Source organism: Condylostylus longicornis, unplaced genomic scaffold (genome assembly GCF_029603195.1).
Source record: "Condylostylus longicornis isolate FDR11 unplaced genomic scaffold, ASM2960319v2 ptg000014l, whole genome shotgun sequence".
Lineage (NCBI taxonomy): Eukaryota > Metazoa > Arthropoda > Insecta > Diptera > Dolichopodidae > Condylostylus > Condylostylus longicornis.
Window position 1 is genome coordinate 1,400,398 of NW_026577983.1, and position 144,179 is coordinate 1,544,576.

Below are 144,179 nucleotides of genomic sequence, written 5' to 3' on the forward strand. Positions count from 1 at the left end.
TTTATAAATACAACAGAAACGATTTTGGGGTTTTCATCTAAAAATAAACAAAATGGATAAAAAGTAATTTCAAATATTGTCACAATAATTATATAAAATATGGGAACCCAATGAACAAAAAATGGCTTAATTAATTATAAGAATGTCAATTAGTGGAAAAGGCTGAATTTAGCTTTTTCATAAATACAAGCTACAACAATAATGTTGTTGTATACAAATATGAATTGTAACTTTGTTATCACTTTTATTGAATAATGTATTCATGAATGTAAATATACACCACGGTTTATTAAACTAAAGGTTAAAAAATTCCCAGTAAAAATATAAAATAGCACCGTTATTAACAGTAATGTGGAAAAAAAATTCATTATTTCTAAATTCCTGAATGCCAAAGAAGAGGTACTAAATTTAAATGCTAAATATTATAATAATTATGACTTATTTTCTTCATTAAATAAAAGGTACTAAATTAAATTTGACCCAATTGATTAATTTTATAGAATTTCAAATAAGATCTCTTGGACGACTTCCCATATCTTGTTGTAAAATTTTCAAATTTTATTGTTTTCGAGTTTCATTTTTATAAGAATGTATAGGTTTATTTATACACTATGTTCTCCAGAAATTATTTAGCAGATCTTACATTGATAAAACAGACTCAAGAACTAGCTTGATTCACAATTTTTTAATATTTCAATACAATAAAGCAAAATGCGTATACGATTGGCATGTACCAATATTAATTTTCGATTTAAAATTAAATTGCAAAACGAACAGACAAATGAACTGGCCGTTTCTAAAGAAAACTGAGTGGAAAATTGTAAATTTTTGGAAAATTATCTTACTATAAAATCGATTAAACTGTTTTGAACTCATTCCAGAGCGTTCGATAGTGTGTAGCCAGTTTTTTTCTTTAAGAAGTTTATATCTGGTATGCAAACTAGTTATTTCGGTGAAGAGCAGCTTAGCAGGGAACCTCTTAATTGACCACCTCAATTATTACATCAGGACTCAATTATTACATTCATAAGTTGGGACTTACCTAAGATAACTGCTTTGCTTTAGAAGAAACAACTCGGCACATTCAGTGCGCTTGTAACACATATTGTTATACAAAATTAACACCACCTTTTTATTTTAATAAACTATTTTGAAATATTATTGATAAGGTCACTTTTGCTTTAACCCGTTATATTAATATCGGATTTTATTAAAGCGTTCAAATTTTGAGATCTTAGAAAAAACCACTATAGAAATATAACGCTTATTTTTTACACAAACAAGCACAATAAAATTATTTTCAATGAAAACCACAAAACTTTACAGTAAAAAATCACAAAACTTTGCGATGTAAAAAATAAATAAAAAATCACTTTAAAATATTGGGGCACAAAACAAAAAACCCGCAACTTCTAAAATTTAATTTCCTGCTTTGTCCTCATTTTCCAATTTTTTTTTTTTTTTTTTTTTGGAAAGTTATGTCATGCCACTAATTTTCTAATACCAAAAACAAAAAGGAAAATGGAAAAATTTAAATCATACAAAAATTGCAGTTAAGTCGGAATTAAAGTATTTCTGCCCAATAAAGGAGATAAAAAATTTCAATCTTCCATATTAGTCGGATGTTTATAAATTTCTTATGAGAACATTATGAATTTTAATTTATTATCAAAATCTATCCTTGTAGATTTTCCGTTATAATGTTATTTTTCCTTCTAATAATTTTAAAAAAGGAAACAAAAGTTTTAATAACTTCCATATTTTTATCTTGATACAAAACCATATGACGTAACATAATTAAAATGTTAGAACGATTTTTGCTGTATTGCTGAACGATTGCTGCTGTATACTGAGGGTAATACCAAATAGTACTTTTAGTACTTCTTCTTAGTTCTTTTTTGAAATCAATAATTTTTTTTATTTATTAAGTTTATTAAAATTTTTACATTGCTGAGTACATGAATATCTCAATGAATGAGTACAATTCAACTGAATTTAACTGCAATGAAAGAAATGTTGACATCGTATTCTTTTTATATCAAAGAACATTTCTTTTAGGGCCGATAATTGTTGGAAGTAAAGTAAATGTTTATTCAAATTATTTTCAAGTTGAAAATTTTATTTGTTTGGATCATATTAGGAACAAATGCATTTTGAAAAACATGCTCTGAAATTTCATAGAATTTAGCAAACAATTAAAATTTTCTTCCCATTAATTAATAATTTGTATATTATTCTTTTTCTTTGGAAAGATGCAAATAATACCACTTTAAGAAGATAACAATTCAAATAAATTTTTGGCTGCACAATACAAGAATGTTATGGTACAAAATCGCTTTTAAAAATATGGGCTTATTTCAAAGCACTAGATTTTTTCCCTCTCGTTTTTATTAAATTTTTCGTTCATGTCGGCATATTTGAATATTAATAAATTCATGTTACTGCTGATCCCTCTGTAACAAGAAGATTAGAAAAAATATCGATTTATCCTGGATTACTTTATAACAGCAACAAGAAAAACGAAAAAAAAAAAGAAATATTGAAAAAGTTTTTGTCGTTTTTAATATTTATTTTTTTTTTTCAGAAGGAAAACACCAAGAAAAGGAAACCAAAGAAGTGAGAGAAAGTACGTAACTTATAAAATAATTTTATGAAACTTTTTTCAAGAAATTTATAAAAATTTCAAAGTGAAAAATAATGAAAAATACAATTTTCCATAACAATCTTATGCTTTGTTAAACTTTCAATTATCCAAGTTTAGTTAGTAAGAGTCTTATTCTTTTTAGCTTTATTAAAAGTTTCTCAATATAGTGTTTAATTATATAATTTATTTAATAGTTTTTCTAGACATTATTCATTTTAAATAAATTTTTGTTTTTTATCAAATTTATTTTGAATTCCTTATTTCTTATTGTTTAATAGTATTGTAATTTTAAATTGGTCCTTTGAAATTACGTTTATTTTTACAGTTTATGTGGTTACTTGTAAAGTGTCAGAATACGTAATGAAAAACTTTTTTCTAAACTTTCACTTTTCAAATTTAAATAATAAAATTTAGTAGTTAAATTTTATTCAATAACTTAAATTTTATAGTTCAAAGAACTCGTACTCCAACGACTTCTTTAAATTATAGCTCGAAAGTCAACGAAAATTTTTCTCATAATATAAAATTCATCAACTTCTTTGAATATATCTCAATCAAAAATGAATGTATTGTTGTGCCTGCTTGCATTTCTTTTATGCACTGCTACACTGTAAAGTTGTTTAGAAAATCCGCACGATTGTTCAAAAACAATACAACAAAAATTTTAAAAACACCTCGATTCGGAAATTATAGCAAGTGAATTGATTTTCGAACCCTTTTATTCTCTGTTATACTAGAATTGAATCGTCAATTTCAGTCATACGTCTTCAGAAAACGTCTTGTCCAGTAGATTTAAGGAAAATAGTTCTGCTAGACATCAGATTCCCCAAAAATTTCGGATAGAAATTAAAAAACAATAATAATTTTTGTTTCACTGTTTTGTCTTATCTCCTAAAATTTTTACTCGCTTTTTATACTTTCCGTACAGATTTCCATATTATATGTATACTATTCTATTACTTTTCATAAAAAATTTATTTTTATTATACCAAAATTAAGAAATTTTTTACATAATTTGGTTTTTAATATTTAAAGTCAAAAAACATAATAACAAATTACTCTTATATAACAATTTCTCTTCGAGTTCTTATCACCTTATTCTTTTATAATTTAATATTCTATACTAAATTTACTTTTATTTTTCTATATTAACAAACTGACCTTTCCTTGAAAAATGCTTTCATCAAAAAGATATTATAATTTTGGTATGCCTTTAACAGTCGAACATCTGTACATAAATATGTCTTTTAATGCAGACATACATACTTACATATTGATTGTATTTCTCTGGAATTGTCCAAATATAAAAATTTACATTTATAACTTTATAATGATGAAATTGAGCATTATTATTCATTTAAAAAAGAGAAAATTCGCAGAATACTTACTACATATAAAATCGATAATATTATACTGTGTGTTGTTGTCTGTGTGCTTTACATACATATGTATACTACATTGATATAATATACATTTTAAATTATTTCGATATTTTTCAAAAACTTTTGGGGTCAAAACATGTTGATTTTAAATGAAATTATCTCATTTTTAACAACACCATCACAAATTTATCCTATCAATTTTATCATTTTTTACAGATTTAAAGCACACACTAATAAGACAAAAGAAGAGAAAAAAAATGATTTTATTCTTTTTTATTTTTTTTATTTTTTTTGTTTTTTTTGATAACCTAACTTAATGGATTTAACACATTTAAGATTAAAAAAATCCTTATGAGACTTTTGTTAATGTCCTTACAAGATGTTTTTATTGTCATCATTTTACTTTTGCTTTTTTTTTTATTATACAAAATTTTTGATACTAAAATGTCCACAAATATTAAGCAGTATTCAATCGATAGGATTCGTAAAAGGACGATAATATATTTTTGATAAGATTTTTGATCGAAAAAAAAGAAACGAAAAACTAAAATTATAAAATAATCAAGAAATGGAACCAAAGAAAAATCAAAGGACAATAAAAAAAATAACGCACAAAAAAAAATATTACAGTTGGTCGGATCAATCCTGGGATGGAAATTAGAGAAAAGTTTAAGAGTTTTTTTTTTTATCTTTGAAGAACTCGAACTTTGTAATAATTTTTAGAATTGTATAAAAGCAACATTTAGTATAGAATGAGTGGAGAAATTCTAGCCTTTAACAACAAAATTTAAACAAAACCGAATGAAAAATTCTTTTTTTTTTTTAAGAGAGACATGAGCAAGGGAATTCCTCCTCCGCAGTCACCTTAGCCACTCATGGCTTATTGTAGTTGTTCCATATCCCACTCAAACTACACCGGTCCCAAGCAAAAACCTCCCACAGAGTTGGTTGTGAGCTCCTCCATGTTGAGAAATCTCCATACAAACCATCTGCACCTCCTGATAGCCAGAGCAGGACAGTGACACTGGATGTCTATGGCTGTTTCCTAGTTGTCCCGGCAAAACCTACGCAAATGAGTTTTCGAGTTATCTATATTTTACCGCACAATTACCAGTAAAGAAACCAGCAATTGCACGAACCAGATTTCAGTCCATCCCAAGCAGCTCTGCGGAGAGCTTCCTCATGTAAGAAGGAAGGAATAGTTTCTCATGATGACATCCCTCTGCAGCCTCCAACGAACATTTGACTCCTCCCCGAGGAAACCGAATGAAAAATTCCTTTCAAATATTAATCTTACCATTAAAATTTCTTAGAATTCCTTTTTTACTGATTTAAGAACAAAAATTGATTCAAAAGAATGACCAATGCAATTGTTAACTGGAAATCAAAAGGATTTTGTCTTGTAATACACAAGATTGTTTTAAATTTGACCAATATTAGATTTTGATACAATAATTTGTGGTATTATATTTGACGAAATAAACTTAATATACCCTCCCAATAACCATAGTATATTTGAACCAGTATAACAAGAGGAAAAAAATTTTTTTTTACTTTGAAAAGCCATCAATAGAAAAGAAAAGCAGGAGCCAGACTATTTTTCACCCTCTTTATTCTTTTGTATATTATGTACAAACATTAAAGGATAAATTTTTGTGATATCAAAGCCAAAAAAAAATAAAAGAAGCCTTTTATTTCTCTATTTAAATTTAGAACTTTTTTTTACCTATTGATCTTGGTGCTTGGTCATCATGGTATGATATTTTATAAACAGATGTTATCTTTTACAGAGTTCTCCTTTTTTCATTTTTGAATTTTTTTTTGTCCTCTTCAAAACTTTTCCATTATTGATGACAATTTTGTGTTTCTAATTTTTTAAGGATTTTATTTTTTTCTTTTGTTCATTAACTTTGGTTAGAACAAATAAATTTGTTTGGCATTCTGAACATTTACGAGTAGTAAAAAGAAATAAAATAAAAGATTCATAATTTTTTTAGCTATATTCGCTGAAAATAAAACGTTAGGGAAATCTTAGATTTAATGATTTCTTTTAATTGTAAATCTGATCAGTTTCAAAAACCTATCAATTTAATATGATTATACAATAAAATCATTATGCAAAAACAATTCCTAATTTATCAAAATTAATGAAGAATAACATCGTTATCTTAGATTGTGTAAACTATGAGTAGCTTTTAATTTAAAAGCAAAAATCCATTACTGTGCCAGTTACTTACGAAATCAATTTCGAAATCATTCGCATTCCTTGATGAAATTCCAATTCTATGGAATATAAGAAGTATGAGACAAGATACCTCATTTGAGACAGAAACAATTCATAAGGTCTCCAATATTAATTTATATATATTGATTGTTGCAGGTTAGAGTCCTGGAAAAGCTTTAAACAAAATTTTAAAATCTAATGACGCTTATATGTCTAATAGAATTACGTATGTATATCAAAATCAATTACATAATTGTATAACAAAAAACAGAAGTACTTAAGTTTTATAGTTAAACATATAATAATTGGTTATAAGAGTAGAAAACTATGTCAGACTGGAAGCATGTAGTTTTTCTTAATAATGTACTTAAATATTTTTGAGGCGAATACGGCATTTAAATCTCATTCTGCTTGCAAATTTTTATTGGCCGAATTGTATAATATATCATATTATTGTAATTTCAAAACCAGAATCATTATTACAAAATAATTACTTAACAAAATACACAATTATATTTCAAAATATTTTAAAGAAATTACACTGTATAGGTTGAAGATCTGTTAAGTTCTAAAGCATATAATTCCCGTTAAATCAATAAGAGAAATCTTATACAAGGTTAAACAATTTGTACAAATTTATTATACCAACAAATGTAGAAATTTATAAATACAGCACTCAGTTATAATTAACCCTATATATCTTCCCCATATAAAAATTTACACATGTGAATACTATTAAAAACGATCACGAAAAAGTTTAATATTTTATAATAAATAACGGAAAGGAACAAGGAATATACATAATATAAAATTATTTAAATTTCAAATCACTTGAATAATGTTCAAATTCAAGAATGACAATATACATACATATTGTATGTACTCGTATGAATTGGAATTTTCAATTGAACAATACTAATGCACTCATACAAATCTATATAGAAATTTTTTTTTATTTTAAAAATAAGTTTTGTTTGTAGAACTTGATATTAATTATACATACAATTCGTGTATTTTAAACGTAAATCTTTATTTTTCTACACATACTCGTAATATAATTTAAAAAAAGAAAATAAAAAATAAATCTGCATCCTTTTGACATAAATGTAGCACAGAATAAATATTTACACAACGCTTTTAACCAAATTGAATTTTAATTCACAAGTGAACTGCATTGTGTGTACATACACATATAATTTTTTTTTTCTTTTCATATATATACTTTAATAATCTATTTTCCCTATTTCTTTGACTTCTATAATATGTTTCCAACGTATGTGAAAAAAAAATATTATAGTTTTTAAAATAAATTGCAGTCACCGTGCTTTAAAATTTGTGCATTTAAAAATAAAATGGAAAAATTCTGAATCATACATAAAACATTCATACATTCAGTTTGAATGATTGTTTTTTTTTTCTTTTGCATTCAAAGTTTTGTATAAAACAAAATATACGACGAATATGCAAGGATTTAAAAATTTGGAATTGGGACAGAATGCATGTAATTTTGTTGCTTATTATTCAAATTTAGCTGATATTCGAAAGATCTTTCACACAAACTGTTCGCGCAAGAATGTTAAAATAGTTGGTTCAATCATTTGAACAGATACATGTGTATTGTTCATTAAAAATAATAAAATAAGTAAGATATACACACATTTTATATTGTTCAAAATAGTTTCAAAATGTTAAAAATTTATGAATAATAATTTTTCACCTATAATAATAATTTGCATTAATAAATATACTTTCGTTAACGCATTTATCGCATTTATCAAAATTGTATTTAATTTATTTTAAATGCACAATCCTATAATTTAACTTCAGTATAAATAAATATTTGCAAAGCTAATAAATATCCTATAGTGTAATAAAATAGAATTCCAAACTTTCAATTTAACCCTAAAAAGGCACAACATAATTTCACACGTAATGTAATAACATGAGTCTATCAGAGCGCTTTTATAATTTACAAGAAAAAATCCTTTTTTTATACTCTGCACTTCGTGAAGGGTATATTAACTTTGGTATGGAGTGTGTAACTACTTGAGGGAGTCATCTGCGGTATGAACATATACCGGGTCATTTAAAAATTTATACAACAACATATACCATTGGTTAGAGGGTCGAAAATGGGTAAAACTTTTGTTACGGAGTAGATGCGAAATCTCAAGGATTTTCGAGATACAGCGAATTTAACAAATTTTCGTGAGATTTCTAGTTATCTAAGCTTTTTTGATTATAACTTCCGTTCCGAAAAAGATAAAGGCTTCAAACAAACAGTTCCTGAAAGGTCTAGTAAAGGGCTTAAAATAACCCCATGCTCGATTATGTATTTTGTGTACTTTCTAATTCAATAACTTCGAATGAAGCATATAATAAAAAATCTTATCAAAATTTATCTAAAATATATTTAGTTGTTCAAAGTTGTATATTTAAAATTTTAAACTAATGATTTAAAACTACAGCATTATTTATCGGTAAGTTACAAAAAAAATATTATCGGTAATCTTACAAAAAAATAAAAAAAATTATTTCTCTTTGAAAAACTAACAACAAGAAGTATAATGGATCGAATGCTGAAGCCCGAGTATTTCACAAATCAATATTTTCAACAGACTGCTAAGCAAAATCTCTTATTAGAACCTCTCAGACTCATGTTATGAATTTAAGTGATATTAATTTTTATTGCTATTCTTTTTACACAGAAAAACAAAACTAAAAGTTCCAAATGAAGAGTAGAAAGTTCAATAGTTCTTGTGATAATTAAAATATGGAAAATACAAAGTTTAAAAAAAAAGTCTCAGTTTCTTTTGTTACGAATTAGGGTTAAAATATTTTATATGCACTTTTATAAATTTTTCAGAGATTTTATAAGATTGATGCGACACTACTTCTTTATTTAAAAAGTATATAAATTCAATTTCACAAAGTGAATTTTATATTATTTAACATAATAATTGTAAATTCACTTTTATAACTCAATTGCTTGAAACAGCTGTAATCAACATTAAAAATTTAATAAACCTACACAACAAAAGCGTTTCTTCATCTTTTCACTTTCATGTCATATCTTTGTCTAAAGAGAAAATAAATTGCAAACTGCAAAATTAATTTTTTTAACATGCAATATTTTCAACATTTAAGCTTTTCAACATTTCTTTTTTTATTTTACTCAAATAAGTTCACATACATACATCACTTTCTACTCTTCATTTAATATTAAAAAGGAGGAGAAAAAATCCTCTGTAAAATCATGTTGTGTCATTTGATTATAAAATTTTTTCTTATATTCTAAATTCATGTTTTAAAAAAAAAATACATACAAACGTACATATTTATAAGAGCATATTTCATTTCAACATCACTAATAAATTCCAAAAATTCCTTAAGAATACAAAATTTTTTCAAATAACTACAATTTCTTTCTTTTTCATCACTCTTTCTATTCACAAATAAATTCTCAAATTTATATAGAAATTGTTGAAAAAATAAATTGCATTTAAATTTGTATGTATGTATATCTGAAAACAAAAAGTGTAATAACTAAGGATATTTTTTATTAACACATCCACACATTTCATTTATACATGGATACATAAAGCGTTTTAGATTATGATAACATAAATTCATCATAATTCTTTAGCTTTATTATTTCATTTAATATATTTTAGTAAGTTCAAGAAGAAATTTAGCAGAAAGCAACTAACGATCCCCGGAAATCTTAAATGTGAAAAAAATTTTAGTATAATCATGTGGGGTCTTAAACAGGAGAATGATCTTTATGCGTTCGAGAAATTTGTTAAAGCTATTCCAGTGCTTCCTATACCTAAATTAAAAACAAATACAATGTAAGTATAACATAGAGTAACGTACATATTATTTAAGTAATATTATTTATATAAGACGAATTATTCCTTAAAACGGACCTCCTTCAACTATGGGCAAATCGGGGGAAACGTGTTTTTTTCCTTCACCCGTTGAAGGGGCATAGATTTGGTGCATGATTTCAATAGAGTTTCGTACGCAATTGAGTTTTAAATAGCCAGGTGACTAACCCTGCCGTAATTTTTCTTTATATTAAATATTTAAGATTATTGATATTGTTATGTTTTTATTTTTGCTGGTATTTTAATATCGAATTTTATTGTATATATTAAGCTATATGCACAGCACTGAAATTCGAAATACTTCGGTTGTCAACAATATTTATGTTTACCAAAAATGACTATTTTGGAAGCAAAGACATAGAATGAACCCCAACACAAATATGGAACCAGTATCTCTGCGTTCTTCGAAGAAAAGCAATTATTACACAAATTAACTTCTGAAAATGCTCGGTAGCTAATAAACTAGAATAATATCAATATTCTAAACCTAACTAACAACACTAAACATAAACTTTTTGCACTAATTTTAATATTTTGTCATTGATTAGAGAAGAACGTGATTTTTGATAAAAAAAAAGACAAAAAAACAAAAATTGTCAATAAGAGCAAATACTCTTTGTGTTTCGAAAATTAAAAAATCAAACTGTGTCAAATATTTACAATTTTTAATAATCCTCCCCCATCCCAATTTCATATTTTTTTTATAAATTATTTTTTAATTTCCAAAGTTATCTTCTGTACCCTCTTTGTGTACCTCAATCAAAAGTCCTTTCAAGTAAAGCAACAGAGTAGAACAAATCAATTTTATTTAAAAAAAAAATTATGCTGAAAAGATATTAAAAATGGTATCCATTTTCCACCCATCCTGAAACCAAATGAAGGTAAATTATTGATTGTTGAAAAACCATCCGGAAAAAGCTACAAATATTAAAATTATTTAGAATTTGTAATTTTATTTTAAAAATTTCACACGTACGGCCATACAAATTGATGCACACGTGTTTCTCATACATGTATTTCAAAAACAATATACATACGTACAAATAAATATGTTAAACTTATTAAATTTTAGGTGAAGAAGAACTTATTAAGTTTTAAGAGTTTATAGTTTAAACTCCTTATTGATTATGCTACACAATTGGAGGAATTATTTCATGTTATGCAATAACTCAATCGTTTCGCATGGTATCAAATAAAATGCGTTTATTAAACCATCAAATGTTTCATTAGTTTTAAGGCCGACGTCATTATACTCATTGTATCCTATTTGCTATTAAACATACCTCTTGATGCTGAAAAATAATTAAGATTAAAATAGGGTACTGTTGCATATAAATAAGTTACTCCACTGTATAACTTATTCTGTTCATTTATCAACCAGAATATTTATATTAAGTCCTTTTACTGTCACTATGGTTACAATATTTAGAAAAATAATGGAAATTATAGAAATGAAAATTTATAATTGAAACTTTTCAGGTCAAATTTAAAATAAAGTTTGTATTGCAGTACTTTTCCCTTCAACAAGGGAAAAGTGCTACAAATTCAATTTCATGGAATTTACCGTTAGATTTTTGCGTTTATAAAAATTTGGAAAAGCTTGCGGTTTTCGGAAATAAAAAATTTTCTTCTAACGAAATGAACTATTTGTTAATGTCTAAAAGCCCCTAATATTTCAAAGTTCTACAGTATGGGGTCTAAAAGAAAAACGACATCAAAAATTTGGAAAAAAAGACTTTAGATAACGGTAAATTTGAACTGCCATTTTGTTTTTCTAAAGTTTAACTATAGTATACTGCGCTAGGGGAAGCAAGCCACTGCCTTTCTGCGTTTGCAAAATTTCATAAATGCTTATGGTTTCATTGCAACAAATATTTAAAAAAAGCCATTTTTAGGGTTTTTGGGGGGTATAACTTCTAGAGGGGGAGAGATAGGTAAAAATTTTGTTCTACAGAAATAAGTTTCTAGTGAAGATCTATGTACGTATGAAATTTCAGCTTTCCATCTTCAAGGGTGTAAAAGTTTTGTAAACAAAAAAAGTGTCCACTCTCTCGTCCGTGGACGGACGGAGAGAGTAAAACTAATAAGCACTTTTTTAAAAAAATTTTTTTGGAAAAGTGCTAAAAAAAAACAATTTCAAACGAAAAATTTTTCAAAAAACAATTGAATATTAATTACCCTTAGTTCAAAAACATAAAAATTAAGTTAAATTGTTACTGATGTTATGTTACTTTACACCATTACGAGTATTGTTAGTTTAAAAAAGTAACCAGCGTATTTTGATTTTTCTATTTTGATTCAAATGCTTAACTATGTATGTATGTACATGAATTTCAGTAAAAAATTCAAAACCTATAATACGGTAGGTAATTAAAGCTTAAATATAACAGCTAAAATTTTATAGAATGACGAAATTTAAAAAGATTTAAAAGTAAAACTTGTACAAGAAAAAATGATAAAATTATCCTTAATGAAGCCTAAAACTTTTAACAACCTATTTAATCTCAAAACGTATAATCCTAAGACTTGAAAAACCACAAAAAAATCACTAATGCGTGCAGATAGCTTAATAAATGATTAATGATGTTAACATTTTATTATCCTTTATTATTTGAATTTTTTATGGACTATTGAGATATTGTGTTTTACCTGTAATACTTCATCCGATATTTCTTAATCAAGTGAACTGACGTAGAAATGGATTCGAAATTAGAAGGTAAAACTGAATATTAAGGATAGAAATAAGAGTAACAAGCCTAATCAGGGCAGCAGAAATTATAAAGGAAGATTTCTTTGTGCATTTACTTAAATTTTCTATAATTGAACTTTGAAATTACTTTATTCATGCATCAAACGTCCCATTTTATTTTAAAATATCAAAATTCGATACAAATTACATAAAAATTTTTTAAATTTTCTTATCACTATACATGTATTTATTTATATATACTTGAATTTTTAGCACTTTTCCGAAAAAAAAAAACAAAAATTCTTTCCATTTGTTCGTGTGTCTGCTTACCAAACTTTTAGACTGAAAGGGTGTGAAGCAGACACACGAACTAGAGAGCTGAAATTTTATATAAAAATTTATTTCTGTAGATGAAAATTTTTAACTGTCTGCCCCCACCTCTAAAACTTATAGCTCCTCAAAGTCCTAAAAATACCATTTTTGACTATTTATTATAACAAAACTTTTTTTAAAATAAACGAATGAGGTGACGAAATCATAAGCTATTCCACATTTTTATAAAAGCAAAAAGCTAAGGTCGTCAAAAAGTATAATTATTTATTTCAACTCATTCAATTACTCCTTAAATTCGACCATTACGGTTTAATTACTTTATTTGACGAATTTAATTAACGCTTCTCTCAATTTTTTTTTACCTCTTCCTAAATTTAAGCAATTGTTTGATATATTTCAGTTAATTAACGTGAGTAGTAATCTAAATAATGTAGTAGATTGTTTTTAAAAAAATACTATTTTCACTTGTCCAACGGAAAAGTGCTACTTTAAAAACCGTTTATTTGACCCAACTTTATTATTATTAATATATTAAATTTGTGTCTGTTTCAAATTCAAAATTTTTATCATTTTTAAAGAATCTTTTCTTAAAATTCTGAGAAAAATTTACCTTTTTAACTTTTTATGTATTTGGAATTAAAAATTCCTAATGATCTTATATAAAAAGTAATCTTTGTATATAGAAAGAAACAGGGCATGGGTAAGAAGTTTATAAAGAATTTAAAATAGAAAATACAGATACGAAAAATAATAAAGAAATTTTAATACAGATTGATTGGTCTCAATTTTTTTTATAAGTATGCAAATATTGAGGATTTCTTAATAAAAATGAAGAAAAAAAATGTTCTTATATAATTGAAAAATTTTCATATTAGACAATATAAGACTCTTAAGAAAAGGTTTATTTCCTTTTGGATTTATTTAAGTTGCAACCTTTTACATATACGTTTAACATGCTCATAAGATCATGCACATATACATATGGAATGTATATTATAAATACATGTACAAAATAAAATTCATTTATCTTTCTTTTTCATAAATTTGAATTTACATTTAGGTTAACAAAAAAAAACAAATTTTTTTTTCTCTAAATAAACAAATAAAATATGAATATTTTAAGAGAAAACTAAATAGGAAATTTGACTATATAACAGGGTTATCCAATAAGTTGCATAAAAAAAACAAAAGCGCATACAAAATTCTCGAGATATGAAACCAACAATGGACTCATTTGTTAATGGCCCAGTTGAATTGGTGTTGTACTTTAGATATCATTTATTAGATTACAACTCATTTTGTCATTGCCTCAGTACAGTAGTGATCAGCGAAATCCGAAATGTACTTCCTGAAGTATGTTTTTTTCTATATATATTATATGCTCTTTGTATATTTGCTCTTTATACGCAAACAACAAAAAAACTTTGAGCATATTACACTCCCCTATATTTTCTATTTTAAAAATCTAATATGGAATTATCCAGTATTACCGATATAAAAATTATAAAGATATATTTTTGTTTGCTTTAAGTAGATTTATACAAAACTTATAGCGAACAAACTAAATCATCTTTTCCTTATTATATAACACATGCATATAGGTATAATTGTACATATGTATGTAAATATATTAAATTAAAATTAAATGACTATTCACAGGCCCGGCTCGACCGTGGATGCAGAAGATGCACGGCATCGGGGCGCCACTCTGAAAGGGTCTGAATGGGCGCTAAAATCGAAAAGTGATTTTCCACTTAATTGTTTTTTGTAATTTTTTTTTTTTTTAAATCAAGTTTCCAATCCACATTTTTTTTAAAAAAATTTTTGCTTAGCTCAAATTAAAAAAACACAAAAAAAAATGTAGTTGTAGTAGGCTTTTTTTTAAAAAATTTTTTTTTCGTTAAAAGCTTTTTGGTTTATAGACAGGCATTTTTCATTTTCGTTGAGATATTTTCAGTAAGAAAAAATAGTATTTTATTTAATTTAAATAAAATATAATTTATTTTGTGAAATATTTAATTTTAATTAGACATTAAAGTGTAAGAAAAAAGTGTAATTTGTTGGATAATACCATTTTTGTGAGTATAGTGATTTTTATCAATTTTATATAGATTTCAAATTATCAAAATTTTGCAGCATCATTAGATAGACATAAACTCTTCTGAGTTATATAATGAACTTTTTATATTTAAAGATACCATAACGCCGCAACTAAACAATTATGATCCCTTAAAGATTTTAAATTTTATGTATACAAATGATTTATTTGGGATATTTTCAAATTTAACAATAGCTTTGCGGATACTATTAACTCTACCAGTTTCTGTAGCAAGTGGCGAAAGGTCATTTTCTAAACTTAAATTAATTAAGACATATTTCTATCAAATATTTCTCAAGAGAGATTAGTTGGGTTAGCAATGATTGCAATTGAAAGCGATATCTGAGATGAACTAAAAATTAATGATATTTTGGATGAATTTGCTGCGATAAAAGCAAGAAAAATAAATTTTTAAGCTAACTATCGTGCAATTGATTTTATGTGTAATTGATATCAGTTACAAATAAATGTTTAATATTATATATTATACAATAATCAATATACTGTTTAATTAGCATTTGATTTTTTTGATATATTTTTTGATAAAGGGCGCTAAATAGAAAATTGCATCGGGGTTCTAGTACCGCTAGAGCCGCTGCTGACTATTCAAATTTATTTTAAGATAATTTTTTGCTTAGGTTTAATAATAAACTCGAAGTAAAACAGTGGTTTGTAAGATAGCAAATTTCCTTAAAATAATTTTAAAAAAATTTTAACAACAAAAAACAAGACTTTTCAACTGAAATTATCCTCTCTTTATGTTCTTTCGTTGAATTTGCTTAGAGAATGAAAAAATATTATGAACAACAAACGTACTTATTAAATTAGGTTGGTAATTAAATTGAATTATTTTATATTCTACGACATCAGTAAACATACCTTTTATTTGTTAGCGAGGTAACCGTAAAAATCGTGAAATAACGCGATTTCAAAAGGTGATGATAACTCAGGAAGCAAAAAATAAAAAGTATTAATTAAAACTTTCAAATTATTTTAAGGAATTTGTTGACATATGGAAATTTATGTTAATAAGTAAAATTAAAGCTATTTTTGGAGTTTTGAAGAACAAGCAAAATAGTGAGCACATAGGCCACAACAAATGTGCAAACAGACGAACTAAATAAAACAAATTAGCTCATTGCTTTTGATTATTTTAAGAAATTTATAACGAGAAAGAATATTCCAAATAATAATTTAAAAAGTAAATAAATAAATTAAAAAAATACGAAATTTGAACATGTCAAAGTTAACAATATAACTTAAGGAATCTTGTATGAACAATTGCTTTTTTTAATCCTTATTCTTTTACAAGATAAAAAAAATAACATTTTTTTAAAAATCAAAGAAAAAACTTTATTCTTTATATAACAATATAGTTAAAGAGGAAGGAATGAAATAACGTTTTCAATGAACTCATGTGAGGTGAAATTGATTTAAGTCAATTAAATGATAAGGTTCACAGCTAAATGAACGAGGAATTAAAAAAATCATTCAATATCATGGCAAAGTTAAATTGTTAAAATTTCTCTACTCTTATACGTATAACAAAATCTCATTTAACGAGGAAGAGTGAAAAAGAAATTTTACTTAAATGTACACATAATGCAGTTATTAAAAATACCAAATTAAACCACACGTTTTTTACAAAACAAATGAATAAATAAGGCGATAATAAATTTAAATCAAGAAAAGAAAACTCTTTTTCAATACTCGTATAATACGAGATGTAAAATAATAAATTTTAATGTACAAAAATTTTTTTAACAAAAGAAATAAAACAAGCATATTGGATCGAATATAACCTCTCTTTTGTTTATTTCTTTTTCACTTTCTTGTGCCATTTAAACCTAAAGAGACACATTTCAATTTATTTAACAGTAAGTCAAAGTAACGTTCTTAAAAGAATGAAAATAAATGTTACAATTTTTTACTTTATTTTTTTTTTACACTTTTTTTTTTGTTAACCGACACAATTACATATGTACATAATAAAATATCCCAACTAGATTTTAGAAGACCGTTTTATTTACAAAAAATTTCAATGTATAAATACAATATGTTAAATTCCCAAAAAGGGTAACTAATTATATGAATGCAGCAACTGACAAGAAATCACAATACTAAACTCTGTTGTCAAGGTTTTTCATAATCCAATCCGAAATATTCGACAAGCTAACATGTTAAGAGAAATTATGAAACAATCAGTTTAGTTCAACTTGTGTATCATCTTTGTTAACTTCACGAAGGTCTTTGATACGATTGACCGAAATGCATTATGGGACTTCTTAAGAAATAAAAAAATTCCTCTAAAAATAAAAAGAGTTTATAACGAAAGCATTATATAAGAATGCTGAGCTGGCAGTACTTCATCAGTGATTGAGTGATCTAATAGACTTGCAAGCGGGAGTTAAAGACGGCTTTTCCCTTTCCCTTGTAATACGAGACTTCGCAAGTTTGAAAATATCTATGTGATCACTTATAATATGTTAAATTAAATGATTTATTCTTTATTAAGAAGTTGTTAATAAAGAATATTAGTGTTTTTGATAATAATTTAATTTAATAATGTTATCAATTTTCCCAGGCAAGCAACTTCATATGAATGGAGCTTGATATTAGTGATATAATTCAAATTAAATTCGAAAATTAATTGAAAACCGATTTCTATCCGATCCATATATAGACCTGTTTGTCTTATTTATTTCTCTCATAAATAAGCGTTTAATCGATTATATCGAGCTCTTTGACAAATCACATAAGAAACACTATAACAGATAATTTATAAGTAAACACGGGCACCTAGTTTAAATTATTAATTTCCAAAGTAATTAAGTTTATACTAATGGAATCGACCAATTCCAGTTGAATTGCTAAACAAAAGAAGAAAATCGATAAGATTTCCTTTAGTAGGCCATCAGGGATAAAAGAAAACATTGTTTTGCTGCATGAAAATTCATATAAAAATTACAAGAAACATTTTAACCGAGGAAAGTAATCTTATTCGGTTTCTTGTACATGTACACATATATGATATGTGTCTTTATTCTATATGTATTGAATTATATTAATGTCATACCCTTAGTCTTGTTTTCCCAGCCCTACCATTACCTTACTATTATGTAAAAGCTTTTCTTTCATTTATTATCCTGTATGTACGGTATTTTAGTTTTTATTTTTATTTTTTTTCACATCTTATTTTCTTTATATGTCTTCCGGTTTAAAGGAAATAAAACAAAAATAACACAAAATATCTGTTACAGTTTTAACGAGAAAACATAAAATAAAACACACAAAGGATGCATAAAGCTTTTAAACAAGAATCTCGCACAAAAAGAAATATTTTTTAATTTCATTTAGTAAATTCTTAAAAAAAAAATAAAAACAACCACAAAAAAAAATATAGGATATAAAAGGCTCTTCATTGTGCTGAACAAAACCGCACACAAAATATGTTATTTTTTGTTTTGTTGTGTTTATAAAGATTGTGCCCCGTTTTGCTAGTAGCATTAAAAAGGAAATTGGAACATTTATTTTAAATAGTGTTTATTCAAGATAAGAGAACTATATAGCGATTGATTTACATAATGCAATTCTCTATTATGACGCTTAGGACCTGCAATGAACAATAAAAATTTTAATAAGTTTAGATGAGTAAACATTTTCTTTGATGATGATTTGTTACTTTTGATTGGGATTTATTAATTTTATTACTAACAAAAAGGAAATAAAATTTTCTAAATATTTCGTAAATCAATATGATTTCAAAAAATCAATCAATGTTGATAATGTGTAGCTGTTAGTTACCTATATTCATTTGAATCTTTTAATATCAAATATTTATTCTGAGCACAACGATAATACAGAATTTAAAATCATAGAGTTCGAAGCTTCTAAACGGACACATATTCAGAAATACTTTCGTCTCTGTTTTATACAAATTCTATTGAAAATATTATTTTGAAAAATTCTTAAATTTTATTTAAATATTTTTTTAAAATTATTTTAAAAAATAAATTGCTCAATATGTCCTAATGTTCTTTGACAATTTTACACGGCACCACTATAAACAAAATAAATCATAAATAACTTTCATTTTTGGTTTTTTGTTAAACGACATTTTTTTAACCTTTTTATGGAAAAATTCAAATTTTTAAAATAATTTTACCATTTTATTTGAATTAACCTTGATCCCATATGAAATTTTAAATAATTCTAACAAACAGCTTTGTTATTTTTAAGCTCAAATTCTTACATGTTCACATATACTATATAAATATATATATATATATATGTACAAAAACAAAAATTTAATAATGCCTAAAAAGTATGGACAAACACCTAACTACGCCTAAATGTTGGCTAACGTCAATTAATTCAAACGCTTAAAAACGCTGAAATAAATGTAAGATTTTTAAATTCTCTCTTATCCTTTCGAAACAAATTAAATAGCAACAAAATATAGACTTTACACATTTACAATGATTTTGTTTCCCTTGATAGACACAACATAAATACAATCCCAGTGTAAAACAAAGCAATTATTTTACAATACAAAAAAAGTAAAAAAGAATTAAGTGAAAATTTTGCACTAAAAAAGTCGCATTTGAAACTAATGCTACATTACTATTTATAATATACGTACATGTAGTTAGGATAATTTAAAATACAAGCACAAATACTCATCAAATGAAGACAATCGAAAAATCCCATTTCATAAGACTTATATCAAAATCAAAATTTATTCCTCAAAAAAAATATATTTAATTCATTTAGCAAGTAGACAACCAAAAAATTAGAAAAGATAAAGTTGACTCTAATCAATGTTTTGTAAAGTAGCACTTTACCTATCAACACATGAAAGTACCGCTTTTAAAGACAGGCTAGGTATTACATAATTTAAATTATTTTCATTCAAATAATTTGAATTATGTTATATTTTGAAAAAAATCTAAATATTTCAAATTATTGCATACATTCAGGATAGGACAAGAAAAAATTGAAAAGGCTTTAACATAATGCTCGAATTCAAAGATTGATTTAGTAGGTTATGATAAATAGCTAATTTGTTTGACGCCATGGCATTTAGCGTTTGCTTTATGCATTTATAGAAATTTAGAAAAACTTGCAGTTTCGCAAACATCAGGTACAAAAAAATCAAATTTTGCAAATTTCGAGAGGCGATCGAGGTGAAAAAAAAAATTTTCCGGGAGGGAAATTTTTTTTTTCATAAGGCAAAAATTTTCTTCTACAGAATTAATATTTTACTAAAGTTCTATTTCTATATAAAATTTCAGTTTTCTGTCTTAAAGAATGTAAAAGTTTTGTAAACAGACACACGGACAGACGGATGAATGAACGGACAAATTTTTTTTTAGAAAAGTACCAAAAAGCAATATAATAATTGAAAATTGCTTCACTTCTAAATTCCTAAGCTTCTAAGCGGATAAAGTTATAAAATGAAAGGTCCTTTTAAAACGTTTAAAAGCATAAATAAAAAAAATTATTTTTAAAATATTTAGGCATACATATAGATACTATGACACATACATACATATATGATATAATATACACGATATAAATTCTCTATTCTACTATAAGCTCTATACACTCCATAAGTGTGTAAGTAGTATTGTTTATTGCCTTTTGTGACAGAGTTGTTCAATGAAAAAGATATTTTTTAATACCTATACTTGTAGTGAGTTTATAAATACAAAATATTATGGGGAAGATTGAAAAATGTGAAGACCGTCAATAAAAACAAAAGAAGAGCAAAAAAAAATTTTAATTGCAATTAAAAATTTTAAAGCTTTTTTTTTCTTTTTATAAGTTTAAAATTATTTTTAAAAGATGCTTTTTTACATGGTATAGATAAATCTTTTAATTAGATCATAAAAATTTCATTATCCTAATAAATTTTGAAAAATCTCTTCTATGTTTTATTCCCGCTATATAAATGATTAGACGAAGTCGCGCATATATTAGAATGTTGTCCTGCATTAAATTTTTATACTGAACTATGTATACATACGTATCTTATACATACTACAAAAACATACTATTGAAACCTGTAGCTTAACAAATACATAATCAAAATTCGAAAATTAAAGGGCTGTGTTCCGTTGACTAAATTTTAACAAGTTTAAGTTCTTAAAATTCATTTAAAAAATTTTATTTTACAAGTATAAATCAGTACTTATTTTATCGAGTGTACGTTTGCGTATGTTATTGTAAGGATCTTTTTACATTTTCGGAATATAAGTATGTTTTTAGTTTCTTTACATTAAACTGTTGGAAAATAAAATTTTTCGACCTTTAAACCATTATAAGTTTTAATGAAGGTAAACGTGCCGTTTGTTTTTAGAACATTTCTGACAAAATTCAAAAAACAGTATGATTTTCAAATTCACTCTTTCCCACCAATGTGTGCGTTTATAAGATAACGTAGAAAACTGTAATTTGTGTATAATACAGAAAACTGTATGCAAGTTCCAAAAAAAAATAAAGTCTAAGAAAAAATATTTCTCTACTGAAAAAAAACTACCCCCTCCTTCCACACAAAACTAAAGGCAGTAAAAATTGGCCAAAAAACCACAAAAATTTTTTAATTTTGCAAACTTAAAGAAATAAAGAATTGCAACTTCTTATTAGAACAGTTATCTTGTAAGATTTAAAAGCCTAAGGTTTCAGCACTTTGATATTGATTAATGGTTTATTTTAATAGAACAAATTTTTTTCTCGCCTACTTCTCCTTTTAAGTAACAGCTACTCATACTTACATTTATTTTTTTTATTTTTCCGAAACTATGTAAGCTTTTGAAACTTTCAACAAAATCAATAAACTAACGGTAAACATCTTGTCAAAAAAATATAATTTAAATAGAAAATTGTTTTGTTAAAAATTTATTGTTCCAAGGAAATATGATACTTTACGGACTGGTTGGATCAGAATTGTTAAACTTCGTCTCAGGCATTGTTTTTATTAAATAAAAAAATTAAAATATGTACGCACATAACGTATAATATAATACTTTGTACTTGAATTTTTTTCTTGCTGACAGGAACCGTTAATTTTTATAGCTCTAAACAAAAACTTTATAGCTTTAATGAAAATTTAAAAATTCTAACGATTTTCTGAAAGAGCTTTTAAATTTTCAGTAAATTTCTTTCGAATAAATCTCCTTATATTTCGAAAAAAAAGGTAAAACAACAATATTATTCTTTATGCAAAATGCGCAAGACTTATTTTAACTTAAACCCTTCACAGGTAATCTTCACTAGCACTTCCAACAGAAATAGAAGCAAAAAATCTGTAATGAAGAGTAATTTGAGTACTAAAATTAATCTAAAAAAAATAATATGTATTTTATAGAAAACTATAAAGTGATCAGCTGATTTTATTTACCTGAACTTTTCTTCCTCATACCTTTATTTTACGTATATATGTGAATAGAAGCATACACACATTGATAACCATTTCCTTTTGAATTTATAATTTGGCTTAGAAGCCACTCAGACGATATTAAATCGTTTTTTTTTTCTTTTTTTTTGTAATAATTATGTTACTTTTCTAGCATATTAAAAGTATAAGAGGAAAATTCTGGGTCAAAATAATAAAAACGATAATTTTACATATTTTATTTCTCATATAGTCCTGCAAACAATTTTATATAAAAAAAAGCACTTACAATTACAATAGGTGTACTTCTGCATATTAGTTCTAATTTAAAAAAAAAGTAAAAAGATAGGACAAAAACATAATAAAAAGCATAAAAATTGCGTATTTTAATAGTATTGAAATGAAAAATGAAAACATTATACTATTAGATTATATTGGATTGGCACTATTAAAAATTAATATCCTTAAAGGAGAGGATCATAAAATAAGTTCGCATTTTTCATAATGAGACCAGTTTCAATTTTATTTAATTTTTACTAATAAAATCGTTCATACGGAAAAACAAAATTGAGTAAAGTTGGATGAAACCAATGGTTTCCAATGTAGCACTTCAACAAGTGAAAATTCAGTTTTTACAAACAATTTATGTATTACATTTTCAGAATTACTTTTATTCATATATGAATTTATTTCGAAAATTGCAAACATTTAGGATGAGCAATGTATAATCTTTGAAATTTTCAAAAAAATTCGTACAAAATCGGGTTAGAGAAAATTAAAACAGTAAGAAAAGGAAAAATTTGATTTTTTCTAAAATTAAAATGTTTGGTGTTCCAATAGCACTTAAAATACAAAATCATGTAATATGTCCTTTACTACCTCTGTCAAAAACTTTTTTTTTAAATTCAAAAAATTTTTTTCAATGGTTGATAATTTTTCCAAAATATAATTCTTTTGTTTTTTTTGGTATGAAAAGAAAACTTCCTTCTATTCGGAATAAAATACTTTTTTATTTTTTGCTAATATATTTCGTGCGCTACATACGAAACGGTTTCTTGCAAACCGTTGAAGTTTGACAAATTGCCGGTTCATTATTTCTCGTTATATATGCAAAAATGTATATTTGGCTCATAGTAAACGTCTAGTTACTGACACCTGATTTATTCCAAAGGTTAGGAGGATTCGCGTGCGGTCGAATGAAGCTAATTTATGAAATGTGAAGTAAATCTGTTGAATATATCTGATTTTGGTACGTTTCAAAATTTTAAAATAATTTAACAATTAAAAAAAGAAACTAAAATCTAATTTTGACTAAAATCTTTTTCCAAAGTTTTATTTTTTTTAATTTTTTCGGGATGAATTCTGACTTAAATTGCAGCCTTTTTTGGAACAACATGCTTTCTTTGTTCCATTTTTTATTGATTGTATTATTTATAAAAATATCACGAAAAAATATACATATTATAATAATTTTCATGTTTTTTTTAATCTACTTACCTTTCCATTTTTTTTGAAGCTCCAGCAGCACTTAACCGAAGAATATAAAATAAAAAAATTAATTTGCGCTAGAAGCGTCTGTTTTGTGTTCTCAAAACCTGAAAAATGCAACATGAACCATATACTTGTGACAACATTGTCAACTTTTTAGGTTTGTTACTTGGATCTTGTGTCTTTGCTTATTTTACGCTTTACAAATTGGATGCCATTGTATGTGCTAGTTATGTAATTTTTACAACTATTAATTCGTACGGTTAAACATATATAATACAATCCACAGCCCTACCAACTTAGGCTACGTCACAGACTTTTACACTATCACAAATTCCTTTACGATTATGAATCTGCCATGGTAGCACAATTTTTCGGAGTGCCAAAACCAGTATTTTATTTCAACTGTCAAATATGTATTCATTTATGTTTTTTGTTTTTGGAAATGAATTCATATTTGCTAAAAAAATTTTTAGCAAATATGAATTCACTTCCTTTCATCCCTGCTGTGTTGGAAGAACCGAAATTTAAACAAAAAAATTGAAAACTTGAAAATTTCAAACTTTGCTTCTGCTTTAATTGCTTGTTGCGTGTGATTATTTCTTTCGTAGACTTTTGAGGGTTATTTTTACCACGAACGTAATTTATGATTACTCTATTATGAATATTCGAAGTAGGATTTTAGTAATTCGGAATTGGGAATATGAAATTCGTAACTTTCCAAATTTCGAAGCTGCGAACGAAATTCATGATAGGGCTGCAAATTACAAAAATTTTGAAATTAGAGCAAGAACTGACACATTCTCCATGCTCTTTTTTTATTAATTACATAAAATTTAATCTGGCTCACATTTTGTTTTAAAGCACTTCATAGAACTTTATGAAGTGCTTTAAAACAAAATTTATAAAAATTACCGATTAGTAAACAGAAACATAAAACAATAAAATCAAAATAATGGACTTATTGTCAAACATTAATTAACCAACAAATATATTTTTCAATTTAATTTATATTTAATCCTCTGTTCATAACCTATAATTCTGTTGAAATTCTACTTAACTTTAAATTGAATATTTAAAATAATATTTATCCTAAAATCAACTCATAACTACAAGTAATTCTGAGACTTAAAATTTAAAAGATGGATGCTAAATTATATAATAATTTGTTTTTTTTTTTTTTCAAATATTTGAATAGTACGTATAAATAATTTCATTAAAGATATTGTTAAAATTACAAACTGAAATATTCTTAAATTCTAAAATGACATTTTATTTATTATTTATTAAACCTCAAATAATTTATATGATTATACGACTTTTTAGTATAATAATATTATTTTAATATTTTGATAAACGTGTTCAATATTATTCCCTTAAATTTCATAATTACATTACAATTAAAAATTTTTTGTGATTTTTTATTATAATTATATGTTGAGTTTAATTTTATATATTTATTTTTATCAAATAATTACCATGTTTTAGGTAAACTAAATTGCCCACAACGACTGTGTGCATCCACAGCCCTAACAGCAAAATGATAACGTTGACCTTCCTGGAACTGGGTTAGTGTTACAGCCATGGGTAACAACATTGCTTTCACATCTCCAACATGTCTCCATGATTCAGTATTTGGTGGCGCCAAAGTTTCTTGATAGGCGTAAATTTGATAACTAACAACATCTGCATGACGGCTTTCGTTAAGATCATCCATGGTCCAAGATATAACTATACCCGTCTCTATGTTATTGATTTGAATAGAGGGACGTGGAGGGATCTCTTTCCACGCAGAATTTGTTAGCAAAACTGGTTGTCGCGGTAACGGAGCAGGATGAATAGGACGACTTTGTGGACGTAATTGCGTTTGCGGAAGTCTCGAATTTTGCGGATTTTGTCGAACAGCTAAAATTAAATAAAAACCAATTATGTTTTAATAATTAACATAAATTTCATAAATTGTATAAATATGTATGTATATAAATATAAATTAGAATATGTACTAATTAATTACATTTTGGAAGCCTTAAATACACTTTTCAAATACAGAATCATTTAATATTTTTGGCAACTTTAAAATTAGTATTTAATGTTTCGTTAATGTTAAATTAGAAAAAAAATTTAACTAAATTTTTTGAAATAACATTAAAAGCTTTAAACAAACTTAAATGTAATAATTTACAAGTAAATTAAATATGTATACAACTTGTGGAATACTAAAGTATTTTAATACTTATAATAAACTAAAAAACGCACATTTGGATTATTGTAAGGACAGCTATATTTATTACAAATCCTATTGGCATATGATTTTTCTAAAAAAAGCATATAAACTTTGTTTTTCATGATTTCATGTCTAGCTAAAGTTTAGTGCTCAAACTCTATTTTAAACATGGATAAAATTTCATTTCTGAAATTCAAAGAACGTTAATTAGTCATCGAATCGAGTTAATTTCATGAACATGTAAAACCCGACATAAAAAAGATCAGATGTGATCATAATCGAACACAGAGTTTTGAAAACGTCGTTTAAATTCTTATTTTAAACGCTTGTAAGCTTTTAATTAGCATACTTTAAAAAATGTTAATTTAGGTCTTGGTAGCGATTCACTATATACCACCCGAACTTTCTGAAGAGTTCCTGACTCAGTTCCTATTGCAAACCGTTAAAAAATGGATCCATCAATAGATCAAATAAAAGAGAACGTAAATTTATTTGAAAATATATATTTAAAACTTACCGGATGGAGTTGGTTGGGGCATTGGTCTGTTAGGCCTAGCATATTGCGAAAGCATTCTTTGTTGCATTGCCGCTTGTTGCTGCATTTTCTGCTTATCTAGCACATAAGACAATCGCGCTGGATTTTGTCCAGGCAGTACAACTAGTGCAGGAGGACTACTCTGTGGTTTTGTTGCGTTTGATCTCGACGGCATATCATCTTCATCAGTCAAATCAATAACCGGTTTAGGTTTTATTTGAACGTTTGTATTTAGCGATTTCGTAGCATTCGATTGCATAGTTGGTTGGTTTACTTTTTGAGGTACTTGTGGGGCACCAGTTGATTTTCTCCTGCATAATAAAAATCGTTATTTCATTAAGGCAAACAAGCTTAAAGTTTAATATGATTATTGATTTTAGTAAATTTGGAAACATAACATTTTTTTAAATAATATACTGTCATTTTAAATAAAAATTGTTCGAATTAAAATTGAGAATTCTTTATTCTCCAAATCCTTTTTGTACTTACACAAGAATTTGTTGCATTGGTGTTTGTTGGGATTGCGATGGATATATACTTCCGCTAGGTGTACGATTCCTATTAGGGTTCGGAGCGGTTAATTTTCTAACAACCTGGTTCGGCGACGTCTTTTGCAAAAGTTGTTGGTTTTGGGTTGGTGAGTTTGAACTATTTTGCATTTGCTGTTGCCGAAGAACCGAAATCTTTTTTAATTGTTGTTGCGCCTGCAAATGCTTTTGACTTAAAGCTTGTTTTTGTTGTTGAGCTATCTGTTGTTGTTTTAGTTGGTCTTGTTGTGTTAAGTTTTGTGCATTGATTATCTGAGCGAAATTATTTGTTGCAACTTGTTGCCCAGGAACATTATTTGCTGAATTAGCGGAAGTATTAGGAGAAGTTCTGTTCATTGAGGGGCCTTGTGGTGTATCTGGACGAAGAGGAGTAAATTTTTGATGGGGTCTGTTCCGTTGTAAAGATTGAGGTTGTTGCTGCTGTGGTTGCTGTTGCGGTACAGATCTATTTGAATTGTCATTAGTAGACTGTATTGCATTATTTTGTAAATTATTATTTTTTTGTGGTATAGGCGCATTTCTAGGATCAGACCCCTGTGGGGTATTTGCACGATTGATTTGCTGAGATTTAATTGGCATAACTACTTGCAAACCAACGGCTCGAGTTATTTTTACGGGCATTATGAATTGTTGATTTCTGGTTTCCAAATCTTTTAAAACGCGATCGTGAACCATTTTCAAATCTTTAAATTGCTTTACTAATTCTGCAATTTTTTTTCTGAAGTTTTCAATGAGTTGCTCTTGTTTGTCTATATGATCACGCATCTGCCCGAATTCAGAAGTATATATAATAGACTCAACGACTTTCTGCGAAACAAATACTTCTAAATCGTTTCTCGACATAGAATTAATAGATTTTTTGAAGCGTTTCATAAATTCAAGATTAATATCACCATCTTTTGGCAATTTGGGAGCGGGATATAAAACTGGTTGTTCCGGTATATTTGATATTAATTCTTTAAATTCTAACATTTCAGCATTTTTATCGGCCAAAGTGTCTAGCTTCATTTTTTTGCCATCAAGAAGATTTTCCTGACTGAGACTGCGTTTCAAGGTTTTCTTCGCGGCACTGTCTTTTTCCTCATCAATTAAAACAATATCATCGTCTTCTACTTCGGATTTGTCAATGCCTTTTGTCACTTTTAAATCTACTTTATTTTGATTGGCATTTTCTCCACTACTTTCAATTTCGCCACTAACTGCTGGAGCTTTATCTTTCGAATTCTTATCTCCACTATTTTCATTTTTTTCACTTGTTCCCAGAGACTTCTCTTCTGATGGTTTATCTACAACTTCTTCTTTTTCAACTGTTTGGGCAGTTTTTTTTTTGACGTCATTGTCTTGTGCGCATGCTTCAGTTTCCGTCGCATTCGAATTTTCCTTGTTAATTGAGTCTTTAGAACCAGTAGGATGCTCTTCGAGTCGTTTTTCAGCGTTATCTTCCATCACTGCACTATCCTTAGCACATTGCAAGTTGTCTATTGATTCCTCTATAACTTTGCAGAGTTCACTATCATGATCTGAAGACAGACGAATTTTTTTCACTGGGGGCTGCAAGTCATCATCTTTCTTTTCATTTTTTTCGGCTTTGGATTCTACACTCAATGATTCCTCTTTTTTATTTTCAGCTAGATCATGAAGATTATCAATAATTGGAACTACCCCTTCTGATTTTAAATTGTTCTGATTTTTATTTTCCTCAATTTGGGGGCATAATGATTTTTCTTCCGGCAATTCTTTTTCATTATCTGGATTATCCTCTAGTACAGTTTTAGCAACTTGAATATCATCCATGTTAGACTTTGAATCGTTTGACTCCGTGGGTTCTTCAGCATTTCCGGAGTGAACCATGTTACATTCGGGCTCAATAATTCCCTTTTTGTTACATTCAGTAGAATTATCATTGTCCTCATCTCCTACTTCTACATTTATTTTGTCCTCCAGTGTTACCAAGTCTTGCTCAATTTTTTCTTCATCATTTGGAACACTTTCGTTACTCTTTGGATCATCACAGTCTTTTAATAATCTTCTTTCTTCAAGTGAATTTTTATTATGTTTTTCCACATTTGCCACAAAGTCCCTTTCAATTTCAGAATTTTTTTCATTTTGAACTGTACTATTAAAACTAATATCCAGTTTTTCTAATTCCTCTTCCTCTTTTCTTAATATTTGATTGATTTCTTCATTTCCTTTTTCGGATTCCATTTTTTCTAACTCATCTACTTCCTGAAGCTTTTCACTAAAATTGGAAGTGTCATCTACAATATCTTCTTGGCTATTAAATGCTGATTGCGCATTATTGTCTGTTTCCTCAGTTTCTTCAGATTCCTTAATCAAATTCGATTGACACTCATCTTCAACTGATGGTTTTTGTGACGTTTTCTCCATAGTGGACTCTATTTCTTCTACAGCACCTTTTGTGCAACTACTTTGTTTTTCTTCTTTCTTGTCAGAATTTTTTCTAATTTCATCTTCCTGAATATCTAAAGTTATTTTTGTTGATTCATCATCTTCCTTTACTTTCAAATCTTGATCTTTTACCATGTCAACGTCAGTTTCAATTTCGTCTTCCAATAACTTAATTTCAGTTTTATCAGTTTCTATAGCTTTAACGGATTCCGTCAATACTTCTTCACATGTCTTATTAGAATTTAATTCACTATTTTCGACTTTGTCGCTTTTATTTGATTCCCTATCTGTGTTATCGGATTGTTCAATTTTTTGTGAAATCTCTTCATTTTTCTTTGAACTTCCTTCAACATCGCAAAAAATGATGTCGTCATCTTCATCACTTATTATTCCTTCCTCAGTTGTTTTAACTTTTTCCGTTGTATTGGGTTTAAAACCGCTATCATCTTTTTTAACAGGAAGAAAAACTATTTCCTCATCATCAGAAATATCTTGAATGTCTGGTTCTATACTTTTAGAAGATTCCAATATCTTTTCACTATCTTGATGAACAGGACTTTCCTCTATTAAAATAACATCTTCGGCACCTTTTTCATCTAATTTCTTTGTTGGCGTTGTTGTTAAGTCTTTTTGTGCAGTTTCTTTAATTGGTGAATTCATTATAGCGCTATCAAGTTCCGATAAAAAGTCCTCAATATCATCATCAGAAGGTTTACAAGTTTCATTAATCAGACTTTCATTTTTTTCCAAGGGAATATCACCATTTTGCTTTTCAATGTGATCATCTAAAAGTAAAAAGGTTGCTATAGATAAAGTAAAATAAAATTAAACTTTTACGTTTCACCTTTTAATTTACCATTGTATAAAGCTTCCGTTTCAATTTGCCTTCCAGTGGTATTATCTCTGGACATTTCATCTTCAGATTCTGAAAATTGTAATTTTTCCATATCATCACTTTCAGAAGGGGGTACATCGTGTACTTTAGTTTGTGTTTTAAAATTGTTCAAGTTAGAAGACGGTTGTGTGACTTCCATCATTGTAACTTCAGTATATTTGAAATCCGTTTAAAATATAAAATATCTGAAAATAATGTCTCAATTTTAAAAATGTACGAAATATGATAACAAACATATGTAATTGATTTAAAGCTTTCAAATAATTTAAATGAAATTTAACTAACAACACATTTCAAGAAATTTATTATGCAAAAATTCAAAGGACCTGAATTTTTTTTAATTTTGAATCCGGAAAAAAAGGAATTTTTATAATATACAAAGGTACATAACATACATATATATAAATAAGTATGATAAAAATACATGCATAAATATATGCAAATATTTTTCCGTATCTATTTAATTATTAGTAAAAGTATTTTCGACTCAAAATTACAGAACAACTGAGTTTCCATTTTTAAATTCTCTTAGAGTACTTTACCGCAAAAAAATATTTTCCCTAATAAGTTTAGTATTTTAATTTCTACATTTCTTTCTCACCATTAGTAGTATTTCCATTTTTGTGACAAGAAAAGTATTTCGTAAAAACAAAAATTAAAACATATAAAAAAATATAAACTAAAGTGCTGTGTTATAGTTCATAAAAAAAAATTCTTTACAATTCCTACGTAAATTATTTGCAACTTCTAGAATTATTGGAATTCTTTTATGGAATTTATTCTAGAGATTTCATTCATTCAAAAATATTGACATACTTATTTTATTAAAATAACTGGGATATTTGAATTAAAATAAAAGGATTGTCGAAAACATCTGAGCCTCAAAATTATAAATTTTTTTTACGGAAATTGTTTAGATAGGAAATCCCTTAGAGAAAACGAAGTTTACAGTGCCATTCTATTAATCTAGTAAGTCTATGGTATTTTCTAAATTACATTGCGACATCTATCTTTAAGTAGAAATATAATACATAAAAATAAACTCATTCACAAATTTTTGATTTGCAGAACAATTAAACTGCATACAGTGGAGTTCACATAAATCTACTATCAAAATTTATAATTGACAGCCAAACTAAGTTATTTTTGTTGTTTTTGTTTTCACTATACAAAATTTTGAGAATATGAAATTATGAACTCTTCCTTTGTAGTTCCAACCACAACTGATGGAGCTAACTAGTGGAAAAATTTTTTTTTCAGCCGAAATTTAAAATCAGCTGCGTTCTCCATAAGAAGATTTGTATTTTTATCTTGTATTAATAATTAAATACAAGATAGTTAATTATTTTGTGTAAATAAAATTCTTGGCTTTATTAAAATTTCCTATCTAAAATTTTATAAAAATAAAAAGCAGTAGTTTCCAATTCCGTTCACATTTTATAATATTCTTTAAAGGAATCTATTATAGTAATCCATTTTAAAATTTCACTTATTTTGCTATGATAATGGATTATTAAAGCAATACGAATCTCAACATGACTGACAAAAATTCAAACCTCTTAGAAGTATTCAGCCCTATCATGAATTCCCCTCGCAGAACTCTACGAATTACGAACTTAACTACGTCGTAGAATTTTAAATTATCCCAAATTCCTTTCGTAGAGATTGTGAATCAACAATGGTAACACAATTTTTCGGAGTGTCAAAATCAGTATTTTATATCAACTGTCAAATGTTTGTTTATGTTTTTTGTTGCTATTTAAGTACACAACTTTCATAAAAAAAAGGATATTTTTGAAAAACGGAGTTTTTTCAGTTTTTTTTATATTTTTGAAGTGAAAAAATTTTTTTAACAAATATGAATTAATTTCCTTTCATGCTTAAAAAATTTAAAATTTGAAAATTTAATATTCGTAGTAGAATTTTGGTAATTTGGAATTGAGAATATGATTTTCGTAATTTGCCGAATTGTGAAGATGCGAACGAAATTATTAATAGGGCTGAATATATAATTGTATTAGTGTGTTTAAATCACGAAGCAGATCAAACTGCATCTTCAAAATGAGAAATAAACTCTACAAAATTAATACCAGTATAGTTTTTTCCCTTTCGTATTTTAGTGCTCATCAATAAACAAAAAAAGAAATGTCAAAAAAGATGACATGTATAAGCCACCAATTTTTCAGCTGTTATCAGTGCTTCTAGAAAATTTTAGCAAAACTAAAAACTATATTTAATTGTTATTACAATAAAAATTCGCGTTAATATTAAAATTTTTGGTTTGGTCCCAAAATTCGAAATTTTATTTAAAAAAAATTCAACTTTTTCAATAGGAAAGTCGAAAAAATAGAAAAATTCATGCATTCCATAAAAAGATAAAACAAAAAAAAAGGAAATACTATTTCGGAAGTGTCATTTCTTTAACACTTTATCGACCGGTAGCCTATTTATCGGCTTTTCGATTCCTTACGCTCATCGACCGGTAGCCTATTTATCGGCTTTTCGATTCCTTAAGCTCATCGACTGGTAGCCTATTTATCGGCTTTTCGATTACCAGCGCTTATTGACCGGTAGCCTATTAATCGGCTTTTGGTTATCGACGGTTTTTGTCAGTGGGCTGCTCTTTTTATAACTTCGAAGCGCCAACGTCGTTATATGATTAACATAAAAAATATCTTTTTACACAAAAAGTTCCTCAATAGTCAGAAGCAATATTATGTAAAAAGGTTCCCGAAAACAAGATGTTTGGAAATGTAAGAAAAGAAAATGAGAAACCAAAATAAAAAAGTACACACAAATCAGTTGAAATGTGAAACTTCCTTGATTGGGTGTTAAATCTAAATGGTTCTACGTTTGTGAAATATTTGATTTTACACTACTGACACAGGGAACGATTATATAACCAAAAAGGAAAATATTTGCATTTTCTAAGATGGTGTGAAAATTTATAAATTAATTTAGTTCTTTTTTTTGACATTCACAAATATCAATACTATTTTTATAGAAATTGTGGCAATAGGGTAATTTTGATTACTACATATTACGACAATTTATTTTTAAAATAATTTCGTTCCTAAGTGCTAAACCTAAATTGATGCTGTATCTTGTAATAAAAATAAGCACATTGTCGCTGCGACATACCTACATTGAACGGCAATATACTATTACATATTATTTGCGTTCCATTTACAAACTACTCATGATTATATATGTGCATACATATGACGTATATGCATAGTTTGTAAATAGGACGATTTTTCAGTATACGAGTAAAATATAACCTCAATTTTTGGCTCAACAATTTGTTTCTCCTATAATTTGTTTTAATTGTTTAAATGTCAATTTATTAAAAAAAAATCAAATATTATAATTAAATGCCAAAATAACTCCGAAGACACAAAATCTATCTGATGTACATACATAAAATAATACTTCTATCTACCGAAAAAATAGCATAACTGCACAGATCATCTACGCATTTATTCGGGGTAGTGTAATTATGCTCTGTTTTAGCTGCTCATGAGTAATTTCAACGGGTAAATGGAACGCAAATATTATTTAATAAACATGTACATATACATGTATTATACATTTATTACATATAGGAATTACATTTTTAAAAAACGTCAAAAATAATGAAAATATCCGAATTCATTTAAGGTGGGGTTACAATATAACCAATATAACCATTTAAATACGAGTACAATATAACCAATTTTTTTTTTTGTTTTTTGATAGCCGCATACCACTTTCATTTATGTCAGCCTTAAAAATTTCTTTTATAACTCATAATAGGGGTCTGCCTTGAATAAAACTTGAATAAACTATGTGTGAAAGAGAAAAACTCTCATTTAAAAAAATAAACCAGACGAAAAACTTTTATATGTATGTGATAAACGTCAAACTTAAAAGTATTTATTAAAAATAAACAAATATTTTTTGGTTATACAAAAAACCAAAAATTTTGATTTTGAATTATAAAAGTATTCAACTTAGAAAAACCATTTGTGAACCCATTTTGGTTTTGAATAAAAAATTGTTACTGAAATTTTTTTTTAAAAAAAAAATCGACAGCTGTAAATTTTAGGTTTTTAAAACACTAAATTTTACTTACAAAACTTGAAAAAACTTTTAACATTGAGAAAATGAGAATGTCATCATTTTCTCCTATTTTTGTTCAAAAAGTATTATCCCAGACACTTTGGATGCAAAAACTTTATGAAGTTTTTGAAAGATTTTAAAAACTTATACCAGACAGACCGAATGACTAAAATGAACTTTTATGCGGCGATTTGAAACCAAATGTCAAATATGAACGTTTTTCTATATATTTTTTCTGTCAGGGCACATTTGTCAACTTTGACAGGAAGTCAGAGAAGATTTAAATTAAATATGTATATATGAATGTATGTACGTACAAGTTAATTTGGTCATGTTAGGTCTCACTTTGCCTTTGGTCCTAAGTCTTTGAATATTTTGTTAGTATTCTTTTAATTTTATAAATATCATAAAAAAATGTTTTATATTCGGCTAAAAAAATTAATATCACTAGATAGTTCAATTTTAGTAGAATCTAAACTAAATACATTAAAATATAATATAATAGGTTATATTATAACCAATAAAAATATTCGTACAAAAATTTATTATTATACATAATATTCGTATTATATTATACATAATATTATATTAAATTATATACTTATGTACATATTTACAACACAATTCAGTTCATACTTTTGTATATACATACGTGTATACAGCCTCTAAAATAAAAGATGTGCGTGCAAGGCAACTTCTAAGTAAGTTGTAAGAATCATTAAACAATTTGGCGGGAAAAGTTGCAAGAAAAGTAATAGGATACTGTGAAACTTTGTAAAATTTATACAAATAAAAAAATAAGTTACTAACATTTAATTTGTTTCATAAGATATTTATTCTTATTTAATAGTAACTTTTGCTTATGAGTTTATAAACGACCTCCCCAATATCAAAAATTTTTTGTATGGTCATGTTACGTTAAAAATGTACTTTTTCAGTAAATTATTATATGAAATTTAGTTTATTGCAAAATGCTACCAAATATTTAGATCTAACCATTCTTAATAAAAAAAATAAAAAAAAAACACAATTTTCTCTCACCTTTCAAAATCCAATGAAAACACTTTTGTCCAATTTTTTTATTTTCCACAATTCAAATTGTCAAAACAAACGTCAATTTTGACAGCCGCTTTATTTTTCTTTCATATGTAACAAAACTCAAACGTCAAAAAATTTATGAATGCTTTTTCTTTTTATAATACAAGATTTATATTTTTATTTAAACATTTTAAAAGTTAACACATATTTCAAAAAAAGTTAACTTTCAATAAAAGTCTTTAATATCTCAATGAAAATTACTTGAAAATACTAAAACAAATAATTTATAATTTTTACTGTCTTTCATTATACTAAAGCATTGGTTTAACTTAGTTTTTTAAATAATCAAAACAAAATAATTCTACTCCCAAAAAAAATAAATATATACGAATTCTAAAATAATCAACTATCCTCAAACACAGCAGCCAAACAACTGAAAGAGAGAATATAATATTTTTCAAAACGAGCAATGAGAAAAAAGAAACAAAAAAAAATACGGAATGTGAATATACGAGTACGAGTACGAGTACGCGGGCACAGTACAATGTGACCGCAGTTGTTAAGCAATTGATAAAACATAAATGCTTCAACCTAAGGAAAGTTTCATTAATTTTCTATACTTAAGAAGGCCCCGATTATTTAATATTACAATTTTCAAAATTTTGACAAAATATTTTTGATATTTTGCATTATTTCCTTCTATCCATAAAACTTACTTTATACATTTAGATTTCTAATAATTTATTCACATACACATAATGTAAATGTGTGCATGGTTTTCATATTTATACACATATGTATGTACATACACGTATATACATACATATGTATATAAATATAGAATCAAATTAATTCTCTTTTATGTAATTTTTCTACTAATGTTTTGCGAAGAACAATTTGTTAATAATTATTGTGTAGCTTTTGGCTAAAATTTAGATATTTTTTAGTAATTACTTATTTAGATTATAAAATCAACTTATGCTACTTGAAAGTTCACTCTTTTTCTCTAATCAATTTTGAAAGAGAAACTCTCCTTTTGAGCATTTGGGATAGGCCTTTTCCAATTTGGGACGTTTTCTTACTATAATCTTTGATTAGTTAGAAATAGTAAGTTTTCAAAAATACATGCAACTATATATACTTATGTATATTCTTGTATGCATAGTAATTTTTTTATTTTATTATCAAAATTAGAAATGTAAAAAACCATTTTTCGAAAACGTGTATAAATTAAAATTCACAAGCTTGCTGCATGAGTACATATAAAATATTTTTCGTTCATATACAAAAATTTAGAGAGTGTGAAAGAGAGCGTAATTTAAAAAGAAAGAGAAACAATGAATATTGTTAGAAAGAGAAAAAATTACTTCGAAATGTTATAAAATTCCAACAAACGAATAAAAAAAAACTTCAAGTTTCCCTAAATTTTTATTTCTATTTCCTAGCCCTTTCGCATTTCCTTAATTTTTAACATATGCGTATAATTTGCATATGTACGTGTAATTAAAATTATAAATCTCCGTTTACTCTCTTCTCAGTTCAAATTACATATTATATACTACGTACATACAAAAGTATATTAATATATACATACATATATGTGTATATACATACATATATATATGCATACATATGTATATTTATTTATGAAGGCAAAATCCATATATATGTATGTATCTATATGTACATATATGTATATACATATATGTATGTACATGTGTACAGACGCGTTTTCGGATACGGCCCCGTTCTCGAATTAATAACTTTTTAAGTTCTACAAACAATATTTAAATCCTTAAAGCTTCTTTAAAGAGGTTTGACAGAAAATAATCAAATGTCGTAATAAAATGCGTAATTTAAGCGACTGCTTATTTAAGTTTTTCATATCTTATGATTAGACTGGAATATACAGTACAGTAACTATATGATGAACATGCATGAAAATAAGATTTTTTAATATGGTTTATTATAAAATATGAAGCCAAAAAAACCAAATATCGAAACTAATCAAACATTTATCTAAATTTCATTTTTAATTAGAAAACAGAAATTATCAATTTTCGGTAACATTATTTCCGTTCTCAAAAATAATCATTGTGCAGGAATAATTATCGCTTTCTGAGAACGAAAATATTACATAGCATTGACGTGATTTTAATTAAGAAAATCGTTAACATTTTTTTTTCTTTTAAAAAAATGTGAAGCGAACTCATAAACATAATTATGATTTTAAATAATTCTGATTTTTTATTCTAATTCGCAAAAAATATATTAGTTAACATAAGAAGCACATGAGGACTCCAAAATGCTAAAAAATACAATAAAATGATTTTGAATTATTATAACAATAAGAGTTATTATAAGGCAATAATATTTTAAAATGAACTATGCATTACTTTCTATAATATAAGTAGTTCGATTGAAGTTTAATTTTCTATTGCTTTACTGTATAAAAGTAAAATATTATAAAAATGCTAAAACAAAATGTCGGACTGACGTGAATCGCTGCCGTTGTTCTCTAAAAAAAGTAATGGAAAAATGTATATGTATGTATGTATATGTACATATGCATGTATGTAAACTTGGAAGAGTTCGGGGTTAAAAATAATATTGGTTCGAAATGGGGAGAGCGCTACGCTGACTTGAAATACTACGCTGTCTGTTTGTGTACTAAAATATATGTACATACATATGTACATAAATGTATATATGTATGTATGCAAATGTATATGTATATGTATATGTATGTAAGAATAGTAAATATGATAAAGTTATGTAAAAAGAATTTGTAGCCCAATTCTATAATAACCCTACCATATAAAAAGATATATAATGTATGTATGTGTATGTACATATGTATATATGTAAAGATTTGTACATGGACATACACGTTCTACTGCATGTAAAAATAAATATACATATGTATCTACATATATATTGACAAACATATGTATATAAATTGCGTTATAGTACATAAATTCTACATACTTTGCGTATGTTTACAAAATTATATACATATGTATGTATGTACATATGTCCATATTTAAATATGTATGTCACACAAAACATCATAGATATTAAAACTCCATATTTACATGCATACGTACATACATACATATGTACCTATATGAGCTGAAAACAAATGAAAACGTATACATATGTTACTACACACATATAAACATAAATACATACATATTTGATATGTAAATTATTACATAATATGCATATACTTTTTGTTCAAGTTATGTATGTACATATGTATGTATGTACAAAAACCTACATTCATAGTAAGTATATTAATATTTTAATATATATATACATAAGTATGTACATATGTACAAAAACATATTTATGTATGCCTGTATGTATTTACCTATGTACATATATGCACACATATGTATATTATGTAGGTTTGTTTATGCTTAGCGCTAAGAGCTGTCCATACAACATTCATACATTAATATACACTTACATACATATACATATATATCTATACTTAAATATACATATATTAATTCATACATACAATGCAATAAGAATTGTCATTTTTATTATACATATGTATATATGTATTTTATGCAATACGAAATACAACATATGTATATATGTTTCTATGTATATATTTATGCATGGATGTATATATTAGTATATATGTACTTACAAATTGCACTAGTTATATGGAAAGGTGTTCACCAAAGGCCCTCTAAAATGTAGTCCGAAACTATGGATAATATTTTTCAAATTTGCTAATTGAAAATTTCTTATTGAAAAAAAATCTCGTTTATTTTTAGATGAATAGCTAAACATCAACATACATAACGTTATGACGACATTGATGTTATACTCTCATTTTCTAGCCAACTCATTTAATATTTTCTTTGTAATATCTGTTATACATAATTAGAAGGGCGATATCATATTTAAAGCAAATTGGGGACGAGTATATGTACATATGTATGTATATACATATGTATAAATATTATATGTATAGATGTATGTTCATGGTCAGATGTGCATAAATTAGATTCGTTTTATAATCTTAACATTATTCCAGTCTTTAAAAATATTGTAAGACCATTCATACTTTGACTTTTTGTTTTAAAATAACTTTTTTTTGTTTCCGAATTAGCAATCCAGACATTTTGTTATATCATGACTCGTGGCATTTACTAACATTTGTATACAATACACACACACCTGCAAATTTAGGCATACATATATATATGTGCATATATATATATATATTTATTCATATACATAAGCACATATCTTTTATACTAGATATGTAAGTACATTTAATGTGAGTATGTTAGGCATATTCACGTTTGTTTAAATTTTGTGATATATTGTCACAAAGATAGGAAAAACTAATTTATTTAGACCAAAATAAAGGAAATTATGTATTAAGAAATGTCAAAATTTTATTTTTAATTGATTTGGATGTCACTAAAAAAAGTATAAATTATTCACATAATACTAAATATGTAGGTCTCTTTTACTCTTACTTTTATACGCTTTTTTTTTTAAAATTGCTGTTGCTACGAGCATTTGAATATAACTCTATCTTTCTTTTGCACATTATAATGCTAGATTTGCTTTAATTTTTTTCTTTGTATATACTTATTTTTATTTAACTTGCTGTCGTTCTTTTCGCTTTTTCTCTCGGCATACTGAAAAGCATAATGTTATAAAAAATATACGAGTATGTATGTAGTATTTTTTCGTATGAATATGAACTCAATATTGAATTGACCTCGAAACGAATCTTTTTAGAGATATTTTTTGTTTATTCCAACATAATTCGAATTCTAGTGTTTTATGGCATAGCTCTTAAGTTTTAAAGAAATATAATATTTTACAATTATTTTACCTTATTATTAAAATTCGCTTTTAAATAAAAATTTATTTTTAAACATCATTAGATGGTACTTTCGAATTTGCCCTTTAATTTTCCTTATTCTCACGTCTCTTTAGCATTATCAATAAGTACCGAAGAAATAAATATTTTTCATTTTGCTATAGACTTAGATACATACATCCATATGGAAATACAATGTTGTTTGTACACAGAATTTGGTTATTAGGAAAACTACTTTTCACTCGTAAATTTCATGTTTTTCGTTTTCTAGCTGTGACAACATTACAAGAGTTTGTATAAAAGTAGTTCTCTTTGTTTTTCTAACTGCTTTCATAGATACATACATACATGTGTACATATATATACATACACATATTTTTACATTTCCTGTACCTTGCCGCGAACGTACTGATTGAGGTACATACCGTATGGGCGTAAGTACATCGGTGATTTTTTCTTTACATTGAAAACTAATAATTGATCGAAATCAAAGAAAAGTAGCATAATATTTATACTTACAGACCGAAATAAATTGAAAATATATCCGAAAATGAATTGAAATTTGGAAAAGTACATAAATAAAGAGATAACATTATGTATATGTGTACATCTGTATGAATGTATGTATATTGCATATGGAAACAAACTAATAATGCAACAAAATTAAATTTTAATGTGCTGTTATTAAGTGTCACATAAAAATAGCGCTGTGGTTTCTACCTGAAATTGCGATCACATAAAAATAGTTTTGCGGTTTCTGCTAAAATTTTAGCAAATAAAAACTTATTTAACACTAATATCGAAAGTATTGTTGTGTTTCTTTCAAGTCAACGCTCTGTTTCGAGTACGGTATTTTGGGACACGTCACGAAATTTACACCATTTGTGCTAAAGTACTTTTATTTCCTCCAACATTATTCTTGATTTAACATGCGAACACATTACACGATTCAAAATGTACATACATCCATGTATGTATATATAGATACATAATATGTAAGTATGTTTTCAGGGTCGACACTGGTTTCAAAGCTTTCATTGATTGATTCTGTTTTAGGAAAAATTTTTCGGATAAGAAGAGGAGGTTACGGTATTAATTTGGACTACTAGTGTAAGTTTGGCGAGTAAAAGAAAATCAGATAGAAAAAATTCTATCTAGCAAATATACATAAAAACTTCGAAGTTGTTTAAAATAGAGTCAAAGTTTGTAACGTTCTTTCTCAATTAACAATTGTGTAGGTAAAACATTTAACCGTTGTGTAGGTAATGTACATTTATGGTTGATTTTAGATTTTAAATTGTACTGTTTTTGAGCTTGATACGATACGACATCTTACAGCTCTTGAAAATAGAGGCTAAAAACTTTGTAAAAGTGCTGAAAATGTTCCAATTTAAAAAAGGGCTAAAAATTCCAACTATGATTCTTATACACATGCAAACCTACGTATGCAGTTCGTTCGTCCAATATACTTGAGTTGAACAAAATTATTTTTGTTAATTAATTTTTGACTGAATTATAAACGAAACCACGCTCATATGTATGTACATATGTAACGTACGAGTACATATGTATATGAGAAATTCGGAAAACATTTTGTTTTATTGCCTACATACATATATGAAAATATTCAAACAAACATTTTTTTTCACTTTATATTTTTGATTTTATATATTATACCACAACTGACTATGGGGCAGACTATGACTTTAAGTTGCTGTTTTATGCAATATTTCAGTGCTGTGTTTTTCAAAATACTGTGTGTGCCAAACTACTATTGAAGTTGTACGGCAACTACCAGAAAGAGCCAAGAAATTTCAACGACTTTTATCAAACACATTGGCCCTACTATTATATTCGCTTGTGTGAAATTTCAATACCACATCTTTTATAGTTTCTGAGACATAGCCAAATTTACCTTATACCAAATTTACCTTAAGTAATTTCAACGACTTTTATCAGACACATTGACCCTACTAATATATTCGTTTTTGTGAAATTTCAATACCATAGCTTTTCTAGTTTCTGAGATATTTTCTTAGCGTTACAAACGGTAAGGCAAATTTAGTAAACCCTTCGAACATACGTTCGTACGGGTATAAAAACTTCTAATTCTTTATATCAAATTACTCGAAATATGGTTTTTGAAAGAACCTGTTTTAATTATCTCATTAAAACTGTAAAATAATCAAGTAAAAATTAGTATATCATAAACAGTATCACGATACTCAAATAAATAGATATTAGCTCATTAAACTTCTATTAACTATATAAATAGAGGTTAGAAGGCTTTCCCCTTTCCCTTTTTTTAAACTTAATAATATAATAAAAGAAAATATGCGAAATGTTAACTTTTTCATATAACTTTTTATTCACTTTTAAATCAGAATTCTCAGTTTTTCTAATGGATATTTCATTTTTCCAAAGGGTTATTAATTTTTTTAATTGAATTTTTGCATTTTTTCTCAAATTATTGACTGAATGTCTAACCTTCAAAAACAAAGTGGATGAATTTTGTATACATTTGAAAAATACGAAATAATTCTCCTGAAAATTGCATAATACAAAAATGTATATAATAGTTGCTCACTTTTTTTGGATCAGGCTCCAAATATTTAAAGAATTGACAAGCAAATATTGTTTTTATTATAGAACACTAAAACAGAAACTTGAGTTGCGTTTGGAGTTTAAAAATTTTTTTTGCTTTTTGCAAAGCTGTTTTTTATAAAGTAAAAGATTTCAGATACAATTTGAAGGGGGTATCAAAATTATTTTACATGTGCTTATGTACATACATACACATAGTTTGCATGTGTATGTAATAAGACACCATTTTAAGCTGGGGCTCAAAAGGATGCTCCTAACCAGTGGTGTCCGACTATCAGACAACAACGGGTATAGCACGTTTTAAAATTTTTGTGGTTTTGTGGTCTAATACGACCTGGGACACTCGCTTAGAATACAAATCTCTTTATCTATTTAAACATATAAAATGGCCCGTAGGTACTTTAATAACACATTTCCATGCTGACCAAAATAGCTCGAGAAGTGCTAAAATCATGTTCAAATTAAAAACGGTAGAAAATCTAAGAAATTTGTAAAAAGTTGGTTAGATTAATTCAATTTCAATGCGTTTTTGATGTTTTCGGGTCATCTCTGCAACAGACGAACACGCAAACGAACATATGTTCTCGAGTCAAAACTCGATACTGTGTATCAAGAATGATCATTTCAAATGAGCCAAATTTTTGTGCGTACAATAATTCAATTGTTATTACTTTAATAGAAATCAAGGATCAATAGATCCTTTTTATCTTTTCTATTTAAAGTTATATAAAAACAATTTTAGGCTTACATTATTAAATAGATGCTTATTGTTTTGCAAACCATCCTTTTGATTAAAGACATTCTATTTTTACCGATTTGTCAAATTAATTTAATGCAGAAATAGGGACATTTGTGAAAAATAAACAGCACTTTTCCCTTCAATAGTTAAATAGTGCTTTTAAAACGACCTACACGGTATGCCTACTACACTATTAAAATTACTTTCATTCATATACGAAACTATTTCAAGGATTGCATACATTTATGATGAACGATTTATGCAGTCTTTGGAACAAAGCCAAAAAAAAACATTTAAAAAGGTGTTAACATAATACAAATCACTTTTTTTGCTTGATTTTAAGGGGTAGTTGCGTGAGTTAGGAAAAATAATTATATTTTTTAATGCCATGGAATTTACCGCTAACTTTCTGCGTTTATAGAAAATTGAAAAAGCTTGTTTCAGAAAACGATTTCGGAAATGTAATGTGCCAAAAATTAAAATCTATATATTAGTTTCAAAAGCTGTCAAAATTTCAGGTTTTTACAACCTGGGGTCTAGAAGAAAAACAATATCAAAAATTTGGAAAAAACGGATTTTAGATAACGGTCAATTTTAACAACCACTTTATTTTTTTTAAAGTTCAAATATGGCATGGCGCAATAGAAAAAAGAAGCCACTATTTTTTTGCGTTTGCAAAATTTGGTTTATGGTTTCACTGCAACAAATAGTTAAAAAATGGCCTTTTTATGATTTTGGGCGGCTATAACTTTTTAGTAAAGTTCTATATACGTATAGATTTTCAGCTTTTTATCTTCAAGTGTGTCAACTCAAGGACAGACGGACGGACGGATATAGTGAAACTAATAAGCACTTTTTGCAAAAGTTTTTTGGAAAAGTTCTAAAAATCTGTAACATTGTAATGAGTGGAATTTCGTCAGGCTTTGCTTCGTTAAGATATATAAAAGATTGATATAATAGTCTTGATATAAAAGCCTCGAAACCACCAATTTTAAAATGCCTGAGAATCACTTGGACCTTAACCTGGTCCAAAATTTATTTAATTGAATATATGAATGATTTCAATAAAATCGAAGCTACGGACCGGCTATTCTATTGTCTATTGAGAATATTATAGTAACAAAACGTAAAATTAAGAATTTTTAACTTAAGCGGAAAGATTTGTGCAAATTGTAAATTATGTCATATAATCTGCAGAAGCGGTGCAACAAGTAAATAATAAACTGAAATTGGTTTATTAATTAGCGCTCCATCTCTCTTCTTTATCTATTTATTAATCTTTATATCAAAGATTTTTTGAAATTTTTATATCAATGATTTTTTGAACATCAAATGAGAATTTTTAAAACATTTACTTGGCAAGAAAACCAAATAAAGATATAAGCTTCTAAGGTACGAAAAAACATGACAAAAATCGAATGATAGAAAACGCTTTCTTTCTTTCAACTATTCGCGAAAGTTAGCGTATGTGTTGATTAATTTTGTTATGTAATATGTACGTATGAATGTACACAATGTAATAGTATGTTTAATAATGCATACGAATATAAGTACAAATATGTATGTATGTATATAAAATTTAGGAATTATTTATAAACAATATTCACTTACATGTTTGATCGCAACTTGTCACTTTGAAACAAGCACATACATATGTATGTATGAATGAATATATATGTAAGTAGCCAGCTAGGTACAATATGTTGAAAAATATATTTGACGTTGCAGAAAAATCTTCCACATTAAACCCAATTCACCAACGTACTAAAATAAACTACAATTTTATTTCATACCAAGCATAATTAAAAAATACTATAAGTGGTATACTAAAGCACAAAAAAAAACAAAAAAAACACGAGCGAAATTAGACGACTTCGTTTGTTCAAAGTACAGTTTCATCATTTTCTAAATACGATGAACGAACGAACTCGTCATTTTTTTGTATGTACATACAAACAAACACCAGAAGAAACAACAACTCTTTTCTGTAAATGTGTTGGTATGAAGATAGAAAGAGAAAAATAGCATTCATCTCGGGTTTCTTGCCCTATTTTAAAATCTAATTTGAAAAATCGATTTTCATTATATTTTGTTTCTAAATGATTTAAATTTTGTGCATGGTTCTACGTACGTACATATTACGTAAGTAACATTTTAAAAATACTACACCTTAAGTTTTTGAAATATGATTTAAAGTCTTTCTTGTTAATCTATGACTATACATACTCCGTATAAATGGTTATGTTTGAAAATAAAATGTATAATAATATCGAGAGGCGAAATTAATGCGTGGATATACAGACATATATGCATATGTATATACTATGAACCCATATATAATACACAAATAAAAAAATGCGCATAATGCACTAACAAAACGTCCAATTAAAGCTAAAAGCCATAATTGGTCTTACAAAAGACCGAAAAATGAGGATATAAAAGTGAAAATATGTATATAGTGTATGCTAAAAACTTTTTAGCTACGTATGTACGTATGCATGTATAATTATATCTATAGCTAATATCTTTCTTAATTATTACACATGTAAATTGTAAGTACATATGATATGTACTTACACACATACATACATAATATGTACACCTTACTTAAGCAAATATAAATTCTATGTACATAATATGTACATACATATGTATATATTTTTGTTTATAATACCAATTTGCATTTAGACCTACTTAGGAATAAGTCGTACAAATGCTTTCATACAAAAATATTTCATCGAAACACTGCTGCAAATTCTTTATTAATTTCTGCAACGAATATGAGTGAATTCTATACTAAATACATACATATATGTGTGTGCACACTATTTATACAGTTCCAAGGCTTCAGATCAGCATTTCTTAAATAACATTAATGTCAGCCAGTTTAACATGTCGTTTAAAGTGCTATATTATCCTACGTCTCTTCCGATAAAAAAGTCTACTGAAACAGCATCATATACATATGTACATATATACATGCATACAAAAATATATACATACATACATACATACATATATTTATACAAAACCTATGCACAAAAATATACACACATATGCACAAACATATATGACTAAAATTTGTATAGCCTTAATTAAATATTTTATATTTATGTAATCTTAAATAAAAATTTTTAAAAGAGAAGTCGAACAGTAAGAGATTCTAACTGTTAAGAAAAGGAAAATGTGCATATGTACATACATACATACATGCAAACGCAAAATAGTATAATACAAGTCAAAAATTATTTTATTCACAAGAATGTACATATTCATAAACAATGTATTTATGTACACACATAGTTTATATATGTATGTATGTATGTAATAAGAGACCACTTTAAGCTGGATATCTTTATTCACTGATTTTGAGCGAAGATAGCCAATTTTCGCGATGGTTTCCAGAATACGATTTATACATTCGGCGAATTTTCTTAATACACAAAATAAAATTTATGTGCACATAACTATGTTATTAAGAAAGTAATAGATAGCAGTCTAAAAAAATACATCGTGTATAAACTGCGCTGACTTGATGTCATTGTTAAATGTATTTGATTGACGAGTGGTCACAGTCACCGAAAAACTAGGTTAAACCAAAATTTTGACACCCCGAAAAGTCCACACGCTCAGTACGTGTACCAAAACAATCATCACTCGAAATCGGCGCAAAAAAGAAACCCATGATATTTGCGAGCAATAATTCTTTCACGAAATAAAAATTTAAAAAATTACTCAGTCAAAAAAAAGATAATTTACTTAAATTTTAATTTGCTTTATATGAAGCTACACTTCATATAAAAAAAGTACAAAACTGAATCCCATACAAAAATTTGCTTACACTTTCATACAAGTGAAAAAAAAATGTTTTTCAAATAACTTATTTATTAAAAAAAAAAACGAGACAAAACTTAATGTTGAGCTTACATTTATTTCTATTCCGAAAGGGGATGTATTCAAATAAGTCTAATCGATCGTTTACATAGGTAAGTTACTTTAATAAAATTAAACATATTTCATCGTTTACATAAGCGTGAAAATTTTATAAAATTGATAGTGACTTAATATTGAGAAATGTGAATTTTTTTGCTATAATGACGATAGGCTTTTGCAGACAAAAGGAGTTACGTTTTTGTGTACATTTTGCATGTTGCAATGATTGTTTTGCAATATTGAGTCTTATTTCTTTTCTTTTTTAGTAAAACATCTACAAAATTCTTTTACATTGAAATCTGCTACTTCACAACTAATTCTGCGCAAAAATGTGTAAAAACAATAAATAATATATTTGAACACCGTTAAGAATAGTTAAAATTTTCTCATCTTCAGTTTATGCAATCCTCATTATTAATACTTGGAGTATTGTACACGCTGAAGATGAGGTAGTATTGAAAAATCTCGAAACGCGTTTTAAAAATAAAATGATTACAGTCGTTAGAAAATAGAACTTACTCATTTTTTGACAATGTCAAAAATATGTGTTAATATACAATTTGTCAAAAAGTTAAATAATAATTTTGGGTAAAAAAACATACACACAGAAGACAAACCTTATTTTTTACTAAGGCAACTGAATTGAAATTTAATAAGGCCTCGTGATGGGAGCTATTTGTATAATAAATTTAAAATATTACTCAGAATCATATCTGTGGAATAAAAAGAAATCAATTGAACGAAGACGTAGTTTTTTAAACCATGAAATGACAGCTATTGAACAAAAAATTTGTATCACACAATAGTAAACCGAAATGGCTATTGACTAAACTGAGTTTTGGTATGTTCAGTTTTTCTTGTTTTTTCATTAGGTTTTTTTTAGATAATGATGACTGATAAGATATAAAATTATCAATCTACTTCATACATAAATCTGTATTTATGGGTGTTTGCAGATCTAATCTAAAATGCAGATCTAATGTCAAATTAAATTGTACAGTAATTAAAAGCATTCTAAAACTTGCCCTATGTATAAAGCAACAAAACAATAATATTAGAATGGCTTATGAAATTGTCAAAAATAGAATGAAAAGAAAAATAGTAGATAACTAAATGAAAAAAGTGTTCCCAACTTTTTATATTCAATCATTTTGAAACATAAATTGGTAAAATGAAAATTAAAATGTGTTGCTGAAAATTAGGTGATTACACATTACATCTGTTGGTGACAAACCACTACAAGTTTCTGAAGCCCATCTTTATAAGTTTTTTTATGTATTGAATTGGTTTATTGATATCATTGATCATCTTTCATTAAAATGGATCACAAGCTTTGTTGGCAAGAAGTCTGAAACATAATAATATGTTAAACATTTATACAAAAGTCGTGGATTATTCTACGTATCAATAATTATCATTGTTGTTCTGAGTTAAAAGATTTATTCTTTTAAACGGCAAAATTATTATTAATGAAACGGCAAAATCAAATGCTGAGTATCTAAATAAGATATTCTTGTTAAGATATCGAGGACTTTATTTCAACTAGCAATAAAGTACTTGTGCTAGTTTATTTTATTGGTTATATTTGTCAACATTTATATGAAAAGCGTGCTCGATTTTTTTGATACTCCACTTACTTTTATTTTACGTATCAACTACGTGAAGTATACATATAGAATGCCTTTAAGAAAAGTGTACAGTGTCAAGAGTTTTTACTAAACTTCTTGAAATGTGATTCTTTGTAAAAGTTGCATTGTAAATGAATTGTTGAAGTCACGGAATGTGTGTACATATATGCATTATATAAATATGTATGTAAGAAAACCCATACGTAAAATCACATTACTTCTTACCTTTCTTAAAGTAGCTGTTACAAAATCGTTTTTTTCTGCTTTATTTTTACAATTAACCTTGTAATGCAAAAAATTAAAACAGTACTTCTGACAATAAGTATATATGTATATGCACGGCAATGTTACAAGTTATGATAATATGCTCTAAGCTGCAGTCGATCTAAAAGCTTATTTCCTTTAGTTGACAAAACTTACTTTTACATTTATCTATAAACTATAAGAACTAATTTCTTAAGCACAATTTCACACAAACTAGTGATGTGCAAGTACCAAATACTAGTTTTTTCAATCCTCGTAGAGAATACTCGCACATAATCTTTCATTCCACATCATTTACCTAGCATTAATTAATGCTATCTTTATAAAGTTAAAGGGATAATCAGAGTGTGACAGATTCGTATTAGAATTGATTCATTTGTTGTTGTCGGTGCGCTTATTACATTACGATGTTAATTAGATTAAAATATTGAAATTATGTATGTATAAGTTGAGAGATTTTATAATTTTTTTTTGCATTTAATACTGTCAATATTAATGTATTAAATGTAAGTGTAAAATTAATGTATGTAAATGTAAGTGTAAAATTAAAATTTAGCTCAAATATCGTAAATTCACATTATCATTATAATTATATATATTTTGTTAAAGAACTTCAATATGCTTTTTCTGATATCTTCGGAACCATTGCTCCTAACGGTTTAATTCAAAAAACGTAACAGAAGCTAAAAAAATCTTATAACAGAACGGCCATTAGGCCTTTTTTTACATTTACTATTTTTTTGGTAAAGTCGAGTGGCTTTACTTTTAAATTTTTTTTGCAAATTGATGTTTTTTTTAAAAATCCAGGAATAGGTTTTTTTAAATCATGTCTGTCCGATTTCTGGTTCCTACGCTACAAAGCTTTATTACATAATTCATTACACTCTTAAAAAAATTTTTTAGGAGTACAAACGATTGAAGAGGAAGTCTTTAAAAAAACGAATTTATTTCTTCCTTCTTCTTTTCTCTTTTACATTAAAAGGGAATGTAACACAATATCTTTAATTTGTCAAAATAATAATTTAACCTTCTTTAATAATTCAATGTGTTTTAGAGAGTGGGTAATTTATGTTCCGTTAGTCGGAAAGTGAAATTATTTTCACAAAAGAGAATTGAAGAATTTTTTTTCTACTTGGCAATGCTTTTAAAAGTCAATATGACAAGAGTATGACATTTTAGAGTCGAACTGATTTAACAGTGATTGTGCGATCATAACATTTCTATTTATTATTTTTTCATATTGGTTAATAAAAAATTGATTTATATTATTTTACCGAAAAGATTTGAGTATTATTAAGCACTGTAGAAATTAAGATCAGATTATTTAAGGTGCTAATTGTTATTGATTTTAGAATAGTTTAATTATAATATTCAAATGATTTTACTATTTTATTAAGGAAATTAAGATTGAAAATTAAGTTTTGAAAATTGTTCATTTGCTTTGTTGGAGTTTTATGATGAAATTTGTTGCTTTTATATGACGTTTAATAATTGATGTCTAGTTTTATTTCAAATTATAAATTACAAAGGGAAAGAGGGAAATCAATTGTATGATTAATATGATATGTATTATATTAATTCAATTCGATAAACCCATTTTTTGATAAAAGACCTTGGTTCAAGGCCATCATATCGAAGACTAAATTAATTTACATACATAAAAAAGTTGATTGTAACTTGTCTTGTGTTTCTTTATTTCAGGTAACTTTCTTGCAGCAATGCAAGAAGAGCTAGTTTTCCTTGACATTTTGTAATTAAAGGAGGTAAAAATAAAGATCAAAATTACTAAATAAAGAAAAAAACATAGAAAGAAGATTTTAAGTAATTATCCGGTTTAATAAATATTGGAAGAAAAAGTTTTTAAGGAGCTAATTGACACTATTAATAAAAAGTGTTTGAAGATGACGGATGCTGCGCCAGTTCCAGGTTTGAATCAAAGACGAGACACTGATGCAAGAGGTGACGGAAATAATAATCCTGATGTAATTGCTTCTCCTCCAATCAATAACAATATAAGAGTGAGAAATAATCAGGTCAGTATAATACTATCCACAATGTATACTTAAATGCAGCGAAAAAATTATTTCAACACTTGTGCACCTATTATATTTTAAGTACTTATAACGAAATTTCAGTATTTGCTTTCCAAATTGATTGTATTACTGTGGGTAATGCAAAATTAAAAAAAAAAATTTAGCTCGGTTATTAAAATTTAAAAAAATTATGCTGTTACGTGTAGTCACTAAATACGTAATTTTTATAGGTATGCAATAAGTAAAGGGCAAGAAAAATTTTTTGACCTTTGTGAATAAATAAATAAGTAGTTGTTTCAGTTTTATAAAATTAATAGCTTCTGAATATACATAGTTGACAAATTGTTAAAACAGAAAAATTTTATAACATATGAAAGTATGTCAAATATTTGTGTATGTATATATGTACCTGCATATATTGGTTTTGGAATTTTTCATTCCTTCAAAAAAAATCTTTAAACTTCTAATTTAGTTTATCTTTTGTTTATTGACATTGTTTTTATCAAAAATTTAGTATTTCAATGAGTTAAATGGTTGGCAGAATTAAGCCCTTGAGCGCTTAATGACTTCCTGACTAATGTTTTGTTTTAATTTTTAATAAGAAAAAAACGATAACGAATTTCCTTCAAGAATTTTACATTTAGACGAATTTTGCTAATGAGAAACAGTTTTAAGTAGGTAACAACCTACTTGCATTTGAAAATTTAAATAACTGTTTTTTGAATGTATATATGTAACCTATTATATTATCCTATTATAATAGTATATATAACCTATTATAAGTTATATATACTAAACCACAAATATGCTAATTATTTTATAAATTTGCAGCAAAATCCACTGATTAATGTACGTGACAGGTTATTCCATGCACTCTTTTTTAAAACAGCATTAGCTTATGCGCAAATTTTCCCAAAGTAAGTAAAATATTTTCCATTTAGTTTCAAACTTAAGTTAATTTTCAAACATTTATATTTTAGGCCACTTCGAAGGGGATTTGAGCTATTTATATTACTAAAAGCGCTCCTTGCTTTTTTCACACTATTTTATATTCATGTTGCTTTTCTTAAAAGTCCGGCTACCTGTTTGGAGCATGTAAAAAATGAGTGGCCGCGCGATGGTGTTTTAAGGTATAAGCTTGAAAAGAAATTTTAATTGTTTTAATTACACTATGTCATTGAGTTTAGTTAATTAATGAAAGTTGAAATTGTACGAAGTTTCGGATTAAAACTTAATGCATATGGTTTTGTTATTAATTTAATTAAATATAATGCATACATATTTTAAAATTTTTGTTTACATTCTTCTTCCATATTTCCACGTTTTCTTTTTTAAAATTTTTCGACTTTCATAAATTACTAAAATTAAAATTAATCTTTAATTCAATAATTAAGTAATGAATGTTTTAGAGATTTATTAAATATTACATTAACTGAAAATTTAAATTAAAAAAAAGTAGTTATGTTTGGGAGATATTGTTTGTTTAATTTATTTAACTTTTTTTATTTACATTCTAGAGTCGAAATTTTGAATTCAGATTTTCTAACGTATGAGCCAAAGGAAAAATCTAACAATGGAAATCAGCCTTTGAAAGGCTTTAAACTTAATAAGTAATAAAATGTTGGTATTTAATTTTAAGGAACTAATTTTCTAATTGTTTTTTCAGATATTTTGACTTGGAAAATGTTTATGGTCCATATCCTGCTTCCAAATACGCAAAACAGCAAACTCAGAAACTTACAAAACAAGGCCATAGTATAAATAAAAGTTACTCAAATGAAACTCTTTTGGAAAATAGTAAATATTATGTAGATGAAGATGTTGATTATCATGACGTTGAAGAAGAGCAAAACAAAGAGAATATAAAGGAGTCGGATAAATTGACTTATGATGGTTGGAAAATTTTATTTTTGATATTTTACAAAAACCAAAAATTCCTCTTGTCTTTAGAGGATCAATACATTGTGGAATACTCACTGGAATATGGTCACTTAAGATTGTCTCCAGCAACTAGAAAAAAATTGAATATTCCGGTTTTAAAAGTAGTTCTAGATCCATCTAAGGACAAATGTTTTGGAGACTCATTAAGCCGATATTTATTACGTGAATTTTTGGGGTATGTTGATGTTTTATAAAGCTTTGGTGTAAGGATGTTCTGAGTGAATTGCTTTATTTACATCAACAGATATGGATCAAGATTTTAAAATTTGTTTATTTTTGAAAAAATTCACAGTGGTCTATAACTCAAACCATTATTTCCTTCCTCTTAAAATTTTCTTTTAATTTACATACATATTACTTTTGGTATTCGAACTTTTTTAAACTAATTACCATATTTTTCAGAACATAATTATTTAAATTTGTCATTTTTCATTAAGGTAGAATAATTTTATTTGAATGTTGCATTTTATTAAAAAAATGAAATTATTTTATCATTATATTGATTTTTGATCGGCTTTTTAGTTATGATGATCTATTAATGGCGTCAGTACGTGTTATAGCTGAACAAGAAGATAATAAAGGTTATTTAAGGTAAAACAATACTAAATTGGAAAAAAGTTTCAAAAATAAATTTTAATTTTTATTTTAACTAAAAAATAAACAAAAAAGAAATGTTGTTACTGGAGAGCATTATCGTTTCGTTTCAATGTGGTGGGCAGCGTGGAGTTCATATCCAACGGCATTCTGTGTCATGATTTTATTTGTAAGTTCGTATAATATTTTTTGGTCAAACTAATTTTTAATTCTGAAAATATCTTTAGACGGTTTCTATCTCTATGCTATTGCGATATTCTCATCATCAAATATTTGTGTTTATAGGTAATTATTAATTTGTTTAAACATAATTTCTTAACCAATAGTTTATGCTTTTAGTTGATCTTCTACAAATGTTGGAATTTAATATATCAGCTCGTTTTCCATTCGCTCCACTTCTGACAGTAATATTAGCTTTAGTAGGTAAGTTTAAACAAGTTTTTGTTCTTCAAAAATCAGTCATTTAGTAAATACATTTTGCTGTTTAAGCATGTTCATTCTTTCGACAGTTTTGTTTTAATCTTTAAATGCAGTATAAATGGTTCAATTGTGCTGTTAGAAAATCTTAGTTTTTAGTGCAAAGAGCGATTTTTGTGCGAAAGCTATTTAGTAAAAGTCTGTTATTGATAGAATTCGGTAATATAATACTTTGCCTTGTTAATTATTATACAACTAATAAGCAAATCGATTTAATAAACCGTAGTAATTTTTTGCTATATTTGATCTTTCAATCGATCAACTAAGCATCGTTTTATTCCTTTATTCGGAAATTCTTTCATCTTCTCAAACAAGGAAAATCACTCGCAAGTCAACATTGCCTGTAATTAATTTATTGAGTGCTGAACGAATTTTTTAAGGGGTATTATATTTTATTGGTTATTATTGTTAATGAGATACTGACTATAGGGTACATGGATGTAAGCTTATGTGTTTTTTTTTTTGTTTAAAAAGCTTCCTATTTTTGTACGTTTATAATTATGAACATCATGTCTAGAGGCAAAGTAAGTTGTTAAATTTCAGCAAATGGATATTTTGAGGCAATAACTGAGATTTGCAAAATTAAAACGCATACATATAAATTAATTTATAATAATTTGCATTTCTCTCCAAAAAGACAATTTACTAGTTGGGATGTAAAAAAAAATAAACACAGTTTATGTACTTATGTTTTTAGAATTATAATATATCTTGTAAGATTTCAATTTCCCAATTTTTTATTTTTAATACACAATATTGAATGTAATGTTCCGACAAAGAAAGAAGTAAATACTATTGCAAAAAGAATATTATTTATTATAATGTCTGTTCAAAAATACAATAGTATAACTATTGTATATCAAAAATATAAATATGTGTTTATGTATGCACAAAATGATTTTATATGTATTTATATGTATTTTACATATATGTATTACATTTCTTCATTTTAACCTGACTTAATCAACATATCCTTTAAAATACTTTTAATACCTGTTAAAGAATAATAAAAAAGATTTCCATACGGAATATTTTTGGACAAGGCCAATTAATAATCTTAAAAAACTTATATAATCACAATTTATCCTTTTTTAAGGGATTGTATTGAAAATATGTTTATATTTTTATAAATAAGAACATATATAAATAAAGGTGAATAAGAATATTGGTGTATAAATATATACATGCACATATAATATTTGTTTCAATTTCATTTTAAATGCACATAAATGAAGGGTGAAAAACTTTTAATAAAGGGTATATTTTTTTCTTGCTTTAGTTTCTTTATGTTATGTTTTCTTTTTTCATTTTTAAATAAGAGTTGTGTTGTTGGAATGATAAAAGTTTATTTTTGGATTAGGAGATTCCGTTTAAAATGTTTTTGAGAAAAATTGCATTTTTATTTTGAAAGCGTGCACTGTAATATTTAAACTAGTGTGCTCAGAAAGCTATTTACTTCTTGAATGTTCGGAAAATTAAAATATTTATTGAAAATCAATGAGAATAACATCAGCAATTGTTCATTATGTATCTAGATTTCTTTTTAATTTTGAAGAATTTTCCAGTTCGTGACAATTTTTCAATGATTTTTCCTAATATTTAAAGAACAATTAATGAAAAATCAAAATAAAAATTTATATCAAATCTTCTTAGTTATACTCACACAACTTTATTATTTGATTCCGATTCTTATATAAAACTTTTGATTAAATTTATATGTAAATAAAACGAGGATCAATTGTAAAAACTCATTATATGTATTGTGACGTTTAATTTTCATTTGTAAGAAGATTAATTAGAAATTATAAAATTTCGTAAAAGTGGGTTTTAAATAAAATAGTCAAATTATATTTCAAAGTTTGTATGTTGTATGTATGTAATATAAAATGTACAAAATTGTGCAGTGTGCAATTCAAAATTTTTAATTGAAAAGTTTTTATTGCCTAAGGATGCAAATATCAAGTGCATGTACATAGTAAACATGTACATATATTGTTTGCATATCTAAGTAACTCAAATTTTGATTCAATATTTTTATTTACATTTTGCTGAAGCAGTAAATGATGAAGCATAGATGGATTTAAAAAATCTTTTAGATAAAATAGGAGATAAATTTATTATGGCATTTTTTTAAGAAAAAAAAGCAATAAATTATTAATAATCTTTAATAATTAAAATTTTTTTCTCAGATAGTAGTATTTATTCGAAATTTATTCTAGTATGCAAACAGTCATCTTCTAGTTTAATACATATTACTCTTTTAAAAAAAATGTTTTCAATTGACTAATTCAAGTAATTTTGAATATGAATTTCATATTGTTTTTTTAAATAAAATGTATACATACATTTTATATGCCATTCAATTTTGTTTGAGTTTAAAATTGATTTTTATAGACAGATTGAAATAGATCAAATTACTACAAACAAATTGCTATAACCTTACGTATTATGTCATATTTCAATTTTTAAAAAAAAAAATTGTTTGCCTTGTTTATTTTAAGTCAGTTTTCTTATTATGTTGTTCATTGATTTCAAAAAAATTCGGTATATTACGAATTTCTAGTTGAATTATGCCTTTGTTTTCTAAAATACAGTTTAGGGTTGCATTTCAAATAATTTTACAAGAAATATGTTCTTTGACATATTAACTAAGTACATTATGTATTTAAAAATCCTAATGTTTTGCATGCCATTGTATGGAATTAAGATTTTCACCTTATACACTTTTTTATGATGCACTTAAATTTCAATGGAATTTTAAAATAAAATCGGATTTCTACCAAATTCTTTCTTTTTTTTATTCTAAATGTACAAAAACCAATGTTTTGTTTCCAATTACATATAGTACATACAAATTATCAAAACGAAAATATTTTGTAGAGTGACCAATCATATTTTGAACGTGAGATGTACAACTTTTTTTTCCGAAAATTTACTTAATTTTCAAATTAATGAAAAAATGAATTAATTTTATAAAGTACACGATGTGCATCTAATTGTGACTCTAATGTAAAAAATTGTATCAATATGATGTTATGGTACAATTCGAAAATTCTAAATTATAGAACTAGAATTTCATCTATAAGCAATTACAAGTTATAGATTGATTACAAAATCAAAAAAATACTGTATTACTGCAAATTGTAGTATGTGACTGTATAATGTATTTAGTCAATTGTTTAAATTCGTAAAATGTGATGTAATTAAAGTGAGGACAGGGGTTTTGTAATTAGCAGTTAAATGAATGATTGGTAGAGCATCATTCTTTTTAATTTTTTCTTAACATTTTGTCACAAATTATTTTTGATATCTGGTAACATAATAACTATTTACTGTTTTTTGGTCACTAAATACGAATATTCAATTTTAAAATGTTATATAAAAATAATATACCAAAAGGGTTAAGATTTTCTCTAATTAGATATTCATAATGTGTACTGAAAGTATGAATGGTTACTAAAATTCGTATTCATATTTTGATTATATTTATTTTGATGGAATTTAAATACTGTAAGAAAGGAATTTCTATATATACATATGGACATATGTATATATATTTAATCCGTATGATATAGGTATTTATTTATATGCATTGTAAAATATGAAAATAATCATGTTTGCCGGTGTCAGACGTCATACTGCATAAGCACATATTTACCAAAAAAAAAAAAACATTATTTTGTATACTTACATAATTTTGGTTTTATAAAAATTTTCGTACAATTTTAGTTTTTCATTTAATTTTTGAATACTTTAAAAAAATTGAAAGAACAAAATGGTTTAATCCGTACCCATACAATGTATGTTAATAAATGCTTTTTATAGTGTATATAGGTTCATATGTATATAAATATTATATGCTTGTATATTTTACAATTTATATTGAAAAATTTTCGTTTCATTTTTAGTCAAAATATAAATTTTAAAGATATTATAAGTATGCATAGATTAAAATCGTGAATTTGAAAGGATTTGTTAAAGATTGAAGTTTTACAAAATACAAATTTTTATGATATAACTAACATACACATGCCGTACAAATGAATAGGTTTCAGAGAATTCCTAAATATTAAAAGCATTTTTTAACTAAAAGCAAAAATTATACTGTAAATTTTACTATGCATTTTATGCATTACAATGTACATTTAATATTATAATCTGTAATATTTTTAGAGAATAACCATTGTATATGATAGTATTTCATTAGTATAAAAATTTTATACATGGTGGCAAAATTTGATTTAATCAGATTTTACATGGTTTATAGGGTATGCTTGAAATATGGGGAAGGAAATAATTGCATATATAGATGAATCTGTAAATATTTATAAAATATTATAATTTATTGAAAGGGTATATGCTGTTTTCGATCTAAATACAAAAATATTGAAACATTTTTCAAAATAAATTTTTCTAATGCTGTAAATTTACACAATACATTTTAGATTTTAGTATTTTTTGTTATTATAATTATATAATAAGCCTTTTTTTCTTTGTTATAATTCATTGAATTTTTTTTACAATTGTAAAGTAATGAAGAATTGAGCAAAAATTTAAAAGTTTTTGAATAATTTTTCAAAACGTTTCAAATTTTATGGAAAGGGTTTTTAATTACTTTAAATTAATTTAAAATTTTAACACTCACCTCTCTATTATTATTATTGTGAAAAATATTTGAATAAAATTGTTTCCTGAAAATTTAAAATAAAATTAATGTTTTTGGAAATTTTTTTTTCAAATTTTTGATTTTATATTAAGACTCTTTAAAAAACGATGCAAATTGGTTTAGGATTGTCGTTCTATTTTGTCGTTCTGTTTACCGATATTTTTTTTTGCTACACTTAAATATGCTCGATCTAAATCCTAATGCTGAATTCAAATTTTTGAAATTTTGTTAGAAATACATTTCTAACAAAACATTTATTTTTGTAATTTAAACTTTGCACTTGGTCGTTCATCTAAGAGAGTATTTTTTAATTTTGTTTTGCCCTATTGATTTTGTTTATGCTTAAGGCTTGAACAAGTTTAAGCAATAAACTGAATTTATTTATAAAAAGTACACGAAATTAAGGTTAATAAGGCTACACCAAGCCATTGTTATATTTCAAAATTTTTTAATAGTGAAACATTTTCAATGACAATGAATTCCCTCTTAGCTTTGTTTTTTATTTTATAAATTTTATAATAAATAATTGCATTTTATTTTAAATGAAAAATGGTATATATGCGTAATTATATTTGAAAATTTAATTTTTTCGAATTTATAATCTTTAATTTATAAAAGTAGTTATTTATAAAAAAAAAATTTGAGCTGTAAAGGGGGGCAGTTATGCCCGCAAGTGTGTTTGCAAATTAAATCTTTTTCATGTTTCATTTTTGAAATGTGGTTAATTCTCGTAAATTTTAATGAAAGGAAACAATTTGGTTTTTGTCTTTGAAATATTAAAGAATTTGTTTTTTACGATTTGAAAATATAAACAACTGTTCGAATTATTAAAAAGAAAAAACTCTTGTCTTCTTAAGAATAGCAAAATCAGTTTTGTTTTCGCGTTTATTAAATATTTCAGGAAAAAAAATTTTTCTTATATAAAAATAATTTTATGTTTTGCTTTGCGATTAGTTCTGATAAAAATATTGAATGAAAAGAGAAAGATCTTTCAAAGATAGCGTGTTGAAAAATAAAAGTGAATTATGCTAAAAATATTTACAAAGTAAAAAAAAATATTAAAGAAATAAACATTTGGTTTTCATTGAATAGGTGAAAAATAATTTTTTCTTTTATATTTTATTATGTTTTTTCAATTTTATTATTCAAAAGAAATTCTTCTTTTCTTGTCAGTTGCAATCAATTGCTTTAATAAAACTTTATCAGTAACAATAAAGTATTCAATATTTTTTTTTAATATAAAAATAAGTTCAAATTAAATATGATATAAAAGTGATTGAGTAATTTCAAGTGATTAATGTTTTTCGAACTTTAACCATTTAAAATTATGTTCTCTGCTTATTGACAATAAGTAGAAGTTTGTTTGAACAGCGGACCTTATCTTTACTGTTGAAATTTACCAAATTCACAACGAATAATTTGTTTATTAAATTAAAAAATATTTTTTTAATTTAATTTTTTAATAGGTTTTTTAAGGTAATTTAAAACATTTTTTAATATTTTATAAAAAAAAGCCAAATGGAAATTAGTTTGATTAAAAAATCCGTGCTCCAATGTGCGTCTGTTCATAAAACTTTTACAACTTGTAATATAAAAAGTCGAAATTTTTTATGCGAAATGGTTCTTTGCGAAAAACGTATTTCTTTATAAGAAAATTTTTATTTTCCTTTAATTTTCAAATATTAGTGCCTCTCAAAATCCGCAAATGCCATTTTTTGACAATTAATTACGTCGGAAAAGTTACCAGTTTTCAAATATTGCAAACGTAAAAAGTAAGAGATTGGCTTCTACCACAAAATAGCTTTTGATATAAGTTTTGATTTTAATGAAAAATATTATTTGTACAATCTTCTCAACTTTAATAAAAGCAAACAACTAACAGTAAATATTTTTATACTTTTAATTTCCTATAGTTAAACTAGTTGTCCAATCTGATTTAATTACTTTCCTAATTAGTAGCTGATACGGTTTTTTAAATTTTGATACATACATATGTACATATATCAAGTCAAATATATCAGGTCAATGCAAGGTGCCCATACCAATCGACTCATTCAAAGGAAATTTTTATTCGAAAAATTGTAGATTTTAAAAAAAAAATTCAAATTTTTAGATGTTTCGTAATAAATTTCAGATATGAACCATTTTTTAAGCATAACGTATCTAAAATTTCTGTTTTAAACTTATAAGAATTAAAAAAAAATTCATATTTAGTTAGTTTAGGTATTTATTAGTTTTTCGTCTAACTAAAAAACAATATTCTACTTCTGAGTATCGTCGTTATACATTCACACACATTACATATATAAAAATAATCGTAAAAATTTATAATAATAACTTGTGACTAAAGTTGTGAAAACTTTCTTAACATGTTATTCTTTCCTATTAAAATCTACTATGATGTCCTAATTTTAAATTATAACTATACCTGAAAATAAAAAAAAAAATCTGATTTAAATGCGTACAATATTGTTGTCCTTTCTCAAATATCTGTACGGATATTTCATATTACTTTTTTTTTTCTTCTTTTTTTAACAAAATCTTAACACAGTTATTAACATTGTTTTTATGTTATAATTATTAGAATAATAAAAAAAGAGAAAACATCAAAAACAAAAGAGAAAATAAAGGTGATAGAAAATATCCCATAACATAAGAATGAATATATACATACATACATATGAATACGGTTGCACGTATCTACAAACATATATAAAATATATGTACATGTATGTATGTAAGTGTGTTGTAGAAGGGATAGACCTACATAAATAGAGAAACAAAATGAAAAAAAAAAGATGAACAGAAAACAAAAAAGGAAGGACAAAAGAATTTTACTAAGATTTCATCGGTGTCAAATTTAAGTGCGTTCGTATGATGTACACTGTACGTATATTGAAATGGGAAAACTTAATCATTCCGTTATTATGTTACTACATACATTTATGATTATAACTGGGTAAATTTAGGGCATAGGACATTTTTTCGATATTGAGACTATGAGATAAAAATGACTGTAATAAAAATAATGTTCAACTGAACGTCTTCTAAATTTATTCCTTTGTAACTCCTTCTTTGAATTTATCTCTTGAACTGAGATGTAATGATGAGCTCTTCCATTATTACCTTGAGTCTTTTAAAAATTATTTGTTTTCTATTGTTAAATTCGACACATAAATAAACTTAGTATAATTTCTAAAAAAGGAAGTATCCAATCAATTATTTATTTTTCTCCTCTATATTTCAAATGTCCTTTTTATTATTCTGTTATAAATCTTTCAAAACTTCATTTAAAATGTAATTTTATGCTGTTGATTGTTGTTAATATTATGTAACAGAATTTATAAAACTTGGTTTTTATACTTTTTCCCTTAAATTAACAAATACTTTAAGGAAAATGCTCGTTAGAAAATTGTAAGGACCTTATCAGGTCATTAAGAATGAGTCAATAATATTGTTTTTCACTTTGTGCCCCTGAGGAATAAATTTTTCGTTTTTTATTTGTTTTTGTTTTTGTATTTTGACTTTGTTTTTGTTTTTATTTTAAGTATGTATAAAAAAAAATGTTTGCTCCTTTGTAACTTTTCTATATCTTCTTTAAGATTTTCTGAAATTTTCTGGATCCTTAAGGGATTTTTCTATATTTTTGTAAATTTTTTTTTTATCTCGTTGTTAATGTTGTCGTTAATGTTGTGGCGTTTATTTTAGTGGAAATGTAAGTGGAATTTTCTTAAAATCACTCACTTTCATTACAATTTAGTGAAGGAATTTTTTCTATACATGAAGATTATCTGTATGTTTGTATTTTTGTAGCTATACGAATTTATATGTATGTATATTTTGACAATGTGATGTATACATGACATGAAATTTTCTTTGGTATATTTTATTTAGTCCCGTCATTAGAACATGTGCGACTTAAGTTAGCCCTTATTCAAAAAAGCATTTTTTCGATTGATAAGCTTTAATGTTAGTTAAATATAGAACTTACAAAAACTCCATAATAAGAATCAAATTGGTTAAAAAAAAAAGTCACTTAAAATGTGGAAAGATTAATAAAATATAATTAAAAGGATTTAAAATTGTAGAACTTTGTATTCTAATATACATTAAAACTGAGACAAATTATAAAATTTGAGTGCAGAATCAGGAAACTATTTTGGTTTTTTTTAAAATAGCATTTCTTTCTATGTTATTTTATATAACATGTCATTGCGACAAAACTGGTATGTACATCAAAAATTTTTTATTTAAACGTTATGAGAGTTTAATAACATATGTAAGTTCGATCTGTAATTTTTCCATGGGCACAGATGTTCAAATAAAAAATGCTTTAAAATAATTAGTAACAAACAAAAGTGTTTATTAAAATTAATTTTAATAAAGTAAGTAATTAATTTTAAAATTTTTTTCATACATATGTATTGGTCAACGAGGTCACGCGGTTTATTTTCTTTTGAGTATGAGGGATTATGTAAAATCTTTTGTAGTCGCAGCCGCATACCATTTAATAGCCTCAGATCGATTGTATAGCTCTGGAAAAACATATTTTACGAGTAATTGGTGATATTCTTGGGAAAATGTGTCTTCTATTTGATAATTTGGCAATAACTTACACTCTTGCAATATTGTAAAGTTCCACTGTGTCACCAGGTCAATTCATTTATTCCTTTTCTAATATTTTGAAAAAAAGACAGATTTTCATGTTAAATACTTTTAGAACATTTTTGTTTTTCGTATATGGCTTGAAAAAATCTACTTAATAAAAAATACATAATATGAAAATTATGTGATGATGGGTGAAACGTAAGAATATGCAGGTCAATATATGCGACCCACAGGACTTATTTTCATTAATTGAGATCAATATCTATATATAGGATAGTGAATATATAAGGAGATAGAAATAATATCACAGTGAATGGACTTTAAATAAATATGAGATAAGGATGACAACTTTCTTTAATATTATATATCCATAGCCATATATGTATGTACATATATCTATTTGCACATACATATTAGATTACCTTTTATTGGAATTTTATACATTGTTCATGCATATATTTGTGTATATATGTTGAGGGTAAAATAAATATAAAATAGGATACAAATTACAAATTTATGTTTTTTTTTGTAGAAATATTTCATTTATTTGTTTTTTTTTTTTTTGAGACGCATATAAATTGTTGCGTTTAATTTTTTTTGTACTTCATACAGAGAAATTTCATTAGGGAGTGATGTATACCTAATATTGGTCCCAACTTTAAATCAAAATTCTTACGGAATTTTTTTCATGTTTTTTTTCTTTACGGAATTTTTTGGTGTTGTATTTTCCTTTTAGAATTTTATTTTTAGAAACATGAGAATTAGTTTTCAAATTAAATAAATAATATTTTATTTTGTTTTCTGAATTATAATTACATACTATTTATATTTTAAATTTAAAATTTAATTTTAAAATATGTTATTTCTTTTCTCTTTGAAAGGAATGGAAGCAATCATGTCCGAGTTTTTCAACGATACTACAACAGCTTTTTATATTATTCTAATTGTTTGGATTGCTGATCAATATGATGCAATATGTTGTCATACCAGTATCACTAAACGTCATTGGTTAAGGTAAGTGCTTTTATTTTTTAAAACTTATTTATTTTGCTGTTATTTCTTGTAAAAAATTTTAAATTGCAATTTGTAAAAGAATTTTTAAACTATAAAATGATAAATGAGGGAAATGTAATTATGATGTTAACATCATTACGCTAGATTCCGTGCCGCAAATTTTATTTTGAATTTTGTGAGGAATTCGCATAAAATAAGAAATTTCATAGAAACAGGTTTATTATTTAAATATTATCAAAATTATCAAAGTAGTAAATATCCAGCTGCTAATATTCTTTAAAGATCTAATTCATTTTAGAAACTGATAAATTCATCATTTAAAATAAACTCTCATATATGGAAATTAATATACAGGAATGTACAGAAAAGACAGATCAACGACTTGGTTGTTAACAAACCGAAAACATGGAGAAATGCAATTAGAAACTTGATTGTAAAATGTGGAATTTACAATCTGAGTGCCTCCATTATCTATATGCGACACGATTATTGAATAGTAACCTATGTACTTACATGTTTTCGCCCGAGATTTTCAGTACAAAGTCATTTAATAAATGATTTACATATCTAAAATATCACAGTCATACCTTTATTTTATTATTTCCAATTGAAATTGCAGCAGAAATAACGAAAATTCTTAATCTCCATTTTAATGAACGTTTTTCATTTTCTTTATAAATTTATGCTAAAATAAGTTTCGAATAAAAATATTGACTTTTATAAATAAATTTTCAAGTACATCCTATAGAGTATGCTTTTTATCAACAGAATTAATTATATAACTCTTATTAAGGATTATACGTGAACAAATCACTAATTATATAAGATTCATTATATGAAAAAACAACTATTATTTATTATGAAGTTATTGTGAACAATAAGATCATTAAAATATTTATTAAATCTGAACACAAAAAATAATAATGAAATTTTTTCATATTTTTTTTTCATAAATTGCATCTGACATAAAAAAATACACATACAACTTTATTTTGTGAAATTTTTAATTTGTTTTTATCAATAACAATAATATAATATCAAGAACTCTTCTTAAAACTGGGAAATTTCCATTTTCAAAAAAAAAAAATGATTATTTAAAATTGAGAAATCATTTTGTCTGAAGATATAAAAATATTTTTATAGAAAGGCCCGAAAAAGCCTCAAAGATTTGCTGCATGATTAACAAAATTGGAAATAGAAGTGCTTAGATAGAGTTCCACTGCAATCAGCACTAAACTAATGTTAAATGTCTTGCCGACAAAAATACGGCTATCATTACATTGATCCTTTTTTTGCAAATTTTTGTTGTAATCCTAAAGCTATGCAATAATTGTATTGATAGGTTTTATTCTAACAATAAGAATACATACACAATAGTTTTTTGTGAATAATTTTTGGTTACATGTGAAAATCAAAGTGTAGGAGTTAAAGTAAAGTAAAACATAAATAAGTGGTACTTTACAAAACATTGGCTTGACGCAACACTGAATTTTCTTTATTTTTTGGACAGAAGTGACTATTTTGTTCATGTTAGCCATACACATACAGTGTCAAAATGTAGATTCTATAGGTGTGCAAAACTAAGCTTAGTCTTCACTGAATAGCTTAGTTTTTTTCAAAACTAAGCTATTTTCAGTGATTTTCAGTAAAATCGTGATTTTTACTTTCAAATATTATTTTACAGTTTTAGATCATAGCTTTCATTAAAAATATTTACCTTATTTTATTGACTTAACTTTTGTAAACATGTACTCCAGTCAAATTTTAAAATTATAAATTAATAAATTGTTAAATCGCGTTAAAATATTTTGCAACTTATAAATTAAGCAAAAAGTTATGTGATATTAAGTTTTGTAATTTTTATTTAAACTGCACTTTTTCAAATAAATTAAACTTGTGGTAATAATATTATGTTCTGAAAAATTGCTCACAAAATGAATAACTGTAAATCAAAGACAAGCTCGCCTTTTCTCATTTTCCGGTAATTCTTGATAAGTGAGCAAATAATTTATGTATATGCTTTAAATTTTGCTTGATCTACAGTTCTAGATTTTGCAATATTATGTTATCAAAAATAATTTAAATTTTTAAGAATTTTAAAATTTTTAATGGAATTAAACAATTCAAATGATTTTATTTTTCTAGAAGTAACGCAAGTTCATTTATTTGTGCGAATTCTCAAAAAACTTTATGCATACCTAAAGGATTTTGATTGTCGATTTTCATAAATAATTCCATTGCAAATTACACTTGATGTTAATTTTGCATTAAAAGAGCATTTAATACAGTTAAAGTTTTCCTTTTTACTTATTTTTTACCACTTCAAATAGATTAAACTTTGTAATATTGTAATTTTTTTTATCTATTAACAATTCCCGTGTTTTATAATAATTTCACTTTATACATTTGTTTGATTGTAGCTATTGTTATTATAAACAACTATTTTACATAATATATATATATGTATATACATATGTATGTATGCTTATCATAATTTATGAATGCAAAAATGTTTATGTTGAAAATAAAAATATATACATATGTATGTTGTATTCATATACATATTCACGGCAAAACATTGTATTAGTGTTGCCATATAATTCATATAACAGTGGCATTAAGGTAAATCGTTTGAATTTTGAAGTATGGAATGTTTATAGGGTTCGAAATTCTTTAGCTTAAGTTTTTATAATTCGAAATTCAGAACTAATTATATATATATATGAAAAAAATATATATCTAACAATATACCCGATATAATTTCGATTTTTTGAAGGAAAAAATTTGTTAAGGCGAAAAAAAGAGTTTCGAGTAAATAAATAAGCAATAAATCAAATTGTGATAGAATAAATATGAAATAAATTCTTGAAATAAAAAAATTGTCGATATTAATTTAGCAAATTAGTTGGAGTTTCATTCTTTGGAAATAAATGAGATATGTTAAACCCTTTTTACAATTAAACTTCGGGATTTTCTTATTTAAAATTATATAGAGCATTTTTTTCTTGCCTGTTACAATATATTAATTGTAAACCCTTATATTACCTTCTTCTCGGAGTGCAAAGTTATGCTTTTCAAAGTCAGATAACTGTTACATAACATTATACTTGCATAACATCAGGCGTTGCCAGTACAGATTGAATTTAACTTTGAATTTACTTTACTTTATGTTAATTAGTTAATATCAGTCCAACTATTGCTCCAAAATCTATAGATCATATTTATTATGCATTGATAATATTGCAACACTAATTGAAAAATACATCACCATTCTTTTGTATTGTACCTGATATAAAAAAAAAAAAGAAAATTAACAAAAAAAATCGATGTTTATAAGAAATTATGATGTAGTACGTATAAAAATATAATCATACATATATACATGTACAGTTATAAATATAAAGTAAGGAATAGATAATTTATTTTTGCTGAGCTCTTATCGCCATAACTACAAAGTAGTCTTTAAGAATGCCAATCTTTTTCTTGTCTTCAATAAAAGGATGAAACATGATGAACTAAAAAATGGTTTGTTTGAAATATTTTTTATTCAAGGAAAAAAAAAACAAATAACAAAATATTTCACTTATCAAGGAAAACATGTATGGATTTTATACACGGATATACAGTGATAGTACAATATCGTACGAAAATACAGAGAGAAATTTCATTCATACTTTGAATATCTTTTTGAAGATCTTCAATCACTCCATAACTGAAACTAAAATTGTTGATTTGCACGAAATTGGTAATTTGTATACATTATCACAACACGTTTAATATCAGGAAGGAAGCGTTGTCGATCCCATTCTACATATACATATTTCTTGTCAATTCTTTGAATTGGAAATCAATTTAGCCACGTCGGTCTGATTCCCTTTTTGCTGATGTTGCGGCATATTTCGCAAAATTTCTATACACTTACAGCGGGAAATTCACAAAACCAAAAATTTAGCTTGCACTATTCATTTTAAAAATGTGAGAGAATATTCGATGATGTCAATGGATATTCATATTTACCGACCGTATTGTGTACACAATAGGTAGGTTATGTGATGGCAACAAATTTTGCATATCGAGTTTTCAATGGGAATACGCTTCTCCATAGCAGGGAAGTATAAATAAACTATTTTTAGCAACCTGTCGGTCTGTCGGCCTGTGTGTGCACCCGTATATCTCAAGTTCTGCTGAACCGATTTTGATGAAATTTTATATGTAAGTTTATTTCGACTGTGGCACGGATTGATCAAGTTTTGGGATATATCAGTCCTCGAGAGCTGCACTTTTTAGCGGGCCTGTTTTACATTTTTGAGCATTTTGAAGAAAATATTCAACCGTTTACTTGAACTTTTAAACATAAACTTCGCTCGACCGTCCGCGAAACCTTCTAACTTTTGAAAGAAATCAGGTGTTAGCAACTAGACGTTTACTACGAGCCAATTATACATTTTTCCGTATATAAAGAGAAATAATCAACCGATTTCATTAAAATTTAATATTTAAATTTTTCGTACTAAAACAATGAACATATAAATTGTTTGGAAAGATCAGGGCTCGAAAACTGATCTGCGAGCGGATTTTACATTTTTCACCATATCTATGGAACGAATTGATGGAATTTCTTGAAATTTGATATTTGAGTTCTGGTTTTTACCAAAATTAACTAGCGAGCATTTCAGGGAATTCGGGTAGCACAAAGCGAAACTCTACTAAGAGCCAAATTTACATTTTTCTAGGTATGTTAACTAAGCTTACTAATGTCCTAAAAATTGGAAAGAGGTATTTATAATATTCTGTAACACTTTCACTTAAATAGACAATACACACTACGATCGGTTATGTGCTGACCACATCAGATTTTTTCCAATCGATTTTTGATTACAAATTTTCATCAGATTTAGATTTAATCTTATTTGTTTCAGCTACATGAGAGTTCAATTCTAACTTTTAAGCGCATACATTATAAATTTGTATTTATTTAATTGATATGTTAGCATTTTAAACTTAAGGTTTTATCTGCGTTCTAAGTTTTTAAAGAAAAAACTTGTACTCTACTGTATATAAGTAAGTACTTAGTTTATTTTTAACAAAAATAAATCTTTCTCGCCTTATTCTATTTTTATAAAGTATAGTTTTTTTCGAATTGCGTTTATTATTGTTTTTTATTAATATGTTTTTAAATTATATTTTTTCATAGTTTAACCTTCATGCAAAGCAATTTCATTTTTGAATTGTTTTAAAACTGTACTACACTTTTGATATATGAGTTAGCATGAGTAATACTAACTAGATTGCACATTATTAAAATAAAAGTTAACCAAATTTTTTAGATTTTTTTTTTAAGAAGAAAATAACCACGTTTTTAAGATTTCTAATTTTTTTTGTTAAAATAAGGCTTGGGGCTTTAGAAGCTTTGAGTTCTAAAATATTGAATTATCGAAATTGTTAATTTGCAAGAGAAGAATTATATATGTCGCTGCAGTTTTGGTATGCGATGTCGATTACAATGCGCTATTCCCAATTGTGCAATCTATAGTCTAAATTGCAGATTCCTTTTTTTTAAATAAAAAGAAAGTTGATTACTTGCTCTGGGTTAAAAAAAAATTGGTAGTAAAAATAAGTAAAAATTAAGCATCAACTAAGAAGGTATATCTCTTCTGATTGTTAGAGCGTTCTATAATTGTCATTATTTTCAGGTATTTAGACTGTTTGTGGAAGCATTCGTTCATAGGTATTATAAATATAATTTTGATTTAAAACGGTTTTCACTTGATTATTTTTATTTATTTTTTCTTGTTGTTGTATTTGTACTTTTGTTTTATTTTTTGCTTTGTTATAAAAAAAAGGATTTTCTAAAAAGTTTAAATGAAAAGTGGAATACAGAGTAGAAAAAAAAATAAGAGAAAAACAGAAAATCGAATTCATTTGGTTAATTATCCTTGCTATAAAGTATTACTTTAGGGCATGTTTTTGTTGTTTAAAGTGAAAAAAAAAATTAATTTCATGTAAAATTAACTTATTTTTTTAAAGTAATTTTTAATCTTTATACTTAAGAAAACATTAAAAAAGAAGTAGACAAAAAAAGTGAATAAGAAATGTTTTGATACCGTGCATTTTTTATAACTAGCTCAGCTTTATTTTTTTTCTTTTTCTGAAAGTTGTGAGGAAAGAAACTTTTAAATTCTAAGTTGTCTTGAAAAAAAAAATTTTAAAAGTATGTACCTTTAGAATTAATACCTTTTTGATTATCTTATAAAATTTAAATTAATGTGTTTTAATTATAAAATATAAACGTATTTATAAAACACATAACATTTTTTTTCCATTTTTTTTCCATTTATCTCTACAAAAATTTTAATAATTCTTTAAAAAGATCTATAAGAAATTTCCTTAAAACAACCGGTTGCTACTTGTATGTATAATATGAGAATTCATTCGCTTTAAGTTCACCCATTAAGTTCGAGATACACCCATTAAGTTCGAGATACACCCATTTTAAAATACCACCATCTTATTTTCAGTATTAGTTTGCAAAGCTTTAAAATTCTTTAAATTCGTTACTGAGCGTTTAATATAGGATAGAAGCAAGGTAGATACAAGATTTAACTCTTGTCTGTCCACACGTCAGACCACATGATCACTCCAAAGTAGAACAAACACAATTAAACTTTCACAAATTACTTGCTTTCTTCAAAGGACACCTCCTGTTATTATTGGACCAATGCGAACAAGAAATTCTGGTAGCTGCCATAGAACTCAAAGATATTCTTTCAAATTGCTCAAAAGTTAATACCAGGAATTTAAGTAAAATAATTTGACATATTCGATTCGGTAAACTGATATACGTATTTATGTCCCGACTTTTGATGAAATGGCTGCTCTGGTTCGGATAGCTGTCATATAACCCAAGAAGGTAATATTAAATATGTAATTGAAAAAAAAAAAGGTAGCTGTGTGAATTTTGGCAACAGTGTGTTCAATTATTACCCAGATACGTATGTTCTTGAAGTTTTTCTATAATGGCTCAACAGGCTCGACAAATTATAAATGTTTCAAACGACTTTATAGTGAGAATGCTCTTCTTCGTTTGTTGTCAGAGTCCATATACATAGTGTTTTTTTCTCTGTATGTGCTGTTCTATGCAGCCTTACACGCATAATTAGATATGATTTGGAAAGTTTGTAACCCAAATCTTTAACCAACAATTAAGTTTAACATGAATTGTATCTTTAATTCAAGTCCATAATTCGCAGTTTTAACTCCTTCGTTGCGCTCTCTGGTTTTGTTTTAAGTATTAATTGCACATACTAATAATTTTTGAAGAACATACAAAGTCAAGAGCGTTTGAGTTACATGGTTGAACATGATACATTATAAATTTTGCTTTTATACTTCAAAATTAAATTCAGTGAAATTAACAATATTATTAATAATCATGCAAAGAACTCACCAAATACATTTCATTAGCGTTAAAGACTTAATTTCAATTTAATTATACAATTAAATTCTTGCAATTTTTTCATATTAGAGTAAAATAATTGCAACCGACTTATAATTGTTACCATATAACAATTGTGTATATGTTTGGCTTTGTTATACGTTAAAGATAATTTTTGATTTTTAAGTTGACAAAACATTGAATTTATAACAATTATATTGTACGTAACATATTTGTATTTTTAAAAGAAAAAAAACAACAATTGTTAAGAAGGTATTAAAAATTGTGAAAAAAAAGAAATGTTATTTTTGTAATTTTTCAAAGAATATGTGAATAAAATACAATTGAAATAGAACACAATTAAATGCTCAATTCTGATTGGATATTTTGAATATTTTTGAATAAAGATGATTAAAAATGATTTTTAATAATTTTGTCTCTAAAATTATAATTTAAATCAAATAATGACAAACATTGTAGGTTTTTGTATAAAATTCTTAAAATTTATTTAATTTATTGTTTATTGGTGCTTGCACTTTATGTTTGGGTATTACTAATTATTTATTTTCCATTTGATTCTTGTACCCACCATAGTTACTCTTATTATTATTATTATTATTATTATTATTATTATTATTATTATTATTATTATTATTATTATTATTGAAAAAAAATTAAGTTATTTTTGGGAAAATTTCTCAATAAAGGGAATTTGTGACAAAACAGAAAAAATTAATACTAGTTAATAAGAAAGTTAAAGACACATGGGGGTAGTGTATTAAGAATTTTTGTATTTAATTGTATTTTATACAATATAATTATAACGCCTATAACATAAAAATAATAATTGAAAGTTCGTAAAAAGCACAATATTTCTTTTAATTTTAAATAAATAATCGTTTGTTACTCTTGGAAACACAGACAAGTCATTTAATTCTTTAAGCTTCACTTTTCTCGAATTCATTCAAGACATAATTATCATATACAATAACTACATATAATTTATAATACCAGTGGTTTTTATAGTGAGAATAAGGAATGATATTAAGTTTCCAAATTCGTATCTTTTTAACACTTTTCCAAAAAAATTTTAAAAAAAGTGCTTATTAGTTTCATTCTGTCCGTCTTTTCATCCGTCCGCCCGTGGACATGTTTACAGAACATCTAAAGAAGATGGGAAGCTGCAATTTCATATGTAAGAAACCATAAATAGTTTCAAATTTTGCAAACGCTAAAAAGCAGTGATTGGTTTCTTCTGCCGCTGCATACAATAATTAAATATTAAAAAGACAAGATGGCTGCTAAAATTAAAAATTTGTATTTTTGGCACCTTATGTTTCCGAAAATGCAATCTTTTTTTAATTTTTATAAATGTCGAAAGCTAACGGAAAATAGCAAGCCCAATAAAAAATTATTTTTCATTACGCAAACGCCTTTTAATTTTTTTTTTGTTTCACTCCAAATAAATTTATATGCAATCTTTGAATAATTTTGGTATATAAGCGAAAGTAATTTTAGTAATGTAGCAGATTGCTTTTAAAAGCAATATTTTAATTTATTTTGAAATAAAAAGTGCTACTTTACAGACCACTGGTTTGAACCTACTTTGTTTTGTTAACAAGTGAATATTTTTACAACAGGCGTGCAAATGGAGAAGCATGGAAAAGATATAGAAAAACGCTCTAGTTTGCCTTAAGTTTCACTATATTTTTATATATTTAGTTCTGGAATATTCTCAGGCATTTAACTTTTAATCTTCATTACATTATTTTTTTTAGCAATCAATAATATGCATATATGCAATAAAAATAATAAAAATAAACCTAAAATCTATATATATGTATATTATTTATTAGAACAAATTTAAGTAAGATAATCTACTTTAAATATTATAGAATATAGAATATATGTGGAGAAAAATTCATGAATGACCTCCATACTAAAATTCTAAAAACTTATTGGTATTATATAATATTATAGAATAAAATTATAGTCATATACGTTAGTGTAGAATAATTTGAAATGAAGAAAGGAAATCACTATGGATTTAAAGCTTTGATAATTTGTTAAACAATGCAAACGATTTCTTAAAAATAAAATTTAAATTGGTATGAATTTTCATACACAATCAAAAATAAAGAAGGATAAAAATACAAGGATAAAAGAAATTATTAAAAATTCGATAAAAAAATAAAGAGGCATTTCTTGTGTATTACAAAAAAATTGTATTAACCCATGTTGCCGGAGCTCTACCTTATTTTGGGAATCACAACAAAATTTTTCGTTAAAATTTAGTTATAAATTTTATGTAGACAGAATTTTAATATTCAAAATTTTAAAAAAAAAATTATCAATTGGGCAAACCTATTGTTTAAATTATTTTTTTAATTCGTAGATACATTGTTTATGTTTTCGATAATTCATTAACCTATGAAAAAATTTTTGTATAATATTATATTAAATAACATAAGAGTTACTTAAATTTGCTAATATTAGTCATTATTAGAATTAGGTTTGGAGTACTTTATGAATCAGGTTATAATATGAAAATGAGTAGGACATAGTTCGGTAACATCTTATTGATAACCAAAATGCTTATCAGACTTCAAATTTCCGACATTTTCCCTGAGTCTTTGTTGTTTTACTGTTGAAATCAGAAACTATTGCGTTAAAGTTTTAGATTATTAATTATTGTAAACTATATGTAAACATTTAATGTAATATAACATTTTTCTCTAATCAAATAGATGTACAAGATTTTCTCAGTTTCAAATAGTTTTACAATGGTCGATCTTTTGGTCTTCAATTGTATTCTTCAATTTTGGTCTTCAGGGATTTCATTTGTAATGCTTTGCAATATATGAGTGGTCAAGGGTTAATTATTTCAAATTTTTAAGTTTTATTGTTGTTGTTACACTTTTTTTTATTGTTTTATCAATTTATTGGAATTTAAGGATGAAAATAGCTTATCTTAATTCTTCAAGGTACAAAACGGAAAATAAACAAAAATATGTACTTAAGAAAGAAAGAAAAAAATACAAAATAAAAACAAAAAAAAATAGAAAAACCAAAAATTTCTTAAAAGATTATTGGTAAATTTTTTCGTAAAATAAACTTGTCATGATAAAATTATTTTTTTTTTTTTTCTTATCATAAAGTAATGATAAAATAAAGCATAAAAAATAAAAAATTAAAAGATCAAACGAGTTTTTTTATATGCGGTTTTCTCTCTCTAGTCTCTAACGTACAAGGAAAAATGATTGGAGAAAAAAAATTTTTTTGCCATAAAACAACTGATTATTTTTTGGAAGTAAACTTTCATGTCCTTTTAATGTTCTAATCAAAGATCAGACAGCATCGCATTAATTCATAACAAAAAACGTGCTAAATAATTTTTAGTCGATAAAAGTGGAAAATAAAAATCGAAAATACGAAATTTTTTTTTTGAAGTTTTTGTACACAAACTGAATATGAAAATTAAATTTATTATAGCAGTTCTAGTTTAAAACCTCAAAGGCTTTCACAAAGTTTTATTTTATAGAATTATCTATTACTTTTAATAAGTAAGTAAATTATAATTTATTTATTTATAATTGCAAATTACCAAAAAGGTTGTTTTGACAACAATTATTGGCGATTTAGTATAATTTAACAAAACAATTTGGCTTAACTACATAAAATGTATTATATTATAAATTTCGAAATGGATTCCTTATTCCTTAGAAATTTTAAACATGGAAAAAATTTTTGCATAATCATGTGGGGCATAGAGGAAGATCTTAAAGTCCAATCGCTAGCAACGCTAACACCACTAGCACAGCGCGATGCAAAGTTAACGCATCGCTATTTTTATTTTTAATTTACAATGCATTTGAAATTCTTAAACGTTGGATAACTACGAGTATTTATGTGTTATTTTATTGATATTTTCTCAAAAATATAAAAAAAACAATGGCTTACATTTTATCTCAAAGTTTAAAGTGGTCTATTTTTCTATAATTCAGCTTTTGCTGCGTTGCGCTAGCTTTGCTGTACTTTGCTTGGCATTATGGAAAAAGGCATAAGGATGAAATGCGTTAAAAAGTTTTTAAAAGCTTAAGCAAATAAAAATAATGCTGCTTTCTTGTAAGATTACAAAAATACGCGTCGGGTTAGTTAGTATTATATATTTTTTTTAAAATTACCTTCAACATTCGAAATTCGGTAATTTTTCTAAATGAGGAGAAATTTTGTATTAAAAATTAAAATTGATTATATTCATAAATACAAGAAACTTAAAATAATATTAAAACTCTGATTAAAAACATTTCTCTTGGTGTGTTAAAGCCCAGAGGTTTATGTTATTTATTTGTCTTATAAATCATCAGCCAGAATACTTGGCTATTTCGGAGTCATACAACAGGAATGATTTCACACATGCTTTGATCTCAATTTTATATTTGTGTATAAGTGTGAAATTTCCAGATGGCCCATAATCTTCCGAACGTCGCCTTAGCTAGCTTCAATCAATCTTATCTGTCTTCTTTGACCCCTTCGAATAGTTCGACATCAAGTATTGGACTGGCATTTATGACGAAGTTGGAAGGGTTTGCTGTATTTATTGGAGTAATTTGGTTTTTCTTGTGTTAATTTTCAGAGTGATTTCTGCCGCCCTTATATGTATCTCATTCAGGTTTGGAAGCAATTCTTAATGCGTGTGGATCATCTGAAAGAGTGATGCCTAGATGGCTAATGGGTCACTCAACTTACCATTATGGGGAACTCTAACTTCGGCATCTTTGTATAATGCTTGTATGTGGTTAATTTTTGTGGTATTCTTCAATTATTCAGTGTTCTTCATTGGCTTCGCGTTCAACAAAGTCTAACGCTCTTTCAAAATCAACGAATACTATACACAGTGTTAATTTCCATTCAATTGACTTTGCGTAACTTGGAGCGTTTCCCTTTGCTGTGGAACCTATTTCTACGGAAGTGCCAACTTCTTTATTATAATTTCCTCACCCATCGGAGTCGATAGAAATTCAAAAACCATTCAAAACTGATTAAAAAACATCACGGTTCCAAACAGACATTTTCTTTTTGTTTACTTCATATGTTCTTATTCAAGATTCTAAACTATATAAAAGAATAGTTTCCCTTCTACAAAAATCACTTTTAATTTTTTTATAGACCCTTTTGCTAACTCTGGGTAATTTTTTTCGAATTATAGTAAAACTTTATTATTTTCTTTAGCAAAATAATTTTTTCCGTAAAGTTTTATTTGCTGAATATTTTTCTAAAGCAATTATCCTTTTTTTTATGAATTATACCGTTATTTAGACTTGACTGAAATAATTACAACAACTCGAAAGTTTGTGAATTTCGACTTAAATCGGATGACGTTAGAAGTCATTAAAACAGTAGTTCCGTGATTGCCACCGGCTAACTGCTGTCAATTTAATTATAAACACTGCTAACTGCTGCTTAAAAAATTCAATGTTTGGTTTAAATTTTTCTATTCCGATTAAATTTTAGAACACAAACAATTTTTTTTTTAAATTCAAATACGTGGAATCTATTTTATTTTATCTAAATTAAATTAAAAAAGCTTTAACACTTTCTTTCCAATAATTAGATTTTCTTGCATAATATTTGCTTCATTTAAAAAAGAAAAAAAAAATCAAAAAAAAATATCATTTAGTTTTCAAACCCGACCCTGTATATCCTTGTTTTTTTTAATTTTTGTTTTGTTTTTGTTCACATTTTCTTTTTTTTTCTGAAATAATTTCCATAAAACGCTCATTTAATATCTAACACCATGTAAAACATTTATGGTTTCCAATGCTTATGTGTCGCAACGTCATTCAACATCCTGTGGTTAACACATTATAAAATATTTCATATTTATTTTTGTAAATATTATATATGTACGTATATATGCACATAAATATAAATATATAGACATATAATATATTTGTATAAATATAATAATAAATTTTTTATACGTATGTGAGGATATAATAAAGCCAAATAAGTTAATTTTTTCACTCTACTTTGAGATTTTCTACCCCGCAATTTATGTTATTACGATTATTTCACGTTTTAACTGTAGCTGTAACCGAAGTTATGGTATTCAATGACGAAATGAGAGGGGATGGAGACGGGTAAAGATTGTTGTTTTTGTTCCTTTTTATGTAAGAGTTTAAATTATACGCGGTAGTCGAAAGTATTTTTTTGCGTTATAATGTGTAAGTTGGCAGATTGTTGTCAACGTTACAACAAAAAAAAAAATTTTTTTAAATATGTTTTTGTCTTTTGTAAAGTCATTGGAGGCAGGATAAAAGACGCTCTTTAATAAACAAATAAGGAAGAAAAAAAAAATTTTTTTTTCGCTTTTTTTTTTATTTTTTTTAACAAATAAAAATTTGAATAGAACTTTTATTTTTGGCTTTTGTGTTTTCTCAATGTTTTTTTTCGTTTTTTTGTTTTTCCTTATTTTTTATTGCAAATAAAAGGAATCCCTTTAAAGAAAAAATTAAATTTTTGTATAAAAATTCCAAAGTTTGTTTGTTTTTTAATTTTTTATTTTATATAATAAATACAAATTTCTATATATATATATATAATACGTATATTATGTATAATTGTATAACAAAACGACATTAATTCTGAAATCGTTGGGCAAATTGTCCTACATGCAATTATTATAATTGAAATCATATAAAGCATAAGAAAATAAAGCGTTATATTAAAGGCTCAACTTGAACTTATAGTTAATATGTAAGTTATAGCAAATTTGTTTTAATCATTAATACTTATACAACGTGAAGAACACAAAGTTGACTAACAAATATTTAAAAATTGGAATTCTTCTAGAACTCAAACAATAATAAATCCATAATAATTTTTAACTATCTAATGCCTCTAAGTAAAATTAGCAGTTTAAAAGCATATGTAAAAGCAGTTTCTTAAACATAATGCGTTCCTTTAAAAAGTCGGCTCTTATCAAATTCAATCATATACAAAATGTGTACGAATTTGATGTGTTGTTATTTATTTTATTATTTCCAAAACATTTGAAATCAATTTTCTTTTGTTTCAAGCAAATTAAATAATATGGTCTGATTTAGCCTGATATTAAAATATCATTGATATAATTATTCTTCTACCTCTTTAGTATAAGATTTGCTATATATTTTGTTGGCAGTGTACAGTATGAGAACAGTTTTTGAAATAAAAACAATATTTTTTTTGTATACAGACAGTCAGTATTTTTGAAAAAGTTATATTAAATTATTTAAATGATATGACAACGATATTATCGTTTTATATGATATTGTAAAAGAAAATGTTAAAAATGAAAATAACAGTATTTTTTTTGACAATTATGAGAATTTTGTCGTTTTATTATTATTTTTTCTTTTGAACTTTATATATTTTTTTTTTGATATTTTGAAAAGTTTTATGTGTTATCGATATGTCAATAAAAGGAGGCAAAATTTTCATTAGAAAAAAAAAATAAATACAAAGAAAAATGGAAAGGAAACTAAATAACTTGTGTATACGAGTATATGCGTTTAATGTTTATTTTTTCTTTTTATTTCATTGTGAGGAAAAATATCTGTATCCTATCCATAATTTATTATCGTATTTATTTTATTTATTTTTAAAAAATTTAGACTCATCCTTAAACTCCTGCACCGCGGTAATTATAACATTTGAATTGTTATTGCTTGTAAATTAACACGTTTTTTGTTTGCATTATTATTTACAATAAAGAACTTTTATTTTCTTGTAAGTGTTACCGAAAATATTAAATTAATAGCTTTTCTACTTTATATTTTTTGTGTTTTACAATTGATTGCATTTCTTATGACAATGGATTACTTTTTTCAAAGCTTTCTACTATCTGAGCGAACTACCATCTTACGATGCATTCATGCATTTACCTAATTCTACACTGTTGCTTTTGTGCATTATTTGAGTCGCTTATATATTTTGATTTTATCTTGATATCGGAATATATTGCTATCACAATCTGTTTAATTCCGTTCTCTAGCATTGCTCTCACAATGCGGTCTAGAATTGTGGTAAAGACCCAAAAGTTTCGAAATTCAATACCATAACTTTATTTAGAAAATTTGAAATTTTTCCGTATTTTTTTTTTTGTCTACAATTTATATTAAAAGAAAAATATAGAAATTCACCATGATTTAAAAAACACACCAATCTCATTAATTTTATGATTCAGCTATTTTTTTTTTAATTAAGTTTTTTTTTGTTTATTAAATTTTTCGATATTTTTCTAATTGACGTTCTTAATTTGAGATTTTTAACACATTCTGATATTGTGATAGTGCCAGTAACCATTATCCTGCTTTGTTCATATTGACCGAATATAATATGTATTCATATATGTAATATACATACTACATATACATATATGTAATATGTATGTGCATGCGATAATAATAGTGGGTAAATTTAATGAAGACATAAAGAAAAAAAAAATATTTGCGGTTTAATCCAATTTTCAATCCTAAAAATCCAAAAAAAAAGAAGAAAAAAGAAAAAAAGAAATATTAAATTATCTAGTAAATGATGCATATCGGAAATCAAATAATGCTCTTACCTTCCTACTCGTCCATTTGCAAATAAATAAAAATTCCAAAGTATGTTACTATAATATATTGTTTTTCGTTTGTAATATATTATATGAACTAAGATTATGCTAGAATAGGTTATAATATTTTCAGTAATATTTTTCATTACAAATTCGTGAAATAACTTATTGTGTTTGAAATGATTTGTGTTTCAACAATGATCGAATGGACAAGCAATGTGGAACGCATTTTCTCTATAATTTTTTTTATTCATATTATGTAGTTCAGTTTGTGAAGCGTGTATACAGAAAGCGGTAGTTCCGTGTTTCGAATTCAGTTTTAGGAGGAAATATTTTTAATTTTTCTACATTGATTCGTCCCTTTGGTTAAGCCTATCTGTCCTATACAATAGTATGAGGAAATATTTTTTGTTTATTTCTATAAAGTTTCAAATTTTCAAATTTGTGATAATTAATTTGCAAGTTTTAGTAATTTTAGTTTTAGTAAGTTTATTACATAATACATGTAGTTTATTTTAATAACACTATTAACTGTTTTAAATTTGAAAAAGTTTTTGTCAATATCCTATATATTTTATAATTTTAGACAAATACGTTATTATGATACAAATGATTGGTGCAAATCATTGTATTATGCATATATTCCGGCTTAATAATGATTTTTAACTTTACATATGAGCATGTATTCAATGTACACATATAGTTCAAAATATTCCAATAATTAAATGGAATATGTTTATATAATAGCCTTTGAAAAAAAAAATGCATAAAATTATTTCCTTTGTAAGTGCTTAATCGCTTGTGTGGGCAATCTTTTAAAAAAACGTAAAAGTAAATGTTTACTGTAGCTAAATATTTTTTAAATAAATATGTTAAAGCCGGACATAGAGTGGTTGTTATTTTCAGAAAAATAATAGTTTTTTTTAATAATATACTTTGTAAACAATCGACCTTCAAGAAACGGCCGATTGAGTACTTAGAAAGTGCAACGCCATGGAGGACGAAGAAAAGTTTTTCTAACTTGTTTTGTAAGTCATTTCTGTGCCCAAGACATGATTATATTTTGATTTCAACAAACAAATATGAAATTTACATTTCATAGTCAATATAGAATAGAAAGAAAATATTTCAAAACGGGTTCGAATTTCAGTTTAGAATCCCATTTCAAAAAGCGTTTCAAATAAGAGACAATTTAAGGTTATTTAACATTGGAAAAACTGCATGAAAATCGATTTTCTCAATGGTGTAATCCTAAAGATTCACCAATTTAATGAAATATTTAATTAAAAAAATTCTTTTTTTTACAATATTTTATTTGCATTTACATAAATATTTTATATTTATATGTATTTAAGGGTAAAATAAAATTTACCAAAACTTAAAAGTTACCGAATCAATTCATTTGGAAATTTGATGAATTAATTGCTATTTTTTGTAAAAAGGTTTCGGGTGAAATAATTAATAGAAGCAAAAAAAAAAAAAATACCAAAAATAAAAAAAACATGGAGTGTAAATAATAAATTTAGAAAGGATATTTAAGGGTTTATTATGTTCCTCCCTTTTAAATAAAATTCTAAATGACGAAAATTCTATACTGCGAAATTTATTTTTAAAATCACATATTTGCATTAAAGATAAAAAAAATTATTTTAATTGTTTATGTTGGAAAATTTAGTTAGATTTTTTGTATGAAATTTAGGCGATTTGTGTTCTTTGATAAAAAAAAAAGTGAGAAATGTTAAATGTTGGTAAATTTTTAAATAAATTTTGGTTTTTGTTAATAACCAATATGCATAATTAATTCAATATTTTTAAAACAAAATTTTTAACAATAATTTCTTATTTATGAATAATTTCGCATTTATTTTTATTTATGATTTAAAAATTTTATGTTTGGGATTATTATTGGGACTATTATTGGGATTTTTTTTAAAAAGACAAGAAATAAAATCTCATTGTACATATATTACAACCCAGAACTTCAGAAGACGTTTCTAGAGTTCTAGAATATATTTTCCGATTTTAAATAAATGTCTTTTAAACATCTTTGCTTGTTTCAATTAAAAATCCCTATTTGTATACCTTTAGGTACATTTAAAAGGAGTAGTTTAAAGTCAAAATCTACATTTGGAGATTTGTAGATTTGTGAAACCGGGATAGCATTGCACGTGAATCTGTTACGCACCTCCCTTAAATGCGGGGCATGGCCCTACGGTATCCTCTCGAGTTCCAGCGCCCTGATGTACTTGACCAACTTGTGAGGCACAAAGGACCGCAACTCCGACGCCGTAAAAGCAAAGTCCCTCAGTTTTTTTTTGTTCTCCTGCAAGCGAAAACAACACTCTCTCCCAAAAAGGTGTGCTGAGGTATCGCTATACTCCCCACATTACCTGCAAGTGTTTTCTGCAGTGACTCGACATGACGCCTTAATTTAATCTGTTTGCCTTTCGCCTTTACACTCTTTGGAGTGTTTAAAAATAACTTTCTCATTAGCTCTCAGTATTGGTATATGGAATGCTTTTTTTTGTACATTGTTTGTAAAATATCAATATCAATATAAAAATCGCATTCATGTATCTATATTATTTTATATCTAGATAACAAAGAAGAAAATAAATATTTGTAAATTGGAGCTATTCTTGAAAATAAAAATCATTTTCATATTTTTCTTAAGTTCAGCTTCGGAGCAGAACTTAATTTTGCTTGACTTTCTAAATAGTCTGATTCTAATTGATATCACAATATCAGAATGTGTTAAAAATCTCAAGCAAAATCAGTCTGTGATTTTTATTAATTTTTTATTAATTACTAAAATCGGATTAAATCCAGTTTTAATAATTACATAATATTTTATTTTAATTCGCATTTTAAAAATTAAAAATCTGAGATATCGTCCAGTTATTGTAAAACATAAAACATTGTTCACAAAAATAAAAGGAAATTTTAAGCTAGAGTGAGCACATTTTGTACAGGAAAAAAATTTAGAATTGCTCCTTTTTTTTTTTTTGAATAAAATCAAAAATTAAAAATTTCAGAAATGGTTTTTTTTTTTTTTTTTTTGTTATTGTTATATAATATTGTGGAATTTGATGACATTAAAAATTTTTTTATTGTCCCATTAGCATACAAGTAAAATACAAAATTCCCATTTTCATTTAAAATATATTTTGAATTCCTTGAGCTTTTGTGTTCTGCCAATTGATAATAAAAACCAATTTTTCTAAGAATTCTTATTTTAAATTTTTCAATATAATCGATTCCATTGAAATGGATAGCTATACATTTACATACATACACATATACATGTACATTATATTTATAAACATAAAAAGAAAAATTGTATATATTTTCAATATAATGTAGGTATAGATGGAAAATTCAATATTTAGATTTTCATTTTAGAATGGTTATAGGAAATAAATAAAATTAACATTCCGCAAAACAAAAAAAAAAAAAATAAATAAAAAAAGAAGTAAAACAATGTTATTGTACATTTATATTCAATATACATTTATACATACTTACATTACATAATATTAAAAAATGTATAAGGAAGGAAAGGTAGGTGTGTTCACAATCATAAACATGGAACCATGGATGAAAAATAAAATAAAACAACTAAAGAATATTGTAACGGTGTCACTGATTATTTTGTTTTTTTTTTCTGATTATTATACCGTTATAATGATGTGTATATGTACATACATACAATACGAGTATTATCATGGATTTTGTTATTTTTCAAATATAAAAACAACAATTTTATTCGATTTCGTTCTAAAGTTTTTCTCTATACATACTTGTGCATATACATATGTGTATTTAAATACGGTTTTCAAACAGTGTATACAATCATATACATATACTCTTGTAAAAGTCTACAATCCAATTTAATATTGTTTGTATGTACATGCATACATACACATATTATTGAAGAATATGTCCTATTTGTGTATATACTTATTGATACATACCTATATACATATGTATATATGTATGTATATCTAATTTGTGCAAATAATTTTTTATAATGTTGTCGATCCTTTTCTATTGTTCAAACAATTACAAATCATTTTGGACAAGTAACCGGGTGTGTATGTTTATTAAAGCGTATAATTTTCACAATCCTTTTCTATTTTTTATTTATTATACTATTATTATTATTATTGTTTTTAAGAACCTCCTTTTAATATAATATAAAATTTATATATTATTATATACATACATACATTCATACATTGATACATTATTTAAGTTTGTGTAGAAATTTAGAAGATATTCATAATAATGAAAGAGAATGGTTGAAATCTAGGTAAGAAATTGAATGGAATATATGTACATAAGTAAAAGATTGTATACCTTTTACAAATATTTCATGCATACAAATATATAAACTTACAGATATTGTATGTTTATACAATAATGGGCATATATATGTATATATGTATGTGTATAAATGTAATATATCCACATATTAATTTTTAATTCTGTCATTTTCATTATTTCTGATATAATAATATTGGGTTGCTCGATTGTTGATTTTCTATACATACATATGCATGTGCATATTATTATATATATATCTACAAATATTATGTATTAAATTAAAAGAATATGTATACATATATGTATTACGTATATATAATTTTTGTAATTTATAAATATGTACACTTATAAAAAAGTTTTGAATCAATTAAAAGAGGTAAATTGTCTAAGATCAAAGTTATAAAAATCGAATATAACATATGGAAGTAGAAATTTTTGAAGCATTTTCATTTGATTGTGGTTATGTATGATATGCATTAGGTATATAAGGTACAACAACTTTCTTTAATGATTGATTTTGCACTCGATTTGATAGACATTTTTTATATAATAAAACCGTTGAATTGGGATTTTCTTATAAGTATTTACATATATTATATACATATACATATAGTATAAGTGTGCAAAGTTTTTAAATTTTAATGTAGGTTTCAGAAAATGGTTATAAGGAATGTACAAGATGTTTAGGCTTAATTGCATAACGCCTTTCAGAAAATTATTTTGGCATATTTTTTTATTGGTTTAAATATACGCAACAATAAATACAAAGTCAATATTTTTTTCCAATGATTTATAACACTAGCTTGCCAAGGAAGTCATTTTGACCGCTTTTTAATTTCAATAGAAAAAAATATGAATGCAATGTTATATAATTTCATAAAATTTTATGATTTTTTGTACAACATAAAAATGGGTTCATTGATAATTGTACTTACCTCGCCCCCCTCCCTCATTTCCGGTGTATATATGTGTTATACCTATGTATATTGCCCAAAAGCAGTCATTTTGACTGCTAGTGAAATTTAAAACAATTAAATGACTTATTACTGAAATGAGTAAATTTCTTATATATGACGATTTCGGCTCTGTATTGATAAGTACATATATGATAAATCGGCTCTGGCATGCAAGAATATGATAAATTGTCGATTTGAACGTGCTCTATATAGATACCTTGCAGTGGCACAATAATGGTTTTTCATAACTTAATGCAGTCATACAATTGTCCTCACAAGTTGTTTATTTTATATCATTTGCGCTCTAAATATTTACTAATAACTTCTCACTTAACTGTGAATAATATGAAAAATATTAAATATGAATTTTGAACAAATTTTTTTATATATTAGTTATTCTTACACAATGTAGTCATTTTGACTGCTTTTGGGCAATATAGGTATAACATAGGTATATACAAAATTTTAGTCTTTTTATAGTGATAATTTCCAAACAGGGAAATTTGGATGGTTACTGGCCGAAAGCTAATATGACCTTTGGAACGATTATTACAGAAAAAGGCTTTAGTGTCTCTTAAAATGTATTCTAAGCTATATACAACTAAATTAGTGCGGAAGTTGAACCTTAAAATTTTTAGAATGACATTGCATTTTTCGAGTTCGCATTCATGGTATGGGTCCGGATTTAGATTAATATGGGTCCTTTACTGGATTTATAATTTTTTTTCTTAATCTCTCCATTTTTTTTACCATTTGCTATGTATTTGAAAAAAACTAAAACAAGAAGTCTAGATTCGCATATTTTTACTATGATTTTTTTTCCGGTGTGTGTTCACAGTTATTTGTACATACATATTGTGTAATTGTTTACATACCTTGTGCATTTCAAAATTTAAAAAATAAAAAAGAAAAGGAAAAGGTTTCAAGGATCATAAAATTTTTTTTTTTATTTTTTTGCTCATATCTTGTTGTATAAATGTTGAAATAGTCATTATGGTTTTACAATTTTTTAAAAAGAATTTTTCAAGAGACTATCAAAACTGTTACTTTAAGGGCTCTATATTTTTTGTTTATTTGTTTGTTTGTTCGTTATTTTTTGTTGTGTATTATTAACAAATACTTGGGAGTTGGACAGTAACGTTTCATTTTTTTTTTGTAGCAAATTGAGTTTTTTTCTTAAACGGAATTTATTTGTAAATATTTTACATTGTATAAGTAAAAAATAAAGATAAGTGCGACAAAATATGCGAATATTTAATATTATAATTTAATAGTATAACTATAATTCAATATTTTTAATTTTTCTAAAACTATGTATTTTTGAAAATCCCAAAACATTAAAAGTAAAAACTATTAATCCCATATTAGACCAATTGCAAAATCATACATGGTTTTCATTTACTTTTGTTAATTCACTTATAATAAATACACTGAATAAATTTAGTACAGAATAAGTAAGCAATAAAACCAGCAGTTCTTAAAATAAAGGACAAAATCATGAGAAAATAAAGATATTTTATTAGTTTATTCTTGGATTTCTAGTAATTATTATAAAGTTATTTATTTTCTTAATGTATTAAGAAAGTACTCGAGAGCAATTAATTTTGGGGGAAAGGTGATGCAAAATCATATGCATCTTATTAGACATGTCAACGCTACACCAATCTCCTTTTATTTGTAATATACTCGTAAAATATGATGAAATTTTTTTTGATTGTGTAAGCGAACGTGTAATAAGAGGCCAAATTCTCTTTAAATAATTTAATTTTTTTAAAATATATTTTAAAATATTTGTAGATCAATCAATAAAACTTTTCTCATCCTTTTAATCCCCATTTGAGTGTAATGGAGATAGTTTCCCTTAAAGTTTAGTGTATATCATAAATTATTACAAAAGTATCTAGTAATTATTATATAGGATCTTTATGAAAATGTTATTAAAAATTTTTACGTTAAAGATCATTGTTTATAACCATTAAAGTCGAATAAAATCAATTAAGGGTACCTGAAAAATTAAGAATTTTCTTTATGAAAAATATCACAATCTCATCGAAAAACTGTAATATTTATTTTTATTTAAAAATAACCTGAGGTTTTACAGCTTAAGTGCAATAGCTAACATACACAAAAAATTCATCTTTTAGTAAGAATTAAATTTTTTTAGTTAAGCAAATATATGATTTCTCTTAAAAATCTTGCAAATTCAATATTGTTTTAGATTGAAATGTTTAAAGTTTTCAAAAATAAATAATTTTTTTGGTAATCCCCTGCAGAGCTCTATTTCTTTAGAATATTATAAATACTTAATATATATATTTTTTTAAAGTAAAATTTCGTTTTTAAAATCGGAATTGTATTAAAAATATCCACATTTTTCTAACGTTTCTAATACCTAATAAATTTGGTTGTTGTTGCTGGAAGATATTATTCGTTACATATTTCTCTATTTTCTCAAATTTCCAGAAAATTATTGAAAAATGTGAAAGAACGTTTAAATTTTACTTAAAATTTTTATACATATTTTAAAAGATATTATGCGTGTTTCAATAGAATGTAATTTTACCCATACGAACGAATGTTCCAAGGGTGTCACAACTAATTTTAGCATTTTTTCTATTTGCGCCCAAAAGCATGCAGACAGAAAGTATTATGTTGAATAAATGTGAACGTATCAATTTGAAATGTCAATTTGAATTTCTTTGTGTAAGCTAGTAACCCTTGTTGGTTAGATGTACTAGAAATGTATATGAATGGCAAAAATTTAAATTTTTAAAACCTATAGCAGCGACATCTGATTTAAAAACAAAAAGTACAGTTAAATTGCAAATTTACATGTGAACTTTAATAAATAATTAATCGTTGTCATTAACTTTTTATATTATTTAATGGCTATGATTCGAAAAGTAATAGATAAGTAACCAAAGTGTTCTCTTATTTAATTCACTTGTTCTTATTTTACTTGTACACTTACGTATGTATTTCCCTAGCAGCACACCATTCTTGTATATTTGTTTAACCTCATACTATCATATAATTCAACGGAAAAACTACGGTAAAGTCCGATTTTTTTCGAGTCGTTGGTGACACAGAAAAGGGCCATAAAAACACAAAGTTTTATATTTTTCTTTACTTTTTGTTGAAATTTTTCAAGTGTGTAAAAAAAAACAAATTCTAAACGTCTTAAGGATAATGTTTACTTTCTCGAATTTAATTGAATTTGAGCATTTTTTTTTTCCTTTTTCATAAAATGAATGGTTGAATAGATGGATGAATGGATTGATGACACTTAAAAATGAAAAGGAAAGAAAACCTTAAATAAACAGTATAACTGTATATGATTAGAAAGTTTATCCAGGATATCATCATTGTTGTTTTCCTTGTTATTATTTTTTTGAAAGTTTTCAATTAAAATTAATTTTAAAGGAGCACCCTTTTTTTCGATATGTTTTATTAAACGTATCCGGGTATTTATTGAATTGCTGGCCTTTTTTTTTGTTGCTATGTTTTTATTGCTGTTGTAGTTGTTGTTGATTTTTTGTTACCATTGAATTGGAAAAGGTTTCTTTTATGATTTTATAATTTTTCTCATTTATTTTCTTTTCATATTGATTATCTCAAATTTCTACTAGGTTGTAGAAATTAGCGTATACTTTTCTTTTGTGTTTAATATGAATTATTTGTTTTTTATAATAAAATTAAGTTAAACTTCCTGTTGTAATGACAAAAAATTTAAATTAAAATTTCTAAATTTAAGTTTATATTTTTATTTGTTTCATAAGATTACAGTTAAAGAATAAACTCAGATCTTAATTGCACTTCAATGTATTCAAGTTTTGAATTTTAAATGGTGTTTTAGCACTTTTTCCTAAAAAAGAGAACGATTTGGAATATCAAAGGATTGAAATTGCTTAAAAAAATATTAAAAAAATATATTTTTTTTTCAGAAAGAAGTTTTGAATAAAGAAGTTTTAATTTCTCAATAATAAATTTTAAAATTTATTTTTTTTTAACATTCCCTTGGTTAAAAGTGTGGAAGATGGCAAATCATGGAATTGTCATTAGCACATATACACATTAATTTTGCTTATAATAGAAGTTTCTGTTCGCACATATCGGTAGGGGTATATATGCATATAATGAATAGTTTTATTTTTTTCTATTTAAAAATAATACATATAAACAAGAAAGGTTCGTTCACCACTAAACTACTAGAAGAACCTTCACAATTTGGTTAAGGATTACTTATTTTTCTCGAAACTTTTGATGTTCTTAAAATATAGGGCATTTTACCAATCCACTTAAAGGCATAGTGATGAATGACGTAATCAATTATGTTATTTCACAAAGAGTGCGTTTCGAACAGAAGATTGTATGTAGTAATCTCAAGTAAACGAATACTTGTTTATCATGTAGCTCAGTTGATAGAGCGTCCGCTTTTAACCCGTTAGATCACTGGTTCGAATCCTGTTCAAGGAAAAAATTTTTTTAAAATTTTTGTGCCTATGAAAGATTTTAAAAATTTTACACACTAAAATACAATTTTTACAGGGAAATCAGCCGAGAATTAGTGAAATTACGAGACTTTTTCATATATAGCTCTGTACATATATATTTAATTTTAATGTGAGGAGCTGAAGATATTGACCAAAACAATATTGCGTCTTTTTTCCATTATTTGAGATTCAATTAAGAGAAACTAGTTATTTTTTATCATTGATTTGAAAAATTTTGGAATTTTGGAAAATATTTAAGATATTTGTTTTTTTTTTTGATAGTTTCAGTAAATAATTACTCAAATTATAAAGCTATAAATACACACATAATGAATGTATATGTACATATTTCTGAATTAAATCAATAACTCTATTAAAATAAAATATTTTTAAAATTTTGACATTTATTTACAACAGTGAATAAAATTTTTTTTAGAATAAAATATCAAAAAAATTAATTATTTTTTATTTCTAGCTAAACATAAATAGATTTTAAATAGTTTCCTTTAAATAATAAATTTTGCAAATTCATTTAAAAAACTACAAAAAAAAGCTAATGAAATTAAAAATATGCACGTATTCATACATAAACTTAATATTAGTTAATATTCATAAATATATGAAAATTAGTAATACATTGAGTACAGTGTGTGTCAAAATTAATATAATAACGAATTATATTAGTTGCTCATAATTGGTGGTATAAAAAATTAAAATTATGAAATATAATAAGAAATGATTTCTTGAATAACTTATTGAATTAGAATACATACACTTTCTTTAAGACCGTAACTATATACTTAAAATAACGAACAGAGGTAACTCTTAAAATAACTTACAAAATTCAAGAGTTAAATATTCTGTCTATGTATGATCAGTCCAAAACTTTTGAAGTTAAGTTAAATTTAAATATAATAAATATACTCAACTATCTAATGAAATTGACAAAGAGTATTTATCTTTAAGAGAAATAAAATTAAAGAGTATTATACAGCAGATTAATGCTATTAGAGGTATACCAATCTGCCGTTCAACGCGGAAAATAATAATATTTACATTGAAATATTATAATTGAAGCGTGATTAACGTACGAGTATATCATAAGTGTATATCTCACACTTTGCGAAACACTTTGTAAATTGCTTGTATAAAATTTACATATTCTTATCCTGCATAATAAAATTTTATTATCCTTCTCAATCAAATTGTATCACAGTAATTGATCCATTTCAACTGGTGTTTTTTTGCAGTTACACTTATATTATGTTGAGTTTTTCTATTGTCAAGTATTAAAAAATACCTACCATGATATTTAGTTGGTATTTTTCAATTTAAGATGTACTTTTTATGTACTTTATACATACTTATATACTTATGTATATAATTTATGTAATATGTATACAAAATGGAAATTTTGATTTTGATACGGTACGAGTAAACTATGATACAGAGTTGAACAAAAGTACAAACATAGTTACTTTATATTTTATAATACAATCATAACATTTCATTGGCATCATGTACAGTACAATATTGTGTAGAATAGTTAAAATAGTAGCGGTAATATAACAACAAAAATATTAACAATATTATTGTCATCAGAAGAAATATGTATATGAATATGAATTCAATCTGGCATAACAATTGTGTCAGAAGCTTGTCATTAGTTTATAACAGAAGCTTAAATTAAACATGCATGTGTATATATATTTTGTATATAAGAAAAAGTAGAAAAGAAATTTACGTAATATGAGTAAAATATATTTTGTATGTGTGTGTATTTTAGGTTAAATGTATGTTTTAAAAATATACACAAGAATAAATGCCCAACAAACCTTTAATAATATTTTTAATTTTTTTTCGTAGTTCTGTATTTATTCTTAAATTTCAAAGTCAAAATAATTTCAAATAACATATAATAGGCAAATAACATATAAATAACATATTTAATAAAATCTTGTCATATATTAATAGAATCAATATATTTTGGCATAATATCCTGTAAAAAATTTTGAATTTTAAAAATGAAATGCTTTAAAAGTGTTATTTAAATACAAAAATTTCAATAATACTCTAAAAAGATGCTTAAACTTTAATTCATAATTTTTAATTAAATTTAATTGAAATATTTAATTAAAATAAATTTAATTAAAATATTAAAAATAAAATAATTTTTTTAAGTAAATGATAATTAAGAATCCTTGACAGTTATTGACTATACCTATTTTACTAAATAGTGATTTAAAATTATTGTGCTTTTAATATAAAATAACAAGAACATGAGTCACTTATTCTTTTAAATTCAAAAATGAAAAATCTGGCTTGCCAAGTCACATTAAGATATTTTAAAAATGTAGTTTGAAAGTATGTATGTATAAGTTTTGAATAATCTTAAAAATTTTTTTTTAGTCTCTTTAGTTTTTATAAAGATTTCGAATCTTAAAAGAATATTTTTTTAATTTTTTGATTAAGAGTATTAATGAAAAATAATAAGATACCAAGGGCTTTCTTAGCTTAAGTAATATTGAGAACGTTATTCAATTTAGTATGACTTACAATTATTTTTTATACATATATAAAAAACATATTTAAGAAATATAAGACAATTCTGTGTTAAAAATATGTAAAAAGCAAATAGTGCACTTAAGAAAATAAAAAATAATAAGATTTTTTTTATGAAATCCCCTAATTGTTGTTCTATTATGAATATTATGGATAATTATATGAATATTATGGGGAAATTTATATTTCCCATTATATTCATAGTTAGAGATTAGAAAATATTTAATTTTTGAATTTTTGAATTGGACGAAGTTCTAATTAAAATGTTTACTAAATTTAAAATGTGCTCTTTATAAAGTTGAATTTTAAAATACAAATAAATTTTGAATATTTTGTGGAGTCTACATCATTTTATTTTAAATTCCTTTAGTAAGGGTAGAAAAACACAACTATTAAAAAGTTGGTTATAATGAAAAATGATTGTACCAATAAATTAGAAATTTTTTAGTTTCCCTTTAACTATAAATATTTTAGACAAAAAATTAGGTCTTCTGGGTTGATTAAATATTGCCTTTTTGCCATGGGTTTTCTAATTTTTATTTCTTCTTTTTACATACATATTGTTGTACGTATGCAACTATTTATGATTTTTTTCATATAAATATGCTCATATATTATATCAATAGATTTGTGTACATGCGTATGTTACATTGGATACCATTTGTATCATCATATGAAAGAATATGTTGTGGGTATGTTGTATTTTGATGAAATGAAGTTGATTTTAAGAGCACTTGATTAGCACAGCAAGCATTTTATTTTCGTTATTTTATTTTTTTTTTATTTTTTTTTTTCATATTTTTTTCTACGTAACTAAAACTTTTTTTATGAAGAGAATTTGTTAAAATAGACTCAATGAATTTACAGTAAAAGTTAATCGTAATTATGTCCTCACATATTTATGGTTTATATGCATGTATGTATATATATTTACAAGATTTTATGTAGATGTTTTGTAAAAAAGGATAAGAATATGGTAATTTTTTCTTGAATTTTTTTTTTTTTGCAAATTTAATCTGTCACATATGGATAAACGTATATAATATTATATATGAATGGTGACGAGTATATTTTGCATTCTATTTGTTTATACGCTATCATATATGAGACATTTTTACTTAAACACTATATGTATAAGTATATATAATTTTAATTATGATAGGCACACTGCATATTTTCGTTTGAAAAGAAAATTATGGAAATCAATTTCCTGAAATACAATGATTCTAATTATATTAAGAAAAGCAGTTTCTTTTCTGTTATCATTTGTATAATGGGGAAAAAGCTTGGAATAGTGAAATTTCTTTAAGAAAATTTTTTTATTGAAAAATTTCACGATTTCTTTTAAAGTTAGCAATTTTTTAATTTCTATAAGAGGTTGCTGTTTGTTTTTTTAAAGTGATAAACATATAAGTCCCACGATTCATTGTGTTGAAATATTTTCAAATATTTTACCCTTAAGCATCATTGATTTTTATTCAAAAGTGATATGTGCATTTCATATCACTAACTGAACAATTATTTTAAGAAAATCTATTAATTTGAATGATTATAATTTTTTTTTTTAACCACAAAAAAATCTTATGTAATTTCACCCTTTTGAGAATGATGTCAAAAGAAACATCATTCGCATTCACGTCAATTGTATTATATTGTTCTTTTATTTACATACATATGTATGAATGCATGCATCGTATTTGGTCACGACAACTTTATTGACTATATAAATATATTTTATTGAAATTTTTATTTTTGCAAAATATTATCCAATTATTGATTAAATTTGATATTTTCTATAAAATTCAAAAGAAACGAAACTAAGCAATAATAATAAATATTGCAAAAAATATAAAATAAAAAAAAAATAAACAAAAACAATTCTTTAAAAATTTTTTTTTTAATTTGTTTCTTTTGTATGCCAAATAAGTATATGTAATAATATTTTAACTAACTGTGATTGACTTAAACAACATGAACCAAAACAAATTCATAAAATATCTCTCATTCCCTTATTGTTCTAAGTCTAAGAGAGCACAATATACATAACATTGTTATATAACATTTGTTTCAAAAAATAAGAAACAATGTTCTATCAACATATAATAATGGTCCTTGTTTATTATGATTATTAACATAATCAATAGAATTGTATATCGCAACATACATAAACATATATGTATCCATATATATTTACACACGTGAACACTATTATAATGTATACTTGTTACTTACGTCAAAATACGTAGAGGTGTAATTGTATCTACTTATACTGATCCCAGTCAGGTTTTAAGTTATTATTAATGTTATTCTTAGAGTAGTTATATACATAATATATTATTTTACAATAAATTGTATAAAAAAAATGAAGTAAAATTCACAAATTGTTAAGTTATGAAAACGTGAAGGGAAGAATGGCCTAATACCGCGCACGGTAAAGGGAAATTTTATTTAATGAAAGGTCGAAATAGTTTTTGAAAACGAGTTAATTTGTTTATTAGCTCATGTTATTGGCTACTTTTTTGTTAAAAAACCGATAATAAAACACATTTTTTGCAAAAATAATTTTAGGAAAAGTGGTAAAAGTTTTGTAATAAATGCTACAAAAAACAAATATATCCCTTTGAGGTTTAAACCTTTTCAAAATACAAAAATAAATTTAAGCATTTATTTTGGTTTAAAATTTCGTTATATTATGAAATATAGCGATATTACTCCACAATTACTAGACGATTTTAAAAATATTTCGATTTTAAAATTTCTCAAAATTTTTGTGTCGAATACTGACCAAATATTAGGAATAAAATGGAGCAAAATAAAACAATAATATTTTACTTTGCGGTAGTGTAATTAGAGCAAATCTAAAATAAGAATTCGTTAGATCAGGATGCGTGATATTGCACCGCCATTTAATATGAAGGACAATTAATTATATGTAATTCTCTTTCATATTAAATAAAAATTAAAATGGAAATTACTTTGATAAAAATTGAATACATGTTTGTGAAGTGTTTTAAACTATAATTTGTCAACTTTAAATACGCCAAATTTTTCACATTTTTCAATATTTTATAAATGCTTTAAATATAATTGTAAAAATTGTAATTAATAAAATGATACCATATTTCTCATGTTAAATATTAATAAACTCATAAATAAAATCAGAACAGAGCTTGCCTAACGGAACTGGGCGAGATATTGAAGGTTAGCATCGGGGATTAAGACAGATATCTTAAAAGAACCGAGGAGCTTAGGCATGCCACCTGTAATCGTAGGCTCAATGACGACTTGGTGATCAATAACGGGTAGGGGTAGCAAAACGGCACATTTGTGGAAATTGGAGTGAGATGGACTTGTTACACTGGCCACGTCAACCAACCAATCAACAGGGCGTAATGACACTTTTCATGTTCTAAAATTTTTTTTAAGATTTTGTTTACACACCATGGAAACTGTCTCGGAATAACGTAAAAAAGTATACCGTGAAAAGGATTTTATAAACCTTTTTTTCGCAAACCAGTTGTGTTCGCGGTATATCTTTATTTTAAACATTAGACACATATTAACCAAATATTTTTATTTGCGTAAAAATACGGCTTTCGTTTAACATACATTTAAGACTCTCATCCTCTGCTCAATAAGAGTTCATATTCCGATATCCATCCGATACATTAAAATTAAAACATATTTGTTCTGAAAAAGTCCAATTGGGTAGAGAATGTCTTTTATAAAACTGTAATCAAATGTAAATAAATGATATTGTTATGACCATATCCAAAAATTGATTGGAGCCCCAAAAAATGCAAATAAAAACAAAAATTTATTTTTCCATCTTCTTGTATATTTGTAAATTTGGTTTTAATACCAGTGTGTGTACATATAAATTTATGCCCATATTGACAAGGATATGCACTTATAACATGCTGATATTTGAATAGAAAACAGTTTTTTTTTCTTTTATTTTTTAGCACTCCCATAGAGATTATTTTTGGTTAGTTTTACTTCATCGATGAAAATTCATATGTATCATGTGAACACGAGGCTATTGAAAGGAAGAAATATTATAAATGTAGAATAACAAAAATTCATATAATTTTGTTTTTCATCTTTTTTTGTTAAAATCGCAGCATGAAAAGACGATACTTTTCTTTCATTTCAGAATTAGCCTTAATAAACTATATTTGGTGAAAGTAATACTTAATATTGTTGTATGAGCTATATTTTTCTAATACTTTGCTGTGTAGATTGACATTTCTTTGTTTGTATAAAAAGAAGGGTTGCCGTATTATATGCTGTTATTTTAAAGTAGAAAAATAATGGAAAATAATCCAAACAAATTAAAGTTTTTCAATTTCTGCTGTCTCTTACGTTCAATATGGTTTTTCTAGAAATGAAATTCGCGGAGCAAGAAATTTAACAAAGATGTATTTATGTACTATTTACTCATAGAACGCTTTCGGTTTTAGTTAATTTTTGCTCTGTGTTAAATATTCGGAAGCATTAATGTTAGCCTTAGTCATTCCACGATGAAATGATAAACATCAAAGTGAAGCAATTTGACGTTAACGATTTTAGCGAAATCCTTGAAATATCCAATCATTAAAAAGTTATTTTTTTAATTTGTATAATATGGTATCTCTATATTTTTTGCCCTTACAAGATATATAAGCAAGGCGCCATATTAGTTAAAAAGAACTGTTATTTTTTTAAGATGAAAATTCTTTTTGATCGTTTTGTATAGTGTTGAAATGAAAGGAAAGTTAATTTAAGATTCTTTCAATTATTATCGTTATAAAATTAATGTAATTGAGATTATGAATCATTGATTAAGGAATCTAAAGTATTTATGTATATCATGACATCTCCATATGTGGGCGGTACTAAATTATTTTATATCTTTAGTTAATTAAAAATGGAAAAGAAAAGAAAAACCTTAAATTAACAATTATGTAAAAGTAATAAATAAGTCCTTTTTCCTATAATGAGTTTATTGTAATTGGAGTAGAATTATTAACATAGGGGACTTTGTATTTTTTCTTTTGTAATGAACAAATAGAATATAAGACTATTGTTCTGTGCAACAGTCTAAATTCTGTTCAAAATTTAATTTATTAAGCAGCTGCTTTTAGGTATACTAACAAAAGGGTTAACAGAACTTTCTTTTCTTATTTTAATAACATTGAAGTGTCATATGAAAATTGGGTATTAAAAATAATTCCTCTTCGAGAAATATTCATTTTGTTCAGCATTACAAATTAAAAATAAATTGCTGAAACCGAAGACAATTTTTCTGGGATTGAAACCAAATTTGAAAATTGTTAATATTTTTTAAGTCTGCCTGCAAGAATTCTGCATAATTCTGCCTTGTAATCAAAAAAAAATTTTTTTTTGTAGAATTTGATGTTTTCATACAAATTTCCGGAAAATTTTTTATTAAGATTCGATTTCATACGAATTTTGTTGTAAAAACAATTAATGAAACTCTACAAGAAAAAATTAAAAACTATTCGAAAAGAGCTTACTTTGTTTGAGAACGTCCATTTTTCCTTTTAATGTAAATTAATTTTTTAAAATTCGCTTTTCACTCTTAGGACGTCTCCTTTACTTACGTTTTGCCTATTTTGGTTAAAAAATAATTCAATATAATTTAAGTTGCTACAATTGCATACAAAACGACAATCTAATATTGTATTATTCGAAGAGAAAAAGGCCAAAATTTCGGGTAAAGCCATCTCATACTATGAATTTGTCTATTCCTTTTGAAATTGTTGAGTATTAAAACACCTTTAGATTTGCAAAATTGCAGGAATTAAAACTGATGAATTACGTAATGTGTATTAACACCTTAATTTTAATGTCAGGGTTTTTCTACTAATTTTGAAGTTAAGGTTTTCTGATAATAGACTAAAAATTATTATACTAAATTTGATTATTTAAATTCGAACATTCGAAAGATTTTTAATATTTTAACTTATAGAGTTTCATTACAATTCTATAACTTATAATTCTTAAGTGTTGAACATAATTTAAGTGTAGAAAATAATGACCCCGAAAATCTTTATTGATGCGTTTTACAACTGGTTTCGATAATAAGTTTTGATTAAGTAACAATCCTGATCCTGATGATTGCATGTGAAATGATTTATGACAGTTTAATGCTTGAACTCGAATGACTATTCCGACATTAGCGTTAATTTAATGCTTCAATATTGTAGATTTTCGAGAAGTTGTAAATTATAAAAATTCGCTGTAAGAGTTAATATAATTCTTGAAGCATATTTCAATTGAAATAACCACTAACATAGAATTTTTGCAGGAATTTATTTAGAATTATTATTTGTATTTTGAATTATTATTAAGTCGCTTGAGAGTATACTGAAAATTTAAATTTCATATTAAATTTATGGAAATTAAAAATTTTTAATTGAAATATTTTTTTAGAAAATTTTGTAAATCTTCAATAATTTGAAATAAAATAAGTTGAATGTGTATGTAAAATAGTATTAATATTAATATACATATATTTATATTACATAATAATACTATATACATATATGCATAAGAACGTGCATATATGTATGTATATCAATGAAAGCATTCATTTTAATTAAAAATAAGACTGCTAATCTCTAATAAGCCTAAAAAAGATTGATTTTTTTTTTCTTGTTTGTCCCCAGTTCTTTGATGAGATCCTTTTTCTTCTATATTATTATTGTTATTATTTTTTGTTTTTATTGTGCTCAAGACCCAATTTATTGTACATATTAATAAAGCTTCCTAATTTTCTCCTTTTTTTTATTTTGTATTTTGTTGTTCTGTCCTTTACCTCCGTGTATTTTTTTTTTGTTTGGTTTTTTGTCTTTTTTTTTTTCGAATATTGAATTCTTCGAGCAATAGTTTTAGATGTATTTTCTTTATATATTTTCCTATTTTGGTACGTGCTGAAATTAAATTTCCGTGGACATGGTCACAAAGTTTTCCGAAAATAAAAATAAGAGAAGAAAAATAAAAAATCAAAATAAAATGAAAATAAAAATAATAGAAAATAAAATAGAATATGTGCTAATCCTCAACTAATATTTTTTCATTAGAGTCACTTTTCTTTCTAATAACTTGAATTATTCCATCGATAAAAATCTTTTGCTATATTTATATTATTAGATTCGGTATTTTATAATTAGGTTGATATGTATGTATATAAAAAAAAGTTTGAGAATCGTATATAAAACAATTTTTCCTTTTATTCTGCGTAGTCATTTTAATAAAGTCGTTAAATGGAAAACTTATTTGATTCAAGGAATTTTTTTCTCTGTAATGAATTTAATATTATGAGAACTAAAAATCAAATTAGGCAATTTTTTAATTTATTTAAATTTTCAATAATATTTCAACGAAGTTTGTGACCAATTTCAAGGCTCAGCTATAGCTACTTTGTCTATCATAAAAGTAATAACTAATTTATTTGTTTCTTTTTTCATATACATACAAAATTTTGATTTCATTCTTTGAGTTCTTATAAAAATTAAAGAAATTTCAAAATTATATGCTGATTTTGCATTTAATAGAATGGGCCCTATTAAAATTCTTTGAAACAATGTAAAATTTCGGTATTTAAATAATTTTGTGTTGATTAGAGAAGATAAACACGATAAATATTAAAATTTGTAAAAAATTACTTAAAAAAAATCTTGGTCAAAATCTTTTTTATTTATCGAAAAACGTTAATGCGGTAAGACAAATAAAAAACCATTTAGTAAATAGTTTTTGAATACTGAGATGATCAGCAAGCCTAAAATGATTTATCTGCGTAAATTATAGTGAATTCACCTAACCTCATGTAAAATGAAATTGTAAATTGAAGTTGACCCAGTTACTATATTCCATCTTGTTGATCCAATCACATCAAGATCTTCTATATTTTCGAATGATAAAACATGGATGCGGTAACAGTTTCTATAGACATAAAATCAAAAGGAATAAATGATCGAGTAATACACCAGATGATACTTGGAAGTATTAGTGATGTCATTAATTTTATAGCTTATTAATTTCTACTTTAACTTATAAAATCTAGACGTGATTTGTATAGATTAGTGCAGTAATTATATACGAACTCCCATAATGTAATGTTCAAGCAAGAATCAGATATCATTAAATTATCGTTTAATTGGTTACAATTTTGAACTGGTAGAACACGTTTCCTATACGTAAACTTATTTAAAACAAATATGTACATACAATTCCAATAATGTAATTAAAAAATTAGTATTTTTTATGAAATCTTGAGGAGCTCTGTTTTTATGAGAAATTTAAACATTCCGAAATATTCGGAATATAAAAGAATTGATAATATTTAAAACCACAAAAATTTAAATAAGTTTCTTTATGATTCTGTATCTTTAATTGAAAATAATTTTTATGGTAATTTTTTTATTTTTTTTTATGGGATATTTAGGACTTTATGAAGGCTTTCCCAGGATCGCCTACTACTTATTACCAAAAATGAAAGTAAAAAAAAAAATACCTATAATTTATTTTAACGCAACCTTAAAATATATAGTCAAAATACATCGGAATTAAGCAGTTAAAAAAAAATTTTTTTTTAAGAGAGTTTTCATCATTTGCATCAATGAACGAAAACCATTAGCGAGATGGAATAGCCTTTAATATGCTTATTTGTTTTTTTTTTCTTTCAATTTATAAAATACGCAAAAAAACAAGTTTGCAGTTAAATAACAAACTTGTTAGGAGTAAATTTATATTTTCAATAATTGGCAACTCCTTTTTAGTTAGGAAGCCCGGGTATAATTGAATGTTCAAATAAATTTAGACACATTTTTGATTTGATTTCTTCTATTTAGATATTCAAATATGAAAGATTCACGGAGACTTGTAAAAAAAATTAAGAGTAATAGAGCTCTCTCAAATTGTTTTGGAGTTCCTTGTATATCAAAAAAATTATTCAGAATCGTTTCAGATAAAATGGAATTTTATCGAGCTGATTTGTTTTGATAAAGGACTGAGTAAAAATAACTTGTATGCTTTTTTACTCCAATAACAATGCAAGACTTAAAAATTTACTGTAATACAAATGTATGTACATATATGTATGAATAGTATATAAACATTTTAAATGATTTTAAAAACGAACAACTGCTGTCATGCACAGTTAATGATGATTATTACAATTTGTCCAGTTTCAGGAAACGAATTATTTGATAATTAACATATTTTTGTAAATTAAGTCGGATAACGACGAATAAGAAACTTAAGTGATCGTTTCATATGCATTTGCATTTTTAAATGGTTCTAACTGGGAAACGTATGTCATTCTGGAAGAAAATTTAAAATTGTATGAGTAAATTTGAATATTTGTCTAGTAATTTTTATCACAGTAATATATTACCTGAAAAATCATTTGCTTGCTAACGTTTACGGAAATGAAATCTACTGCTTCGGTAAGCGTTGTGAACATTACTAATTGTTTCACCTATATGGAACTACGAAAATATTTAAGAGGAAACGGGAGTTGTTAATTTTTTTTTCTTTTAGTTTTCGCGAAGTTGTATAACCAATATCTCTGATCCTAATTAACATTATTGTCATCATCAAAAACAGGAAATCGACAATTTCAATGACTGACAAGCAAAATATAAATTGGGGGAAAAAGATTTTCTACTTTTTGAAATTTCTTCTAAAAAATATGCTTAAAATATTGGTTAAAGGCAAAAAATTTATTATATTTATACACAAACATATATAAGTATTGTATTTTTTTTTTATTTTCCACTAAAAATCCCTCCATCATTTTTCCAATATCGAAAAATAATTTTTCGAATATTACAACTCAATTCTATGTCCTTTATTTATTAAAGAAAATATTGAAATTTTGTATATGTACAAAATATGCAATGGACCTTTTTATTTTGTATATATATATATATACGGCTAAATAAAATTTTGATTCGGTATATATTCAAAAGAGTCTATGAAAACGTTTAATAGAGAAAAAGGACAAAAAAAAAAACACAAAAAACACAAACAGAAAAAGTAAAACAAACCAAAAACAAAAAATCATACGATTTTTTTTTTATTATGCTTTTGTGGTGCTCTCAGGATTTAAAGTCCATTTTATATAATTCCATGGCAGATCATATACTTAATTAAGGCACCCTTCAATGTCCTCCATTTAAGAGTCTATTTGATATCTTTTGTGTTTATTTCCATTTTAGTCTTTTACAATTTATACACTATTATATTTACATATATATCTACATGTACTTGTATATAGATTTGTAACATTCCGGATCTATATAGAATATGTGTTTGTATACAAAATTTTGCTATATTTATAATGAAATGCATCGGATTTTCTAGCTTAAAAAAAAAAGCATTTTTTTTTTTTTACTATTGAATCTTCTATAAATTTCATTTAGTATTTTGTATGAGTAAATATTAAAAGTCTGGTTAAAAATTGAAAATTTCTAATTGTTAGTGTTCTATGTGCATACATACATACATATATGGGTTTTTTGTTTTTTCTCGCAGTGAGGTTATTAGTTTACTCTATTGTTATTTGTAGATCATCACGTAATAAGCTCATTTTTCATTATTAACATGGGAATGAGAGGCTTTTGTTTTTGTTTTTTAGTAATAAACTTGAATAATTTCATTCTGGCAATATTTTTTTTTTGTCTTTTTGATTCATTGCTTAGAATCATGTAACTATAATGAATAGCTTTTATTAATAGACAAAAAAAAAATGTGCATGAATGTCCATTCGACTAAAATTTACTTTTATTTCTTATTTTAGATTTAAGAATTTTTAATTTTCTATTTAAACAGTAATTTATATAGATTTTATATTTTAAAGTGCAAAAACATAATTTGTAATGGCTTTAAAGTGCGAAACATTCGTTGAGTATTAAAGCAAAGTGAATAAATAACTTTGGATTAATTGGGACAAATCTTGTTGAAAAAATTTTAATTTTAAATTCGAAATTTAGAAAGCAATAATATGTAATCACAAGACCTACTGTGCATAATTCGATCTTGAAACTCCTTTTTATGATTTCTTTTACCATTTGTTGCATATTTGCGTCATTTTGTAACCCGAAATTGTTTTAAATTAAGAAATAAAGTAAATTGCTTGTTTATAAATCAGTTCATTTTCAAACCTTTTATTTTAGTCTAATGAATGTAAGCCTTATGGTTTTTTGGTTCGAAAAATTGATTGAGAACTTTAAATTGAAAAAAATTGATTGAAACTAAGTTTTTAAGTTCACACTGTTAAGTTTGTATGTAGAATTTAAATTGTAAATTTTTTAAAGCAAACTTGTGTACATTAAAATTGTAGGATTAACATTATTCTAGTTTATTATTTAAGCTAAAACAGTTTAGAAAACTCCATTTAAAATCCAAAAGTATATGGAGATTAAACTAAAAATTTCAAAAATTAGACTTGGTATTTCATAAATTGTGCATTAACTAAGCGATTGGAGTTTAAAATTTATTTAACGTAAGTTAAAATTCTCCAAAAAAAAAATGAAAATAATTTTGTAATAGTTTTTAAACTATGCCATCTAGAATAAATACTCAACAATAAATATTCTAGAATAGCTATAAAATAAATTAAATACTCAATTTATTAATTTTTATTAATTTCTATTTATGCTTTAATAAGAGACATTAGACATTCCATGATCTGAAGATTGCGATTTTTTTCAAATGTGATTTTTTTTTAAAGAAATAGATGGGCATAATTTCTTATCTAATGTTCCGAAACAAATTAAAAATGGGAAATTAAAATAATTGACCAATTTTTTAACAATTTTCCCTTTTGTTTTTGATTAATATTTTATTAAAGCCGAAGTTTTTCACAACAAGAACAGAAATTCTTTTTTGGAAATTCGAAATTTTTACTAAAATTTATAAATTTTTATAAACTTTTAATATTTTTAACTTTTTATACATATTTTCGTTAGTATAGCTGTCAATGTATAACGTAGTATGAATGTATGTATAATTTAACACACTTTACATACATATATTATTCTATTATGTACTTATTTAAAATAACAAATTCAAACTTCCAACAGCGTGTTACACTTTGAAATAATATTTATGCACGCTTATAATAAGAATAATGGAATCCATAAAAAAAAAATAATAGTTTCAAAAGATTATTTTATTGAAAAGTACGTGTTTGGTTCATATACACATATACAAATAAATACCTGCAAAAATGTACATATTATTAAAATTTTATTTGCATATAATATGCACCTACATACATAAATATCTTTAACAAAATAAGTAATTTTTAGGTATGTATATAAGAACGTTTACAAGGTGAATAAAATTCGTTTTAATAGAATTTCGTTTCCTAAATCAATATTGAAGATTTATTGTTCAAATTTTTGAAATTTCCCAAAATCATAAATTCATTGGATTAAAAATATAATTGAATAGTTAAAAAAAGTTTAAATGTTTTGGAAATAAAAACGCGGGTTTTCATATTATAATTCTTTCGGTTTACTAGTTTGCGATTTTAGAGATTTGCTCTTTTTAATTCCGTTAGAAGAGGCCAATACTCAAAAAAGTGGCTTCATTTTACTCTTTTATTTGTTAGTTCTTTTAAATGATTTTAAAATTCGAAAGTCTTAATATATACTTGCCTATTGAAGAATTTGTGAAAAAGTTTTGACAGATGTTGGTTGTAGTTTCATTTATAAAAAATATGCCCCGATATTTTTTCTTTATCCTACTAAAATATATAGCCCAATTGTTGGTGCATAATTTAAATAAATTTGCTTGTGCATATTAGTATTTTTTTTTACTTTGATATTAAGTTTGACGTTTTTAAAATTAAATTAAAAATTATTTAAAATATTGTCAATATTGTAGTTATCTGAATTTTTTTTTCAATTGTCATTTAAACATTTTAAAAAAATTAAATTTTCATATGAAAATATGAAATTTAAATATTACCAAAAAATTAAAATTTTACCTTATATTTTTTTTTTATTTTAATGATTGAAACTTTCGTATTAAAACCTTTATGTCAATATTGCGTCATTTAATACTACTTGTGTTTTTAATATGTTTACCAATTTGTCGTTCTATTTCTATATTATATCCTTTTAACAACTCAATAGAAAGAGTGCATATATATGTATACTAAATGTCATATATTTCGCCTGAAGTTGTGTAACTATGTGAACATTTCCTCTTTTCTTATTGTATCATTATAAATGTTCATACTTTTTATAGTAATAATTCAATTGTTGGCGACTCGTTTATAATACTATTGAGGATAATTTCTATTTATGAAATAGAAACGCTGAAATATACCCGTAGATTTTTTCAAATGTTCAGTTCAAAATTAAATAGCTTTTTCATAGGTTTGCTTTAAAGCTAATCTCAAGTGATTTACTCAAGTGACTAATCTCAATGATTACAAAATGAAATCTTAATAAAGTATTGAGTCTATACACTATAACTATGCATTGAAATTGCAATTAATTTCGAAAATATTCATAGTCATTTCAGTTCTTTGAAAATATGTATTTGAAACTATTGTATTTGAAATGATTTTAAGATGCAACATTAAAAGAAATCTTAATTTTAAGAAATACTAACGATTTCTTTTTTTAAACGCGGCAAATGCCTCAAAGTTGCCAAAATTTAATTTTCTAGTTTCTTTCTATATGCACTATTATACATATATTATATGCAATTAGAGTATAAATACATACACAAATATATAGATACATCTATTTACTTTGTTCTTGAATGGAAATGTGGTTAAGAAATTTATTTTTTTTTCTGTTTGTTTGGTAAGATACTTGACAATTTATACGTTTGTATTTATAAGTGTAAACAACTATGCATATAGTCTTTTGTTTGGTTATTGTTCGGTTGAAGTTTTGTCATTTTACTTGAAATTTTTTTTTATTTTACTTTTAATTTTTTTAATGAAATTTTTTGAATTTTCCACTTTTGCAATATTTTTATATATTTTCTTTTTACTTTAAAAGGCGCGCCCCTATTATGTTAACAATATTGATAATGATTATCAATTATAGTCTAGTAAACTATACACATTTATCATAAACCTCCCCATTGTATTTTATTATAATTTTTAGTGGACTGAATAAATAACTCCATTATATTAAGTTGAAATATTATATGTATGTATATAAGTATAGTAAAAACAAAAAATATCCTGTATTCTTTACATTTAGTTTAACTATGGTTGTTGTTGATGTTAATAAATTAAAATTAATAAAAACTTTCTTTAGTTCTTTGATTTCGAATGATGTAAAATTAGAATTTTAATTAAACATTTAAGAAAATTTTATTATATAAATGATAAAATCCAATCTATGAAAGATTTTGTTAATTGGATGAGTTCAACTTTAAGAATTATAATTTTTTTATTTAAAAACCCGTAACGCTTATATTGAAAAGTTTTGATAGTTTTCTTAGGTTAAAATCACAATTAAGTTTTTTGAGTATTAAAAATTTTTTTATCAAGGATAACAATCTAATATTTTTCCAGTAAAAAGCCCTCGTTGGATGTTTGCAAAATATTATAAGCTAATAAAGTGTTTTGCCGAATTATAAAACTTTCGTCTGTAACCTTTATATGACGAGTTGTATTTGCGTGGTCCTGCATTCCGAAAGAAAATTTTATTAAAAATTGGGATACTGTTTTTTCCTGTGAAAAGTTCATTTTATGATATTTGTTTAAAAATGGACAATAAGTGCACAAAAGGAATAAAACTTTTTGTAATAAAACATTCATTTGGGCTTTTTTTTTGAAAATTTTCATTATGAACCAATCGTTGGCACTGATTTTTTCTGAATTCGAAAGTGAATTCCAGTTATGTTACGAATTTTCGACAAGTTTGAATTTTCATTTTTTCATTACTTTTGCAAGAATCCGATAAAGGCGGATAGTGTTGCAGAAATTGTTAAGCTTTAAAATAATTTTTAAACAAAAAACAAATTGTTTGTGGAGTAGAGATTGTTTTCTTGCAGAATGCATGCACATACAAATGTATTAATGTTGAATATATTTATATGTATGTACATATATAGCATTCCTACGACCATATTCACTTTTTTTGTTTCAATTTTTATGTATGTACACATACATATATTTATGTGAGTACTATATAATGCAACGTATATACCTAGTGGCTTAAAGTTACAAATTAATATATCAACAATTTATCTTAATTTTTTTCTCTCGTATTTTAGTTCCTTTTTATTTTTCCTTTTATCTTAAATATTTGTCCTTTAGTCCTTTTTTTTTATTTTGCTAAATTTTTATTCATAGTACAATTTTCTACCAATTTTTTTTTCTATATAGTCTTAGGAGAGACTGGAAAAAGAATATTGAGGAGAAAGGAGAAAGAAAAGGAAAAACAAAAATAAATAATGTTGTTCAATTTTCTATACTCTCACTAACATTGACATAAATTATGTACATATACAGTAAATCTTTGATATTCAAAACATTGACAATTCAATCGAAAACCTTAGTTTTCATACAAAACATTATGAGAACTATGTATGTTCAGTAAATGATCGCAAAATCGCAAAATCTTTTCGACGTCAAATAATTCTGAGCACTTAAAAAGATGAGCGTTCATTAGATATCTCTTTGGATCAAATTTTATAATCCAAGTGATTAGATGAAATGCATATAACTTGTGGCAAACATTAATCTCCATGTGAATTGAATAAGTTATATATTTGGATTATCGGGAACTGTATTTGTTGAATTGCCTAAATCAAAAATAGGTTACGAAAAATATCTAAGAATATAACTTATTTAAGTTTATGAAACATACTCGTATACAGTGTGTTTAATGTTGAACTCCAAAATTTGATGCCATCAAATAATTTTTCTTGTTGCATACAATGCTTTCATTAAAAATAAAAAGTATATTGAAATATCTAGAATTTAAGTATGATACTCAACAAATTGCTGATTCAAAATTCAATTTTACTCAAAGATTAACATTATAAAAGTTGTACTGTGTATACAACTACATTCATAAAAATACAATGTATATATTTATTCTTATAAATATATAGTTTTTCATATTACGAGTATATATGTATGCATGTATTCGCACGTAAGGATAATCAACCTACTTAAATCAACACAATAATTCACACTGATAGACCATAAGAACTCGGACATAATTAATTTTTTGAACAAACATCAAATTTTATTCCGATATCCTGTAATAATATCAATGAAAATTTAATTTTCGATTGTCCGTTGTATAAGGAGTTTCTTCTTCTTTGTTTATTTTTCTTGTTTTACTATGGTTGTTTTATAGCACAACCAAAAAAAAAATATATATACTACATCTATAAAATGTTTTCTATGAACAAAATTGTTTTATTTTAGGATATAAGTTTTCTATGGAATGATTTTATACCATAGAAATAAGGAAAATAAGAAAACAGAAAAAAAAGTGGAAAGTAATGAAAATTAAAGGAAATTATAAGTTTTAAGTTTCCTAATATGCTTTTTTTTTCCTCTTTCTTTTTATCTTTCTTCCGCTTTTTTTCTTCTTTATTCTTCATTTCTTTAATGTTTATGGAGTTCTTGTGGTATATTAAATTTATTTCTCCATTTATGTCGGTAAAATGTTAAAAATTGTGAAGTCGGTACCAAATTAACTTTAACTTTATGAAAAGATTAACTTATTGTGTTTGTTTATAAACTACAAAAATTTTAGTGCATTAAATAAGGTCAAAATCGAATAATCTTAAGTAGTTTTAATTAAATTAAATTTTTTAAGTTTTGTAAATTTAAAATTTTTTATAATAAATTTTGATTAAAGTATTAAATTATTTATTTATCGATTAAATTTGATTTTGTAAATCCGGTTCACATTTATTTCCTAAATTTTATCGTAGACTTTCGATATATTGAGTTTTTATTATAGATTTTCAAACAACTTCTATATTTTTTTAATGTTTCAAAATGTTTCGAAAATATTTCCAAATAATGAAATATTTTCGAGTTTGAATCCTACGATTATAGGCGGTTAAATACAGTTTACACTAACTTTTCTCGTTGAATAATTTTTAGAGGGGTCAGTCTATCAGAAAAAAAATATGTAGAGTATTTTAAATTCATTTAAGAAAATTAAGAGGAAATAAGAAATCGATCTATATATATATATATATATATATATATATATATAAGCATATTACGCAATTCAGCTTTACTTTTAAAACTCCCTTAATCTATTATTTGTTCGACCAAAAAAAAAAATATAATCATAAATTTAATAGCGAATTTTAATTATGAAAGAAATTTAATTCGGTTTCGTTATGTTTCATTTTCTTATGCTTCTGATTTGACTAAAATATTTATTAAGAATTTATTAAAGGCATGAATAAAAACCTGAAAAAGCTAAAGAAAATCTTAGTAATTACGAATTGGGAAGAAATGTATTTAATTAATTTTACTCGGTTCATCCGGGTCTACTTTTTAAAACTTATACACTCTTGCACTCGTTAACAGTTTACACAACTCAAGATAGAAGTTGGAAAATTTATCCAAAATTTTCTACTGTCTGCTCAATTGGCTTGGAAATTATAGCTCCTTAAAATCCTTAAAAATTCTGTTTTTGAAAGTTTGTCGTTTTAAACCATCGTTTAATATATATTATTCAAGAACAATATGTTAAACGTTGCAGTGTCAAAAGGGTATTAGATTTGAAATTAGAATTTAAGATTTTTAATGTATAAAGAATATTACGAGATACAACTGGTTTAAACTTGTGGAAAATTAAATTGACCAATGAATCTGCACCTCGATCTGTATTATTTATTGCAAGGAAAATTTGGATCAGCAAAACTGTTTTAAGTACCCTCTCCTGTATATGTAGCTTATAATGTAGCGTTGTCCTGCGTATGTAGCTTATAATTTTGATATTATGTAAATGACCTTTAATCAATTGAATATGTCGACCTTATAAAGCAAGTGCATTCAAAACTTTTATTTATTAGTTTTTTAATTTATTGGTTTTTTGACTGTATACCATATTAAATTAGAATTTTTTATTTCTTTGTTTATTTTACACAAAATCTACGTATGTTATAACAAGAAAAATATATCTTCTTTTTTACAGATTTTTCTACCTGTACCACTTTTCATTCTATGCATACCACTACAGATTCAATGGACAATATAGTAGTTTAGCTTTGGTATCATCTTGGCTTTTTATTCAAGTAAGTTATAATATGCAATCTTAATATACATGCACGAGCAATAGATTTTAATTGTATAGGAAATAATTAAAACTCTTTAGAATTTTTAATCTAGCTCTTAATTCAAATTAAATCTTCAAACACAGTTGAAGAATTACAGTTAAATTACTTACTCGAATTACAGTTAAATAATTTCATTTCGTATAAGGGAACTTAAACTCAAAAAAGTGGCTACGATGATAATTTAAAAATAATTTGAGTCAAATTCAATTTAAGCTTTTCACATCTCAGCAGATTTTGTAGAATACAATTCTGAGTATCTAAATATTAAATATTGATTATATAAGTTTTTAATTTTTACTGCAGAACGTCCCCATGTCAAGTATTAGCTAAAATAAATCACCAATTTCATTATTCTTCATTTTTGAATATTAACCTTTCAATACTTTATCTATAATTAAATATAATTTAAAACAAAATCAATTACACTGTTCTTTATGCATAATATTATACTTTATTCTTGTATAAAAGCATATATTTATATATATATGTAGATATTTTTATTTACAAAGTAATTGGAGAGCATGTGCAAAGTGTATAGGTAAAAGATAAATATGCTTGTTTATAAGGGTATGTTATATAGATTATGAGACTCCATACATCTTTATTTATTTACTTTCGTAATAATGTCAACAAAATGATGTCAATATTATGGCTAATTTCTCGCAACAAAAAATTTTGTTATACGATAAATTTTCACCGCTAAATCAAGAATATGCCTAACATTAATACTCGTATGTCTATATAATGGTAAATTTTTAATACATAAATTTTAAACAGTGAATTTTTATATATACTCTATGAATGTATGCTTTTAAAAAATTTTAATAGAAAATTAATAAAGGAATGCCGTACGGATGCAAAATAAAACCATAAAACCACTCTTGAATTCACAAAATCAAAAAATATTACTCCTTCATATTCTATCAATTACATTGGGTGTCTGTATATGTATAAGTAAGGGAGAGAGAGATATATGAATGTGAAATATATTGAAAATGAATCAAGTGTTGAAATAAGAAGTCGAGGTGTAAGGATGTGAAAAAAAAATTTTAAATTTCCGTTATTTTATAGTGTTTTACCAGCAAACTAAAAACAAAGTACAAAATAGGATTTTTTCCAATAAAATACCTTTATTTCTGTTTTGAGTTGCTTTTGCATCTCTCTTATTTACAACAAAATATATAATATGTGAGCATATATATTATGTGTGTATATTTGTTTGTAACTGGGTATCAATTTGATTGTATTCCTTTTATTATACTATATCAGTATTTGAATAGAATATGTTGTATAAATAAAAGTATAGTACATAAATGGCAGAATATTCCATGCATATGCAATCATTTACTGTGAGACACAAAAAAATACTATTACTGAACTACTCCAATAAATATAAAATTTTTTTATGAATAAATATACGAGTACGAGTAGCATTTTTGAACTAAATTAGAAATGCTATTTTTTATTAATTTTTTTTTTGGTATACAAAATTTCAATCTTTATTAGCATTTGGAATTTACTAAAATTTTATATAATAAAATTAGTTACAAAATACTTCCATTTCTTACAGTTATCGTTTGTGAAAATATTTTCAATGAAGTTTTTATTAGATTTATTTAAATTTCAAAAGTTCAAAAAATGTATGGCCTTAACGTCTATTTAAAAAATAGGAAAAAATGAAAGTCAAAACATTAAAAAATAAAATATCTTGAATAGCTTAATAAATAAAAAATTCTAATTTTAAACATTTTCCTGCAGCCCAGGCTAATTTAATTTAATTTACATACATACATAGAATATTTATTGTATAACTAAAATATTGGTTAAGTGCTGCAGAACCAAAATATAGACAAAGTACTGCTATTTAGGCAAAGTAATGTGTGAACGTAAACATTTCAAGAAAAAATTAGAGTTATCAGCAAAAGAATTCATTTCAGTCACAATAGGAAAGGAATTGAATTTGGAATACTTGAGAATTTGAAATAATTTAAAAAAACAATTAAATTAAAAAAAAAATTCTTTGTTTATGTCACTGTATCACAGGTTGGCTATAAACTTGTGTTATAAACGGTATGTCATTGAATTTTAAACTATTTTACAAAAAAGATTAAATTTTTACTTTTTATAAAAAAAATTCAAATTTGTTTTTTCAAAATTTTTTTAAACCTCTTAATTTTAGCTCATGTCCAACTATCTAATGCAATTTATAAATTTGCAATTGACAATTCCTGAAATTTAATTTTCAAAGAATTGGGTGGTATTGGCACCTACATAATATACTTTACTCTCTAAAAACAAAGTGTGCCCATTTATTTTATTTATTTTTATTACTGAAAATTGTAGTTTTTACAATATCACGAAAAAATATTTTCTCCATACGTCATTCTCATTTGTATGTATTATTTCTCATACATACATATATGTATGGACATAACTTATTTTATATTTTATAAATAGTCTTGTATAAATAACAAATACCATTTTATATATATATACGTATCAATCTGAATTTTACCTTTATGTGTATAAGAATTTATGAATCATAATTCTGTTGTTGATGAATTTAATGCTTACTATGGGTGCATTTAAATTAATAATTTCAATCAGCAGGATATGTCACGTGGATTTGCTATGCAATTGAACAAATGACTTATAATAACATAAATCCACATAATCATTTTATAAGGAAAATATTATAAATGAAAATAGATGAAAAAGAAAAACAAAAACTGAAAATATAATGACATTGATGCATATGTATTGGTAAAAAATGTTATATCATGGCTGAAACGTTGTATTTTTTTTTTGTAAAATTCACGTGAGTTCGTTATCCAGTTCACGTGACTTACGTATAGTTTTAAAATTTTCATACTATTTTGTTTATACAAAAAATAAAATACAAACAAAAATTCTTTTGAATTTTTTTTTATTTTATATTTCGTCTTTGTTTTTGCTTTTTTTCATTTGTGCTTTGAAAAGTTTTTAACATTTCAAAAAAAAAAAATTTTTTTTGAAAAATAAAATTATTTTTCAAAAGAATTTAAACTTATGAATAATGCGTCAAACTCAGTGAATAGTGACAGTTTTTTTTTTGAAACTTTATTTTGTTGTGTAAATAATACTAACTGCTATTTTATTTAGCTTTTACAAAGCAAATTATCGTAAAAGTGCAAAATTTTCATAATACAATGAAACAGATTGAATGTGAAAACTCTTTTGTAATTTAATAAAAAATCCAGCACCAATTTTCAAGAATTCTTTTGAAGAATTTGGTGAAATAAAGTTGGCAAAGCATTCGTTGTTGTTGGGATTATGTGATGTAAATGTGGTTCCGTTTCAATCAATAATCTATTTCAATATTAGAAAGTTTGATAGTAAATCCGAGATAAATCTAGCTTCATGAAATTTTTTATCATTTTTACCTTGAAAATAATCATTCCAAATAGGCCTTATAATGGACCCTATTTAAGAAACTCATTAAGACAATGCTGTAGATTATAGAGAACTGCTGCTAAATGTATTTTAAAAATTTTCAATTAAAAAATTAAAATTATTATGAATGGCAACGTAATTTTTTAATGATGTTGCATAAACTTGTAGAAACAAAGACTCTACTTTAACTATCGTTAATAATATTGATTTAATTTTTTAATTCAAATTCATTATTAATTTATTTAAATGAATTTTCTTTTTTAAACTTTTTAGCATTCTATGTTCTACTTTTTCCATCATTATGAACTTCCAGTAATAATTCAACAAGCACAGTTACAACAAGTTGTCCTGATTTCGCGACAAAATAATCAAAATCAAACTCAAACAAATAATAATGGACAAGGTGGTGGACAGGCGGGCGGTGGTACAGATGGTGGTCGAACAACAATACAACGATATCAATTGATTAATAATAATGGAAATTTAACTGAATTGATAAGACCACTTTTAGAAAGACGTGCTGACATTATTAATACAATGAGAAGAGTTTTATTAGGACTTGGATGGATGGCACCGGTTCCAGTTCGAATGCAAATTGGTAATTTACAGCGTATTAATTTGGATTCTATACAAATTGGTCCAGTTAATTACGGAACAAGAAATCCATTGGTTTCTTATAACGTTATTCGTCAAGATAATTCTAGTGGGCAACAAAACCAATCAAATATCAGACAAGGTATAGAATTTGTTTTATGCAGTTAATAAAATAATTTGAAATTTTTTTTTTTCGAAATTAAATATTTATTCTTTTCTTTCAACGTTGATGAAATTCTGTTTTATTAAAAAGAAAATTTCTTTCTCGCTGTTCTTTGCATTTTTTTTATATGCATATTTTTTAATTTTTCAGAGAGGAATAGCACAGAAAGTGAGACCTTTTTAAATAGCAGTAATGGAGAGGAAAACTCCTCTAACCCAATTGATATAACTTCAGCATCAACAACAATTTCGCAGGAATCCAATAACACAATCAACAACAATACAAATAGCACAGTTACAACCGATGTCATAGGTATTACAACAAATTCTTCAATTATAAGAACGGAAAATCTTAATGAAGGAAATAACGGAAATGATACTGCTGAGAGTAATATATCTGGATCAGTCAGCTTTAATAGTAACTCTAGTGTTGGTGGTATTAGTAGTTGTTATGAGCACATTGAAGACGATGTTGACGATAGCGACACCGAAAACAAAAATAAAATTAGTAAACAAAATCTTTTCTTACCAGAAAAATCACAGCAGCATCAGCAGCAAAAAGAAGAAGAAATAAAAAAAGAAAAAATAGAAAATGGAGAACAAGGAATAACGAATGATAAAAATAAATTTATCAAGGATGTTACAAATGAAATTGTAGGAACCAACACGAAAGTCATTGTTGAGAATAATAAAAATTTTCAAAAAGATTTGCCTAAAGAAAATGCTAGGGAAGATAAATATGAAACGGAAGAAAAAAGTTGTGGGAATGATGATGATTCTAATAAAATAGTTGAAATCCAATTGAGTTCAGATACAGAAGGTGCAAGCAATTTTAAAAATAAATATGAATCAATTTCAATTAGTGCCTCAACGCAATCGAAAGATTCTACAAAAAAGAATGAAAGAGAAAATGAAAATTTATTAAAGGAGATTAACATTTCCGGAACTTTGGATTTAAATTCTAAGACTAATAATGGAATTGGAACTATTTTATCAGATTTAAAACCAAATAGGTGAGATTCTGTTTCTTAATTATTTAAAATTTATATTTTATAATATAAGAAACTTGTAATACAAATTTATAATTAATGAAAATGTTTCATTAAGTTCTAAAATATAGTGAGCAAGAAGGATTTATTGCATTAGAAAAATATGGCAAGGCATACGGTTTTTGTTCTTTAAATACTGTTTATATTTAGTATAATTAAATTTATTTTACATATTTATTGAACATTTTAATCATGATTTAATACATTTTTTCAAGCGTATGACTTGGTCCTGGCATTCTTTTTGTAAAACATAGCAATTTGATTGTTAAACGAAACTTTTCCTAAACACACGTTTTAACTGGATTGTTCTTATTTATTAAGTGCCCATCTTAAGTCACAAGCTTATTATTCAAATATCAATTTTAATGTAAAAAATATAATAAATTAAAAGTAGTAAAAATTAATTTTGCTTAAAATCAATTATGAAACTGAAATTTGAAGTTTTAAAATTTTTGTTGGAAATATTGTATAACAACAGAAAATTTTTATTGTCTGTCGTAAAATTAAAGAGTGCAATCTCATTAGACTGAATTTTAAAGGGAAAATCTTTTGTTGTTACAAAAAAATTTTTTTTTAATAATTTTCAAATCTTTTTTTAACTTACTTTTTTTTATTATTTGTTTAGTGATAAAAAAATAGAAGAAATTTCATCAACAGAAGGTAAACAGCCTACATTGAATATTGAACAAAATTCAACACATAAAATTGTGTCAATATTCGAAGATAATAAAAAAGACTTAAGTGAAAGTGCTACATCAGGAAGTAATTCTTCAAGTATAAATATTTTGAAATCAATTAATTTAAATTCAAATCAAAATCAAAATGAACCAAAATTACTTTCAACTCTTTCACCAAGAAAATCTTTACCTTCACAATCAATATCGTCATCTTTATTAATATCTTCAGAAAGTGAAAAGGAGATTAAAAATTTAAATAATCATACTAGTGATGATGATGTTAACTTTAAAAATAGAAGTTATAGTTATAATAATAAAAAACTTGCCTACGATATAAATAACGATTGCAGTTATCAATCTAGGCAAAATTTACCTAATTATTGTGGTGATGAAAGTAACCACAAGGATTTAACATTAGGTATTATGAATATTAATGATGATAGTAATTATAAAAATAGCAACAACATTAAGAGAAATCATTCATATAATAATGAAAATGTAAGTCTTAATATTGATAATAATTATAATCATCACAATGATCAAAGTAATGATGGTGTTAAAGATTTTGATGCTGATAATATAATAGCAGAAGATGCTTGCGGTGATAATAGTAAAAATACAAGTAACAACAGTAATATTTCCAATAACATGAATACAAATGTTAATGATTGCGGTGATTTAATGCCAAAAGGAAATTGTAAAATTAAACTTAGCGAAAGTAATTTCTTTTTAACAACAGAAAAGACAGCAAATCTTTTAACATCAACAGAAGATGAAAAGAAAAGTACGGAAGTCAGTCAAGACCAAAATTTATTAACTTGTGGTGATGATTCAAAAACTAATTGGAAAGAAAATTCAAAAGAAAATTTACTTTTAGAGTGATAAGGCAATGTTTTTTTTTTGTTATTTAATAAATATATATTTTTGCCATCTAAATGCTGAAGCAAATATTTTGTTAGGATAAATCTCATAAATTGCTGTACGATTTTTTGTCGTTCAATTTTTATTATACATTTGCCACTTTGTATTTTAAATAAATTTAACTTTTTTTTAATTAATCTGAAAATGGCTTTGAATTATTAGTAAATATTAATGTTATTTTACATTATTTAAGATATAATATTTCGATTCGTTTTTGAAATTTTTAAAGGTTGCTCGACATATTTTTATTTTTTCAAATTAGAGATTTAACAATTTTAATACAATTTTTAATTAATTAAGATTATTTATATGAATTTGTTTGTTTTTTTTTTAATTAATTTTTTTAATAAAAAAAATTTGCGAAGCCTATAAATTTGAAATTGGAAACTGTACTAAATTTATGATTTTAGTAATAAATATTATTAATTATGAGTTTTCATTATTAGTTTAAGATTTTAAGTTTATGGCCCATAATTATACCAAATTTTATAATTGTAGTTATAATTTATTATTGTCTATAATTATATTGAAATGTTTTATTGGTCACCTTATTTTCATTTTATTTAAAGTCACATTTTTGGATTTTATTGTTACTTTAAATCAACAAATCATAATGTACTTAAGTAATTTTATTTGAATTTTTAGGTTATTAGAAATTTTTATTTTAAAACTGTTTTTTTTTTCTTAAATAGTTTTTAATTAAAATATTAAATGGAATCATTTTAATTTTTTATAATTTTCATACAATGAAAATTTGCCAACTAAATACTCTGTATTTCTCTATTAAAAGTAAAATATTGGCAAATGTTTATTAATTTATATTAAAATGTTTTTTAATTTATATTAAAAATCATATTTTTGAAAATTTGAATATCATACATTTTCAAATTTTAAACATATGAGTTCGATAGCGAAAATTCTTTTGCATAAATTCAATTTGTTGCGGAAGTAAGATATTTTAGCATTGGGATGAAAACTTTAAATAAAAAATGGAATTTAAAATTGAAATCTTTAATTAGAACTATTAATTGTACAAAGCAAAGCAGATGAAAGTGGTAATTTATGAAAAACCTAACAAATTAGGAATAATAATATAAAGTAGCTATAGAACATTTTAAAAATTAGATGAAATTAAAAGTAATAATATATTGAAAAAATATTTACATTACGTAATATGATGTATATGTATAAAATAAAAATAGCCAAAGGAAATTTTTATTTTGATATTTTTAAATTTATACTTTTATTTTTGTATAGAATTAATTTTCAGATTTTTCAATCAGATTTTTTTTTCAATTTATGCTTTAGGCATTTTTAAAATGAAACTCAATATTCTGGTTTTTTATAATTAAATAAAATAATTTTTGTTTTATGATTATAAATTAAAAATATGTAAAATAAACTTATTATTTTAAATTATTTTATGTGCATGAAACTCAGTTTTTATTTTGAATTTGGTTAAGATTTTATACATACATAATATGTAAATGAGTTTCTACCACATTTTGTATTATACTTCTTATGAAACGCACTGTTTCAATTTTGTTATATATAAAGCGGAATGCATATTATTTATGTATATACATTTTTGATTACACTAAGGATTTAGATGCACCAATTCTTGTTTTAATTTTCATAATTTAAAATGCAAACGGGAGAGCAGTTTTGTTTATGTACTTGTTTAAAAAAAAAGCTAACCAATAATTAAATTAAATATTAGAAGGAAAAAGAAATATCAAAAGGAAAGATTCGGCAATGTGTGATGATTAAAATTTTAAACAAAAATTATTACAAACAAAAAACACTCGAAAGAAATTTTTTACGCAAAAAATTTAGAATTATTAATATACAATAATCATTCAATTTTAATTAAACTCTTTTCATATAACAAGGTAATAAAAGCTATTAATTTTTAATCCATTAGAATATTTGAAATCATTAAATTGTGATTATTATTGATGTTATTTTGTGGGTGCACAAGTTTAATCCATTTTAATTTATCAGGAAATTTAAGCAATATAATATGTTTTGCGTTTAATTAATTAAATCAAGAATAAATCCTACTATTAAAATACATCTAGACTTGAAAGCAATATCTAAAAGAATATTTTGTATAACACATTGTATATTTTATATAATAATGTAAGAGGTTTCATATACTTTTATAATATTCAAAAAAAAAATTGAGTTTTGTATAGGAAGATTATATTTTTTTATTTCTTATATTTAAAAGTTTTATAAAAAGATTATTATTTTTCTATTAAGTGTTTTAATCATTTTCTTTCCTATATTTGAATAAAATATTGATAAAAATTCTAGGGACATTTTATTTACAGTTTTTGGTGTGCATCAATCCAGCTTTTGGTGTATTATGTTGATAAAAAAAGGATGTTTTAAAAACATTAAAAATTTATTATTAAATATGCCAGAAACATTAGTTGTAATGATAATATGAATTTTTTTTGAATAAGTTTGTTCCTAATTTATTAATTATAATTTTTTTAAGTGTTTAAAATAATGTATTAACTTTGAAAATTTCAAATAATTTCATTTTTGTGGTTATAATATCTAATATTTTTGCCATATACATACGTTTTTATTTTAATGAAAGTTTATCTGTAGTTGGGTGCAAATACAAGTGAAATGTTAAATTTCAATGGAAATATTTAGCAAAACATAAATTAAAATTCAACCATGTCTGTAAAAGAAAACATTTTTGTAAATGTTGTTATTTCAATATGGACAGAAATTATTTATAATATTACATTGTAAACTAGTTATATTTATAAATTTTTTTATAAAACATAATGTATAAAATATTTTAGTTTAAATTGTATTAATTTTTTTCTTTTTAAAATTTACATAGAAACTTAGCATTTCGATTGTATTAGGGCTAAATTTATTATCAAGCTCCATTGTAATATAAAATTTTGTTTTTTTGTTTTTAATATAGCAAATTACAAAACATATAACAATGCATAGTAAAATTATGACATATAAAAAAAATACGAATAAATTTTTGTAAAATAAATACCACGAAATTTATATAGAAATTTTTAAATTTAAAATAAGAAATAATCACATTAGTAAATTTTTAATAATTAATGCATTATATACTAAAAAAAAAAGGAAGAAAAAACATAAAAAAATTTTGTATAAGATCTGATTTTTAACAATTAACTGTTATTGGTTTTGTGAATTTGTTAATAATAACCTTGTTGTACTTGTAAATATTTCATAAAATGAAGCAAAAGAAGAAAAGTTTAGAATATGATTTAAACAAAGTTATTCTGTGAAGATAATGTTATATAAATTTATCTATTAAATAAAAATTCAATTAATATACAAAATTATTTTTCTTTTTTCTTTACAAAAATTAATTTTTTTCATTTCAAAATTATTTTTCCTTTTATTTACAAAAGAAATGCAGACAATTCAATAATTTTTAAGCTTGTTAAGCTTTGATATTTGTTTTGCGTTATATAAATTTTAATGTGCGTGATCAAGAGATTCGGCGCTATTTAATATATAAAGTTTACAACTTATAACAATTTTACAAGCATTTTTGTTTTAAATTAATATGTTAGTAAAATTGGAAAATGGCAATGAATTATTAAATATGCAAATCAAATCTATTACAAAATGTCAAAATGTAAGGAAACTGTGTTATATTTTTGAATAAAAATATACTTTTTTTAGAGTAAATTAAATGTTGAATGAAAACTATTAATTCTGGTAAGTATGTACATGCATGTACATATGTACTAATTTGCAAATTTTTCTATATTTTAATTATTAAAATATACTCAAACTATAATCAACTACCTGAAATTAACATCTCCTTAAAGTTTCTTGTATAATCGATATAAAGGTTAATATTTCCATTATTTTTTTAAATTGATTTAATTTAAAACATTAAAAAGAAATTTATCTCATTGTGAATTATACCAAAATTATAGATTAAAATCATATTTACTATTCTACTCTATTCTACTCTATATAATTTAGCAAAAATAAATGTAATATCAAAATTATATATATATATATTATGAGTTTAAGTTATTATTAAATTAAACTGAATCAAGTTATTCTATTCTTATATTATTCTAACTATTTCAAGTTAGAAATTGTTTTACAACAATGTTTAAAGCGGGCAAATACAATTCTTATTGCTTTTTTAATACTACGATTCTAATGAAAATGAAAAATAAATTATTCCAAGAATATTTCTAATATCCTTTAAAGAAATTAGAAGAGTTTGAGATTTTAGGAATTCTATTGCAAAACAAGAAGGTACAAAACCCCACAATTACTATTTTTATTTCGTCTATTTGTTGCGGAAAATGTTGAATTTCAAATATAAAAAAATAACCCTTTTTCCAATAATTATTTAAAGTTAAAAAATTAAAAAAAATTCGGGGTGATAATTCTGGGTATCATGTTATACAATATCCGTGAATCCAAACTATCCTTACATTTTAAGTTTTTATTTAATTTTACAAAATCGTCTTTTCTATTTAAACATATTTTTTTTCATATTATTTTTAGTCTATTACAAGAATTCTGCATTATGTTTATAATACTAAAATAAAAGATTTATTTTGGAAATGTTAAGGAATATTATTTTATCTGGGGTCAGCAGTAGCACTGATTTGAACTAACTATGCTTTCGGTTTAGCAAATTTACAGTAAGATAACAATAATTATTGTGTATTGTTCGTTCAAATAGTAAGATTTAAAATTTTTTTATAAATCAAAACAAAATTAGTGAATAAATTATTTGAAATTATTTAATGGTAAGTTATTAGGGAGTATAATAACTTAGTAATCTCTATTGTAAAGACAAATGTAAAGCTACAGTTTCAAGATTTTTTATAAACCGTTTTTGCTTTCTTTAATGAGCTTCATAAATTATTTTGTGCTTATTATTATATTCCATCTAAATTTTCTTATGTTCACAATATAAACAAGGCAAAATAAAATATGCTTGTTATTTTATTATTTTTATTTTTAATAAGCCTTGAATATATATATAAATAATGTATGTATATTATGTATTTGCGTAGTCTAGGTATAGTCGAAATTAATATTTTATTTTTATCATATTAAAGATAACCAACCCTTAGGGGGTAGTGAATAATATTAAATTTTTGACCTTTTCAATATACTTTTATATTTTTATTTTATTTACATTATATGTGTATGTAATATTTTAGAGTTTATGCTTGTCTGTTGAACCGGAACCAACAACGGAAAAACAACTAAAAAAAATATGTGTATGTACATTATATTACACATAAAATCAACAATAAGGAAAGTAAAAATCCTTAAAAATATTTTGTTTCCTTTTTTAAAAAAAATTTTACTTAATTTACGTTTTTTTTCGGACAGTAACCATAGCCTTACCAAGCAACTAAATTATAAGAGATTATTGATGAGTCTATATATCCAATGATCTACTATAGATCCAATATGGTCTATAAATCCAATAAAATTCCTCTTAACAATATATAACAGATATTGGAAAAAATATGTAATCAATAAAACAAATAAAATTTTTATCAATTGTAATTTTTAAGTATTAAAATTTTTTTTAACCCTTCACAAAATTGATTTAATAAAATTTTTGTTATTCAATCTACAGGTAGTGCGCTACAATACATTTGCATTTTATTTTAAATGCATATTATGCGTAAAAATATTTTCTATCATCGATCGTCTACTTCTATTAAACAAAATAAGTAATAATACCTTTTGTTAATCGTTAACTGTTACAATAATTGCGTTAATACGCTCAAAGGAAGCAGCTTAAGTTAATTGCATAGTTCCTTTTTAAGTTAATGACTTCGTGAGGTAATTGAAGATTTTTAGTAATCCTAAATAGTTTCAAATTTGCCCATTAGACTGTGTTACATTTACATAACAAAAAATTTATGACAGGGGAAAAAATTAATAACAATATTAGCAGTATTGAACTGATATTAAACTTTCGCCTATAGAAAATTCATTGGCTTCGAATGTAATCGTTGCAAATTATGATGAGTTTTTTTATTAACGCAAGAGCGTGTATGATGAATTATAAATACGTTTTTTCATTTTACTCTGTTTAATTAAATGTATATTTGCTTTCGTTAATCAAATCAAATGTAGTGTACAAGTGTAAAAATTTTAATTTCTTTTTTTCATTTTAAGGTTTTTTTGGAACAATTTTATGTTATGTGCAAGTATTACATTCGTAAAAAAATTGTTGAAAAAGCAATACGTACACTTAATAATTGAAAAAAAACTTGGAAAATTAAAAATTTTTTCGAAACTGCACTTTAACTCTATTTCGTGCAAATTGAAAAATTTTTCGATAATTTAGATATACAATAAAAGTTTCCTAAGTGGTTTAGCACCCCAAATTTCCTGTAAAAGACCTTTTTCTATAAGAATAACTAAATGAAAATTCCTTCATTCCTTTTTCTTATTCAAAATATAAAAAATTTATGCAAAAATTTTATTTAAAATTTTATTTTTTTTGAAAAAACTTAAGAATTTTCGTTTCCAAGTTTCGAGCGTGCAATTTTTATTGAGCATGCAGATTTTAATTTATCGAACCCGAACATTTTGCTTTGAAATTGAAAGCACAATTATTTTCTATGCTTTATCAGAAACTATTATACGCTCTTTACACCTCATATGTTGGTATAAAAGAAGACAAATGAAAAAAAAATTATACTGACTTGTTGCTTTTCTCATTGGGTATTTGCATTTTAATTATTGCAAAAGAAAAATTTTGTATATCATATTAAAACCATAACATGATTTTTGTAGTGGATTAAAAAGTAAAATATTACAAATTTGCTTCATATATTTTGGCAAGGAATTTATTGGTTAACATGTTGAATAATGTCAAGGATCTATTATGGAATTTTTAACAATTTCGAGTTCATTAAATATGTAAGTATCCTTAAAAAATCAAATTATGTTTTATTTTTAAATACAGAAAATATTTTGTTACTTTTACATACATTATTTTACGTATCATTGGGTAGATTTATTGTTAAGGTAAATATTTTTTTTAGATAATTTTATCTGAGATTTTTCATTTGCAAATTTTAAAACCAAATGAATATGTAATTGGTTTTTAAATCATAAATTTCTTAATAACATACTTCTGTACAGTGCTGGATTTGCTATGGCAGTGGTCTTAAGCTAATCAAGTTCTTAGAATACATGGACATGTGTACATCTTTAAATATTGAACCTAAAAGATTTATACCTGTTAAGTAGTACTCTCCCAATTCTATTTTTTACTATTAAATTAGTTTAGAGAATACAAGTTTGAATTTGCAAAACTTGCAAAATATTTATTTGTTTTTATTCATTAATAAAATTGTTCCAGAAGCAAGATAACTTTGCGTTCGATCGTAAATTAGACAATATAATTTTTCAGAACTGAGTATAAGTAAAGTTTTTGTATTACAGATGCCCTGCGCTATCAGGGCTGTTAAGCCTGTTAATCTTAGAGATGAATTCGGCACTGCTTATATATTTGCATGGTATACAAAATAATTGTGCGTTAATTTTATATTAGGTGTAAATTAATTTGATTGATGACCAAATTAATTGCAAATAATAACTTTCAGTCACAAAACACCAATATATTTTTTAATTTCATATATTCAGTGCTTATATTGAATTCATTTTTCTTTTGCTATAAATTATCTGCAGGGTAAAAAAACTAACATTTGCCAACCTAATTTTTTACCTATATTAAGAGATTGTTAAGTACGAACAAACTTCTCGCTCGTACAGTTGCGTTTTTTGTTTTACGATTTTAAGATTTATTTTGCAGTTTAAAATTAATATTTATTTTGTAGTTTTAAACTCGATGTTTTAAAATGAAATTGAAATACTTCGTATCTGTCAACTTCGTACCGCTCGTGTCAACGAATTGAAGTGCGTCAACCATAATTGTGCCCTAACACCGCTCTTTTGTTTTTAATTTTTTTATGAATTTTCGTACCTATTCTTTAATTAAGCATACCTGAATATTGTTTCACATAATGTGTTATATATATATAACTATACTTACATACGTATTATACATTAATATGAGTAGTCAAAATGCGATGGTTCTTAGAATTATTTTTTTTAAATTATACTATTCGCAAATAGTACTTGAACAAATAATTGTGAATAAATGCAAAATCAAATTACTTAGCTATTAATTTGATTCACACATTCAGAATTCTTCAATACAGAGATTTTATTTTGTTTGACATTTTAAATGTTCAAAATAGGTTCGACATACATATATATGTATGCAAGTTTTTAGATGTTATATATTTGCATAGTTGAACCCCAATAACAGGAATTTTAGCGAACAAAATTTTCGATTTACTCATAGCGCATTTCTTTCTTACCCAATTCCGACCTAATAAATAAATAGCACATCACTATCATTAAATCAATAAGAATAGGAAATCTCATTTAGCTGCATTTTTACAGTTTAAATAAATTTCCACATGTAAAGTGTAGAATATATAAGAAAACTTAAGCGACCGGAAAAATTATATAATGTCATATATTATATAGACACTTACATTACATGGATTTTTTTTTTTTTGCGTTTTTCCAAAAAAAAAATTTAAAAAAAGTGCTTACTAGTTTTATTCTGCCCGTGAACCCGGTTACAAAACTTCTACATATCTGAAGATAGAGAGCTGAAATTTAATACGTACATAGATATTTACTAGAAACTTATATCCGTAGAAGAAAATTTTTACCTATCTCCTCCCCCCTCTAAAAGTTATAACCCCTCAAAGTCCTAAATGTGCCATTTATGAAGTAATGATTTTAGCAAAATCTGAAACATTTTTTAATCTTATAAATCCGAAACTGTAAGCTTTCCTTAATTTATATATGTAAATGCAGAAGGCTAACGGTAAGTGCTATGACATTAATAAAATATAATTATTTTTTTTATCTCACGCAGTTAATCCTTAAATTCGAGCATTATGTTAACGCTTTTCTAATTCATTTTTGTTTTTTACAATACTCATCCTAAACTTATGCAATTTTTGAAATATATTCGTATATGAACGAAAGTAATTTTAATAATATAGTACATAGCTCTCTTTTCCTTAAAACAGTATTTTTGTTGAAGAGAAAAGTGCTACATTACAAACCTTTGGTTTGACCTAACTTTATTATACGAGTACATAGGTATATACTTTTTATTCAGATTTGATTTCATATTTATTTTAATATTTTAAAATATTTTTTAATATGCAAAAGGTTTTTGGTAATCTGTCGAAAATTGCAATTATTCAAAGTTATATAAAACACTTTTACATAACTAATTATTATTAACTGTTAAAGTTTAATTTTATATAAAAAAAAAATCACATACATTTTTATTTGTCCTTTTTTTGTATCCTTTTTGTATTATACATTATTTTTATGTAGCAATTGCAGTATAGATTTTAAAATAATTGCATATAATATGTACGTATGTAAATTTTTGTATGTTTTGTATATATTTTTAATATATTAAAGATTAAAATAAAAATTTTGTAAAAGTAAAAAACATCAAAGTGTTAACTTGTTGCTATTGCAAATTAATGCGCTTTACCTTCAGGCTTACTTTCATTATTATATGGTAAATACATAGTTAAAAATTTTCAGGATTCAGTAATCTGGAAATTTAATTGTAATTTGCATGTGTTTTTTCTCATTAAAACGCAATTTACTCATAATATTATGAAAAAAAAAATTAAATAATATAAAAATGCATAATATGACAAAACAAAGTATACTCATCTTAACAAATATTAAAAAAAAATAAATATTTTTTTTTAATGTGTAACACAATGTAAATTTTTTTTTTTATTTTATACAGTGTGTTTGTTAAAAAAATTGAAAATAATTTTATGAAAACAAAATAATAATTGAAATCAGAACAGATCAGAAAACAACCTGTTTGTGTGTGAATTAGGCGTATGAGAGTGAGTGTACATATCAAAACAACTCTTGCTCAATCCATATAGACGTGTAAATAGGCTCAATAGGATTTTCATTGCCAAATATTGAATTTAATTGCTAAGCTCTTATTAAATTGTTATTAGAATAATTTGAATTTGCAACTTCAATTTCGTATAAAATATTAAGGAAAATCAGAGTATTTTATTAGAAATATTTCAATTGTTATAAAAACTATAATTGAAATAAATTCCGAATATGCTGGTTATTCAGTTTCCCGTCGAAATCATTTTAGGCTTCAATTTGCTATCGTTAATGCGTCTGAAAAAGTACACCGTACGCAAATTAAAAAAAAAACGTGATTATAAAACCACTTAAATTCCAAGTTTAGATTTTATTTTGGAAAGAATTTTATCCGTTTCTTTTCGTTCTATGTTTTTGCACAAATTAATTAATTTTAAATAATTTTCAGAAAATTAAATCTTAAATTTACATAATTTACATAATCTAAAACTTTGAAGTTAATTGAGGCACATATGTATATCCAAGTAACCAAATTTTTACAAATCCAAGTTAACTGCAGCAATTTGTCCTTGTAATCACAGTTTAACTATATTATTCAAAATTTTTAAATTAGCATTTTAAAATGAAAAGCTTATTATAATTATTATGAATAGCTACCCTGTTTTCTTTTTTTTTTTTAATTTTGCATATAAAAAATTTGTTAAAGGTAATTTTATTGAATTAAATATTGAAATTAAGTTCAGATTTATTATTTTAATAAGGTTTTATATAATTTTTATTCCCACAAGAACTCAAAATAATTTTTGTTTTTTTTTTTTTTTTTGTAAATTTTAATTGTTTTGTCACAACAATTCAATTAATTGAAATAAGGTTTTCGTTTGTAATTTACATCTTTGTTGAAATAATTTCGGTTAAAAAAAAAATCTTTTTTTTTTTTCCATTTAAAAATTATAAATATTTTATTAAATAAATAGAAAATTGTGTAACAATATGTTTATACATATATACATATGTAAATGAATATTTATGAATAAATTATTGCAATATATGTATGTATGTATACTATACCAAAATAAAAATAATTAAATAAGAAAAATTAAATGGAAATGTTTACTTTAAATACTTGGAAAATAAATTTTCCAATTACAATTTAAAATTTAATTTACCATTTTGTTAGTTCGCAATTCACTTTTGAAATTTCGTAAATTAATTTGTGATTTAGATTTTGTGTTTATAATTATTTGTATGGGCAATTAAGGTGAGCAGAAAAAGTTTATTGCTTCCAAGAAAAATTTTTAAAAGCGTTATACAAAGGCACCATGTATACTCTTTCGTCATGATGAATTGATGTCTCCTGTTTCTGATGATGTTCAGCATAGCCCTATATGAAACAACGCTGAAGTTAGCCACTCTAAAAATGAACTTGAAGTCTTAAAATGAAGCGGAAATAAAATGGACTTTAACGCCCTAAATATATTGAATACACGTATGGCATCGCTTTGCTTTCTTATATATGCATTTAGCTTTGAGGAAGGCCTAGAATCCCTTAGTAAAGCGGGAAATGAAAATATGTGTTAAGGTGAAATTACTTTCGTGGAAAAACCAATTAATTGAGAATGATGGTGCACATTTTCACGAACTCAACAATGTTTTACTTTGCTGATAAAGATTTGAACATTATGTTGAGAATTTGATAAAAGAATTTGATTTTCGATTTAAAAAAATAAAAAAATATATGAATTATTTATGAAATTTTTTCATCACCATTTACTGTCGATGTCACGACTTTACCATTTGATCTCCAAACAAAAATCTTTGATATGGATTGCTGCCGCGATTTAACAAAATCTTTTTAGAATACATTGTACACAACTTTTTGAGTATTTGAACATTTATATCATTAATTTATTAAATATTAGTAATTTAAAAAAGTTATTTTGCTTTAGACATTATTTTCTTATTGGGAAAACAGAAGGGAGTTTGAGGTTGAGTATATGTTCTATACTACTTTTAAGAAGGAGGAATCTATTCAGTTACCATAACGGAGTATGTGGGCTTTATATGCTATGTTTTATTGCGTTACATTAAAAAAACGATGTCGATTTGAATACTGTTCGAAAACTAATCGTTCTGAAAATATTAAATATGTTCAAAATTCGAAATATATGCATATATGTAAATCAAAAAATTAAAATTACTTTCTATACTTACGTTCATATGTATAAGTAAATAATTTAGAAACTAAATTTTTAAATTATTTTTATGAACGCTTACCTGTCGATCAAAGAATTGGATTCAAGACATAAATCTGCGGATTTAAATAATTAAAATGTTATTAAAAATTAAAAATAAATTTTTTAAAAATGAAAATTAAAATTAAATAATATTTAATTATAGCTATTTATATATTTTTTAAAATTGATTTACGATGAAGTTCACAACTTGTCAACTACGTGTATTCTCAAGCAATAACAACTTTAAATGCGTGTTAATAACCCAAGAATACGCGTGGCCAACCAAGTTTTCTTGATGATATTTATTTTTTTTACACTTTTGCACTGTTTTACAAAAAAACAAAAAGTAAAATTTTAAATTAAAAAAAGAGATTTAATTAAAAAATTATTTAATATAATTTTTATATATAATAAAATTAATAAACATGATGAAATCTATAATAATTAAATATCTTTAAAGTATTTAAAGGCAACACCTGAATGCATTATTAATTCAAAGAAATTATTTATTGAGGTGAAAATTTACCTGATATTTAGGATTTTTGATTCTATTAAATCCTTTGTGGTTCTTAACATAATTATAAACATATCATTATTAATAATAAATAATATAAAATATTTTACATAATACCAGTTAAATATACGAACATACTTACATACACATATTTATATAATATGAAATAATCTTTATGTATGTTGTGTATATTTAGGAACATTTCAAAATTATTTAAAACAGAAGCGTTTCATTATAGATTGTTTAAGTTTAAGGTGTTAAGCAAAATTTTGAATTATAAAAAATTTTTCAGATCATTTTATTTTAATTTAATTAGAATAAACTTAAGTTTTTTACCTTGTTTTTGAATATTCACCAAGATGTTAATGTAATTTTTGATTTCGTTACTCTCGTACACATTGGCAATAGCGTCTCCTTCTGGTTAATATAATTAACATCCTTTGATTTGAGAATAATTTAATTCTTATAACTAAAAAATTTAATATTTTATATTATTAGCAATTATTTAAGTTAGTTTAATTAGAATTTCCAAATTAAAAATAAATTTTTAGTTTTTAAAAAATTAATGATAAAAAATTAATGAAAATTAAAAATTAAGTGAGATTTAATCTGCTTGACTTTGTATGAGAGGGGTAATTTTCTTAATATATTAAGGGATTAGGAGAATTAAATTAATTAGGAGAATAGAAGGGTATTTTTTATAACACAGTTTATTTTTGGATCGCGATCTTAAAAACTTGCCCTTTCGATTTAACAAGCCCTTTCGATTTAACACAAAATACCAAATTCTTTATGGAAGGTATTTAATTCCTATACGGGAAAACCCAGTTAGCTCAGAAATAATAATTAGAGTCGGAGGTGGTCTGTAGGACCAATTTTATCCGTTCAGAGTTTAGATGAGTTTTTAGGTGATTCCCACTGTCGGAGGAAAAAGGCAGGTAGCGCAGTCCTTCTTCGTTTTTCGAGATTTTTTCAAGTAGCAGAAAAAAAAAAAAAAAAAAATCTTAAAAACTTGAATAACTTTATCCAAAAAAAATATATTTTTACAATTTTTGACAAAGAGTTATTCAAGTTATGCAAAATGTGGAATTAAAACTTCCAAATTGCATTGCATTTCATTATACAACTCTATAGTTAAGAGACTGGAGAAGCTTTACTCTATTTTCAAAAATTGTGTTTGGACAATTTTTGCTGTACTTAATTTTCAAGCAAAACATAAATTTCATACTTAAAGTTAAAACAGAATTACCGAAAACACATTCTTTGAAATTTATGTGTATGACATGTAAGATTAGGAGAGAAGAGATTTTATTTTTTTTCTTCAAAGAGTTTTGTAATTATACAGTGGAATCTCTATATAAAATATTTTCATATATTAGTTCTTGTACCTATTATTTTTTTTTACGAAATCTTTGTTGTAAAAAGAATTTATGCGGTTTTGGATGTTCATTATATAAAAATTCCCTCGTAATTATGCTTGAAACTATGCATTTTTGTGAAAATATACAATTTTTATAGATTTTCTTACAACTTGAAGTGCATTAAAAGTGTTCGCTACTGTATGAAACATATTATACATATTTGCTTATATATGCATATGTACACATAATATTTTAAACACTTTTGCATTCCTTATCAGAAAGGACTAAAATAGCTTTTGTGAAATAGATATCTTTGACCCATTCTTCTTTGTAAATTGTATTGTTTTACAAATTCTTTTAATAATACTCATTTTATACACATAATATATGTATATAAAATAATAGGTTTCTGCTATATTATATATTATTAAATCTATTATACGTAACCTTTGAATTCAAATACTTAGAATGCACAAATATAAATATCCTTATATACAACATGTTATTTTATAATATAGAAAAACAATATGTATATGAATATGTAATTTACATTTTGGTTTTTATGTGTTAATTCAAAACATTTATTCCACCTTGATGTTTAGTATCATTTTCCTTTATTAAAAATAATAATAGAAAAAAGAAAAAATAAAAAAATAAAATAAATAATAGAATTTATATGTCGAGAGGTAAATTATATAATGTTTATATGTGTACATAACATGTGTGTGTGTGTAATAATTTTAAATAATTATTATATAAATAATATTGTATAATTTTCATTTTATATACATATATATACATATTTATAAATAGGTATATTCTATATTTATGGTAATTTTATTATAGAACGGAAAAAGTCTTTTAGTTTGAAAATAATTGAACTTATTTAAAAACAAAGAATTTCGCCGGTATTTTACCGAATTAATTGAATAATGCCTATAAGTAGATATAGTTTACGAAATCTTTTGTTTTTAATCAAAAGTTATACACATATATATTTTGCCCATATAATATATACATATAGTATATTGTTGGTTTGTTGCTCACTTTAAATTAATTAATTAATTGGGATATGATTATGTTGCAAGCACTCTTCGGAATTCAATTATAATATTTTCTATTATACAAATTGTTTATATTCATTATACATATTTTATTTAAATATTATACAAATAATATATGAATAATTTATATAATTTAATTTTAGATATATTTTTCTTATTAAAATAGAACTATAAGATTTATAAAGAAAAATTGTATAGAAAAATCTCATTTAGTGACTCCGAAATCACAATATATGAGACCGTAACGATTATTTATACAAAGACTAACGTACAAGTAATAACAAATTTATGTTAAGCATTTCATTTATTTTAATCTGGAGCATGAAATTTCGAATTTTGATTAATTGGTTGCAAAGTGTACCGTATTTTACTCTAAAAACTTAATGGCATTTTCCAATTTATTACAACGTACTAAAAATACACTGGGTAATTTTGGTACGATTCTGAGTCAATGATATTTTCGCAGGAAATGTTTCACTTTTAAGCTGAAAAAAAAAAAGGAAAAAAATTTTTCTGTTTTGAAAAATTATTGTATTTTTCAACTTATTAGTTTATTTGTAGTTTGAAACATAATTACTTTAAATATTTTAATTATTTAAGATCGAAGTTAAATTTTATGTTAATAAAAATGCAATATTATCAATTTAATATGATGTTAATTACGATTCTAAATGAGGAAGGACTCTAAATTAACACGCAATATTAAACGTTAAACTTGTATATTATTTAGCTTCTTTATATAATAAAGAAGCTGTTGTAGCATTATGGAATATATAACGGAATGTAAATGAAATATAAAAAAATTTTTATTTTTCATAATTTACAACTTCTTGTAGCCTGCTGATTCATTTGAGTATTGGATTCTAAGATTTTTTTTTATTTACATCCTGCCCAATTTATGGTCAATAAAATAAAACAAACGATAGACTATTGTTCGGTCAATAAACGATAGACTATTGTTCTTATACAAATTGATGTTTTTATCCTCATGTTCTAAATTTTATTTCGGATTGTTTCATTATAATTTGTTTAAAAGTTTTAAACAAAAATTAAAAGATAGTGTATGAATTTCTTCGAACCGAATTTGAAACTGAAACTAAATCTGTCCATAATAATATATTTATTTTTTTCTAATTATGAGCATTGATTCTTAATCAACGGTATCGCTTTCAATTGAACAAGCCAATTCAGCACCTCTATGATTCGATGAACTCTTTTTTTTTTGTGTTTTATATGGCTATATTAATGGCTATATATGTATATACAATATTGACTATTGTACATAAAAGTAATAAAAGAGAATACAGAAGCTCTGTGAATTTTTTTTGTATATTGAATGATCCATCCATAAATACTATACATTTAAAAGAACTATACAAGACACAATGCAAAAAAATTGTACATATTTCATTTGTTATCCTGAAAGCTTGTTTGTTTTTAAATTTTTATTTTATTTTTTTTTTGCAATTTTTTTTTGTTTATTATTTCTTTTTATTTTTGTTTAATTCAATCCTTTATCAATACTTTTATAACAGTAAAATGAATTTTCCGTTATAGAATGAAATTGGTTAATTTTTTTTTTTTAATTTTTTTTGTTTTGTTTTGTATTTTCATTATAAATGTTTTTAGTTTTGTTTTATATTTTTTTTTTTGTGAATTTTTTTTTCCTTTTGTTTTGTTTTACTCATCAACGAAACCAATTGTTTGTCACGAAGAACAAATACTCCGTGACGTTGATTCATATTTCGGAATTATTTACGATTTTACAATTGCATTAATAATCTGTGCTGAAATTCACGCTCTAAAGGACTTTAAAAGGACTCTATTTTAATTTTATTTTTTTTTTTGTATATTTTTATAGATTTTATTTTTATATATACATAGATATATACGTTTGTGTATATATTATTGTTTTAAATTGGCAATATAATAAAATAAGAAAAAAAGTAGAAAGTAATAATTAAATAAAAAAAAAAAGAGAAAAATTTAAGAATTTGAAAGAGTAAACGAATTTATAACATCAGAGAATCAAAAAAGATAGAAAAATATAACTTCTATATTTAATTACTTGTAAGCTCACTTTAAAAAAATGATTCTTAAGTAGATTTTTATGTTAAAAATCTTTTGAAAGGATTTATTTTGAATGAGTTATAAAAATTATTATATTTAATTATAGATTGACCATTACAATCGTTAAAAATTTGATATGCACATTTATATATATATATATGTATATATATATTATATAGGTAAGGTCTAGGTAATGTTAATATCTAATATTATTTGCAAAGGATTTGGAAAAAAAACTGCACGTAAATGCAAAATATTGAACTGAAAACTATTTTATGTTTTCAAGTAAATTTTCTATATATAGATATTATACCCCAATCCGAACTGCTTGTAATAATCGAAGTAATTTGAGCTAGTTTTGTAATATATACAAATTTATATATTTGGGAAAGTAAGAACTAATTTATAAATTTAAAGTATTAAATTAAAGTATTAGAAATTTGTTCATCATCAATATCAGAATAACTTTTATATGAACCTTATATTACATAATTCTCTATATAAATTTCAATTTATACGAAGATTGCCTTTAGTAATAGAAAAAGTTACAGTTGAAGTTTTTTACGCTTTATAGAATGTTATGTACATATGAGCGTATGTATGAAAGGAATATATATATATTTAGCTATTGGTTTACAATATAAATGTGTAAACAATTAATAATTATTTAATAATTATTCACAAATTTGTGAATAGTTGTGTTTCCTCTGAGGGTGTGAAAGAAGAGGGTTTAACTTCACCATCTCATATGAAGCAATACTTAACAGCAATGTTTGCATTTTATTCTATCAAATTGCTTTCATACTTCAAATGAAAAAGTAAATTTTAAGTTTTTACGGATTAAGACAAATTAAGTGAAGAAAAAATATAAATATTATGTATAAATTGTTAATAACTCAAATGTAAATTGTAATTGTGTGCAAACATAATTACAAGGTAAAAAATTAATTAATATTATTAAAAAAATTATCAAAATTTTTAAATTTAATTAAAGAACCCGCAAATAAACAACAAAAGAACAATGTCAAATTAGAAATTTTATAGTTTACCTCAATATTCTTAAAATTAACATCAATTTCATTTGCAAAAAATCTAAAAAATTTTTTCTTAATTTAAATTATTTTCATCATTAATGTTTTAACTCAAAGTATAATTAAAAATCATGTTTAATTGGTCGAAAATTCAATTATCAAATTCAAATTTTTTTCTTTTAATATTTCTTCTTTTTTAATTTTTTTGTTTTTAAATATTATGCATATACGTAGATAATATTACGGACTTTTATTTTGATCTGGCGCCGCCATATATGCAAACTAATTAATCATCTATAGTGACATAAAATTCCCTATGAATATAAAGAAAAACTCGAAATATAATAACGGTATAATATTATGTTGCTGTTGTTATTGTTATTTTTTATTTTTTTTTTATTATTTTATGCTTCATTCTTCAGATATTTTTATATTAATATATGAGTGGGTGTATTTTTGGATTCTCTAGCGGTAGAGTATTATTGCATATAATATGTAATAATATATTATATAGGTGTGGCCATATCCATATAATTATATTAAAACTGAGTATTTATTTGTTATCCTGGTCATAAGTACATAAATAATCTTTTTTTTTTATTTTGAAGTTCATAGATGTACACATATGTATGTATATCTGAATATACGAATCATATATGCATAATATGTATGTATATTTATATTTGTTCAATTATATGTGTACATGTACTTGTTTTTATTATTTCATTGAACGATTACAATACAACAAAGTTTTATGGTTCATTATGCACAACAATAACAACAACAATAATAATAATAACAATATGAGGCCAAAAATAAAAGAAGAACAAAAAAAAAATTGTGCAGAATGTGTTTATACTGTTGTTTTTTTTTTTAGGTTAAAAATAATGAACGTGTTTGTTATATGTGGTTGATAGTGGAAATGAATATTATGTAAACTGTTATTTTGTTTGTTTCTATGTATGAGTATATTTACAATTTATAATTCATGTGTGTGTATATGTAGCCCGTGAACAAATATAAAAGTTTATTATAGCGAAATTTTCGGTCAATTCTTTAGCAAAGGAGTCAAGAATAATAGCTCGATTATTTTGTTTGCTATTTTATTTTTATTATTTTTTTTTTGGGTTTCCAATGAAGACGACAAAGATTGATATAATTTGAGGAATAAATTTTGTCTGATTTTGTTTCATTATTTTTACATACATACGTTAGATATATTAAAAAGGCAAGGATTAAAAATGATTTTTTTTTGGTTTTTCTTATAATTTTTCTCTTTTTTCCTTTTGAGTTTTATTGTCTTGTTGCATTTTTTTTTCCTATATTTATTTCTATACTGTGGTTATTTAAATAAAATATTTGTTGTATGACATATAGGTATACATATTTATACTTAAATTTCTTCTGATTGACATAATATATCCGATTAAGGGTAAAATCATTAAACTAGCAGTCCATACTCTCTCAAATAACGGAACCGAATCAATCATAATGTCATTTTTTCTAGGCTGGTTTTCCTCCCTTTTTTTTATTGTTTTGTTGTTGCTTTAGGTATTTTTTTTTTACAAGGTTTCAAATTTATTTTTCTTCTTTTTTTCACAAATTTTTTTTTTTTCATTTTTATGTATACATGTATGTATATAAACTTGATTTAATTATGAAGATACAAATGAGTAATAATATTATATATATTGTCTATGTAGGTATGTTTGTATGTAAGTATTAATTTTGGAATGTTTTTGGTTTAAATATTACAATTCTTACACGCGTGTAGGCAATTTCAGGGGTGGAAAATTTTCTTAAAAATTTTTGAATACAATGGTGGTACATACAAGTGAACTTAAAATATATAAAAAGTAAAAGAACTTAAAATATACTTATCAATAATGTCGTCCATTTAAGGTAAAAAATTTCAATAAAAAAAATTAAAAAGTTGGAAATCTTTGAAGCTCTCTAGATTTTGCTTTTTTTGTCAATGCTAATCTTAAACCGACTAAAAAAATTCTAATTAAATTTCATTTCATTTTTGTAAATGAAATAAAAATATGTACATATACATATTTATTTTTAAAATATAATATGTGTAGCACTTCACAGTAATTAAATCTACTGGCTAATAAGGGGTGTTGTGAAAAGCGAAAGACTCATTTTCGAAAATGAAAATTGCAAAAAAAAATGTCCAATAAACTCAATTATTTGCAAATATATTGTGAATTTTAAATAAATATTATTGTGAATATACAAAATCTAGTAGTTATTAAAATATCATGTGTCAAAAATTATATCGTAATTAAAAACATATGTACATATTTAAATTTGAATTTGGAAAAGTAATTTGCTTTATCTTTCTAAAATAATACAAATTCTTCGAAACAAAAATGTATGAAGAGTTTTGAAAATATCAGAAGAAGTTGGCAGTTTTAAAGAAATTGGTCAAATTTTTTAAAAAAAGCTATTCAACCATACATACTTTTGATGAAGCCTACAACTAAAGAAGTTCGGTATCAACTACACTTACATCGATGCTTTGCAGAAATAGTAGCTTAAATATTCAAAGCCAGATTTAATAAAGTTCGAGATTATGTAAGTTATAAAAATTTTTTGAAAATTTGTTGGATTTAATTCTACAAAATCAATTTAACGATTCAATTCAACTAATTAATATAACGATTTAATTCAAATCAATTAACAGTCAAATTGAATATCGATTTAATTCAATTGAGAACAGTTAAATGAGTTCTATACTGAAATTATCACAGTTCTTAATTTCCCTTGTTCGATAATCTCTTGGCCGAATTTCTTATAATTTATACAAATTTATTTACATTCTTTTTGTGTGCTCATGTGTTCAATTGTATTGCTCTCATTCGAACTTTCTACATTTTGAACTTGTTTTCAACTTGAGAAAATTTCATCGCATTTATACAAATATAGAAAGACACGTTAAAATTGGTTACGCTAAAGTATAAATTCCAACACTGAATAATTTTTTTTTTTGTTATTTGGTATATTACGAACACATACGTACATATGTATAAAATTCTTATATGATATACAAAAATGAAGAAGAATTACAATAAAATTTATGTAATAATATGTTATATAGATTCATGTACAGAAATTTTGCTTCTTTTACATGAATATAGAGTATGTATACTTTTTTGTATAATATTTATGTATATATATATATTTTTAAAAGTAATCCGATTTCATGCATCGTCACCGTCATCGTTTTATTCAAAGTCCTTATGTTTTTTAATAAAATTTGGGAAGTCATCATCACATAGTATTATAGTAATATTGTATATATATATGTTTATGTAAATGTACATGTATCCATTTTACATAATAAATTCTTAAATATAATAATTGTACATGAACAAGTGTAAGCTGAAAACCACAAAAGTATATCTATTGTCATCTCTATTGTAGTCAACAGGTCATTCATGTATAATATATTATATTATATGGGAATTGAAAAGGATACTCGAACACCGCCGTCATATATGTAGTACACTTTTCTTATTATTTCTACAAATTTTTTTTTTTGTTTTTTATATTGTTCTCTACATATCCTTTTTTGTTATTCTTTAGTTTTACTTATTTTTATATTATTATTTTGTTTTTGGTTTTATCCTTTCCACTATAATAAGCTCTATGTTAAATATTATTATGTACATGTATATGTATATGCGATAATGTGCAATATATTATTTTTTATGTATGTTATTTGTACAGATATGGATTATATATATATATATACAAATAAAATACATATAAATTTAAGGGTAATTTGATCGTACCTAATTTATTAAATTAAAATTGTATAACACTTTGCAATTTCGAAAGCAAAAAGAGAAAAAAACGGAGAGGAAACGAGAGGAGCAAAAAAAAATATGCTTGATTTTGAACTCAAGATAAGAAAATAGATCATATATAATGAAGAACACATAAAAAGAACACCCGAACTGTGTTTTTTTTTATGCAAAGACAGAGTGTGTGTATAGAGGAGTTTAAGAATTCAATTTTGTGTTTCTTCAATTTGAAAGTCGAAAATTGAAATTTTTGTTATTTAGAGTGATGATGGCCGTCTAACTGAAAAGTGTTATCGAAAATTTAAAATGTTTGTCTATGCAGTTTCGCAATGAAAGAAATAAGCGGCTAGTGTTTTATGCTTTGTTCATAACATTGCGTTGTAGAAAAATTACATAAAACTAAGTTACATATGATAATAAATTAGCAATTTTTAAAAAAATAATTATTCAAATTTAAAATACAAGTGTTTACTTTTAAGAATCATACTGTTATAACCATTATAAATAGCTGTGACACAAAAAATATTCATTCAACAAAGAATATAAAAAAAATACTGTTAAGCAATAAAATGCAAAATTTATATTTTTGGCACACTGCGTATTTAAACAACTACATTTATTTTACATTCTGTATAAATTTATGTAAAGATTTCATATTATAAAATTTTCAAAAATTAAGAATAAATAGTAACCAAGATGCTGGTAGCAAATATCGCAAATTTCATGCTTGTATCATATACATTAAATCGCATAATACTGATTTAAAATAATATTTTTGTAGGTTTATTTGTGAGAAAAATTTATATGTATAGGAACAATATTATCGTCTTTGCATAAATAAAAATAATTTTCATCGAGCACAGAGCTCCAGTAACAATAATTTTAAAAATAAAAATTTTCAATTTCCTTAAAGATTAGCAAAATTTTTCAAATTAATCCGTTCTCAGAATCTTTATTCTAATCTATGTACTTTATATGCTAAAGTTGAAAATTCTTAGATAAAAATCGATGGTCCAAGGGAAATTGAATACTTAACTTCGCGTTTTTTAACTTGCATGTATAACTATTTGTATTAATTTTAAACTGATGAAAAAAAGAAAAAAATCGTTTTACGATAACAATTTATGGGATGGAAAACGGTATGGAAAAAAAGTAGTAACCCATTTCTGATAATTTTTTATAACACCTTTTTTTGTTTATTATCTTATTTTGTCATATAGATATGCAATAAACGTTACATATGATTGTATATAAAATTTTCATATAATATGAGATTAATTTCGTATTCAGACTTAGAAATAATGTCATTTATATACTATATTTTTATAGCTAAAACCGTTGTAATCGTGAACGCGTAGTCTACAACATAATTTACTTTTTATGCAACATGCAGAAATGTCGGTATATATCTATAAATATTTGATACCATCTGTTACCTAAATTGCCAATATTTTCTATCGTTTTCTTACTTTATCGTTGCATTAATTTAGGGTTTTGTTTTTACTCAATTCTGCTCTATTGTATATAGTATAGTTATTTTTCCAGATAAATAAGTTTAAAGTTTAATAGATTTAAGATTAAATTTTAAAGAGTAGCAATCAATATTATAAAGTTGGAGGATGGTTACACGTTAAAGTTTAAATTTAAATAGATCTTAACTGTGTACACATGAAAATAATTATATTCTCCTCCAAGAAAAGCATTTTCTCCTCCAAGTTTTGAAAAAAGAAAAGCTTTTAACGATTGTCCTTCGTTTTTTCTTAAAATATGGCAAATATTGTAATATATGGTATATTTTACATTGCTCTAGGTCTAGAACGTCAAAAATAATATTTTACAATGACTGACTTTTTTTTTTCCCAATTGTTTTATTCGTCCTTCGTAAAAGGAAACATGGCCTATTTTGCACTTAGTATAGTTTAACTTATCGATTCTTACACTATGGAAGAAAATTCATTTTAAGTTTAATTCTCTCAACAGCTCATTAATAGATCCATTTTGCCTTAAATTCATATACAAAAACTTTTTGTTAAATTTTAGAAGCATGCTCTTTCCTTTGTAAATCTATAGAATATAAAACTGAAAATGTGTCCAATATTATTTGGAAAATAACGAACTGAAATATAATTTCACAGCTTCATTTAATATTTTAAATGAATTTAGTATAACAAATCAATTTAAAAACATAATAAGCGTAAATATAAAGTGTTTGTCTGTTTGTACTATTTGTGCCCATTCAACATAAATACGAGTATAAAAGCAAATTTATTTTTGTTCATTTTAAACACTTGCGAGCTTATTATTCTTTTTCGATTTTTTACAAACCACGTTACATAATGAAGGGAGGTATTAATATAGGCATCAAATTTAATAAGTCGAAATCTAAATGGGAATGCATTCCATCATTTTGTAGAAATTTAAAATAAAATGTTTTTAGACAAAACTTTGCGCATCTCATTTTCAGTTTACTGAAATGGTTGAATTGATCAGCTTTTAAACAATTGTAATTGATCAGTTTTATTTTAAAATAATAAGGGGGCTCTCTCTTGAAGTTTGCTCTATATGGACAGAAATTCTATGAATATTTGAAAGTATTTTAAAATATTAGAATTTTGCTTGACAACGAAACTAATATGGAAACAGTTTTCACAGGAATCTAGCCCTAGACAGTTTATCTCTATTGTCAAACAAATATACATTTTGGGATTAAAAAGATACTATGGTTTTACTAAAACATTAAATAAGTGTGTATTAAGAATATTTTCACCATCTTGTACAAACCAAAATTTATGAAAGTATAATAATCGAACTTAAAATTATTTAAATGAAACACATTTCGACCGGTTATGAGTTGACCACATCAAATTTTTTTTGTTCTTTCAAAAGTTCCCTGGATCAGTACGAAATCCTTATTTAACGTTAATATTCTTTTGGTAAATTTAATATAGTAGTAAATCAATTCGATGTAGATATGCAGAATAATAAAATTGCAATATATGTAGGTACATATATATAGTGTTACACATGTTGCATGATGCAATTACTACAGTATGTACATGTCTTTGTATTCATATTATTCTTGTATAGTTTACGTATGGGTACATGTGTTTATATTTACGTGTACACGTGAGTGTGAATGTGATTTTTATTTTCTTGGGGATTTATCGATTTTTAAGTTTAACTTTTTTTTTTTATCTTTTTATTTTCTTATATCCTTTTTTCAATTCCTGTTCTGATTCAATTATAAATATGTACAGAATATTATACAATATGAATATGTTATATTTATATGCATGGCTATACAGATTTAGAAGATAAAGTGGCTT

At 24.9% G+C, this 144,179-nt stretch overlaps 2 protein-coding genes across 4 annotated transcripts; one reads left to right on the forward strand and one right to left on the reverse strand.

The window, feature by feature from the left end:
• Window positions 1-25,286: 25,286 nt before the first annotated feature.
• On the reverse strand, window positions 25,287-45,862 carry LOC129605789 (MATH and LRR domain-containing protein PFE0570w). Of its 3 annotated transcripts, none has more exons than XM_055515731.1 (5): window positions 35,898-36,327; window positions 30,717-30,940; window positions 27,393-30,645; window positions 26,886-27,214; window positions 25,287-26,049 (listed from the first exon to the last, which is right to left on the reverse strand). In XM_055515731.1, the coding sequence occupies exons 2-5, from the start codon at window positions 30,895-30,897 to the stop codon at window positions 25,619-25,621; spliced, it is 4,194 nt and encodes a 1,397-aa protein (XP_055371706.1). In that variant the 5' UTR covers window positions 30,898-30,940; window positions 35,898-36,327; the 3' UTR covers window positions 25,287-25,618. The 3 variants fall into 3 exon arrangements, with proteins under 3 accessions (XP_055371706.1, XP_055371705.1, XP_055371704.1); XM_055515730.1 differs by lacking the exon at window positions 35,898-36,327 and adding an exon at window positions 45,707-45,862 and having other exon boundaries at window positions 25,288-26,049; window positions 30,705-30,940; XM_055515729.1 differs by having other exon boundaries at window positions 25,288-26,049; window positions 30,705-30,940.
• A 5,250-nt stretch (window positions 45,863-51,112) lies between these two features.
• On the forward strand, window positions 51,113-120,586 carry LOC129605782 (homeobox protein 2). Its single transcript, XM_055515719.1, has 16 exons — window positions 51,113-51,249; window positions 51,622-51,953; window positions 52,785-52,870; window positions 52,934-53,083; window positions 53,471-53,563; window positions 53,620-53,846; window positions 53,904-54,069; window positions 54,417-54,485; window positions 54,564-54,657; window positions 54,716-54,773; window positions 54,828-54,911; window positions 65,121-65,253; window positions 111,795-111,894; window positions 115,642-116,104; window positions 116,276-117,137; window positions 117,799-120,586. Exons 2-16 carry the CDS (start codon window positions 51,822-51,824, stop codon window positions 118,730-118,732), a joined length of 3,651 nt encoding a protein of 1,216 aa, XP_055371694.1. The 5' UTR covers window positions 51,113-51,249; window positions 51,622-51,821; the 3' UTR covers window positions 118,733-120,586.
• The last annotated feature ends 23,593 nt before the right edge of the window (window positions 120,587-144,179 follow it).

What these genes read in the sequence shown, in the direction of transcription:
- LOC129605782 (XM_055515719.1), top strand. Translation starts at nt 51,822, where the DNA reads ATGACGGATGCTGCGCCAGTTCCAGGTTTGAATCAAAGACGAGACACT. An exon ending in GGATAAATTGACTTATGATG is followed by an intron (nt 53,847 to 53,903) that starts GTTGGAAAATTT and finishes TCTTGTCTTTAG; the next exon opens with AGGATCAATACATTGTGGAA. An exon ending in CATCTTGGCTTTTTATTCAA is followed by an intron (nt 111,895 to 115,641) that starts GTAAGTTATAAT and finishes TAAACTTTTTAG; the next exon opens with CATTCTATGTTCTACTTTTT.
- LOC129605789 (XM_055515730.1), bottom strand. Translation starts at nt 30,897, where the DNA reads ATGATGGAAGTCACACAACCGTCTTCTAACTTGAACAATTTTAAAACA. An exon ending in CCAATGCAACAAATTCTTGT is followed by an intron (nt 27,215 to 27,392) that starts GTAAGTACAAAA and finishes TTTATTATGCAG; the next exon opens with GAGAAAATCAACTGGTGCCC. An exon ending in GCCCCAACCAACTCCATCCG is followed by an intron (nt 26,050 to 26,885) that starts GTAAGTTTTAAA and finishes ATTTAATTTTAG; the next exon opens with CTGTTCGACAAAATCCGCAA.